Source organism: Odocoileus virginianus, chromosome 14, assembly GCF_023699985.2.
Source record: "Odocoileus virginianus isolate 20LAN1187 ecotype Illinois chromosome 14, Ovbor_1.2, whole genome shotgun sequence".
In the NCBI taxonomy this organism is placed as follows: domain Eukaryota; kingdom Metazoa; phylum Chordata; class Mammalia; order Artiodactyla; family Cervidae; genus Odocoileus; species Odocoileus virginianus.
The window spans coordinates 25,500,182-25,644,360 of record NC_069687.1 but is presented as its reverse complement, the minus strand read 5'-3'; the positions used below and the strand labels follow the sequence as shown (position 1 = coordinate 25,644,360).

General features: G+C 36.1%; 1 pseudogene; it reads left to right on the top strand.

Annotated features, from left to right (window-relative positions):
* Positions 1 to 46,943: 46,943 nt before the first annotated feature.
* Positions 46,944 to 112,422, top strand: LOC139038213 (craniofacial development protein 2-like; annotated as a pseudogene).
* Positions 112,423 to 144,179: the final 31,757 nt, after the last annotated feature.

The window sequence follows — 144,179 nt, the reverse complement described above, 5'->3', positions numbered from 1 at the left end:
CAATATCCCAAGAATTTTTACTACTGTAGAATTCTACATATCAGAGAAACATTAAATTCTTAGGCTAATCTTTTTATTTTGTTAGTATCAATACATATGGAAATCATAAAGAAAAACAAAGAACCTTTATATATTAACCTTTCAGCTAGGTATAAGGTAATATCAATTCAGCTGGAGGCCCCTGGGAACTTTTATCAAATTCCTTTTCTATTCATAGAATAAACCAAGACTTTAAATTTGGTAATGAATATTTTCCTGTAATCATTTATCTTCCGGTTTTTATATACACACAATTGGATGATTATGTATTTTTAAAAGTTAAAAAATGTATATCTTTACCTATACCTTGCTTTGCTTTTTTCACGTTAGACATTAATGATATCCATCTGTTTTAACATTTCTTATCCATTATTTAAATGCTGTTTAGAATCTACCTGCCAATGCAGAAGATGCAGGAGATGCGGGTTGGATCCCTGGTTTGGAATGATCTCCTGAAATAGGAAATGGCAGCACACGCCAGTATTCTTGCCTGGAAAATTCCATGGACAGAGGAGTCTCGTGGGCTCCAGTCCATGATGTTGTAAAGAATCAGGCAAGACTGAGCACGCAAGCACTGTATGAACACATCACAATAAAGTTATCCATTATTCAATATATTGTCGTTCACCTTTCTGAAGTGTTTGGCACTTTTAAAAATAGCTTCTATGAGAAGGTGTTAGTGTTAATTGCTTAGTTGTGTCCGACTCTTTGTGACCCCATGGACTGCAGCCTGCCAGGCTCCTCTGTTCGTGGAATTCTCCAGACAAGAACACTGAAGTGGGTAGCCATTCCCTTCCCCAGGGGATCTTCCTGACCCAGGGACTGAACTCAAGTCTGCATTGTGGCAGATTCTTTACCATCTGAACCACCAGGAAAGACTCACTGAGAATGTATTATCATACAAATGGGTCAGAATTTCTCTAGGCTATTGTCATAGTCAGTTCAGACTGCTATACCAAAGTACCATAGACTGAGTGGCTTGTAAATAACAAATGTATTCCTCACTGTTCTAGAGGCTATAAATCTAAGATCAGAGTGCTGGTATGGTTGACTTCTGGTGACAGCTGTCTTTCAGGTTGAAAACTTCTAATTTTTTGTATCTTCATGTGACTGGGAACAGAGACTCTCTCTGGCATGTCTTTTGTAGGGTACTAATCACATTCCTAATCACTTAACCACCTTCCATAGGCCCCACCTCCTGTATTATCATCTTGGGAATTAAGATTTCAATATATGAGTTTGGTGAGGACATAAACATTCATTTCCTTACAGATATACACATAGGAATGCAATTTCAACATCATAGGGTACATTGGCTGCCTCTTGTGTGATCTGCTGAGTCACTCATTGGATGTCTCTTCAGTTCAGTTCAGTTCAGTTCAGTTGCTCAGTCGTGTCCGATTCCTTGAGACCCCATGAATCAGGGCATGCCAGGCCTCCCTGTCCATAACCAACTACCAGAGTCCACTCAAACTCATGTCCATTGAGTCGGTGATGCCATCCAGCCATCTCATCCTCTGTTGTCCCCTTCTCCTCCTGCCCTCAATCCCTCCCAGCATCTGGATCTTTTCCAATGAGCCAACTCTTTGCATGAGGTGGCCAAAGTATTGGAGTTTCAGCTTCAGCATCAGTCCTTCCAATAAACACCCAGGACTGATCTCCTTCAGGATGGACTGGTTGGATCTCCTTGCAGTCCAAGGGACTCTCAAGAGTCTTCTCCAACACCACAGCTCAAAAGCATCAATTTTTTGGCGCTCAACTTTCTTCACAGTCCAACTCTCACATCCATAGATGACCACTGGAAAAATCATAGCCTTGACTAGATGGACCTTTGTTGGCAAAGTAGTGTCTCTGATTTTTAATATGCTATCTAGGTTGGTCAAAACTTTCCTTCTAAGAAGTAAGCGTCTTTTAATTTCATGGCTGCAATCACCCTCTGCAGTGATTTTGGTGCCCAGAAAAATAAAGTCTGACATTGCTTCCACTGTTTTCCCATCTATTTCCCATGAAGTGATGGGACCAGATGCCATGATCTTAGTTTTCTGAATGTTGAGCTTTAAGCCAACTTTTTCACTCTCCTCTTTCACTTTCATCAAGAGGCTTTTTAGTCCCTCTTCACTTTCTGCCATAAGGGTGGTGTCATCTGCGTATCTGAGCCTATTGATATTTCTCCCAGCAATCTTGATTCCAGCTTGTGCTTCTTCCAGGCCAGCATTTCTCATGATGTACTCTGCATATAAGTTAAATAAGCAGGGTGACAATATACAGCCTTGATGTACTCCTTTTCCTATTTGGAACCAGTCTGTTGGTCCATGTCCAGTTACACCACTGCAAATCCTCTCTGTCTTAAATTTTGTTCAGGAATGGCCTTATTTACCACCAGTGTGGACTTGTTCAGCTTTATAAAAATGCAACTGCTATTATCAGTCTTAAGGCCCTGGAAAGACTTCACTTTTGGTCCTGGAACTTCTTGGAAAATGCTGTTTGGCTAGAGGAACCTGGTTTGATGTTCACATACATTCCATCCAGACATATCGCTGAGCTAATACCCATGTAGCAACTCTTGAATAACGGAATCCCTAGAGCTAATGGGTAAATATTTCCCTTTAGTTTCACTTCAGTGATCCTAAAGCACCCAATTCCTAAGGCATCCAATAAATTGATAACATATTCAGATTTGACTCTTTTCCCCTGGTTCATTCATCTGTTCCTCATTCTGTCTTTACAATCACATTCCCAATAAATTTCTTATACAGTCTGTGCTCTGGGTGGAATGGAGGAAGTGATTCCAAGATGACATAGCATAGACACATCTTTTTTTTTCCTCTAGATTGATTGTGCTGATTTATACTCTTAACAGAAGTTCATAAAACTGTCCCTTGCAGCTAAGATGTGGGCATTCAACACCTAATGTATATCTCTAACTGTATCTCCTCTTTGAACACTCAATTTACAACTGCCTTGAATGTCAAAGGTGTGTCTCAACTTTAACAAGTAAAACCAAATTCTAAATCTGTATCCTACCAATTCTGCTTCTATTCCAGTAGTTTTCCACTTTGTAAACTGTGACCATCTTTACTCCATTTATACCATCATCTATGCCACTCCAGTCAATTAGAAAATGTGCTTTTCTTCACCTTTAGACAGGACATCTGATTATTATTTCTTATGTGAAGTGAGAACTTTCACTTTAATGACACTAGATACTTTTTAAACATCTGTCTGCTGCTATTATCTAGTCTTCCTTCCATCTCTTCTCCAGAAAACAACCGTCGTTTTTTATTGTACAACTCAGATCATGCCATTGTAGTCTCACTTCTCCAAAGTAGTCCCATCACACTTCTACAAAAACCTGAGATCTAATCTGGCCCCTTGCTGCGTCACTGTCCCTGTCTCTTACTACCTGACTGCCCTTTGTCTCCATCTTGCTTTCCCTGATACAGGGCCCTCATGTTTCATGCTCAAGTTTGAGGAAACACACTGCTGCAAGACAATTCTTTAGAGTGCCTGTCTAATCAGCCGATCACTATTTCATTGTCATGTCACCCTGATTAGACTACGTAACAATGATCACTCACCTGTGATCCTGTATTACATATTTAGCTTATCCTTCTAACTGTTTACATCTAACCACAAACTTTCAGAAAGAATAAATGTGCTTTGGCTATTCTGATTAAGGGCATAGACCCAGATTTAGCAAAAGGTCAGGAACATGCCTGATGCCTAGTTAATAGCTGCTCAAGGATTGAACGAAAAGAACACTATGACTTTGGGATCCATTCTTGTTATGACAGTGATGACTCTAGAAATGTCGGGTTGACACCTTGCACTAGGTCAGCCAAGTTACCCTGCACGGCAAGGTGCAGCAAGTTACCTGAGGGTGGTACTGGGTAGAGGGACTGGGAAATGTTGCTGTCTCACTTAGAAATGGATAGAAATGACAAGTGTTAATAAAAATACTTCCTGCAGGTTCATCAGAAGAAGAAACAAAAACAAAACAAAAAGCCTTCCACTTCGTTTCTGCCTAGCCATCAGAAATTAGCAGAAACCCAGGGCCAGTTTTGCCATTCGAATAGCTCCAGTGACTCCTGCAGCCCTCCAGTTTCAGCTCACCTGTCTTAGAGGGTGACTCTGGGGCTGCAGGTAATGGGACAATGAGCCAAAGGCAGAGGAGAATGTACACCCCAATAGGAACTGGAGACACTGCCCCCAGGATGACTGTGGAAAGCAGTAGACAGCCCCTGCAGTTCACCAAGCACAGCTGCTGTCTGTGTACAAGTTGCCTGCAGAGAGGGGCAAGGCAGAATCAGAGCAGCCTGTGGCTTCACAGATGAGGGAAGGGCAGGTGAAAGCCATACAATGAGGATGATTTTGGAATATGAGTTCACTCATTTAGCATTTACTAACAATAGCTTTTTTCTCTTCAATACATGCAAATTTATATGGCTTGTTTTATGCATAAAGGTTAAGAATCTATCTGGGTGGTGCCAAAGAAAACCTTTACACTATTTAATATAAATTAAATTAATTTTAAAATTAGCAGGTACATATACATAACCTCATACTTGCAGACACATGGCTCTGTAATGAGTGAGGTGTTTTTTATATTTAGTGGAAAATAATAAGATCTGTTGCATAACATGCATTGTATCATTTATAAGTGGTGACATTAATGAATGTATTTTTTTGTTTTCTAAACACCTAACTTGTTTCTATTTTCCCACTACTGCAACTCAGTTTTCAGAATAGAGAATCATCAGTGAGTGGCACTCAAATCTAGAGCACAGGTATGACCACTGATTGTAACCAAACCTTAATTACCAAAAATCTACATAAATTATGAATAAAATTAGGTTTGGTAAGAAATTTACATTCAAAAATTAACTCAAAATTGATAAGTAATACAAGACTTTGTTGTATTTAAATGTTTGGATTATATATTTTAAAATATTAATCTATTATTTGTAATAAACTTCAAACTATGTAAGATATTTCATATGTACAAATAAATTTTAAGACAGTGCTTCAGGGCTTCTCTGGTGGTCTAGTGGTTAAGAATCTGCCTGCCAATGAAGGGGACATGAGTTCCATCCCTGGCCTGGGAAGATCCCACAGGCTAGAGCTGGTGAGTGGTAAAGCCCATGCACCACAATGAACAGTATCCCTTGCGCTCCACAGCTAGAGAAAGCCCCCACACACAGCAAGGAAGACCTGGTGCAGCCAATTTTTTTTTTTAATAAATGAGTAAATCTTTTAAAACGAAGAGTGTTTCAGCAATTTTATATTAATGAAAATGGATATTTATTGACTTACTTCCTTTAGATTTGCCTTTTATCATGTCACATTTATGATTCTTTAGATATCATTTGTATAAGCAAAAGAATTTTCTATTGATTTATATCTGCATCACATCTGATTCAGAACAAATGGTGAAGATAGGCATCTCAGAGTACATACAGCAAGCATTCAATACATTCTATTTCAAGAATACATAGAGTATATGTAAAAGCAGAACTGTGTTGGACCAAAAAAGCAAGTATCATATATTTTATTAGTTTGCAAATACTAAAATACTGACAATACCAGATACTGGTGAAGATATGGAATATCAGCCATATGAATTAATATAACCACTATATTTAAAGGTCATAAATTAAAAAGTACATACTCTCCAAGAAAGTAATTTCATCTCTAGCTATACATCTACCTGAATATATATATATATATATATATATAATATGAATCACAGACTACTGTTAATAACAAAATTTGGGAACAAATACAGCTATAACAATAAAAAAAGTCAGTTTTCATTCCAACTCCAAACAAGGGCAATGCCAAAGAATGTTCAAACTACTGCATAATTGTACTCATTTCACACGCTAGCAAGGTAGTGCTCAAAATCCTTCAGGCTAGCCTTCAACAGTATGTGAACTGAGACTTTCAGATGTACAAGCTGGATTAGAAAAGGCAGAGGAACCAATTGCCAACATCCACTGGATCATAGAAAAAGCAAGAGAATTCTAGAAAAAACATCTATTTCTGCTTCATTGACTATGCCAAAGCCTTTGACTGTGTGGATCACAACAAATTGTGGAAAATTCCTAAAGAGAGGGGAATACCAGACAACCTCACCTGCTTCCTGAGAAACCTGTGTGCAGGACAAGAAGCAACATTTAGAACTGGACATGGAACAACAAAATGGTTCCAAATTGGGAAAGGAGTACATCGAGGCTGTATATAGTCAACCTGCTTATTTAACTTATATGCAGAGTACATCATGAGAAATGTTGGACTGGATGAAGCACAAGCTGGAATCAAGATTTTCAGGAGAAATATCAATAACCTCAGATATGCAGAGGACACCACACTTACGGCAGAAAATGAAGAACTAGAAAGCCTCTTGATGAAAGTGAAAGAGGAGAGTGAAAAATTTGGCTTAAAAATCAACATTCGAAAAATTAAATCATGGCATCCAGTCCTATTACTTCATGGCAAAGAGATGGGGAAAAAATGTAAACAGTGACGGATTTTATTTTCTTGGGCTCCAAAATCACTGCAGATGGTAACTGCAGCCATGAAATTAAATGATGCTTGCTCTTTGGGAAAAAAAAAAAAAAAAGTATGACAAACCAAGACAGTGTATTAAAAAGCAGAGACATTACTTTGCCTACAAAGGTCCATCTAGTCAAAACTATATTTTTTCCAGTAACCATGTCCAGAGGTGAGAGTTGGACCATAAAGAAGGTTGAAGAATTGATGCTTTCTAATTGTGGAGCTAGAGAAGACTCTTGAGAGTCCCTTGGACAGCAAGGAGATCAAACCAATCAATCCTAAATGAAATCAACCCTGAATATTCATTGAAACAACTGATTCTGAAGCTGAAGCTCCGATACTTTGGCCACCTGATTCAAAGACTCTACTTACCAGAAAAGACCCTGATGGGAAAGATTGAGGGCAGATTGAAGATGAAAAAGGATAAGATGATTGGATGGCATCACCTACACAATGCGCATGAACTTGAACAGGTTCCGGGAGATAGTGAAGGACAGGGAAGCCTGGCCTACTGCAGTCCATGGGGTTGCAGAGTCAGATGAGAGTGAACCACTGAACAACAACAACAACACAATAAAATTGATAACTGAGAACAGTTCACACAAAGGATGACATGCAATAGAAAATGTAAGCAAATGTAGAGTCCAATACCAAGCAATACTGAATCATATTTTGTACAGAAACTGTACATAATTGCAAGAAAAAAATTATCATAAATGCTGGAGTAAAAGTTACATAAAGGGTGAATACAAAGGATTTGTGGCTGGGAAGGACACAACTAGAGTTTGTTAGGTTACTGAAAATGTTCTGCTTGTCATCATGCCTAATGACTGCATGAATTTTATTCTCCATTACTTATTTCAACTTAAGCATATAGAAAAATTATAATGATCTATTCAAGGGATATTTAGTGTAATCAATAATCACATATTATCCTCCTGAAGAAGTTAAAATAATTTTCAATAGCTGTTGAAATCCAATCCAAGTCGCAATCAGGCCCAGTTGATATGTCACTTAATGAATACCACTCCATCCCACATCTTATAACATTTTTTTCTCTCCTCCACAAACTCTTAATATTAAGTATAATTTGTCAAGTACACTCTTCACAAATATTTTTGAATTGTGTTATATTTAGTACAATTCCGATAAGAGGTAGATGGCACGATCGCCTTGGATCAAGAGGAAATTTTAAGAAGTGAATTTTTACTGAGGTATAAGTAGGAGTTAGAATATAGAAAAGGATGATGAAGCACTCAATAAGGGCTGGGAGGAAGGCTCCATAGGTATGACAGGGAAAGGAAAGAAAATGATGTTAGAAAAGTCCAGAGAAAGAAGAAAGACATCGAGAACAACTGCAGGAAAAAAATAATCATTGTGGAAGAAGGTGGCAAATAGCAGATCTTTGTCTTTGACGTAGGGAAAGATGTGGGAGACATATTTCAACCTCTCTTTCTTTGCCCACTAGCAAAAGGCAATCAGAAGAGTCATGGCAGGAGAAAGTGGATGTTGGAGCCCACTAAGAATAGATCAGATGGGCACAGAGCATGTGAATCTTCACATTTTATAGCCTGTATGTCAATGTTAAGGCTTAATATAGTACCCTACCAATACTAGGTATTGAATAATATACAATTTCTCATATTTTATTGACTGCAACTTTTCCCTTTGAGTTGTATATAAGTATAAATGTTTCAGATGATTTTGAGGCTTGAGTCCTTTCCATATATGTCTGAAATTACTAGTACTTGCTTTTTCGGGGGGCAGTTGTTTGAGCATTTATTTTCCCTGTTTTTTACCTTTCTCATCTAGCATTCATTTGTCCATCAATAAAATGAACTATTGGCTGCCACATAGTTCTAAGAATAATGAGCCATTCTTGAGAATAACTATTTCTAAGAAATTAATCCTCTTCAGGTAACTGGCATTGAAAAACATCATCAGAGAATGATAAACTGACTTGCCTGACTCTTTGTGACCCTATGGACTGTAGCCTTCCAGACTCCCCTGTCCATGGGATTCTCCAGGCAAGAATACTGGAGTAGGTTGCCATGCCCTCATCTAGGGAATCTTCTGGACCCAGGGATTGACATGGGTCTTCTGCATTGCAGGCAGATTCTTTACCACTGAGTCTCCAGGGAAGTCCTGTTCACCTTACATCTACTACTTATTTAGTCTTAAAGAGATGAACTGATGCTAAGAGTTAAAGATCAAAACAATTCATACAGGGGATGAAGAATCCTGTACATTTGTTCACTGAGTTAATTCTTTCATTACCAGAGATATTGAACCATTTTGTCAGCTTTTCTTTTTTTCTTTATGAAATATGGAGGCATAGATAACTCTTGGATTTAACTCAAGCCTTGTTTATTTCAAAATTCAAGGTTTGTATTTTGATAAATATAAATTCTAGTATAAATGCAATGCTATTTCTTCATGAATACTGTTTTGCACATATAGTTGAAGTGATTAATTTAAAATACTCTTTCCTATCTTCTCTCAATCACAAGATGAACATGCAAAACTTTGGAGTTCACAGGGGTCTTTGAAATATGATTATGAATTAACAAATGTAATTACAATGTTAAATAATTTTTTGAAAGTATTTCCAGTGTGTCGTTAAAGACATTTGCCAATTATAATTTCATTAAACTAAAAGAGAAAATTGAATGCTAATATTTAGGGAAATTTCCCAACACTATCAACTACAATCAACAAATGTCACAGCAAAGAATGTGATAGTTCTTATATTGTTATTTTGGCTAGCATTTTAGAAAATATAAATCTGTGTGTGCCTATGTTGCTTTAGTAATGTTTGGCTTTTTGCAACCCTATGACCTGCAGCCCACCAGGTTCCTCTGTCCGTGGGATTCTCCAGGTAAGAATACAGAATTGGACTGTCATGCCCTCCCCAGGGGATCTTCTTAGCCCAAGGATCAAACCCACATCTCTTATGTCTCCTTCATTGGCTGGTGGGTTCTTTAACAGTAGCGTCACCTGGGAAGACCAGAAAATATCAATAAATAGTAATAAATCTACATTTGAGTATTTCATGATTAAAACAATATTTACACAACTGCCTATCCTGTGATTCTGTAAACAAAATGTGAATTCATAAATAATAGCTAATTTTGCTAATAAGTTTACACTTTGTCAGAAATATTAAACTTACTGCTTTCTAGAAGGAATAAAATATAAAGGAAGAGATTTTCTGTGGTGTCAAAGTAAAATCTGTATATGCAGGTGTAAAATCTTTACCATGACTTACGTTGTTATGATTCTCAGTCTGCACGCATAGAGAAGGTCAACTTTGATATTTAGAGTTCTACAGACTTTCTGCATACTGTGCTATGCAGTTGGTTTGATTTCTCTCATACCAGTCTCTATTATTCTTATTTAAACCCTTATTCACTCTATGTCTAAAGTTCTTGACTCTTGCCCAAACTTTTTTTCACCTTTTTTTTCTTTATTCACTTTCCTAGATTTTATAGCTTCTCCCATACTTTTATTCTCATTTTAAAAGATTGTGTAGAAATTCCAGTCTCAGGCTTGAATCTAATTTAAATCCTCATTTCAACGTATTTTTTAATTTAATTAAATTTAATATGAAAATGCAAGGTAGAGGAAATCTTAGAAATGCCATAGATCAACAGCTTTAATTTACAAATGACAAACGGAAAGAAAAAGAAGTTACCCACTGTTAAATTATGAGTCAGTATACAAAACTCTGTTAGAAAGGACTTGTGTAAGTCATGGTGCATTACATTTTGTTCCATGTGTTTTTGAACATTTAAAAAAATGGACAAACTTCTACCATTTATGTAATTTCATATTATACAATTTTGTGTGAAAATTACTTACTATGAAGTGTAGTTTTAGGAATAGAATAGCAAAAATTAACAATTTTCAAAATGTACTAATTTCCTTTACTTTTTTTATTACAATACCCACATTTTAAAGGAAAAAGATCCAATATTTCTACTGTAATAATTAGGAATTAGAAAGAAATGGAAACAATGAATGGATAAGTGTGAAAACAGTAAATATATTTGTAGCTGATGTAAGAATTAAAATCAAATTCTATTTCCAAATTTCACATCAAAGTTAATGATGAATCTATTATAAAACACTGCCTAACTTTACCCATTTGAAGAACATGTGTGTGTCTGTGGGTATATGCAAATTAAAATTTTTTCTCATTCTGGGTTATCATGCAGCAAAATTGTACTATAATTATGCTTAAAACCTTATTGATATTTTAAAGTAAATTACAGGATAAGTCATGATAACAGGACAAATAATACTCAGCTGCTGAATATAAACAAAGTATAGAGTGGCGTAAATCTTGCAAGCACAAAAGTGGTAAAAACAGCAAGATTTAGAGGCTCTAGTACAAGAGAGATATATAGTACCAACTGCAGTAATCTCAAAAATTTATATCACAAAATGTGCAGACTTGATCTTATTTTCAGTCACTGTGTTCTGTATGGAAGATGAACATGCTCATGACAATGGTGTATGATTTAGAAAACTAGATCCTGCACAGAGGAATATAAAATGTGATTATATATCTCACTTATGTGTAAAATTTTAAACAGAGTTTAATCAATCATCTTAAAACTTAGATATATTTGTGAAGCAATGATATCACTCTTAAATTATGTGTAGTTTGTAAATGCACAGAATTAATGTCTTTTGTGTACATGTTTTACTTTGAGAAGAAACTACTATGAACTATATTATCAGATCAAGTAACCTTAAAAAAATTGTGTGCTACAGGGAAATTTGTCACTTCATTTTAATGGATTGTTCCTTACTGAAAATGTCTAACTGCTCAGAAGAGGAATAGAAGTATAAATTTATTATCTGAGAAAAAAAATTAATTGACATGGGCCAAAAATGTAATGGAATTAGGCCCATGTGGAATAACTGAGAACTTCAGGAACTCAATCTAGACTCTATGGGATGATAAAATTACATGCAGAAAAAAATGAAATATATCATTTTTGAACAAAGCCCAGGACTTCTCAAAGGAATGGAATATAAAATAAGTCTTCTCTATCTCTGAAAAAGTCTAGTCTTAGAGCAGAACAGAAAATGTCCCTTGAGATACAAAACAAATTTTGTTATTTTGTTGGTTTTGTTATTGCTGTTGTTTTAAGTGAGTATTTACCATTCCAGAGAGGATTGGTGACTACTAGGTAAAATGAAAAAAATATTTAGAGATCAGGGAATGATATTAAAATGTTACTAAGTCTGGAATGATTTATTGAACATCTATTATTTGGTAGATTATGTTCATAGAATGGGGGATACATAAAACACATCTATATGAAATGGAAAATTTGATGAGACTTATAGCAGGGAAGTAATTTGATAAAAAAAAAAAATCATTTCCAATAGCTGCGTGTGCTATGGAAATGGTTTTAAAAAATCACACAAGTAGAAAAAGCCAGAAATGGCAAAACCATAGTGTTGTGGTGAGTTTTCCAGGTTTTGGTAAGCAGAATATAGTTCAATGTGACTGAAGGTCAGTGAGAGTCAGAGGAAATGCACTGTGGATTATGGCTTAGAGAAACATTCAGTAGATTTCAATCACAGTATTGCTTATGCAAAAGTAGACTGAATTTTAGTGTTAAAATATTATATATGTTGTGATAGATTAATGGATTGGGAAGAAACATCTCACCAATCTATGATTTTTATAGCCTTTTCTAATAATGATGATGATGTGTGAATTTGTGACTTTAACTTGCTCATTTAGGAAAATATGTCTGAATATTGAGAAAGGTTTTCCTCACTGAGCCAAAATTACTGCCTCCAGATAAACATAAATTTGTATGACTTAAAGCATTATTTTGTTTTCTAGGATATAAAATAAATGCTATTTAGAGATTGAACAGGAACTTTGTTAATATAAATGATAATTTCTTTAGGCTTCTTTAACAAGATCAAAATCTAAATTAGTAAAAGAAAGCCAACTTGATATAAAGTTATTTGCCCACTTTTTCAGTTCAGTTCAGTTCAGTCACTCAATTGTGCCTGACTCTTTGCAACCCCATGGACTGCAGCACGCCAGGATTCCCTGTCTATCACCAACTCCCAGAACTTGCTCAAACTTATGTCCATTGAATCAGTGATGCCATCCAACCATCTCATCCTCTGTCGCCTCCTTCTCCTCCTGCCTCCAATTGTTAGTTCACTCCAAAACATAGAAACAATGATAACAAAGCAGAAATATCTCAAAACCTATTACAATTCTTTATACAGCTTTAGTTTTTCAATAATTAGTTTTATAAATATCTAATTTATAGATAGAAGAAACAGCTGGTAGTGAAATTTCTCTGCTAAATAAGTATTAGCCACTTTTGTAAGATCCAAACCAGCTATCATTATGTGAAACAGATCACCCATCCAGGTTCGATGCATGAGACAAGTGCTCAGGGCTGGTGCACTGGGAAGACCCAGAGGGATGGGATGGGGAGGGGAGTGGGAGGGGGGATCGGGATGGGGAATACATGTAAACTCATGGCTGATTCATGTCAATGTATGACAAAAACCACTACAATACTGCAAAGTAATTATCCTCCAATTAAAATAAATAAATTTAAAAAAAAGTTAGTTTAATATTTAAAAAAAAAGTCAATATGTCTCTGACACAATATATGATTTTGCCAGAGATTTGAAACATAAATTATGTCAATGTTGTTATTTTTTTTCACTTTGGAGTTAGCCACAGAATTTTAGTCACCACTGTGGAGAGGTAGGAATCTGGTATATACAACAGATTTATTACAAGTACATGGAGGTGGCAGAGTCCCTAAAACATAGTGAGCCTGTGTTAATAACACATCGATTAGAGAACTCATTTGGGAATGCAGGTCCATATTTACAAGAATTCTGAACAATACAGGAATAATGTTCATTCTAACAGGACTTCAAAGGGTATTGGTAAAAATTTAGGTATTACTAAGATGCAGAATAGATTGTTACTTGTAACAGAGTATTATGCAATTCCTCCCTCCCAAGAATTATAACAGAGTTTCCCACATGAATGAAATCAATGGTAAAGAATCAGCCTCCCAATGCGAGAGACAGGTTTGATCCCCGAGTTGTTAAAAATCCCCTCAGTAGGAAATGGCAACCTACTTCAGTATTCTTGCCTGGAAAATTCCATGGACAGGGGAGCCTGGTGGGCTAAAGTCCATGGGGTCACAAAGAGTCGAACACGACTGCATGCACACACCGCCTGAATCACACCAGTTAACGCAGTCTTCATTCACTTACCCATAAGCTATAATAACTGAATACATAGCTGCTGTGATTGTTTTGGAAGAACTGGTATCTGATAGATTAATAAAAATATAAAATATTTTAAGTAATCTTTATTCATTATGTAATTCTCTTTTTTATAAAGATCTAAATTCTCACCTGTATCATTTTTCTTCTTTCTGAAGAATATTTTCCTCGCTATTTCTTGCAAGGCAAATCTATTGGTGAAAGATTTCTTAAATTTTTGCTTGAGAAACTTTTTATTTGTCCTTCACTTTGAAAAATAATTCACTTGATAAAAATTCTAGGTTATTGTGTATGTTTTTTTTAACCTCTAAACATCTCAAATATATTATTTTTCTCTATTTTTGCATGGTTTCTGAGAAGTTCAACATCATTCTAATACTTGCTCCAGTACAGGTAATTTATCCCCTCATCCCCTATCTTCTTTCAAAACCTCTTCTTTGATTTCTTTTTCTGAAGTTTGGAAATGATATGCGTGTGTATATGTGTGTATATATATATACATATATATATATATATCCCACTTGGCCTTCTCTAAAATTTCTGGATCTATAGTTTGGTATCTATCATTAATTTTGAAAACTTCTCATTCATTATTATTTCAATTTTTTTTTCTGTTTTCTCTTTTCTTTCATGCTGATATTTCCATTACAAATGTGCTATACTTTTTATAATTGTCCTACATTGCTACAGTATTCTACTCTGCCTTTTTTGTTCTTTTTCCTCTTTGAAGTTCAGTTTTGGAAATTTCTACTGACATTTCTAATTGCTCACTTATTCTTTCTTTGGTTATATCTCGGCAAGTATTTGAGCTCATCAAAGGCTTTCTTCATTTGTGTTCCAGTGGTTTCGATTTTTAGGATATTTCTTTATGGTTTCTTAAGAGTTTCTCTTTGTTTACATTACCCCTCTATTCTTGCATATTTTATACTTTTTCCATCAGAAGCCCTTAGCGTATTGATCTTTTTTAACCACCAGTCTGAAACCCCGACCTCTGACCTCTCTGGTTGTGAGACTTGCTCTACTCTTTAAGTTGTTCTTTTTGTTTTGTAGAATGCTTTGCAATTTTTTTTTTTTTTTTTTTTGAATGCACAGCTGCGGTAAATAGGTCTTTTGTGTGAAGGTTTACCTGGTTAGGAGTTAGGCTGAGTCTACTGTTGTTTATACCTGAAGTTGTCTGAGGCTAACATTTCCTCCTGTGTTCTTGTTTTAATCTCCCCTGTTGTCTTTGGTTTGCCTAGAGGCTCCTTTTTAAATAAATCTAAAATGAGCCTTTCCTTCAGGCATATTCTTTTGCTTTAATACAATAGCCCTAGTGATATGGTGGTAAAGTGTGGGGGAGGCGATGCACACTCTGTTATTAGGTTTCAACCTTTTATTGATCCTGTGACCTGCCGACTTTCTTCTCAGTTTGCACTTCCCTTTCTTGGGTGAGAAAGGAAGTCTATAGGGGCTGGGGTTTGATATTTCTTTTCTTCCATGTGAAAAGGTACAGTGGACTGAAGTTGGGTGTTTTCCCTTCCCCAGATTGCTTAGATGACGGTAAATATTTTCCTTTAAGGATAGGCCTTGTTAAGAAGACTAGAATGTTAGCGGCATTTTGAAGCACTATTTCAGAATGCCTGCTTTTCCTAGCTCCCTGAAGGAACCATGTGTGTGGAGAGGAGTGGGTTCTTCAACTATCTTTGTATGAACCTGACAGAACTCCTAGAGGTAAAACTAACAAAACTTTGGAGATGGACTAAAGTGATCTTCTGGGGTTTTTAACTTTCTAACAGGTTCATACTGAAACTCTAGCAATTTGTCAATTGCACTGGGAAAGTTCAGTTTGCATTCCAATCCTAAAGAAAGGCCATACCAAAGAATGTTCATACTACTACACAATAGCACTCATCTCACATGCTAGTGGGCAACCCACTCCAGTATTCTTGCCTGGAGAATCCCATGGAGGGAGGAGCCTGATGGGCTACAGTCCATGGGGTCACAAAGAGTCGGACACGACTGAGCAGCTTAATTTACTTACTTCACATGCTAGTAAAGTAATGCTCAAAATTCTCCAAGCCAGGCTTCAACAGTACATGAACCATAGGGTCACAAAGAGTCGGACATGACTGAGCAATTGAACATATTGAATCACTGCTTCTTTATTTTTACTGAAGAATAGTTAACCAGAATGTGTACTATTGTTTCAAAAAGATAAAGATAAATCAAGATCTTGAACACCCTTAAAAAATCAAATATTTCCTATTTTTTAAAAATGATGAATATAAATAAAGCACTTGTTTAAAGGGGAGATGGGACAAGACAAAACTTAAGAGGTAAAAAAGATAACATTAATTTTCTTTTCTCTATATTTCAGCTTTCCATACTTTTTATGGTTGGTTTGATTCATATCAGTCCACTGACTGGCTTAAGTTTATGGGAAAATGCCTTTGAGTTCACCTTACTAAGTGGTGGCATTCATTTGGAGATTTATGGCAGGCACGAGCTGGACATAAGCTGGATATCATAAGTTAAGTGTAAGTCCAGGTTGGAAAAACAAATATTTAAGATATAAGCTTTTAGAAGTAAATCTATTTACATGAAATCTATTCTTCTGAATCAATTTGTAAAATGAGAGAAGAGATAGAAGAACAGAAATATGAAAACTTTTTCCATATAGAAATTTTAAAAACTTTTTTCATAAATCCTTTTTGGAGGAAGTTGGGAAATCGTTCTTAGGAAATAGTTATGACAAGAATAATTCATAGCAAAAGGAAATTACAGTTTAAAGAATGCAATAGCATCACAGGGAAGAGATAATTTTATATTCAACATGAATATTATAATTCAGATTGTCATTATATGCTTAATGCTTAGGACCTAGGTTTTAGATATGATGGGAAATATGGGATTATCTGTTTAACTATGAATTATCTGTTCAACAATTGAATCAGTTCAATTGATATGCCTGATCCAACTTAGCCATAATTCACTAAAGCAGAACTACAAAACTGGCTCAAGTATGCCAATGGGTACCTCTCCTAACATTTTACTTTGGAAAATATTTAACATGGAAAAATCTTCAGAATCTCATACAGTAGTTAGAGCTTGTATACATACATGATAGAAAGTATCTGAAGGGTTATTCTACTATGTGAAGAAAATATGGCCATATGCCATGGAAAGAGGCTATAACCTATAGAAAATGTAAAGTGGAGACAAAGTCTAACAATTTTTGGATTTCTGTTTTTTATTGTACTTGTTAGCATCTGCCTCCTTGTCCTTCCCAATGGCTTTAATACTCAGCACATCCTGAATGTGCATGGCAAATGAATTATCTTTTGCTTAGGCATGTGAGTTGTATTCTGTCTCTTGCACTTAAATGATTTCTAACTAAAATGGGATTGGAGCAATGTAAACATGTTAGGAAACGAAACCAAAGAAAGGCAATGGTAATGAAAGGATCAATTACACTGCTTGCAAAAACACTGATGTTGATTACAATTTCTAGTCTGTGTTGTTATTGTTGTTTGCTGTTGTTCAGTTACTAAGTTGTGTCTGACCCTTTGCGACCCCATGGACTGTAGCACACCAGGCTCCTCTGTCGTCCAGTATCTCCCAAAATTCGCTCAAATTCCTGTCCATTGAGTTGGTGATGCTATCTAACCATTTTATCCTCTGCCACCTCCTACTCCTTTTGCCTTCAGTATTTCCCAGTATCAGAGTCATTTCCAGTGAGTCAGCTCTTTGCATCAGGTGGTCAAAGTATTGTCATAGCTTTCCTTCCAAAGAGCAAATGTCTTTTAAAAGATAAAAATATGTGTGTGTGCTTAGTCAGTTATATCCAGTGACACTGAGATCCTATGAACTGTAGCCAACCAGGTCCTCCGTCCATGGGATTTACTAGCTTCAATTTCTTGAACTGATATGTATCTCCTCATATCAATAACCATAGTCCTAATTTATTGTCCTCTCTTTATTTGTCCCTCTTTAAGTGGATATGCCTTCCCCAAACTTTGATGCTTCAATTTTAGTTTTAAAAACTTTTTACAGCACAAAAATAAAAATACACACACACACACACACACACACTTAATGGAGAGAGAGAGAGAGAGAGACAATAAAAACTGAAAATATATCGAAAATATAAGAAAATATCTTATTGGTGATTGGGTAGCAAAATATTTCTTCATAATAACAAGAACCACAAAAAGTAAAAATGATTACTGTTTATCAAAAAAGAGCAAAGAGAGTAAAATATGAATTTTTATAAAGCCACAGATCAGGCTTGTAAATAAGAAAAAAATGCAAGAAGTTTGTGTTTGTAGGGGGGCAACTTCTAACAAATCATTAAGGAAAAAGAAATAGAAATCCAATAGAAAAATAAGCAAGAGAACTGAGCATGCAAGTTTATAAAAGAAGGAATCCATTTGACCAATAAATACATGAAAAGATTTAAACTTTATTAAAACAAAAGAAAGATATATTCACACCATAATAAGATTTCAACTTCTTGCTTTGATAGAATACCTTGTATTAAATTAACCATCCCACTGAAAATAATTAGGAAGGTTCAATTTCACACCAAGAAACAAGCATTCAAACACAAAACAATAGATGAAGCTATGGAAAAATAACAAAGATGATCAGGATTTTATGTGTCAGGAGGCAGAAGAGAGCAAAGAAACTAATTATCTCTTCACTGGCAATTGCTTTATCACCTAGGGCATTTGTCAATTCCAATTTGGGGATGAACAAAGCTGAACAAAGGACAGAGACTATTATGATCTTAATGTTTGTGACTCCCACAAATTTTGTTGATGTCATAACCTTAATGTGATAACATTTGGAAGTGGGGCCTTGGAGATGCAGTTAGATTTATATAAAGTCCTAGAATAGAACTCCAATGGAGGGATTCCTGTTCTTAAAAGAAGAGCTCAGAGCTCTTTCTCTGTCTTGGACATGATGAGAAGGCAGACATCTGCAAGCCAGCAAAGAGGCCCCTGCTGAGAACTTGACCACATCGGCATTCTGATATCAGATTTCCCCAAACTCCAGAAGCCTGAGAAATGAGTATCTGTGAGAAATAAGCTCATCCACATCTAGGATGACCTAGGAAGACCAAGATTTTTTTAACAGTGTATTTGGAAGGAAAATGTAAAACAGCAATTCATAGTTATCATCTCCTTCTAGGATCTCAGAGAGGAGGGTATGCAAGTTGATAATGTGGCACCAGATACCACAAGTTTGTACATAAGGAACCTAGGTAACTTAAAATGTTATAGAATATAACATTTTTAACAGGGGAGCAATGGCACACAATATATTCTTATTGTGTCAAACATATTGAGGGATATTTACATATAGTTCATAACACCTGTCTCCAGAACAATACAAATAATTTCTAGACACAACATATAATGAAACAGAATCATGCAGAGAATGATGCTTGATACACAGCAAATATTGCAGAGCACAGATGAAATTATAGCATCTCCATTAAAGGATCATATTCCATTTTGATATCCACAGAGATATGAAATCCTTGTAGAGAAATCACAGCCAGTAGGTTATAGATACAGATAAGATAAATCATAAAATCTTCCAGAAATTCATATTGAATTCCAGAAGGATATTTTCAAGAAATGTGAGTAGAGGTATGTACTAAACAGTTTACACTTTGAACTGAGTACATGTTTGTTGTGGTTGGGCTACTCAAGTCCTACAGCATGTTTAGCAGCGTCCATGGTCTTTACCCATTTTATGCCACTAACAATGCCACCATTTACAATTACCATAAATGACTTCAGTCATTGCCAAATATCCCCTAGGTGACAAAACCACCTCCCAGTTAAGAAGCATTTGATTAAATAACAAGGCATGACATTATTTGATTTCTCTGTGTCAAAATAGGCATACTACATGCAGATTAAAATCAATATGCCATTTCCTTTTAAGGACATTATTCTTAACCTTGAAAAATAAAAACAATAAAAATTATGAAGTAAATATATAATTTAAAGGAAAAAAAATCTACTTTCCAGACAAAGATATTGCTTCCAGACTGTCAGTAATATAAAGATATAATGCCAGAGAATTTTTAAGTGTAATAAATCAAGCAGTTAGTTTGTCACTTTAATCAAGGAGAAGCTTTGATAACTGTTAAAACTTTAGCCCTTTGTTTCCTTTTCTACACATTAAAATCAAATATCAAATCTTTGCATTTATTTAAAAAGCTCACAAAATGAATGTCTAGAGAAATGTATAACTAAGGATATTTTTTGAAAATTTATGGGATTTCTTTTAGAAAATATTACTTTGCAAGTTTGAGTCAAACTACTAGGAATTATGTACCTGAAAATACTTTGTTTTCTAAAATTTCAGTTTAGGAAAATATGCTTTTAGCCTTGTTAAATAAAATGTGTTCATGTTTACTTGGGAATCTTGAATCTCAATCTATATGATGCTTATAAACTTTCAGGTATCCATTACATTGGTTAATAATCATTCATTTACATTTATTACCTAAAATATTATTAACTACTTCATTGTAAGGCATATATATTGTGCCATAATATCCTGGGGAGAATTGAGTAATGATCAGTTCAGTTCAGTCGCTCAGTCGTGTCCAACTCTTTGCGACCCTATGAATCACAGCATGCCAGGCCTCCCTGTCCATAACCAACTCCCAGAGTTTACTTAAACTCATGTCCATCGAGTTGGTGATGCCATCCAGCCATCTCATCCTCTGTTGCCCCCTTCTCCTCCTGCCCCCAATTCCTCCCAGCATCAGGGTCTTTTCCAATGAGTCAACTCTGCATGAGATGGCTTGAGTATTGGAGTTTCAGCTTCAACATCAGTCCTTCCAATGAACACCCAGGACTGATCTCCTTTAGGATGGACTGGTTGGATCTCCTTGCAGTCCAAGGGACTTTCTAGAATTTCTCCAACACCACAGTTCAAAAGCATCAATTCTTCGGCACTCAGCTTTCTTCAGTCCAACTCTCACATCCATACATGACCACTGGAAAAACCATAGCTTTGACTAGATGGACCTTTGTTGGCAAAGTAATGTCTCTGCTTTTTAATATGCTATCTAGGTTGGTCATAATTTTCCTTCCAAGGAGTAAGCGTCTTTTAATTTCATGGCTATAATCACCATCTGCAGTGATTTTGGAGCCCAAAAAAATAAAGTCTGACACTGCTTCCACTGTTTCCCCATCTATTTCCCATGAAGTGATGGGACCAGACGCCATGATCTTAGTTTTCTTAATGCTGGGCTTTGAGTAATGATAAGAATCTTCAAATAGTCCTCTTGATAAAAAGTTGATACTCAACAATTTTGTTTCTTCTTTCGCCAAGGGAGTTCACATATCTGTTACAAATTTCCTCTCCTAATTGCAAAGCCCACCACCAGTTGCTTATATTCCATGACCAATATTGCTAAAGTTGCTATTGCTAATGTGGTTGTTGCTACTATTCCTAGATGAACTAATGAATATTAACAAATATCCAAGCCTTCCTACAATGTGAATTCTTAATCTCTGTAATCTTAGTGTTTCTTCTGAGAGAAACTGCTTCCAGCATATTTATCTAATAAAGATACTTTACCAGTATAATTACCTCCCAAAAGGTAGTATTACCACTGTTGATATTTATTGCTAATGTAAATTGCAAGAAAGTGGATGATTTAGGGAAGGGTAAAGCCTTCCTGTGGATCACAACAAATTATGCAAAATTCATAAAAAGATGGGAGTACCAGCCACCTTACCTGTCTCCTGAGAAACCTGTATGCAAGTCAAGAAACAACAGAACTGGACATGGAAAAATTGACTGGTTCAAAATTGGGAAAGGAGTACATAAAGACTGTGTATTGTCACCCTGCTTATTTAACCTATATGCAGAGTTCATCATGTGAAAGCCAGGCTTGAATCACAAAGTGGAATCAAGATTGCCAGGAGAAATATCAGCAACCTCACATTTGCAGTTGATACCACTCTAGTAGCCTCAAGTGAAAAGGAACTAAAGAGATCTTAATGAAGGTGAAAGAGAAGAGTGAAAAAATTGGCTTAAAACTCAGCATTCAAAAAACTATGATCACAGTATCCTGTCCCATCACTTCATGGCAAATGGAAGGGGAAAAGCGGAAGCAGTGTCAGATTTTATTTTCCTGGTCTTCAAAATCACTGCAGATAGTGACTGCAGCCATGAAAAAAGACAATTGCTCCTTGGAAGGAAATGTATGATAAACCTAGACAGCATATTAAAAAGCAGATACATCATTCTGCCGACAAAGGCCTATCTAGTCAAGGCTATGCATTTTCCAGTAGTCATGCATGGGTGTGAGATTTGGACCATAAAGTAGGCTGAGCGCTGAAGTACTGATGCTTTCAAATTGTGGTGCTTTCAAATTGAGTATCTCAAAGCCTCTTGAGAGTCCCTTGGACTGCAAGGAGATCAAACCCAGTCAATCCTGAAGGAAATCCACCCTGAATATTCATTCGAAGGACTGATGCTGAAGCCGAAGCTCCAATATTTTGGCTACCTAATGTGAAGAATCAATTCATTGAAAAAGACCCTGATGCTGGGAAAGATTGAAAGCAAAAGGAGAATGGGGTGGAAGAGGATGAGATGGTTAGATAGTATCACCAACTCAATGGACATGAGTTTGAGCTACTGTGGGAGACTTTGGAGGACAAAGGATCCTGGTGTGCTACAGTCCATGGGAATCTGACTGAACAGCAACAACAAATTTATACCTTAGGTATCAATTTTAACAAATTGAGTTTGGTATAATTTTATTATTTAAAAAAAACTTACTAAAGTGACTGAGTGAAGCTATATTCCAACCATCATCATACTTTTCTTTGAAAGGATACCAAAAGCATAATTCATAAAATGAAGAGATAAATGATGAGTTGCACTTCATCAAATGAAAGACTGTTGTGCTTCAAAAGATATCATTAACAGAATGAAAAGATAAAACTAGAAGGAAATATTTGCAAATCATATATCTCATAAAGAATTTTTCTCTAGAATATGTAGAAAACTTTTAGAAGTCACTAATAAAATGAAAAATAAGACTATTAAAATTTTGACAAAACATTTGAGTAGAGCAAATTTAATTTCACTCTAAGAAAAATTAATAAGCTCATTAAAAACTGTTCAAGATCATTAGTCATTAGGAAATGCAAATTAAGATCACAATTAAATACTAGTTTGTACTCAGTAGAATATTTATATTAAAAAGACATTCAGTGCCAACAATACAAAGCAGCAACTGAGATACCAATCAAACAAACTGCAAGTCAGAAATTAAAATGATAGCTACTATTAATCTGGCATTTCTTTTAAATAAATTAAACTAAGTTTATCAAATGTTTGAGTGATTCTGTAATTAAAACCACAATAATCCAATTTAAATTAATTAATTTAAAAAACATAGTAGAATGTCATTATGTACCTACTAACATAGCAAAGCAACAAGGAAATGGCAACCCACTTCTGTATTCTGGTCTAGAGAATCCCATGGACAGAGGAGCCTGGTGGGCTGCTGTCCATGGGGTCACACAGAGTCGGACACGACTGAAGCGACTTAGCAGCAGCAGCAATATAGCAAAATTTAAAATAACTATCCATGCCAGTGTTGTTGAAAACATCAAGAAACTGCAGCTCTTGAATACTGTTGGTCTGAATGTGAAAGTGAAGTGAAGTCGCTCAGTCGTGTCCGACTCTTTGCGACCCCATGGACTGTAACCTACAATGCTCCACCGTCTGTGGGATTTTCCAGGCAAGAATACTGGAGTGGGCCATTTCCTTCTCCAGGGGACCTTCCCAACCCAGGGATCGAACCCGGGTCTCCTGCATCCAGACAGACGCTTTACCATCTGAACCACCAGGGGGGTTCTGAATGTAAAGTGATATAAATAGGAAAATTTTCTTATACACATTTGAAATTTATTTAAAAATTAAGCAAAATTATACCAGCGTATACAAATAAATGTTTTTCAATGTCAGAGATGGCTATGTGTGTTTATTAAATGACAAAATAAGGAATACCTGTAGTGATTGAAATATTTTTTCTTAACAATATCAATGTCAATATCTTGGTTCTCACTGTAATATAGTTTTGCAAGAAACTAAGTAATTGATATGCAAAATCTCTTAATGTTGCTTTTAACTACATGAGAAACTACAATTAACTCAAAATTAAAAGCTTGTTTAAAAAATACAAAAATATGCATTTACCATATGATTTATCCATCCCATATCTAGTTATTTACATATGAGAAAATAACACCTATGTTACATGATGAATTGTACATAAACATTTTTATTATATTATTTCAAAACTACCTCTATGCACTTGTCCATAAATGGATGGATATATTAACAAACTGCTGTGCATACAAAAATTAGAACACTATTAAACAATAAAAATGAATATAATACTAATAAGCGCAATGACCCAGATTGGTATCAAATAACTATGTTGGGTTAAAAACAGGTGAAATACAGTATATACTGTATGATCTATCTATATTATAGTCTATAAAATAAAAAATAGTCTATGGTGATAACAGAGTTATGTTTCCCTTAGTTTATGGAAGAAGGGTATTGGGGAAGAATAGTTAGGTGTGACTGCAGGGGCATAAGGACATTTTGGGTTGTGGGTAGATATGTTTACCTTTTTGATTGTGGTTATAATTTTACAGTGTAAACTTGTCAAAAATATTTGAAATTGAACATTGAAATAGTACTAGTCATACAATTTAATATTGTTTATCAATAAAAGGAACCAAGTACTGATACATGTCATACATGGTATGACACTGATGCACCTTAAAACATGCTAAGTGAAAGAAGGAAGACAAAATATGCTATATACTATATGATTCCACTTATATAAAAGCTCAGAATAGGCAAATCCATAAAGACAGAAGGTATATTTCCCCGAAGATGGGTGATAGAAGGAATGAATAATGTCTGTCATGTCACTTCTTCGTGTAGTGATAACGTTATTCTAAAATTAGATATTTGAGATAGTTGCACAATTTCAATACATATTCTCAAAACCACTGCATTGCATAAGAATGAATTTTATACATGAATTATATCTCAATAAATATTTTATTTAAAAGGTAGGAATAGATTGTTGACATACTCTGTAAATGTAGAGATATGCTAATCACCAATAGACCCTGAGTAGTACAGTAGTAAAAGAATCCACCCGCCAATGCAGGAGATGCGAGAGACATGGATTCAATCCCTGGGTCAGGAAGATGTCCTGAGTAGAAAGTTGCAACCTGCTCCTGGAAAATTCTATGGACAGACGACCCTGGTGGACTACAGTCCATGGTGTCGCAATGAGTCGAACACAACTGAGTAACAGCACACACACACACACACACACACACACACACACACACACTAGACCCTCTGGGATCCATGTGTTTGCATATTAAATCCATGAATGTTTTGACCAATAGAGCATAAGTACCTTTCAGAGTTTACTGCAGGCATCTGTATGACTCTCTTGGAGGGTCAGCATTCTAAAATCAGTATCTCAAAATATCTCACCATTTGAAGATTTTTGGCTTAGCCAGGACAAGAGAAAATATGGGGAAGAATGAGAACTGTTTTAAATATTTTGTAGCCATTCCACAGAAATGCTTTCTCTGTAGATCCAGAGGGTAGTCCTAGAACTGGTATGTGACAGTTATAAGAAGACAATTTTAATTTATCAATGCGTTTAGCCACTCTTGCTTACCTTATGTTATTGATTGATTACAAGAAATGGCATCAAGTCTCCATCCCTTCCTGCAACCATGATCTTTGTGTTGTGACTTCTCCTAACAGGCAGAGTCTTTTTTCCCTCTACTTTTTGGTGCTAGGCTTACTTCAGAGTCAAACAGCTTAAGCTTTAGACAGTCTTATAGTTTCTTTACTTATTTTTCTGCTATTCCTCTTGCAGCATTACCACCATCTTAAGCCAGTGTTAGTACTCTGAAAATTTGCTTAAAACACAGGAGATTTCAGTAGTCTCAGCACAGATCTTTAATGTACAAGTGTAGATCAGACAAGTCAAGCTCACATGAGCAGAACTATCAAGGTAACGCACAGCAACATGAGAAATAAATGATTATCATTTAACACTGTTAAAGTTTGGTGTGGTTTATTACTCAACCAAAGTTAATTGACAGAATATATCTCATTGATTCTATAGGGTTTATTTATTGTTTGGTATGAAAATTTCTTCCGGGCATTATTTTAGAGAGTCACAGCATGCATGCATGCATGAACCTCAGTCATGTCTGACTCTTCGTGACCCTATGGACTGTAGCCTGCCAGGCTCCTCTCTTCATGGGATTCTCCAGGCAAGAATAATGGAGTGGGTTGCCATACTCTCTTCCAGGGATCCTCCCCATCCAGAGATTGAACCTGCCTCTCCTTAGTTCTCCTGCATTGGCAGGTAAGTTCTTAACCACTAGCACCACCTAGGAAGCTCCATAATCATTACATATCTCAAAATAGAGAAGTACTTTTATTTACCACCAGATAGTGAAGGACAGCAAAGCCTGGTGGGCTGCAGTCCATTGGGTTACAAAGAGTCAGACACAACTGAGCAACTGAGCATTTAACAGGGCTAACCAGTGTAAAAATTATAGAAGAGCAAATTTCATTCTATATCTTGGAAACAATCAAGATTGTTTATATATATATATATATATATATATATGTATGTATGTATATATATGTTATGTGTGTGTGTGTGTGTGACTACGTACATGTGACTGTGTTCAGTTGCTCAGTCGTGTCTGACTCTTTGCAACTCATGAACTATAGCCTGCAAGGCTCCTCTGTCCATTGAATTTTCCAGGCAAGAATTTTGAAGTAGGTTGCCATTTCCTCCTCCTGGGGATCTTCCTGACCCAGGGATTGAAACTGCATCTCTTGGGTCTCCTGTATTGGCAAGCTGATTCTTTACCACTGCAATATATATATGATATACTATTAAGATATTATACCCAATGTTATATTACATGGAGAGTTTCCTTGCATTTTTATGTTAATCTGAATCTGACTCATTTATAGTTCTGTTCTTGTCATTCTGAAAGCTTACTTTTTTGTCCTTAATAATTTTATCTTAAACATCAGTGATATAGAAGCATTTTGTGGTTGATTGCTTTGTTGTTTGTTTTAACCCACTGTGATTTATTGAAGATTCTTGACTATTATTTCTTCAGCTTTTAACTCTGAGACTTCTAAAATGTGGGGATTTCAACATGGCTCCTCTGTGTCTTACTTTACTATCAGTTGCTATATCTTCCACATATCTCCTACTCTGGAGAAGAAAATGACAACCCACTCCAGTATTCTTGCCTGGAGAATTCCATGGTCAGAGGAGCCTGGTGGCTACAGTCCACAGGATCACAGAGAGTCAGGCACAATTGAGCGACTGAACACAATGCTGCCTAGATGATTTTTGCCCATTTTGACCATCGAGCTCATTATTTTCTTCTACCATATACTTCTTTACTTTCATTTTGCTATTTTTCAGGATAATATATATTAGATACACATGTTAGATATAATAGATATCAATAATAGAGGGTTTGCTCTCAATTACAGCAATAATGCTGGAAATGGAGATGCAACCAGAGACTTCTTTCCTAAGCCATCTCTGAGCCTGAAGCTTATACAAGTAAAAGAGAAGTATATAAAGTAAATATGAAACACTTTACCTATACAATTTTTTCATATTCATATGGTCATGTAAATACTTGGCTAGTGTCCCAGCAGGGTCCTTGGAAGGGGCTAGTGCAAACAACAGACCTAGTAACCTAACTTTGGTAAAATCACATCTGTTTCTAACCCTCTCTAGGTGTTGGAGCTTCTATTTTCCCTCTCCATCAGACTAAACATGTCATCCCCTGATGTTTTCTCACAGTTTTTCTCCAAACTCCGGGTATGGTCCTGCATGCATCCTACCTCCAAATCTCCAGGCAGCATGTTAGTATTCAGTTCTGAATTGATGAGAAAATTGAGTCCACAGGGTGCTTTTCAAACTGCATGTATCTGCTGAAAACAATGGGTGCTTTCACTCCCTTGTTTCCCCTGCCAATAAGGATTGTTTCTTGCTGCGGTAGTGTTACTAATGATGTGGTGCTGTTTCAGCCCATGTGTTTTGGAACAGAAAAATAATGTGTGAGCCAGCCACTGGAATGAAAATTACCTTCATTTAGGATACTAAATAAATAAATAAACTTGCTATTAATGCATAAACACTAATGCTTTGTTGGAACAGAGAAGGATTATCTCAAAGGCTGAAATTTAACAGATGACAAAGCTACTTATTAGAGATCACGCAAAATTAAGAAGAGTCGATAGCAGTGATCTATTTTCTGATAAAGTATATCTCTATTACATGTCAAATGAAGATTAACCAATAAATCTGGCAATACTAAAGTCAAGCTGAACTTCAACCCTGACTGTGAAGTATTTGACAACATATAGAGTATAAAATTATTTGTGTGTATGTGCAAGCATTTGCCTAAATACACATATCTAGAGAAATTATACCAACAAAACTTTCCATAATCAGGGTAACTACTTTTGTAAGAGAATCAGAAATCACTATATTACTCCATTCTAATTACAGAAAAGGTTTGGGGGAATGCCTTGTCACGGCACAGAATATAATCTCACCTGAGGCACAGATTTGTCATTGTTTCACATCTTCCCTGTGTCATCATTTGATGCTCTGTGTATTAGTGAATCTTTCTGAGGACAGACTTCTGGATAAAACTTAAACCTATACAATAATTAGAAGGGAGACTGACACTACTTGAATAATGCAAGGCAATATCGCCATTGTAGGTAGAATCAGGCCAGGATTCTTAAAGCGTGTGATCCGGATTACTTGTATCACAACTACTTGGAGAACTTATTTAAAAAACAAAATGTTGGATCTTCATATAGAAAAAAAAAAGAGTATGTGAAAGCAGGACTTGGAAATCTTTTAAAGCATCAACAAATAACATTATGCACATTAATAATACTTATCTAAATACTTTCTATAATTCAATATTGCTTTTTGGGAGTTGTGCATTTATAAATGTTTGCATTTATGTTCAGTTCAATATTTTTTCACTAAAATGTATAAAATGTGCTTGTTTCTATTTTTATAGTAACATTTACTTAGAATCTCAAAAGGAACTATGTATTAGGATATCAAAAGTGACTCCTAACTTTTCTTGTGATCTTGAATTGTCAGAGTTGAAATTCAACTTCTATGCTTTAGAGTTTTTAAGATAGGAAAGAAAAGATGAATCCCAGAGGAGACTGGTCTCTGTGGGAAGGGATAGAAAAGAGAGAGGTACACCACTGATATTTGAGGGTACTGATAATTTCTTGGGAGAGACTAGAAACTTAACAGGGGAGCAAGGATAAGAACTGGGGTTTATGCAAAAGGATTCATACTCTTAGGGTCCACCTTTCTCCTCTTAATTTTATGCCTACCTGTTTATTAGAGGGTTGTATATTGATATAGACATACAGATATCTAACTTTCCTATTTGTCATTCTACTTTCCTTGAACTACCTTAACCGTTCAAAGATGTTTGATTACCCTGTGTTTTCCTGTTAGACTGAAGTGAAGGCATAAAGGAAAAGACTGACTCTCTCACAATCTCCTCCCACTCATGTTAGGGAAAGTCAGGTTTTCACCTGCATTTCCTCATTTCCCACTACTAGCACATTGCCAACACTCCTGACAATACATGTGTGGAGGTTTTCCCCTGCAAGCATTTATTTCCAACACCAGTGTCAATTATGACCCTACCTAACATGAAGACAGCATGAGAGCCGACAGGTAAAGGGCTCAGCACTGTAAGACTGCTCCCCCGCCACTTCATACGCCAATCACCAGTCCAACTTGCCTGCTGTGTTTTTGACAAATTGGCTCTAAATCTCAGGTCTCCAAAGCCCCCTCCTCAGGTTTGACTAATTCACTAGAGTGGTTCACAGAATCCAGGAAAACACAAGTGTATCAGTTTACTAAGTATATGGTAAAGGATACAGATGAACATTCAGATGAAGAGATATATAGTGTGAAGTCCTGGAGTTTTCCAATCTCAGGACTTTCCCATGAAGACAGGGACCCTCCCAACCATGGATGTGTTCATCAACCTGGAATCTCCCAGAAGCTTATACTTTTGTGATTTTTACGGAGGTGTCATCAAGTAGGCATGATGGATCACTGATGCCACTTCTAGACCTTCGTCCCTCTTCAGAAAACAAAGATTGGGACTGAAATTCCAAGCTTCTAATCATTGCTTGATCTTTCGGGTAACAAGCCCCTTCCAGGACCCCACCAAGAGGTACCTCAAGAGAACAGAAGATAATCCTAGTGCTCTTATCACTTACAAATTTACAAGGGTTTTAGGAAGATAGTGTCAGGGAAAGGGTCAAAGACCAAAGATGAGAACAAGAAATGATTCTAGTCTTTTTATCAGTTAGGAAATTACAAAGGTATATGAGTTCTATGACACGAACCAGGAGCAGAGACAAACATATATACATATATATATGTGTGTGTATACATATTAACATGCATATGTATTTTCTTACTTCTCCTTTAATCTGTACATTCATGGGTCTAAAAACTTTTCAGGAGATATTTAATACACAGTAAGTGCATGACTTTTTGCTCAGTTGTGTCTGACTCTTTGGGACTCCGTGGACAGTAGCCCCACCTGTCTCCTCTGTCCATGGAGTTTCCCAGGCAAGAAAACTAGAGGGGTTTGCCACTTCCTTTTCCAAATATAGAATATAAGCAATAAGAAATGAATAGCTGGGAGTTCCCTGGCAGTTCAGTAGTTAGGACTCATTACTTTCGCTGTTGTGACCTGGGTTCAATCCCTGATCAGGCAACTAAGATCCCACAAGCCACGTTATGACCAAAAAATATAAATAATTTTTTTTAAGTTATAAAATGAAAGGGAAATGAAAGCAACCAAATTAGCAGTGTTCTGTAGCAAAAGTACTAACAGCTCTTGTCCAGAAGAAAGATCAGTAAGACAAACCCCCTTTTATAATGTTATTAGAGGAACTAGCTCCTAAATGGGGACAAGTCTAATACTTTGTAGACTGTCTGTCCATCTCTCCACCTGTCTATGAAAATATTTTGCTTTGCTTGAAAAGATAGTGTAAATTGATCAATCACTTTAAGAAGCTGCAATACATATTACTTGGGCAGATTTTGGTAGTTGCTTAAGATGAAACTGGCTCAGCTTGGGACAAGTAGATATCTTAAGAGACTAGATGACAGGGAAGACTTGTACTGTCATAAGCTTTCAACAAGATTTAAAGCAGTAAGTAATGGGTGTGATATCTGTCTGCTCAATTAACAGCAAGAAGCTTCTCTGTACAATGTTGATTTGGATGTTTCCCAGACCTCATAATAAATAATTTATGAATCACTTTGTGTGTCAGATTTATTTTCTTATTCCAGGCAGAAAGTTCACAAAATCAGTATAGAAACCATAAATTTTATAAATATTTACATTTGCAGTACTTCATAATAGATAAAAAAAATCAAAACACTGCTCAGAACCTTTTCAATATACTTAGGCATTGAAATAGACTTGCATTTATGTTTTCCCCCACTGTAAAGCTTTGATTCTCTTTTGCAAAAGAAGTGTGCAGCTTCATAGAAACAGCATGGAAAAAGATGCTTCTTGAGCCAGGATCCTTTAGTGTTCCTGAAAGCAAGTATATTCATGCATTCACACACATACTTTAAATTAGGTTTTGAATATAGTTTGTGATGGAAGTGGTTATATTCTCCCTAACTATATGTCCTTTTTGTATCTTATAGGTAGAAAGGAAAGGGAGGAAGTCCTGAACCTAGTATCCAAAATCTGTGTACTTCCTTTGAAGTTGACAACTCTGCTAGGTTCCCTAACTCAATGTCGAAATTTTATTATTAGTGTTTTTATTCTCACACTCTTATGTACGGCCCTGACTTTGATGAGTTAGGCTGGGTCACATGTGATCATTAATAACTTGATTCAAAAGATGCAAAATTCAGTAGACTAGAGTAAAGCAGGTAAGTGGCTTTCTTGTCCCCTGCTCCAGGTCAGACTTCTGATTTTGTTTTTCTGTGTCCACTTCTTAGAACAATGAACACATTAAAAAATAGATCCAAAGAGTACAACTAAGGAGAGAAAGTGTTTATGCAACATTTCCCAAGCTACCTTCTAAGACTTTTCTGGTGCAGTCTTTCCCAAACAATAGCAATTTCAGATTCATGTTACAGCACCAGCTACAAAAGGAACATGAATTCAAATACACATAACACATACTCATACATACACATATGGTCATACATAAAAACACTACAAAGACACACATAGGAAGAAGACCCGAAGTGGAGACTTTGAGAAAGATAAAGGAACCAAAGAATTTTAAAAAAATAGTCCAAAATCACTCCCAATAAACCATACCTTCTATAAGCTTTCAACTTTGTAAAGCTACATGTTTCTGCTCCTGGAACCATGTGAAACAACTGTGAACTATCTTGACTGTAATGAAGATCAATAAAACTCTGCCTGGGAGTAGAAAGAGAAGAATATTTAAGTTCCTTAGAGAGGTTGGAATGTGCTACTAAGTTTAAACAAACTAAGTCAAAAGGTATTCATCTATTTATTCATCCATTTAAAACTGTTTACGTAACCTCTTATGTCTGCTACACTCATTAAAATGTATATATTCACTGATCAAATATATAGCTGTTGAGAGAGTAGATATGTTCAAGTAGTATGGGTCGAGTTCATAAAAAGACAAGGCAAGTTAATAGAGTTAAGTTAGAAAGGGATTAGTGGTTCATAAGTTCACAAGCATCACTTTGCCGAGAAACGTCCATATAGTCAAAGCTGTGGTTTTTCCAGTAGTCATGTGTGGGTGTGAGAAATGGACCATAAGTGCCAAAGGCCGAGGGCCAAAAACTGATGCTTTCAAACTGTAGAACTGAAGAAGACTCTTGAGACTCCCTTGGACAGCAGGGAGATGAAACCAATCAATCCTAAAAGAAATCAACCCTGACTACCCATTAGAAGGACTGATGCTGAAGTTGAAGCTCCAATTCTTTGTGTACCTGATGTGAAGAATATCTACTACTCATTTTCTACTCATTGGAAAAGACACAGATGCTGGGAAAGATTGAGGGTAAGAGGAGATGGGGTGACAGAGGATGAGCTGATTGGATGCCATCAATGATTCAAGGTACATGAGTTTGAGCAAACTATGGGAGTCAGTGAAGGACAGAGAAGCCTGGCATGCTGCAGTTCTTGGGGTTGCAAAGAACCAGACATGACTTAGCAACTGAACAACAACAAAAGGTCTGCCGTGAGACTGCAGAAGTTTACAGAAAAACCTATTCTCGTGATAACTGGAAGCTGGAAACTGGCATTTCCTTCTTTAAAAAAAGAGTAGAAGGAAGAAAGCATTCCCAAGAAAATATGATTATTAAAGACAAAGCCCAGCAATCAGTGATACTACAATCTTCCTTTTTAACTTAACTATTTCTTCCTGAAGCCCTAGATATGTATATCTGTGATAATATATGAATAATTATAGGCAATAAAGGAGAAGAGAGATGGTTTTTTTCATTTGAAGTAGATTCATTCTGCCAAATCACAGTGATTAAAAATAATAATAAAAATGGTTATACTGAAAGAGTGTGTATAATGATTTAATACTTATATATGCAGATCAGATGATTCCTGAATAATACACATTTAAACAAAATGTGTTCACTTAGAAGCAGATAAGGTTTTTTTTTTTCCCCACATATGTAGTACCTGTATTTTCATTTTATAGATCTTTAAATTCATCCTGTATGAGGAAAATTTCATGTTCATCTGAGAACACAATATGTAGAAACAAAAGAACAAGGATTTGAATCTTGATTCTATCTAAAGTGTATCAACTTCCTGCCAGTGAATGAGACATTATCAGTTCGTTTTTCAGGTAGGGATAGCAGTATTCAGACTTTCAACTGCAAGGGCAGGGGCATTAAGTGCTCCTACATTGTTCAAGGGTCACATGTATACATATAAAACATGCTCCTATATATGTGTGTAACTCTAACCAGTCCATCCTAAAGGAGATCAGTCCTGGGTGTTCATTGGAAGGACTGATGCTAAAGCTGAAACTCCAATACTCAGGCCACCTCATGCGAAGAGTTGATTCATTGGAAAAGACCCTGATGCTGGGAAGGATTGGGGGCAGGAGGAGAAGGGGACACCAGAGGATGAGATGTTTGGATGGCATCACTGACTCGATGGACATGGGTTTGAGTAGTTGGGAGTTGGTGATGGACAGGGAGGCCTGGTGTGCTGTGATTCATGGGGTTGCAAAGAGTCGTACACAACTGAGCAACTGAACTGAACTGAACTGATGTGCATATATTTAAGCTTGCATGCATGCCAAGTCATTTCAGTTGTGTCCCACTCTTTGTGAACTCATGGACTGTAGCCCACCAGGCTCCTCTGTCCATGGGACTCTCCAGGCAATAATACTGGATGGATTACCGTGCCCTCCTCCAGGGGAATCCACCTCACTCAGGGATGGAAACTGCATCTCCTGCTGCTCCTGCATTGGCAGGCAGATTCTTTAATGCTGAGCCACTGGGGAAACCCATATATATGCTTACTCTTACTCAAATATAAAATAAAAGAAAATTCATCAGAGATAAAAATTCAAGCCTATCTTTAGCAGAATAAACTGGTTTTAGGGGAAAATAAAATATTAGTAAACATTTTATTGAAACAAAGTATTCCTGGGAAAGCTATAGATAAGGTGTATATGGTTTTTTATGCTACATTTGAAAGGTGATATTTTTTACCTTCATTGTAAGCAGGTATTAGACTTTACCTCAATGAAAAAAAAACAGAGTAAAACTCAAAGAGAGAAAAAACATCTCTTGAAATTACACCACCACTCATTTGCTGAATGTGTTCCAATAAGCACAAAATAGTTCATATATATAACTAATTTTTAAAAGGACACATTGTTACTAAGCATGGAATGCCTGTTTCACTTCCTGTATAAATATAAGGTATGGAAACAAGTGAAAAATCGTCCTTTTAATGATCAAATGAAAATGTTTGGTGTGGAGAAAATGTTTCACTAACTTTAAGCACTCTAAATTCACCAACTAGACTTATTTAAACAATCATTTTATTCTGTTTTCTGAACACATGGTCATGCTATCTAATGGATGAAATAATGCTATTTCATCTTGAAGACAGAAATCTAGATTTCTAATTTAATCATTCACCACTGAAACATAGCAAATTATTACAAAGGCATAACTATCTCTAATGGTGAAGAATAGAAAGAATTGAATTTTTGTCAGTTGCTGTTCTGCCTACAATAACTTGAAATAGCTACAAACTGTGTTATGGACAGAGAACACTTTCTCACAGTTGAGTATTTTAATCAGTACAACCCCTACATTTAATTTAAACAATGAACTAAGAATTTGTTTTTGGAAATTTCTCTTTCAAATTTCCGTTCAGATTTTAGTCTGTCTAGACCAATTTCCAACCAACTGTTATTTTATAGTGTTGTTTAGTTTCTGTGTATTTGTGACTTTTGCATGTTTCTACTTTTATTGATTTTTAACTTCAACCCATTGGAGTCAGACAACATAATTTATTTGATTTCAATCCTTGAACATCTATTGTGACATATTTTATACCATTAAATATGACCTCTGTTGGAGAATGCTTTATGTTCACTTTGAGAAGAATGTGTATTCTCCTGTTCTAGAGGATTTGTGGCATTATAAAAGTCTTATATTTCTTGATCTACTTCTGAGATGTTAAATTGGATATGAAGTCTCATATTATTATTTTCAAATTCTCTAGTTTCCCATCCACATTTTCAGTTTCATATATTTTGGTCCAGTGCACACATATTTGTAATTGTGTCCTCCTAGCCATTTGAAAGCTATGACAAACCTAGTGACAGTATGTTAAGAAGCAGAAACATCACTTGGCTGACAATGAGCCGACTCATTGAAAAGACCCTAATGCTTGTAAAGATTGAAGGCAAAAGAAGACAAGGGCGACAGAGGATGAGATGATTAGATAGCATTTCTGACTCAGTGGACATTAATCTGAGCAAACTCTGGGAGACAGCAAAGGACAGGGAACCTGGAATGCTGCAGTCCATGGGGTCACAGAGGTTTGGACACGACTTAGTGACTAAACAACAACTAAACCATTTCATCATTATAAAATATTTGACTCCTGTAGCAATTTTATTTTAACATCTATTTCATCTGGTACAATTACAGCCTCTGTACCATTTATCTTTGGGGTAGTGTTTATGTGTTTATCTTTTTCTATCATTTTTTTTTTTTCAACCAATTTGTAACACTAAATCTAAAATGTATCTCTTGAGGGTAGTATTGTAGCTGGATTGTGGTTTTATTCATCTCTTCCTTCAATGTTTAAGTTTTACTCTAGTTTGTATTTTATTGACATTTAATAACATTACTAATTAGGTGATTTATATTTGAAATTTTGCTATTTGTTTTCTGTAAGCTTTTTGTGCTGTTTCTCTGTTGTTCCATTATCATATTATTTTGTTAGATAGATATATTGAAGTATTTGATTTTAATTTGTTATTGCTCATTTTACTAAATTTTTCTATTTTTTAATTAATTTATTTTTTATTGAGGGATAATTGCTTTACAGAATTTTGCTGTTTTCTTTCAAACCTTAACATGAATCAGCCATAGGTACACATATATCCACTCCCTTTTGAAACTCCCTCCCATTTCCTTCCCCATCCTACCCTTCTAGGTTAATACAGAGCCCCTGTTTTATTTTTCTGAGCCATAGAGCAAATTCCCATTGGCTATTTATTTTACATATGGTAATGTAAAGTTTCCATGTTACTCTTTCCATACATCTCACCCTCTCCTCCCCTCTCCCCATGTCCATTCTCTATGTCTGTTTCTCCATTGTTGCCCTGTAAATAAATTCTTCAGTACCATCTTGCTAGATTCTGTATATATGTGTTAGAATACGGTATTTATCTTTATCTTTCTGACTCACTTCACTCTGTATAATAGGTTCTAGGTTCATCCACCTCATTAGGACTGACTCAAATGCATTCCTTTTTATGGCTGAGTAATACTCCTTTGTGTATACATAGCACATTTCTTTATCCATTCATCTGTCGATGGACATCCAGGTTGCTTCCATGTTCTAGCTATTGTGGATAGTGTTGCAATGAATAATGGGATACATGTCTCTTTCATTTTGGTTTCTTCAGGGTATATGCCTAAGAGTGGGGTTGCTGGCTCATATGGTGGTATTATTCCTAGTTTTTAAGGAATCTCCATGCAATCTGTATGGCTGTATCAATTTACATTACCACCAACAGTGCAAGAGTGTTCCCTTTTCTCCATACTCTTTCCAGCATTATTGCTTGTAGACTTTTTCATGAGGGGCATTCTGACTGGTATGAGGTGATATCTCATGTAGTTTTGAGTTGTATTTCTCTAGTAATGAGTAATGTTGAGCACATTTTCATGTGTTTGTTAGCCATCTGCATGTCCTCTTTGGAGAAATGTCTGTTTAGGTCTTTTCCCCACTTTCTGATTGAGTTGTTTATTTTTCTGGTATTGAATTGTATGAGCTGCTTATATATTTTGGAAATAAATAATTTGTCAGTTGTTTCATTTGCTATTATTTTCTCCCTTTCTGAGGGTTTTCTTTTCACCTTGCTTATAGTTTCCTTTGTTGTGCAAAAGCTTTTAAGTTTAATCAAGTCTCACTTGTTTACTTTTGTTTTTATTTACATTACTCTAGGAGGTGGGTCATAGAGGACCTTGATCTGATTTATGTCATCGAGTGTTCTATGTTTTCCTCTAAGAGTTTTATAGTTTCTGGTCCTACATTTAGGTCTTTAACCCATTTTGAGTTTATCTTTGTGTATGGTGTTAGGAAGAGTTCTAATTTCATTCTTTTACATGTAGCTGTCCAGTTTTCCCAGTACCATTTACTGAAGAGGCTGTCTTTAACCCATTGTATATTCTTGCCTCCTTTGTCAAAAATAAGGTACCCATAGGTGCATGGGTTTATTTCTGGGCTTTCTGTCTTGTTCCATTGGTCTGTATTTCTTTTTTTGTGCCAGTACCATACAGTCTTGATGACTGTGGCTTTGTAGTATAATCTGAAGTCAGGAAGGTTGATTTCTCCAGCTCCATTCTTCTTTCTCAAGACTGCTTTGGCTATTCGGGTCTTTGTGCTTCCATGTGAATTGTGAAAATTTTTGTTCTAGTTCTGTGAAAAGTGCCATTGGCAATTTGATAGGGATCACATTGAATTTGTAGATTGCATTGGGTAGTATAGTCATTTTCACAATGTTGATTCTTCCTACCCAGGAAACTGGAATACCTCTCCATATGTTTATGTCATCTTTGATTTCTTTCATTAGTGCCTTAAAATTTTCTGGGTACAGTTCTTTTGTCTCCTTAGTTAAGTTTATCCTAGATATTTAATTCTTTTTGTTGTAATGGTGAATGGGACTGATTCCTTAATTGCCCTTTCTGATTTTTCATTGTCAGTATATAGAAATGCAAGTGATTTCTGTGTATTGTTAGGTTGTCTATCCAACGTTTTTCTTGTTTCTTGAGATAGGACTGTATTGCTGTAAACTTCCCTCTTGGGTTTGAGTGGATTCTGGGAGTTGGTGATGGACAGGGGGGCCTGGCATGCTGCAGTTCATGGGGTCACAAAGAGTCAGACACGACTGAGCAACTGAACTGAACTGAAACTTCCCTCTTAGAACTGCTTTTGCTTCATGCCATAGGTTTTCAGTTGTCATGTTCTCATTGCCATTTGTTTCTAGAAAGTTTTTGATTTCCCTTTCAATTTCTTCAGTTACCTGTTGGTTATTTAGAAATGTGTTGCTTAATCTCCACGTGTTTGTGTTTCTTACAATTTTTTTTTCTTGTAATTGATATCTAGTCTCATAGCATTGTGGTTGGAGAAGATGCTTGATGTGATTTCAATTTTCTTAAATTTACTGAGGTTTGATTTGTGACCCAAGATGTGGTCTATCATGGAGAATCTTCCATATGCACTTGAGAAGAAGGTGTATTCTTCTGCACTTGGATGGAATGTCCTGAAGATATCAACGAGATCCATCTCATCTAATGTATCAATTAAGACTTGTGTTTCCTTCTTAATTTTCTGTTTTGATGATTTGTCCATTGGTATGAGTGGGGTATTAAAATCTCCTACCATTATTGTGTTATTGTCAGTTTCTCCTTTTATGTCTGTTAGTGTTTATCTTATGTATTGAGGTGTTCCTATGTTGGGTGCATAGATATTTACAATTGGTATGTCTTCCTCTTGGATTGATCCCTTGATCATTATGTAGTGTCCTTACTTATTTCCTGTAATCTTCTTTATTTTAAGGTCTATTTTGTCTGATATGAGGATTGCTACTCTAGCTTTCTTTCGCTTTCCATTTACATGGAATATATTTTTCCATCCTCTCACTTTCAGTCTATACATGTCTTGAGGTCTAAAGTGGGTTTCTTGTAGACAGCATATATATTGGTCTTTTTTTTATATCCGTTCAGCCAGTCTGTGTCTTTTGGTTGGTTGTAAATTTAATCCATTTACATTTAAAATTACATTTAAAGTAATTACTGATATATATGCTCTTATTGCCCTTTTCTAATTGTTTGGGGTTGATTTTCTAGATCCTTTTTCTTCTGTTGTATTTCTTGACTATATAAGTCTGTTTAACATTTGTTGTAAAGTTGATTTGGTGGTACTGAATTCCCTTAACTTTTACTTGTCTGAAAAGCTTTTTGTTTCTCCATCAGTTTTGAATGAGATTCTCGCTGGGTACAGTAATCTTGGTTGTAGATTTTCCCCTTTCAGTACTTTAAATATATCCTGCCATTCCTTTCTGGCCTGCAGAGCTTCTGCTGAGAGATCAGCTGTTAAGTTTATGGGGTTTTCCTTGTATGTTACTTGTTGCTTCTCCATTTGATTAGTATGTGTCTTGGGATGTTCCTCCTTGGGTTGATCCTGTATGGGACTCTTTGTTCCTCCTGGACTTGATTAGCTATTTTCTTTTCCATGTTGGGGAAATTTTCAACTATAATCTCTTCAACAATTTTCTCATATCCTTTTTCTTTCTCTTTTTCTTCCTGGACCCCTATAATTTGAATGTTGGTGTGTTTGATATGGTCCTAGAGGTCTCTGAGACTGTCCTCAGCTCTTTTCATTCTTTTTACTTTATTCTGCTCTTCAGAAGTTATTTTCACCATTTTATCTTCCAGCTCACTGATTTGTACTTCTCCTTCAGATATTCTGCTATTGATTCCTTATAAAGTATTTTTAATTTCAGTAATTGTGTTGTTTGTCTTTGTCTGTTTATACTTTAATTCTTCTAGGTCTTTGTTAATTGATTTTTGCATTTTCTCCATTTTGTTTTCAAGGTTTTGATCATCCTTACTATCATTATTCTGAATATTTTTTTCAGGAAATTTTCCTATTTCCTCTTCATTTATTTAGACTTATGTGTTTCTAGCTTGTTCCTTCATTTATGCAGTATTTCTCTGCCTTTTCTTTCTTTCTTTCTTTCTTTCTTTTTTAAGTTATTGTGTTTGCAGTCTCCTTTTTCAAGGCTTCAAGGAAAGTTGAATTCTCTCCTTGAAGAACGTTGAATTCTTTCTTCCTTTTGGTTTCTGCCCTCCTAAGGTTGGTCCAGTGGTTTGTGTGAGCTTATATAGGGTGAGACTTGTGCTGAGTTTTTGTTGGTTTGTTTTTCCTCTGAAGGGCAAGGCTGAGTGAGGTGCTACTCCTGTCTGCTGATGATTTGGTTTGTATTTTTGTTTTGTTTACTGTTTAGATGAGGCATCCTGCATGGGGTGCTACTGGTGGTTGGGTGATGCTGGGTCTTATATTCAAGTCTTTCCTTTGTGTGAGCTCTCACTATTTGATACTCCCTAGGCTTAGTTCTCGGGTAGTCTAGGGTCTTCGAGTCAGTGCTCCCACTACAAAGGCTCAGGGTTTGATCTCTGTCAGGAACAAAGATTTCACAATGGTTTGTTATGGCATTAAGGGAGAGTAAAACAAATATCCACAAATGAGAAACCAAAGATGAACCCCAGACCAATGGCAGTTACAAAATAAGGCAAATAATAATTAAAATAATGGACTATACACATATACATATACATCTATGAGCAAAGTGAAAACAGTCCAACAAAAATAAAGTACAGTAGAGTGATCTGGTGAACAAAGGAAATAAAAAATTATATTAACCAGTTAAGAACAAAACTAACTTAAGCACAAACTTGGAAAAAAAAAAACCCTAAAGCAAGGTGCCAAGTGGGGAATATAGCAATGAAAACAAAACTAAAAACACATTGAGACGAAAAGAAAGAAAGAAAAGAAAGAAACAATAGATATGCAAAGTTAACTAGAGGTAGATGAAGAAGATTCATGTACATTAAAGATTAACTGCAAGGAGAAAAGAACAGTAGGAAAGGCAAATGAAGGAATAACTGTAGAAAAAAATATAGCACGTTAAAAAAATTAAAATTAAAGTTATAAAAAACAGAAAAGAGGAAAAAATTGGAAGAAGAAAGAAAAAGGGGGAATAAAAGGAAAACTCCACAGAACTGCAAAGGCCTAATGTAGAGGCGAAGGTTTATAACAACAGTAGAAAGTGTGACTGAATATACACATATAAATATACACATATAAATATACACCCATAAGCAAAATCAAAACAGCCCAGCAAAAATTAAGTACAATAGATTGACCTGATGAACAAATGAAATAAAAAAATTATATCTACCAGAGCAAAACTTATTGAAGCACAAACTGGAAAACAAAACTAAAGCAAGGTGCCAACTGGGGGATAAAGCAATGAAAAGAAACTAACAAATATGTTGACAGGAAAGGAGAGAAGAAAAAGAAAGAATAGGTATGGAAAGTTAAATAGAGATAGATAAAGAAGATTTATATACATTAAAGATTAAGTGCAAGGGGAAAAGAATGGTAGGAAAAGAAAACAAAGGAATAAGTGTGAAAAAAATAATAATAGATTTAAAAAATTAAAAATTAAAATAAAAAAAGAGAAAAGAAAAAAAGAGGAAAACTCCACAGAACTGCAAAAGCCCAATGTAGAGGCAGAGGTTTATGACAACAATAAAAAACGTGACTGAGGAAAAAGGAAAAAAAAAAGCTCAAAAGCTTAATTGGATTTCACAGTGTCAATAAAAAAAACGTTAGTTGTCTACTGAAATGTCATGGCAACATTCTTTCTTTACTGAAATGACAGGCAACAGTTCTTGTCCACCCTTTCACATGATGATATATTTTTTTCATGCTGTTTTCAAGATTTTTCTTGGATTTTGACAATTTCACCATGATGAGCATAGGTGTGGCCATCCTTGAGTTTATTTTACTTGAAATTCATGAAAATACTTTGTTGTGTTTTTCAATCAAATTGTTTCAATGTTTAAAAACAGATCAATGTTTTTCATCAAATTTGAGAAGTTTTGGAAATTACTTTCTACAATATTTTTTTTCATCCCTTTCTTTTCTTTCTCTGGGATACCCATCATGAATATTTTGGTATATTTGGTAGTGTAATACATACCTGTGAGGCCCTGTTCATCTTTCTACATTTATTTTCTGTTCTGCCCCTCAAACTGGATATAATAGCCATCTTTAAGTTTGATAATTATTTATTCTATATATTCAAATATGTTAAGATACACCAATGAATATTTCCTTTTAGTTTTTATATTTTCAACTGTGGAATTTTTATTTGGATCATTAAAAAAATAATAGTTTATCTAATCATTGACATTAGACTTCCTCAGGAATAGTGTCTATTGGCTGTATCTTCCCCTATGGGTATGGACTATACTTTTCTATCCTTTTGCATTTCTCTTAATTTTTTTTTTTAATTGAACTTTTAAAATGAAAACTGAAATATAGCCACCCTGGGAGTTATTTTTTCCCTCTTCTCAGGTTTTGTTATTCTATCACTTTGCATATATAGGCAATATTTTAAATGTGGCAACCTTGAAATCATCCCATCTCATGCACAATCTCAGGGTTCTCCATTGCTGCTGTTTGTTGTTGTTTCATGGTTGCTACATATTTGAATAGTAATTTCTTTGGATTAATGTTTTAAAGTCTCTTTCTTTCTTACATGAGATCTGTTTTAAAGGCAGTGAAGGCTCTGTTCTGTCCACTTAATAATCACTTAAGAGATCCTCATAGATTCTTTGAACCAATTCATCTTCCAGTTTTTGCCCATGTGCGTCTTTTAAAGTTCTGCCAGGTAATTTTCAAGTCTAGCTTAATTTTTACTTCTGGTTTGCCTATAGTCATAAGGTAAGCCAGAGTTCAGAGTTTAGGACTTATCAGGTCTCTCCTGGGTATGTTCACATCCTGGGTGTGCACACAGCTCTGTACATCTATGTGGTTTTTTACAGAATATCAGGGTGTATCAGGACTTTTCAAAATACCCTTTGAATATCACATTCCTCCTTTTCAACTTTAAGTTTCTTGGTCACACTTTTGTTGGCTGCAACTGTTATCACCACCTCAGGCATCTGTGTTGTTCAACAATTGCCACTGTTTTGAAAAAGGCCCCAAGGATAGGGCTGTCTACAAAGAGCAAGCTCTTTGTCACATCAAATATAGAAAAGCCAGAGAATCAAGTATTTCAGGTACCTGTCTAGACAGCTCAAATAATAATTCACTAGACTTTTGGCTTTTTATTTTGGATATCCAAACTTGATATGCTCTTATAGTGGCTGTCAGTTTGCTGATTTTATTGCCATTACAATTATGAGGCTATTGGTTTAAATTTAGGAACAGAAGAGTGGGATTAGAGCAAGTTAATAATCACAAGTCTTGCTATTATTACTACGATTAAACAATTTTTCTTGAGTAAACACTCAGGATTCCTGCAAGCTTTTAAGTTAATTTCCTGTGTTCTGATGACATTGATTTTGACAGATTTTTTTTGTTTTTTTCCTCTGTGTTTTCATTGTTTTTATGGTGGAGTGGATTTTTGGGTGTCTTAACCATTTAAATATTGTCCTGTAAGACCCAGTGTTTTGGAACTTTCTTTCCAGTTAACATGCTTTTTTAATCTTTTTCAATGTAAAGTGTATTAAGTGGCAGTGTTTTAAGGAAACATTTGTGATAGATAACAAAGCATGTGGACTATTCCATTTTCTCATCTATTCTCAGTTCTCTTGCAAAGCCATGTGACCGATACTGTCAATAAAATTTAAGCAGAAGTCATACCACCATCATGGGGGTGATAATCTTGAGGCAGAACTAGAGCTACTAATTATTTTTCGAGTCATTTTTTTCTGTGATATGCAAGACGGTGTTTCTGTCTTACTGTTTGACCTGAGGTTTCAAGGAGTGGGCTTCCCTGGTGGCTCAGAGGGTAAAGAATCTGCCTGCAATGCAGGAGACCTGGGTTCGATCCCTGGGTCAGGAAGATCCTCTGCAGAACAGGATAACTACCAACTCCAGCATTCTTGCTTGAAAATTTCATAGACGGAAGAGTCTGGTGGGCCATAGTCCATGGGGTCACAAACAGTTAGATACAACTGAGTGATTTTCACTCTTTTCCAACAGTGGAGTTTGCGGGCAGTTGGGTAGAGCCAGGTCTTGGTGTTGAGTTGAGGACCTCTGGGGTACCTCACTCTAATTAATATTCCCTGTGGCCTGACATTACTTCAGTAGTATGAACTCAGCTCAAGTCGCTAGAAATTCTGTGCCATGGATTGCCTAAGTCTGACTCTAGCAGTGTGCTTTGTAGGAAAATGCTTTATTTTCCCCTTCTTAACTAATACTTTGGCCACCTCATGTGAAGAGTTGACCCATTGGAAAAGACCCTGATTCTGAGAGGGACTGGGGGCAGGAGGAGAAAGGGAACGGCAGAGGATGAGATGGCTGGATGGCATCACCGACTCGATGGACATGAGTTTGAGTAAACTCCGGGAGTTGGTGATGGACAGGGAGGCCTGGCGTGCTGCGATTCACGGGGTCGCAAAGAGTCTGACATGACTGAGCGACTGAACTGAACTGAACTAGTCATGAAGGGTTTGCATTTATATTCTATTGCTCCAAGTCTAAAAATACAAATGATTGTACACACCAGTGTATGAGGAAAGGTGATTCTTAAAATTGGTTATATATTGTTACTGCAGGATGGGTATTGTTACAGTAGCTAAATGTGAGAAGTGAGATGGGGGCAGCGGCCAGGTGGCAGGAAATCAGGAATCTTGTAAACAGCAGGGGTCCATAGGCAGACAAAGGAAAGCAGGAACCTCCAGAAAGACAGGAAACCACACATTTTGGGTGATAAGGTAACAGACAAAGAAAGATGGGGAAATGCAGCAATCTCCTACATCTGAATGTAACTTGTGGCTTATTATCCTCTCATTACAATAAAAATAGCCTTACAGATAAGAAGAACCCATCATGCACCTACATAGCCATGATACTTCAGTTCAGTTCAGTTCAGTTCAGTCGCTCAGACAAAAGTCTGACTCTTTGCATCCCCATGGACTGTAGCATGGCAGGCTTCCCTGTTCATCACCAACCCCTGGACTTAAGATAAGAAGGACCAAAAAAATTCCCTCCCCACCTTGGGAGATTGGATTTAGGATGAAAAATCAGGGAATAAGACACCCAAACTCCTCCTTCCCCAGTGAATATCCCACCCCTTCATTTGTATGCTCCTCATAACTGGTTTGCCAAAGAAACCGAGAGCAGCAGCTCTTCAGCTTCGTGCCTGTTTTCACTCTGAAAGTGCGTCTTAGCTTAAATAAACTTTCACTTTACTTCCTTAGCATCTCTGCTTCATCTCTGAATTCTTTCACAATAAGGCAAGAACCTTAAACCCACCAGTAACAATGTGTGTGTCTTTCCCCCCTAATCTTCACTACCTAGTTTTATTGGTTGTATTAATAAACTGGAGCTTCACAGAAGCATCTATCAACACCCAACCACAGGAAACTCCCTGAATCATGTTGTATTCTTAAGACTGAGTTATGTGCTATGAATTATGCATTGTTATAAATTATAAAACAGTTTTAAGATGTATTAATTGTGCCATACCTGATACAGTAGAATGTATTCTAAAGTCTCTAAATGAAAGTTACCTCACTTAGAACTGAACATTCTCAGTGATAGGCAATTTACAACATGATTAGTTAGTCTTTGTAGTTGTGAGCTGTAATTCTCAAAGACAGCCTTTCTGTGGTTTGTAAATATATCTGTCTCTCCTTTCCATCCTCCTTCCTAGTCATAGGCAAATTACCTACAGTGGACCTGAGAATAGATCGAACATTCTTTTCAGCATACTGTGATTATTCCTAAATTTGCATTTAATAGCAAAACAAAAATGTTAATTGGGAAGGAGGTGCTGACATCACTTAATAGACAATCTAGAAAAATAAAGTTATCATTTCTCCAGAGAATTGCAACAACCTTACAATCACAGAAAAGTTTTATGTTTTTTTTTGGAGGAGAATGCCTTTTAATAACCTATACAAATAATGTTTCCAAAAACATTCATATCCAGAGGAAATAATAAGGGTATAGAATAATATAGCTTTGCTGGAGCAGCCGGGAAGAGATACCCCAGATCCAAGGTAAGAGAAACCCAAGTAAGTCGGTAGGCACCGAGAGAGGGCATCAGAGGGCAGACAGACTGAAACCACAATCACAGACAACTAGTCAATCTGATCACAGGACCACAGCCTTGTCTAACTCAATGAAACAGCCATGCCATGTGGGGCCACCCAAGACAGATGGATAATGGTGGAGAGGTCTGAGAGAATGTGGTCCACTGGAGAAGAGAATGGCAAACCACTTCACTATTCTTGCCTTGAGAATCACATGAGCAGCATGAAAAGGCAAAAAGATAAGACACTAAAAGATGAACTCCCCAGGTAGGTAGGTGCCCAATATGCTACTGGAGATCAGTGGAGAAATAACTCCAGAAAGAATGAAGGGATGGAGCCAAAGAAAAAACAACACCAGGTGGTGGATGAGACTGGTAATAGAAGCAGGTCTGATACTGTGAAGAGCAATATTGCATAGGAACCTGGAATGTTAGGTCCATGAATCAAGGCAAATTGGAAGTGGCCAAACAGGGGATGACAAGAGTGAACATCGACATTCTAGGAATCAGTGAACTAAGATGGACTGGAATGGGTGAATTTAACTCAGATGACCATTATATCTACTACTGTGGGCAAAAATCCCTTAGAAGAAATGGAGTAGCCATCATAGTTAACAAAAGAGTCTGAAATGCAGTACTTGGATGCAATTTAAAAAATAACAGAATGATCTCTGTTCGTTTCCAAGGCAAACCATTTAATATCACGGTAATCCAAGTCTATGTCCTGACCAGTAACACTTAAGAAGCTGAAGTTGAACAGTTCTATAAAGACCTACAAGACCTTCTAGAACTAACACCCAAAAAAAATGTCCTTTTCATTATAGGGGACTGGAATGTAAAAGTAGGAAGTAAGAAACACCTGGAGAAACAGGCAAATTTGGCCTTAGAGTACAGAATGAAGCAGGGCAAAGGCTAACAGAGTTTTGCCAAGAGAACACATTGGTCATAGCAAACACCCTCTTCCAACAACACAAGAGAAGACTCTACACATGGACATCACCAGATGGTCAATACTGATATCAGATTGATTATATTCTTTGTAGCCAAAGATAGAGAAACTCCATACAATCAGCAAAAACAAGACTGGGAGCTGACTATGACTCAGATCATGAACACCTATTGCAAAATTCAGACTGAAATGGAAGAAAGTGGGGAAAACCACTAGACAATTCAGGTATGACCTAAATCAAATCCCTTATGACTATACAGTGGAAGTAAGAAATATATTTAAGGGGATAGATCAGACAGAGTGCTTGATGAACTATGGATGGAGGTTTGTGATATTGTATAGGAGACAGGAATCAAGACCATCCCCAAAAAAAAGAAATGCAAAAGAGCAAAATGGCTGTCTGAGGAGGTTGTGAAAATAGCTGCAAAAAGAACAGAAGCAAAAAGCAAAGGAGAAAAGGAAAGATATACCCATTTCAATGCAGAGTTCCAAAGAATAGCAAGAAGAGGTAAGAAAGCCTTCCTCAGCAATCAGTGCAAAGCATAGGGGAAAAAAATAGAATAGGAAAGACTAGAGATCTCTTCAAGAAAATTGGAGATAATAAGGGAACATTTCATGCAAAGATGGGCTCAATAAAGGACAGAAATGGTAGGCACCTAACAGAAGCAGAAGATATTAAGAAGAGATGGCAAGAATACATAGAAGAACTCTACAAAAAAGATCTTCACGACCCAGATAATCAAGATGGTGTGATCACTCACCTAGAGCCAGACATCCTGGAATGTGAAGTCAAGTGGGCCTTAGGAAGCATCACTACAAACAAAGTTAGTGGAGGTGATAGAATTCCAGTTGAGCTGTTTCAAATCCTGAAAGATGATGCTGTAAAGTGCTGCACTCAATACGTCAGCAAATTTGGAAAACTCAGCAGTGGCCACAGGACTGGAAAAGGTCAGTTTTCATTCCAGTCCTAAAGAAAGGCAATGCCAAAGAATGCTCAGACTACCATATAATTGCACTTTTCTCACATGCTAGTAAAGTAATGCTTAAAATTCTCCAAGACAGGCTTCAGCAATACGTGAACCATGAACTTTCAGATGTTCAAGCTGGATTTAGAAAAGACAGAAGAATCAGAGATTAAATTGGAAACATCTGCTGGATCATCAAAAAGGCAAGAGAGTTCCAGAAAAACATCTATTTCTGCTTTATTGACTATGGCAAAGCCTTTGAGTGTGTGGATCACAATAAACTGTGGAAAATTCTGAAAGAGATGGGAATACTAGACCACCTGACCTGTCTCTTGAGAAACTTGTAGGCAGATCAGGAAGCAACAGTTAGAACTGGACATGGAACAACAGACTGGTTCCAAACAGGAAAAGGAGTACGCCAAGTCTGTATATTGTCACCCTGCTTATTTAACTTATATGCAGAGTACATCATGAGAAATGCTGGGCTGGAGGAAGCACAAGCTGGAATCAAGTTTGCCGGGAGAAATATCAATAACCTCAGATATGCAAATGACACCACCCTTATGGCAGAAATTGAAGAACTAAAGAGCTTCTTGATGAATGTGAAAGAGGAGAGTGAAAAAGTTGACTTAAAGCTCAGCATTCAGAAAACTAAGATCATGGTATCTGGCTCCATCACTTCATGGCAAGTAGATGGAGAAACAGTGGAAACAGTGGCTGATTTTATTTTTTTGGGCTCCAAAGTCACTGTAGATGGTGACTGCAGCTATGAAATTAAAAGACACTTACTCCTTGGAAGGAAAGCTATGACAAACCTAGACAGCATATTGAAAAGCAGAGACATTACTTTGTCAACAAAGGTCCATCTAGTCAAGGCTATGGTTTTTCCAGTAGTTATGTATGGATATGAGATATGGACTATTAAGAAAGCTGAGCACCGAAGAATTGATGCTTTTGAACTGTGGTGTTGGAGAAGACTCTTGAGAGTCCCTTGGACTGCAAGGAGATCCAACCAGTCCATCCTAAAGCAGATCAGTCCTGGATGTTCATTGATAGGAATGTTGTTGAGGTTGAAACTCCAATACTTTGGTCACCTGATGCGAAAAGCTGGCTCATTGGAAAAGACCCTGATGCTGGGAAAGATTGAGGGCAGGAGGAGAAGGGGACGACAGAGGATGAGATGGTTGGATGGCATCACTGACTCAATGGACATGGGTTTGGTAAACTCCAGGAGTTGGTGATGGACATGGAGGCCTGGCGTGCTACGTTTCATGGGGTCGCAAAGAGTCGGACAAGACTGAGTGACTGAAGTGAAAGCTACAAAATGTCTTCTGCTGGAGTAATGAATGCTGAAATACAAAATCTCTGAATTTTTATAACAAAAGTTTCTGTGATATTCTTAGAACACATTAAGTAAATGATGCCATTGAGTGAAATACTAATAAAAAATGTTAAGATGGCTTTTGGACTTCCCAGGTGGTCCAGTGGTTAGGATTATACCTGCTAATGCGGGGGACACTGGTTTGATCCTGGATCAGGGAAGATTTCACAGTACATGGGGCAACTAAGTCCATGTGCCACATCTACTGACCCCACACTCAATAGCCTCTGAGCCACAACCACTGAAACCTGTGCATGCTAGAGCCTGTGTTCTGCAACTAAAGAAGCCACTGCATTGAGAAACTCTCACATCGCAATTAGAGAGTAGCCCCTGCTCACTGAAACGAGAGAAATGCTCGTCTACAAATAGGATGACCCTTTGCAGCCAAAACAGAACAAAGCAAAACAACAACAATGACAACAAAATACTTGGCTTTCATGTATTTTATTTGTAACAACAAAGAGCAGGATCACTGAAGGGGAAATGAGGTAAGTAAAATATCAAATATCTATAATATGTAGAAATATGGCTTCCCTGGTGACTCAGATGGTAAAAGAATCTGCCTGCAATTTGAGAAACCTGGGTTCGACCCCTGGGTTGGGAAGATCCCCTGGAGGAGGGTATGGCAACCCACTCTAGTATTCTTGCCTGGAGAATCCCATTGGCAGAGGAGCCTGGTGGGCTATAGTGTATGGGATCAAAATATACTTCACTAGCATAGATACCTTCATGCAATTAAGTGAATAGAAATATTATTAAATGCCAAACCATCCTAGTTCTCACATCTAGAAAGGTAGAATAATGGCCATTAAGATAAGCATTTGTAAGACATTAATTATGTATTAATAGTTACCCTCGAGTGCATTAAATTTCTATTGCTTCATAACAAATTAACATGAATTTAGCAGCTTAAAACAACCTCAGATCACTACCTTACAGTGATTCACAGCATTGTTACTTGTGAATCTTCTGTTGTTCTCCTAGGGATCATCAGTAGAGTAAGTTAAGATCTGTAACAGGCACCAAATGTACTCATACCCAGCCTCAGGAGAAGCATATTCCTAAGTACAAAACAAAAGCCCCAGAAAACTAAACTCAAATATTTGGTTGAAATCCTTTCCATTTGGAGATGTTACTTATATTGGTGAGAATTATATTTCCATTCTCACAATTTTTAGCTACAGCAGGGTCAGAGAGATCAAAATTCTCATACTCAAGATATATATTCCTCATTCTTTGACTGTAGTCATGTTTGTCAATGGTACATGTTGAGTCCTTCAGTAAGGAGATGCTGAAATGAAGCATAGAGGGTATATGATCAGCATGTTAGAGCAATATGTTAGAGAGTAAAGCCTTTGAAAGTAAAGAGTTAAGGGAAACAGAATTAGGCAGTGAATGCCTGTTATGTCTTGAAACCACATTAATCAGCTCTAGTAAATGTGCCATCTTCTGCACAGCAGCTGCTCTCCAGAATACTACTTGGCTGATCTAGTGTTAGTCTTTGAGTCGTTTTTCAGGATATTTTTCTTCAGCGATCAGAAATGGTGAATAAAGCTTGAGATAGAATAAGTATTTCTATTTCTGAATTAAGATCCCTAAGCCTAGCACTTCTTCACTACTCAACCCAGGTTATAATACTGTTTGTGATTTGGTGTATTGGCTGTTGATCAAGATGCGGAAGTGAGTTTCAGAGGCTTTCATTCTATCTTTTCTACTATAATACCTTTTACCCCCACATTCTAAGGACATATGTGAGAAGTCCTACAATGTCAAGTGTCACTCTGAATTATACACTTGGAAACTCAGAAGACCCACTTCAAAGATGACTTTAGCCAAGACTGTCACTACCCTGTCTCCTTTTGATTTCCTTCTAACAAGGGAGGGGCACTAGTTGGGGAGATCATGATATTTTTGGTCTCCAAGAGTATCAGCTGATATATTCCTAGTAGAAAAATTCCAGGTTTTCCAACAATGGCACTGAATTTGGCATTGCAGACCTGCCAGGCTGAAGATTAAATCGTCTTTAAGGCTAAGGGTCATCAACTAATGAATCCTGGATTTAGTCTTCAGATTGTTTTCTTTTTCCTTTCAAAAGATGAGGGCCCTGGGAAAGTTAACACAGGGAGTCTTCTGTACTTCATTTTTAGTTTACATTTGTGGTTAACTATCTAAAACCTTTCACTATCTCTCTATAGCACATCAGTGAAATTTAACAACAATCAGTAAATCCCATGGTTCTTATATATTTTATTCTCTACCCTTTACTTTTCAAATGACTGAATCATTTTAACAGTTTGGAGATTCCTTTCCATTGGAACATCAATCCAGGTTAAAGTTTAAATAACTGGGTTACAATCTGGTGTCAAGGAATATGCATGCAACACATACCTTACAGTCAGTCCTCACTACCAGTCAGGTGTTGAGAGATCCATTCCTAAATCTTCATCTTACCAGCTTGAACCATTTCTTATAATAGCTTTATTAGTTTGGATCTCTGGGAAGCAGGAAATGAGACAGAATTAGAAATACCATCATTTTATTATGAATGATAAAAAGAAAACAGGACTAGTTATGCAGAAAAGGCTTTCAGATTAAACTCCAGACTAAATCTGAAACCTTAAAAGAAAGTGGAGAAAAAATAAGAAAGTGGAGAAAAAAAAAAGAAAGTGGAGAGGCAGTGAAATAGGTCAAGGAGAATCACCAATTATGGCACAAATTTGACAGTCTTCATAAAACCAATGGATAATTCTAGAGTAAGCATAGCTCTTCTGAGAAGTTTCATATTCAGCTGAGATAGACAAACACTGAAAACCTTATCCTAGTCAACCATCAGCTGGGGGCTGTCCTGGACAGCTGAGGTAGATCATGAAAACACTGCAGCCAGAGATAATCTACTATTTCCATTCCTTGCAGTGAAAGAAATTTTTTCCTAAAATAAGATGTGAGTAGCAAAACTTAATGATCGTCATAGCAATACACAATCCATATGCAGTTATCATAAATTTTGCTGCTCGAATAGCTTTTGTTTTGTTTTGATATCATTTTCAAAGAGAAAACTTTTCCAAATCCAAAGATTAGATTATTTTCTAAGTATTAATGAATATACATGGTACAAAAGCAACAAGGTAAGAAAGATGTACTATCAAAAACAAAAACACAAAAAACTTCTCCTACATGTCAACAGCGAGTTCACAAATTTTTTCAGCAGAAGCTATCACAACTGCTACTTTTTTTTTTTTTTTTGCTACTTTTTAATGGGCCCTTCCAGAGAAATTTCATGTAGCTTCACAAAATTTCACATAATTTCCAAAGAAATTAGCACACAAATATACTAGTAGGTATGTATAGATGTATGAATGTATTATAAAGAAGCTAAAGCAATTGACTTATGATTCATTACTTATACTCAATTACCTGAGTTTTTTGGAAAAGCTCTTTGGAAAAGAAAGCAGGCAAGGAGCCTGATCAATATATATGTAAGCATGTTGATTGTTCATCTACCAGTAAAAGAGATAATGGTAATTGCTAGGAGAAGAGTCCATATCTAGGAAATGCTTATAGTATCACGTGTGCTAAGTTGTGTCCAACTCTTTGAGACCCTATGGACTGTAGCCCGCCAGGCCTTGCCCATTGGAATTTTCCAGGCAAGAAAAATGGAGTGAGTTGCCATTTCCTACTCTAGTGGATTTTCCCAACCTAGGGATCGAAACTGAGTCCCTTACGTCTCCTTCATTGGCAGGTGAATTCTTTATTACTGTGCCACTAGAGAAGCCCCTTATAGTATCATACCCTGCTTTATAATCATTGATGGTAAGAAAATCTTCAAACTAGAGATTTATGAAGAACATATCATTGAATGCGAAGCAAGCTACACACTATCCAGGAGTATTAAATAGAGATATCTTACAACCTAGATGCTTCTCAACATGTGAGATGATTTGTGTACTTCATTGGAGATATCATCTACTCTAGGCAAAAGAGTCCATGTTTGAATGATGGAAGAAAGGATGTAAGGAGACAAGACTGATATGCAATTATTTACTGACATCTTTTAATCTTAAAATTATTAGTAATACAGTTAATTCACAAGAGTCTTATTTCACAATTCATTGTTTATGTTAGCTCAATATGCATTTCATGAATATTTGCATTATTCAAATTTTTTAAATAAAATCTTTTTGAGAAATACTCAAATAGTATGATGTAGTAGTATCTGATTCATTTTTGTTATTCTACAGTATATGACACTATGATTGGAGAAAATTTCAAAGTGTTGGCAGATTTTTAGTTTTTAATTTCTTCTATTAATATATCTTATTCAACCAATATTTCTTGGGTATGTCCTGCTTAGTTGCTTGGTAGTATCTGACACTGCCAGTCCATGGACTGTAGCCCGCCAGGCCATCTGTCCATTAGGATTCTCTAGGCAACAAAACCAGAGTGGGTTGCCATGCCCTCCTCCACGGCATCATCCCAACTCAGGTCTCCTGCATTCCAGGTAGATTGTTTACCAGCTGATCTACCAGAGAACCCCTTTCTTGATCATATTAATGATTCATTCAAGTAGGCCTTGATTTCTGATTGTGTAAGTACTCTGTTATTCAAAATTTTCATAACTATTATCAATACTTTGTATTTCAATATGTTTTAGAATAAGCTTGTCATTTTCCCCAAAAAATCTTTTTTTTTTTTTTGAGATATCCCCTTGAATCTATCATTTAATTTGGCACAAATTGACATCTTTATACTGAGTGCTATAATCAATTAATATCATATATCTCAATTGATTACATTTTTTCAAGAATGCTTTAATATTTTACTGAGAGGTTTTGTACATTTTCATTGGATATAGTGCTGATATTTTGTTTTCTTTTTCTAGATTACATGTGAATTCACATTCACATCTTTGCTAGTGTTTAAAAAGACTGAGTTTTTGGGGTTTTTTTGTATATTAACTTTGTTTATGATATTGTTCATTATTTCCAACAGTTTGATGAATATTATATTTATATAAATACATTATCTACAAACAATGAGCTTTAATTTTTCTTCTAATTTTTATATATTTTATTTTTGATGCCATATTTCACTTGATAAGGCCTATAATAAACTGTTGAAAGCAAAATATTGAATAGTTCTCTAGAATTTGATTTTATAATCTTAAGATTAATCCTAATCATACTGCTTAGGTGAAAGTAGGGCTCTTGTCAATTTAGAGGCATGAAATTGAGGCCCACTGAAGTACTTTCACTTCTTCAAAGCCCACTGTTCCTACGTTGGCAAACTAGCACTAGAAACTCAGTCCTATTATACCATTTAATTTCAAATTTAATTGGAAATATATTTTCTTCTAATGTTTTTAATATATGTTTCTTTTTAAAATTCTCATTAAGCATCCCCTACACTAATAGGGTTAATTGAAAATCAGTTTTCTCCTACTAAAGGCTACTGCTAAAGTAGACCCTTTTGAAAATTTGCTTCTCAAAATTCACATGTGCTCAGGACTTGGCTCGGTGATAGCTTCATATGTGACATATACTGATTACCTTACTGAAACTCATGCAATATTATTAACACTTCTAACTAGAGGGCCTTTAATTGTCATATTAACAGCTATTCTTTGCAAGGTTAGGTATTGCCAGTCCTAAATCTAATATGTATAAACTGCCTAAATATTCCTTTCTTCCCTCTTTCTCAATGTTTCTATGTCCAAATCTAAAAAAGTTAAGTACTAAATGTCAAATAGCCCATCTAGATTTTACTATATACAAAAAGAATAGTAAAATGAGATATAAAATATTGCTATACTTGCATATGATCTGTCTGAGCATATTTTTAACTACCTGCATGAGCCCAGTTAAGCCATTTTTGATGCTTTATATGGAAATGATTATAGAGACCATTTGATGTTATTAAATTACATGGAAAAACTCTTACATTTCTCCAGTTGATGAATCTCACCCTTGAGTTTCATTTTATTAAACTATAATTATTAGATCCTCTAATATTCATACAGGAAGAGCCTGCATCAAATTTGAGCTCAAAACTAAGCAGAAAGAAGATGAATTATAATGGGACACAGAACTAAAATAGCTATAGGAGTTCCTTTTCAAAAGTATCCATTTTATATCCAAACCTACCAGCATAAAAATGAAGTTTGAATATAGATGCTTTATCATGCACGTTGAGGTTGACTTTATGAAAAGTAAAATCCTCAATTTTAAACTTTCAAAATATTCTTCCTATTTAATGCACTAAAATTTACCTTAAAATGCCACGTATTCTTTTTAGTGATTAAAGTGTTTGGTGTCTGATGCTATTTCATGTTTTTCCGCATTTAGAACTGTATAGTCATACATCATTTGCATAGGTAGCTTCAATAGGCACATAAACATATGGTAGGTGTTTATTATTGGGCACAGATATGTTATAGTCAATTGGATATTCAGATTCCAAGATAAATAGCACACAGATCTATAGCTGTCAACAATTCACAGACAGTAAAAGCCTAAAAAGAATATAAAGAAATTAAAAGATTGAAGATTAGAAAACTCTGACCTGTTTATCAGTTAACATATATTAACATATATCAAATGAATATTAGTTATCAAACTTTATTCTGTATACATAAAATATGGGGGTAGAAAAGAAAATTGGAGTTTTAACCTCCAAAAACTTTGCACATATTAAAAAGAAACATATTAAATATACATACATAAACAGTTTCTTGTTCTTAAGAATGCTATTAATGAGAATGTAAGGTGATATGATGAAAGACTAGAAGATTCTTCCTTTAGCTAGTATTGTCAAGATAGTAAAGCTATAAGTGAAGAGAATGAGAAAGCACTGAAAATACCATGAAGAAGAACATCGCAAGCAGAAGGAACACGAGAGTAAAGGACCAGTTAAGTGTAGACTTAAAATCCTAAAGGATTATCAGTGTGATGAACCCTGGGTTCATTTCAAGGCTGTGATGGTTTCCTGGTTACATTCAATCATTCAGAAAAAAATATTAAAATCTTCAAACTAAAAATATCCAATTAGTACTTTTTCTTCAGTTCCCAAATCACTGTCGATGGTGACTGCATCCATGAAATTTAAAGATGCTTGCCCTTTGGAAGAAAAGCTCTGACAAACCTAGACAGCATATTAAAAAACAGACATAATTTTGTCAACAAAGGTCCATACAGTCAAAGCTATGTCATGTACGGATGTGAGAGTTGGACCATAAAGAGGGAATAGTGCCAAAGAATCGATACCTTTGTACTGCAGTGCTGGAGAAGACTCTTGAGAGTTTCTTGGACAGCAAGGAGATCAAACTAGTCAATCTTAAAAGAAATCAACCCTGGATATTCATTGGGAGAACTATTGCTGAAGTTGAAGCTCCAATATTTTGGCCACTTGATGCAAAGAGCTGACTAACTGGAAAAGACCCTGATGCTGGGAAAAATTGAGGGCAGGAGGTGAAGTGGGCAACAGAGGTTGAGATGGCTGGATGGCATCACTGACTCAATGGACATGAGTTTGAGTAGACTCTGGGAGATCGTGAAGGACAGAGAAGCCTGGTGTGCTGCAATCCATGGGGTTGTAAAACTTCAGACACAACCGGGCGACTGAACAACAACTATCTAGCTGAAGATATTTAAATGATAACCCAAGAAAGCTCCCTTGTAATCATGTACTTTGTGTTATGCTTATTTTGAAAGGAATTGATAAAATTTCCTTTTTAAAATGAAGCTCTGATATTTTACAGAGATAAAGGACATTTTGCCATTCTTGATGGAGAGCATATACAAAATGTAAAGAAGGATACTGTATGTAACAAACATCAACTGTGCATATCCATATCACTGGATGGGTCTAATTCTGTTTCTCAGAATAAGTGTATAATTGACATTGTTTTGCCAATTTTTTATCAAAGAATTTGGATTACATAGGGAATATGTAGTTAGCAACTAGCAGAGGAGATAAACATTCAACACTAATCTAAAGTATGCAGTCTCTAATTTCCATTATTCAAAAGATGGAGGATTTGGTGGGAGAAATGTCACTGTTATTCCATCAAGTTAATAATCTCTTGTCATTCATAATGATGAACTGATTGCTCTTATACTTTTATGGCTGGCCTTTTCTTGTTCAAGCTGTTCCTTTGCAGAAATTTAGAAGCAACACAATGATTATAACAGTTACCAAAAAGAAAAGTGGTCAAGCCAGGTGAGAATAATGTGTACATGGATTCCAAATTCAAATATTTCAACTCTTTGAGCAGAACTCTCTGGCTTTTGAAATATACCAATTTCTGAAGAGTAAAACATTTTTGATTTATGTAGGAGTGTAAATCTTTTAAATTTATGACAAACAATACTTTTTTGAGTTATTTAAAAGAATAAAACAAAAGGAAAATATATATTTTACCTTAATTTGGTTCAAAGAGGTTTTGGATCTCAACTATATCATTCTTTTAAAAAGACAGACTAATCTGAATATGCTAAAACACTGACTGCTTACATATAACATAAAGCATGTCAAATAAGTATTTAATATACACAACAGGTAAACAAAACCAAATAAACATCTATAGGGATATAATAAAATATATTTGCTCATATTTAATGCCAAACACTGGAATTTGAAATTGCTAATTAAAAACATTAGTGAATGTCAATACAGCAATATTTTAATGACTCCAAGATAATCCCACAGCAATCAATTTAGATCAGAATGAGTTTATTGTAAAGTGCCAAAGGTGGAAAAAATGCTTCCTTTGCACTATAAAGCCACAGTTTCTCAAATGAATAATGCCTAGACAAAATATAACTAGATAATTACTTAATTTGCATTTATTAAGGAAATATAATAATGGGGAAGAAAGCTCTTTGGGAAATGACCTAATAGTTACTAGTTGACTTAGAGAAACACAGTTTTACCTTAACTTCAGATACAGAAATGCAATGATACTAAAAAATCAAAAAAACAGCAGAAAACCCAAGAACAACAAGAAATTTATTTGACAGAAAGGAGGTGCCAATTTTATACCTAGTATATGTCGAAAAATGACCAGCTTCTGGTAGAGTTATTTTGTCTAGTGAGTTCAGTAAGAATATGAAGTCCAGTTCCCATGTTTTAATGTCTAGAAGCAGGAGAAGGGTATCTATTTAATTTTTGCAACTACATAAGTGGAGATAAGAATAAGTAAACCCATGAAATGTGTTTGTTCTCATATTGTTCAGAAAGATTTGAACATTGCACACCTTCTTCACGATACTGCAAGTAAAAAGGTCTGAAAAATCACACTTAAATTCAGTGATTCCTCTTTCATATCTGATCTAATCAAACTTATGAAGCTCTTTTGGACCATGTTGATGGCAGCAGGAGATTCTTACTGGCAACAGAAGAGGGAACTATAACAATGTCTGAGTTAGGCTTAGAGATGATAATGTTCAAATAGGTCAGAGGTGTCTAATGTTTTGTGACAATAAAGGGGACAAGAGAAAATATTAAAGTTGATGAAGAGAATTAGAAATTAGAAAAACACAGAAATAAAATGTAATAGTCTGCAAAACAGATGGCAGTCTTTACAGCTTTCCCATCGAGAAGCAATGTTTTCAGCCAGTTCAGTGCAGTTCAGTCGCTCAGTCATGTCCGACTCTTTGCGACCCTATGAATCTCAGCACGCCAGGCCTCCCTGTCCATCACCAACTCCCAACTACTCAAACCCATGTCCATCGAGTCAGTGATGCCATCCAACCATCTCATCCTCTGTCGTCCCCTTCTCCTCCTGCCTCCAATCCCTCCCAGCATCAGGGTCTTCTCCAATGAGTCAACTCTTCGCATGAGGTGGCCAAAGTACTGGAGTTTCAGCTTCAGTATCAGTCCTTCCAATGAACACCCAGGACTGATCTCCTTTAGGATGGACTGGCTGGGTCTCCTTGCAGTCCAAGTGACTCTCAAGAGTCTTCTCCAACACCACAGTTCAAAAGCATCAATTCTTCGGCATTCAGCTTTCTTCACAGTCCAACTCTCACATCCATACATGACCACTGGATTTTCCCACCCTTTGAATCAAGACTGCTTTGATACTTGTATTGATCAATACATACAGCATAAATGACAATGTTCTATTTCAGGGCATACAATTCCAAAGAACTTGCAGATTTTTGCTTTCACACCTTATAATTGTACTGATAGGTGAACTGTTCCCAAGTGGGACCAATTGCTTCCATCACATCAGTAGAACAATTGCCATTCCCCACATGTGAAAGTGACTATATGGACAGGACAGACACCAATTAAACTTTCAATTTTTTTCAGATAAATGAGTGAAAAGGCCAATATCTACACAGTCCAGCACAGATAAAAAAAAGAAAATATCAGAATTATTATCTAATATTTTAAGACATGAAAAAATCATGAATAAAGAGAAAATATGAACAGTCCCTTAACAAGTAAGCAAATTGAATCAGCAATTAAAAATCTCTCAACAAAGAAATACCCAAGACAAAATGGTTTCTATGGTGGACTCAACTAAACACTTACAGAATTAATGCCGATCCTCCTTCGGCTCTTCCAAAAATTTGAAGGAGGAGGAATGCTCCTATACTCATTTTATAAGGCCAGCATTACCCTGATACCAAAGCCAGATAAAAACACAAGAAAAGAAAATATTCCTGATGGATATAAATGCAAATATTTAGAAGACTCAGCAGACTGAATTGAATGGTACATTAATAGAATCCAGGCTTCTCTAGTGACTGAGATTGCAAAGAATATGCCTGCTGGAATGGTTACACACTCCAGTATTCTTGCCTGGAGAATTTCAGAGACAGAGGAGCTTGGCGGACTAGAGTCCATGGAGTCACAAAGAGTTGGACATGACTGAGTGACTAACGTTCAGTTCAGTTCAGTTCATTTCAGGCACTGTCACGTCTGATTCTTTGCAAGCCATGAATCACAGCATGCCAGGCCTCCCTGTTCATCACTAACTCCCGGAATTTACTCAAACCCATGTCCATTGATTCAGTGATGCCATCCAACCATCTCATCCTCTGTCATCCCCTTCTCCTCTCACCCTCAATATTTTCCAGCATCAGGGTCTTTTCAAACGAGTCAGTTCTTTGCATCAGGTGGCCAAAGTATTGGAGTTTCAGCTTCAACATCAGTCCTTCCAAAGAACATCCAGGACTTATCTCCATTAGGATGGACTGGTTGGATCTCCTTGCAGTCCAAGGGACTCTCGAGAGTCTTCTCCAACACCACAGTTCAAAAGCATCAATTCTTTGGCACTCAGCTTTCTTTATAGCCCAACACTCACATCCATACATGACTACTGAAAAAATCATAACTTTGACTAGATGGACCTTTTTTGGCAACGTAATGTCCCTGCTTTTTAATATGCTGTCTAGGTTGGTCACTTTCACTTAATAGAATCATACACTATGACCAAGTAGGACTTATCACTGGGATCTAAGTATGATTCAACATCCATCAATAATAAATATGATATACCACACTAAGAGAATGACAGAAGAAAAGTCATATGATCATCTCGATAGATGCAGAAAAAGCAGTTGACAATATTCAAATCCTTTTGTGGTAACATACTCAACAAATTGGGTATAGTAGGATACCACAACATGATTAAGGACATATATATCAAGCTCACAGCTAACATCATACTCAGTGGTGAATGTTTGACAGTTTCTCCTCTAAGATCAGGAACAAAACAAAGGTGCCCACTCTCATCACTCTAATGTAATATGATATATAATATATATCCTATCTCTTTGTGGTTTTCATTTGTATTTCATAATGAATAATGGGGCTCCCCAGGTGGCAGAGTGATAAAGAATCTGCCTGCCAATGCAGGAGATGCAAGAGACGTGGGCTCAATCCCTGGCTTTGGAAGATCAATTGGAGTAGAAAATGGCAACCCACTCCAGGATTCTTGCCTGTAAAATTTCATGGACAGAGAAGCCTGGCAGGCTACAGAGTCAAACACAACTGATTGACTGAGTGCACATGCACACACACATACACATTATTATAATAATATTACATATAGCAATATGGGCTTCCCTGGTAGGTCAGACAGTAAAGAATCTGTCTTCGATATGGGAGACCTGGGTTCAATACCTGGGTTGGGAGATCCCTTGTAGAATGGAAAGGCTCCCCACTCCAGTATTTTTTCCTGGAGATTTCCTTGGACACAGAAGCCTGGCAGGCTAGTCCCTGGGGTCACAAAGAGTTGGACACTACTGAGCAACTAATACTTTCATTTTTGTAGTACTATACCATATATTATATATTCATTTTAAATCATACAATATTTTCTTAATGTATAATGTAGACAGTATAAAATAAGTAATATATACAACTTGATATTAATATAATAGTATAAATATATTTTGTGCATATACATTACTATATGTGCAGATATGCATACATACATGCACAAAAATACACATACATACATGCTTACATTTTCCAATTTGGATTGGAAAGAGGAAAAAAGCTAAGAAAACTTTAGCCATTAGTCTATTGTGAGTATTCATAATAAGAGTTTCTTAATCCCTGATAGCTCAGATGGTAAAGAATCTACCTGCAATGCAGGAAAGCCGGGTTCCATTCGTGGGTTGGGAAGATCTGCTGGAGAAGGATAGGCTAGCTACTCCAGTATTCTTGGACTCCCCCTGTGACTCATCTGGTAAAGAATCTGCCTGCAATGTGAGAGACCTGGGTTTGATCCCTGGGTTGGGAAGATCCCCTGAGAGAAGGGAAAGGCTACTCACTGCAGGATTCTGACTTGGAGAATTCCACGGACTGTATAGTACATGGCGTCGTGAAGAGTCAGACGTGACTGAGCGACTTTCACTTTCCGTCTTAGCTGTACAATAAACTAATGCACTTAAATAAACATGTGAGTAAAAATTCATATCTAAAGCAATTTAGAATATTTACTCTCAAAAGTTCAGTCAGGAAAGAATTGCTTAGCAAAATATTAGTGTTTCTTTTACAGTTAATATGCAGTAATGCATAATAATTGCTTCAGGCAAAATGCAACGATGTGAACAACATTGGTACATTCTTTATGAAAAAAAAATAGTGTGAGAGAATTTCATTCGTTCACAGATTCTTTCATCAAAATGTTCTTCGTGGCTCATGTGATTTAAGTATCATATGAGAAGTCTTGCTCTGAAAGAGTTTTGATATAATGGGTCAGGGACACGGGTCTCTGTAATATGAGAATAAGTGTGATAAGAATAAAAGCACAAAAAATAGTTTTATTTTTTAATCTGGGCTTGATGTCAAAACATATTTCATAGAGGAAATGACACTCAGTTTATGTGTAAAACTGCACTACTTTTTATAGCACTAGGTTAAGAGAGGATTTGCACAACAGAGGAAGCATTATTGCAAGGTCTTGCTCCCACAGAAAGCCTTTAAATATAATATTTTTAAGGAGTGTCTCAAATCATCTGTGCAAATTTTCCCATCCTCTATTTAAAATGTTATTTAAAATACAGATTGGTAAATATACAAAGTAAAAAATTTTGACTTGAAATGGTTGCATGGGGATAAGCTAGAAAAGCTCTGTATATTAATTCTGAGAAAGAAACAGTAAGAGCAAAGAAAAGGGAATGAATCCCTGGACATCTGCAAGTACAGAAGAGAGTTAGGGTACAGTAGATCTGAGATATCATCACAATTCCAGTACACCTCACTAAAATATATAATCAATTTTTAAAAAATGGAGCAACACAGATACACAAACACAAAAATACTCCAATGATCCAACTGAACAAAGTAAACTTTAAGTATCTTCCTGTTTTAGCACTGATTTTTATTTTTATTTTTTTTAATATTTCTGTATAAAACTGAAAAATAGGACTCAAAGCAGTGCTATATAGGGGAAAATCTGAAAGTGTTAATGGTTTAAAACATAATCTTTTTCTCTGTCTGGCGATTAGATGTTAAATCTCCTAAAATTTAAGTCAAATGCAAACTTGCTGTTTGCCAAACAATAGAGACATAAGGAGAGGAAAATATTTGTGGCTCACGGGGAAAATAATTACAGTTATAATCCACACGCCTGCAGTTGTGATAACAAAACCTGGCTTTTAAAAATGTTTAGCTCTAAAATCCTAATGGGTACCAAAGGAAGGTTCAAACCTCTTTCTATTATTTTCTTATTTGCATACACTGATGAGGCATTGTGCGTCTGTCAGATTCTATATATTTCTTTTTTCTGAGGCTGTATATACTTATGTTTGTGTATATGCATGTATTTGTATTTGCATTTGTGAATCTAGCTCTTACTTTCATTCATTGTTTACTATTACAATCATAACTTTTTCTCCTCCCACTTTACCCTATTTTTCTTTCTTCTTTAACAGCTTTCTAAACCATATTATTTCCACATAATTAGTCATAATCTTCAATTGAAATAAGCCTTTAATTTTTCTCTACTTGATAAAAAAATATATTTGTTGATTTTACTAATAAAGAATTAGTGAGCCATAGGTTTATATAGATCTCTCTGAAAGGTATCTGTATTTTATAAACATGGATATTTATATTTTAATGTTCACTGTCCTCCAATAGAAAATAAAGACTACAACATGGTAAAACAAATATTTCTTACAAAGAACTGGCAAAATCATAACATTTAGTTATAAAACAATAAAACATCTTTTAAAAAATCACCATTTATTAATAAAAGCTCAATATTGAATGTCAACAGTACAGACACTTTTATGTTACCATATTTGTTGAAATAGGATTAACATATAAATGAGTTGGTATATTTTGTGTTCACTTTGATCATATAGGTGTATACTTGCAAAACTATAACTACAATGATGACAATCAGCATGACTACCATGCTCAGATATTTCCTAGTATCCTCTTTTAATCTTTCCCATTTGTAACTTTAGAATTTTGAAAACTGATATAATTAGGAGCTTACAGCATGTACTGTTTTTTGCCCAGCTTCTTGTAGCCAACATAATTATTTTGAAATTGACCCATATTGCACTCTGTTAGTAATGCATTCCTAATCCTGAGTGGCCAAGGTGGTGGAGTAGATAAATCCTAAGCTCCCCTCCTCGCATAAGCTATTAAAATCACAACTATCTGCAGAACCACCATTGATGAAAAAGGCTGGAACTTACCAGAAAAGATCCTCTACAAATAAAGACATAAAGAAGGAACCACAGCAACATGGGTAGGAAGGGCAGATAGAAAAAACCAAATTCCATACCCTCTAGGTGGGCAACACACAAACTGAGAATAATTACATTACAGAGTTTCTCAGACAGGACTGAGAATTCTAAGCCCTGCATCAGGCCCCTGGTGCAGGGGTCCATCACTGGGAAGAAGAGCACCCAGAGCATTTGACTTTGCAGGCCTGTGGAGTTTGATTTCAGGAGCTCCATGGGATTTCAGGAGCTCCACAGAACTGCAGGAAATAGAGACTTCGCTACTAAAGGCTCACACAAAATCTCATATGTTCAGGGACCAATGGCAAAAGTGGTTAATCTGATGGAATCCTGGGCTACCTGCTGTGGTCTGGGAAAGTCGCCTGAAGGGGTGGGGGCAACTGTCGCTCACCCTGGGGAAAAAGACACTGGTGTTAGACATGTGAGGGAGCTCTCCAGGAAGCTGACATCTTGGCACAAAGACTCGGCCCCATCTAACAGCCAGTAGGTGCTAGTGCTAGGAGTTTGTTGTGTTAGATGCTTAGTCATGTCCGACTTCCATGGACTGTAGCCCACCAGGCTCCTCTGCCCATGGGATTCTCCAGGCAAGAACACTGGAGTGGGTTGCTGTTCACTTCTCCAGGGGATCTTTCTGACCCAAGGATTGAATTGGACCTCCTGAATTGTGGGCAGATTCTTCACCATCTCAGCCACCAGGGATTTCAGTGCAGGGAGGCCTCAGGCTAAACAACAAACTGGGCAGGGACAAAGAGTAGTGGAAATCATTGCACTAAACAGAAAAAAGGATGAAAAAAAATTGTGGACCGTTTAAGAGATCTCTGGGATAACATTGAACACACTAATATTCATATTATAAGGGTCACAGGGAGAAGATATAGAGAAAGGGGCTAATAAAATATCTGAAGAGATAATATTTGAAAACTTCCCTAAGCTGGGAAAGGAAACAGTCACCCAAGTCCAAAAAGCACAGAATACCCTTCAGGATTAACCCACAGAGAAATACATCAAGACACATTGCAATCAAAATAACAAAAATTAAAGAGAATAGTAAAAGCAACAAGGGAAAATCACTAAAAATAGACCTACCGTATGATCCAACAATTGTACTCTAGGTCATTTAAATGTTAATTAAAAAAGATACATGCATCCCAATGTTCATAGTAGCACTATTTACAATGGCTGAGACACAAAAGCAACTTAAATATTTATCAATAGATGAATGGGAAAGATTGAAGGTGGGAGGAGAAGGGGACGACAGAGGATGAGATGGTTGGATGGTGTTGCCAACTCAATGGACATGAGTTTGAGTATGCTCCGAGCATTAGTGATGGACAGGGAAGCCTGGTGTGATGCAGTCCGTATGTGGTTGCAAGGAGTTGGACATGAATGAACGACTGAACTGAACAGAACTGATTGGAAAAGAAGAGGTGATAAAGAATGGATAAAGAATGATATACTGTGATAACATTTAAATCTGGAATCTAAAAAAAAAAATGCATAAATGAGTTTATTTACAAAACAAAAATAAGCTCATAGACAATGAAAACAAACTTAAGGTTACCAAAGGGGAAAGGGTGGGGAGGGATGAATTAGAAGGTTTTAGGGATTAACATATACACACTACTGCATATAAAATAGATACCCAACAAGGATCTACTGGATATAGCATAGGGAACTCTACTCAGTACTCTGTAATGACCTATTTGGAGAAAAAATCTTAAAAAAAAGAAAAAAGTGGCTATATGTATACATATAACTGATTCACTTTTTGTACATCTGAAACTAACACAACATTGTAAATCAACTTATTCCAATTAAAAAATAAGGGGAAAGAATCAGAAAAGACATATATATACATACATACATATATATGTACACATTCTCCTGTTAATGGTTGTTCAGCAGCGAGTAGTAATTCTGGAGTTATTACAGGAGAAAATGAGCACATGTCCTTCTACTCTATCATCCTGCAGACAATTCTCAAACAACAGGGAATGTTGGATCCCACCAAAAATAGATACCCCACATCAAAGAGCAAAGGAGAAGCCCCAGCAAGATGGTAGGGGCAAAATTGCATTTAGAATCAAACCGCATACACTCAAGAGACGCTCAGAGGGCTCAAACAAACCTTGTGCACACCAGGACCCAGAGACCCCACAGAGACTGAGCCAGAACTCTGTTTGAGGGTCTCCTATGGAAGTACAGGTCAGCAGTGGCCTGCCACAGGGGCAAGGGCTTTGGGTGCAGCAGACCTGGGTGTGACATAAGCTCTCTTGGAGGAGGTTGCATTAACCCCACCAAGAGCCATCAGAACTTCCACAGGACTAGGGAAACAGACTTGGAGGGCATAAATAAAAACTTGTGTGCCCCCAGGAGAAAGGAGCAGTGACCCCACAAGAGACTAACCCAGATTTGCCTGTGAGTATCCAGGAGTCGCTGGCAGAGGCGTGGGTCAGTAGTGGCCTGCTGCAGGGTCAGGGGCACTGAGTGCATCTAACACCAAAAAAGATGTTCTTTTCATTACAGGGAACTGGAATGCAAAAGTAAGAAGTCAAGAAATATCTGGAGTAACAGGCAAGTTTGGCCTTGGAGTACAGAATGAAGCAGGTCAAAGTCTAACAGAGTTTAACCAAGACTACGCACTGGTCAAGCAAACACCCACTTCGAACAACACAAGAGAAGACTCTACACATGGACATCACCAGATGGTCAATATTGAAATCAGATTGATTATATTCTTTGCAGCCAAAGATGGAGAAGCTCTATACAGTCAGCAAAAATAAGACTGGGAGCTGACTATGACTCAGATCAGGAACTCATTGCAAAATTAAGACTTAAATTGAAGAAAGTAGGGAAAACCACTAGACCATTCAGGTATGACCTAAATCAAATCCCTTATGACTATACAGTGGAAGGGACAAATAGATTCAAGGAATTAGATCTGATAGACAGAGTGCCTGAAGAACTATGGATGGAGGTTCATGACATTATACAGGAGGCAGTGATCAAGACCACCCCCAAGAAAAAGAACTGCAAAACAGAAAAATGGTTGTCTGATGAAGCCTACAAATAGCTGTTAAAAGAAAAGAAGCTACAGGCAAAGGAGAAAAGGAAAGATAGACCCATTTGAATGCAGAGCTCCAAAGAATAGTGAGGAAAGATAAGAAAGCCTTCCTCAGTGATCAATGGAAAGAACTAGAGGAAAACAATAGAATGGGAAAGACTAGAGACCTCTTCAAGAAAATAAGAGATACCAAAGGAACTTCTCATGCAAAGATGGGCACAATAAAGGACAGAAATTGTAGGAACCTAACAAAAGCAGAAGATATTAAGAAGAGGTGGCAAGAATACACAGAAGAACTGTACAAAAAAGATCTTCATGACACAGGTAACCATGATGGTGTGATCATTCATCTAGAGCCACACAACCTAGAATGCAAAGTGAAGCAGGACATCAGAAGCATCACTATGAACAAAGGTGATGGAATTCCAGTTGAGCTATTTCAAATCCTAAAACATGATGCTGTGAAAGTGCTGCACTCAATATGCCAGCAAATTTGGAAAACTCAGCAGTGACAAGAGGACTGGAAAATGTCAGTTTTCATTCCAATCCTTAAGAAAGGCAATGAAAAAAGAATGCTCAGACTACTGCACAGTTGCACTCATCTCACACACTAGCAAAGTAATGCTCAATATTCTCCAAGCCAGGCTTCAACAATACAAGAACCATGAACTTCCAGATGTTCAATCTGGATTTAGAAAAGGCAAAGGAATCAGATTTCAAATTGCCAACATCTGTTGGATCATCAAAAAGACAAGAGAGTTTCACAGAAACATCTACTTTTGCTTTATTGACTACGCCTAAACCTTTGACTGTGTGGAGCACAACAAAGTGTGGAAAATTCTGAAAGAGATGGGAATACCAGACCTCCTTACCTGCCTCCTGAGAAATGTGTAAGCAGGTCAAAAAGCAACAGTTAGAACTGGATATGAAACAACAGACTGTTTCCAAATTGGGAAAGGAGTACATCAAGGCTGTATATTGTCACCCTGCTTATTTAACTTACATGCAGAGTACCTCATGAGAAATGCTGGACTGGATGAAACACAAGCTGGAATCAAGATTGCCAGGAGAAATATCAATAACCTCAGATATGCATATGACACCACCCTTATGGCAGAAAGCAAAGAAGAACTAAAGAGCCTCTTGGTGAAAGTGAAAGAGGAGAGTGAAAAACTTGGCTTAAAACTGAACATTCAGAAAACTAAAATCATGATATCCAGTCTCATCACTTCATGACAAATAAACAAGGATACAATGGAAACAGTGAGAAACTTTATTTTGTGGGGTTCCAAAATCACTGCAGATTGTGACTGCAGCCATGAAATGAAAAGACGTTTGCTCCTTGGTAGAAAAGCTATGACCAACCTAGACAGCATATTAAAAAGCAGAGATATTATTTTGCCAACAAATGTCCATCTAGTCAAAGCTATGGTTTTTCCAGTAGTCATGTATCGATGTGAGAGTTGGACTATTATGAAAGCTGAGTGCCAAAGAATTGATGCTTTTGAACTGTGGAGTTGGAGAAGACTCTTGAGTCCCCTGGACTTCAAGGAGATCCAATCAGCCAATTCTAAAGGAAATCAGTCCTGAATATTCATTGGAAGAACTAATTAATGCTGAAGCTGAAACTCCAATATTGACCACATGATGCGAAGAACCAACTCATTTGAAAAGACCCTGATGCTGAGAAAGACTGAAGGTGGGAGGAGAAGGGGATGACAAATGATGAGATGATTGGATGGCATCACCGATGCAATGGACATGAGTTTGATTAGGCTCCAAGAGTTGGCAATGGACAGGGAGGCCTGGTGCAGTACAGTCGATGGGGTTGTAAAGAGTCGGGCATTTCTGAGCGACTGAACTGAACTGAAACTATGAAATATACATTATTAAGTCAAAAGGTTAACTTATGTTGAATTAAAAGACTATGTAGTCTAGGAAAAGACAAGATTCCATATATGTTAGATGTAGATATTAACAGAAGGGAATTAACATTATTATCTGGTTAGAGAAAGATGCAAAAGGTGCTTAAATATCTGAGTGTATTTTTTTGTTTGTTTGTTTCTAATTGCCTCAAAAAAGCATTAAATTTGTATAGAAGAAATTGCTTGACTTCAAGGAAAGCAGGTAAAGCCATTAAGCAGATCAATGAATGCTAACCCCTTTACTTTTTATTATTACATAATTCTCTCTTATTCCATTAGTTTTACTTTTTATTAGTATTTTCTTCTTATAATACCCAAGTTTGTCTCAATGGAGTTAATATTTACAACATATTTCTACAAAAAATGCCTTGTTTTCTTTTCCTATGCAAGTGACTTGCATACTAACAAAATATATTTTACTTTTTCTTCTCTATTCAAGATTTTCATGATAGAGCATTTATAAATTTACTTTTCTGCTAACAGGATTATTAGTGTAAAATATTACTTATATCTTTTAAATTAATTTTATAATATTTTTAAAATTTAAGTCTTTTAAGAATTTATATCTCTGAAAAGTCACTTATTTGAAATGTTGCTTATTTTAGAAACTGGTTATATAGTTAGAAATGGTTATAGAAGGCATAGATGGTAGATATGAAAAGAAGTGGACATATTTAAGTAGAAAAAAACAAATTAGTAGAGCATGATAATTAGTTGGAAGTGAAAGGGAAAATACAGAGGGACAATCTAAAGATGTTAATGTTCACTGTGATATAACTCAGTATTAAAATGAAAGTGTTAGTCGTTCAGTCATGTCCAACTCTGTGATACCATGGGCTGTAGCCTTCCAGACTCCTTTGTCTATGGAATTCACCAAGCAAGAATATTGGAGTGAGGTGCCATTCCCTTCTCCAGGGTATCTTCCCAAGACAGGGATTGAACCCAGGTTTCCTGCATTGCAGGCAGATTCTCTACTGTCTGAGCCACCGGGGAAGCCCTAACAAATCAGGATAAGAAAAACAAAGAGAAAAATAGATTTATGAGGAAAACATGATATTCTGGGGTGTTCAATTTGAGCTACCTGGGAAACGTTTCTGTGACCATTTGCACTATGATGCCATGGACTGCATTTTGTAAGATAGCTGACTCTATAGCATTGACTTTATCATCATACACCTGTATAGCTAAGTAACTGGATGGGATCATCCAAAGAAGCTGAGTTAGAAAAAGACTTAAAGAAATGGTGCACAAAATCTCTAGGACAGAAATACATCATTGATGAGCAGAGAGTAAGGCTTTCTCTAAAGCGAAGCTGGGAGATATCCATGGAAGGTCTTGTAGTGAGGGACATGTAGAATATTTGAAAAATGGAAAGAATTTCACTATGACTAAAGGTGAAATTCAAAATTCTTATCTGAAATAGAAAACTGAACTCCAATGACTTATGGTTTCTAACCTAAGAGAAACTGATTTGGCCTGAACACCTTGGGTTAATGAGTTATTTTGTAGAAAGGAGAATATTGGACTCATAAATTAGTATCCACAAATCCCAGGCAGAGGAAACTAAGATGCTATTGCTTTATTCTGTACAATAATGACATTAATGACATAAACGACTTACTTGGAAAATTGGCCATGTAAGATACTGAAATATATTAAAATTGTGACATAAGTACTTAAAAAAAAAAAAAAGGTTAATTCCATGGAGAGTTTCATCATTTTCTATCACTGTTTTGAATTTTGTGTTTTTATTTTGTTTGTTTGATTGTTTCCTTTGGTTTATATCCAGAGTTTTTAGTTCAAGATATGTAATATAGACATCATAGTGTATGGTTACTTTTTATTGTGTTTCATAATTACCTATGTTGTATTGAATTAAAAAATATTGGAGACACATGTATAGATTACATCATTTTTTCCTATACATCATTGTTTTAAAAAAAATCAGGTCATTCTTTCCTAAATTCTGATACTAAGTACTGTTGAAAAAATCCACATTTTTTTGGCTGTTACATTTTATTTTTTCCTTCTACTCTATCTTACACATGTAATTTATTTTATCTCTCAATAGTTTAAATGTGGTTTAACTTTTTAAATTAATGTTTCAGAAAATGAAAAGCAGGGAATAAATTAAGAAAGGTCAGATCTTTGAATTAAATAAAATTAACTCTTGGGGAAAAATCATAAATCTTTCATGGTGGCTGAATACAGAGTGCTTAACTCTGTATTAATTTGTAGACATAATTGAAAATAATGAATACTACTTTCTCCAGACCTGGATATTCATTTTTGAGAGAAAGTAAGACTTTTCCTTAATTTAAACACAGATCTCAAAATATCCCACAGCTTTGTGTATTTGTGTGTGTGTGTGTGTGTGTGTGTGTGTGTGTGTGTGAAAAAAGTAATGTGCTTTGCTACAACTTTTAGGTTACATTTAGAATAAACTATATAAAACAAAGCAGTCCAATATGCAGTGGACCTGAGGAAGAGATAGTGACTAGGTACCCTAAAGTCTTCAATACTTATCATCTCTTCTTTTCCTTTCTTTATTGACCATTATATGCTCTTTCATAGTGCAGCTTTTTTCCCCCTTCTGAATTAATATAAGCAAGAAGAAAGATCTTAGAGATTAACATAATTTTCCACTTCAAATTTCTAGTAATGAGAAAATGTGAACATCTTAGTTTGGATATGCTAAACACCTCATGTGTGCTAAGTCACTTCAAACTGCAGGGCTTCTCTGACCATGGGATTCTCCAGGCAAGAATACTGGAGTGGGTTGCATGCCCTCCACGAGATTGTCCCAACCCAGGGACGGAACCCAAGTCTCTTACATCTCCTGCAGTGGCAGGTGGGTTCTTTTAACCATTAGCGCCACCTGGGAAGCCCTCTGGTTCTCTCAAATGAGTCACGGACCAGTAATACACTGTATAAACCCAGCTATTGGAGAACCTAGATATGTACCCCAGAAAGACAGTCCTCAGAGTTGGGAGTGTCCTTTTGAGTTGAGCAGGTGCCACCAAAGGTGACTAATATTCATGCAACAACGGGATCTTCAGGTAACGATTCTCCATACTTTCTTATTTGAATTGGTTCAGCTCTTTACCCTAGAAATTAAAATAATGCTTTCTTATAGCTCACTGATTTGTACATACTTCTCTCCTCTTATAATGTTCTCCTACAATTCCTTAAACCTCATTTTATCAGTCGCTTCTCTGTCATCCCCTGATCCCCAACAGTCTAATGCAGGTGCTGCCTCTGTCTCAACATCTCACATTTAGCCTATTCTGGTGCAGTGTTCTGAGTTTCTCTTTAGCATGGAATACAGTTTATATCATAAATTATTAATATTTCTTTTATTTATCATCCTCAATGCTTCATAAAACAAGGCCTATTTCTTTCATTTTTCTATTTTTGCATAAAAAGACTGCAGAGTAAATATTAAACAGATGAATAAACACATTGAGTTATATATTTACACAAAATTAAATTTGTTGGATCAAAAATTCACCAACACTTAGCATACATACTTTCTCAAACAGAAGAAAATTAAATGGATTTGTTAAAAAAGCTAAAATAATTACAATAAATATGCAAATACATTGTGACTTACCAGATTAAATTGTCATCCCTATATTATTCCTAGATTGATTTGAAAACATTCCATAAGAGATTTTTCCATGTATTCTCACATAATTTTTTCATTCTTTTTTTAAAATGACTAATAAAACATCCTTGTATATGATTTTAAGGTATAGACCAATGATTTGTTTAAGCAGGTTTTCATCAGATGCCATATATTTTCTCCTTAAAATTACTTATTAATCAACATGATGGTATTTGTAATACATAAAGAAAAATCACGGCAGAAAAATTGTATATACTCTACCACTGTACATCAAAATATGTCAAAAATTGAACTTCTGTAATATTATTTCAACTACACATAAGAGGAAGTTTTCTATAGAAATATAATAACTCTGTTGCCTTTCTTATAATTATAATTCAGAAAAGCAATGCTCCTGAAAACAGTTATTATTATTTTTGATACCATATAAAACTTAAAACCAAGTATAATATTTTAAAATATTTAAGCAAAATTATTTAATAGTGGTTACTTCATAAACTCTATGAACTAATATTGTAAAACATGATACCAAAATTTAATAAATATGACACAATTGGATTATCCTCTTTGTACATTTTCATTTACTCTATATAATATTTAATATCCAACATTTAGCCTTGCTAATATAAAAGATCCTGTCTTAAAGCCCCTAGCCTTGTACTTATTTTGTATTACCTTAAAAACAGCAAGATATAATCTTTGAAATGTATTTACTATTGATGTAGTGGTTTGTTTATTAAACACTCTTATTTAGAAACAACCAATATGTTTAATTGATGTAGTGAAATGTGATAAAAATCTCATTTCACAATAAATACTACTAATCAGAAAAAATAATGTAAAAATAATGACATGGCTCTGAATTCATTTTTTTAATATAAATAGGTTAGTTCACTCAATTTTGAAAATATACTTTGTAGGTAGCATAAGCACTGACCCACAAGTAGTATGATTCTTGTCCCTTTGGGCACATGACAGGATGACACTTCCCCAACCACCTGAGGTCAGATATGGCCACATTACTTACTCTGGCAATGACTTATAACTGTTAATAGTCTGTGGCATGTACTGCCATAAACTTTAAGATGGATTACAACTCTCTCCAATTCCCTCATCCAAGGTGACCTTTGATGGTTCATATAGTGACTGCTTCATTTTTATGTATTTCTGGTAAGCATCATGATGAACATGTAACAAGAATGTAAACTATGTTTATTCTTGTTATCTATATTATCAAAGAAGAAAATGTGTTTCAATGTTATTCATTCCATTCATTTAGATTGAAATACATTTTTATACTGAAACAAAACATTCCCACCACTGTTGTACAAAATACTGTGTCAGGACTAATGGTTAAAATGATATATATGTGCATTCATGAAACAAAGTCTCATTTATATTTATAACACAAAGGATAATAGATGACTTCAGATACTCAGACCATATAATCAGATAGAGCTTAAAATGCACAAAATATTTATTCATTGATTCACTGTTTTAAAATATACTCATTAATTTTAAATAAGCTAATATATATGAAGTACTTATAACAAGATATAGCATACATTAAAAACTATGCAAATGTTAACTGTTATTATATTTTTATTTGACAAATACTTGATGAGCTCAATTTAAAATTAAATAATATTCTAGGCAATAGAAATGTAGCACAGAACAAAATAGGAAAAAAAAAATTCTTGCCTTCTTGCAATTTCTATTCTTTTAGAACCAGACACACAATTCAGACATAAATGCCTTAGTTAAAATTATTGCAAAACAAAAAGAAGCAAGTGGGAAGAGTGGGGAGTCTATAGTCTAGAAATGGGCATTCAGTTTTAAATAGTATAGAAGAGATGGCTTCACCTAGAAGGCAACATTTGTACAAAATCTTAGAAAGGGGTCTAATTATGTAGGTCTTTGAGGAAAGAGCTTTCTAAGCACAGGGGTTAGTAATAGTAAGTCCATAAGGTTGGAACATACCTGGTGATATTGGAAAAGTCATAGTGCCCAGCACAACTGGCTTCTAGTGAGCAAGAGAGAAAATAGTGGTATTAGAATCAAAGATGAAAACTGAGGCTACTATGGGTCAGAGCCTACAGGGAATCCTAGGTTGTTTAAAAAATAAGATTTGATTCTCTATGAAACAGGAAGTCATGGGATGGGTGGAGCTGGGGGATGCCATTCTGTATTTTACATTTTGAAATAAATCACTCTAATTGTTTGTGCTGAATGAGGTAAAGGCCTAAGCCTATAGGCTCACCTAGAGTCAGACAACCTGGAATGTGAAGTCAAGTGGGCCTTAGGAAGCATCACTACAAACAAAGCTAGTGGAGGTGATGGAATTCCAGTTGAGCTATTTCAAATCCTAAAACATGATGTTGTGAAAGTGCTGCACTCAATATGCCAGCAAATTTGGAAAACTCAGCAGTGGCCACAGGACTGGAAAAGGTCAATTTTCATTCCAATCCAAAAAAGGCAACACCAAAAAATGCTCAAACTACCGCACAATTGCAGTCATCTCATACACTAGTAAAGCAATGCTCAAAATTCTCCATGCCAGGCTTCAACAGTACACAAACTGTGAAATTCCATATGTTCAAGCTGGCTTTAGAAAAGGCAGAGGAACAAGATATCAAATTGCCAACATCCGTTGGATCATCAAAAAAGCAAGAGAGTTATAGAAAAACATCTACTTCTGCTTTATTGACTATGCCAAAGCCTTTGATGGTGTGGATCACAATAAACTGTGGAGAAGGACATCAAGTCTGTATATTGTAACCCTGTTTATTTAACTTATATGCAGAGCACATCATGAGAAACTCTGGGCTGGATGAAGCACAGCTGCAGTCAAGATTGCCGGGAGAAATACCAATAACCTCAGATATGCAGATGACACCACCCTTATGGTAGAAAGTGAAGAAGAACTGAAGAACCTCTTGATGAAAGTGAAAGAGAAGAGTGAAAATATTGGCTTAACTATGGAGAACAGTGTGGAGATTCCTTAAAAAACTGTAAATAGAACTGCCATATGACCCAGCAATCCCACTGCTGGGCACACACACTGAGGAAACCAGAATTGAAAGAGACACATGTACCACAATGTTCATCGCAGCACTGTTTATAATAGCCAGGACATGGAAGCAACCTAGATGCCCATCAGCAGACGAATGGATAAGAAAGCTGTGGTACATATACACAATGGAGTAATACTCAGCCATTAAAAAGAATGCATTTGAATCAGTTCTAATGAGGTGGATGAAACTGGAGCCTATTATACAGAGTGAAGTAAGCCAGAAAGATAAAGACCAACACAGTATACTAACATATATATATGGAATTTAGAAAGATGGCAATGATGTAAGACAACCAAAGAGACATAGATGTAAAAAATAGTCTTTTGGACTCTGTGGGAGAAAGAGAGAGTGAGATGATTTGAAAGAATGGCATTGAAACATGTATATTATCATATGTGAAACAGATTGCCAGCCCAGGTTCGATGCCTGAGACAGGGTGCTCAGGGCTGGTGCACTGGGATGACCTTGAGGGATGGGATGGGGAGGGAGGACGGAGGGGGGTTCAGGATGGGGAACACATGTACACCCATGGCGGATTCATGTCAATGTATGGCAAAAGCCACTACAATATTAAAAAATAATTAGCCTTCAATTAAATTAATTTAAAATAAAAATAATAATAAAAAAGAAAATGTTGGCTTAAAACTCAACATTCAGAAAACTAAGATCATGGCATTGATTTCCATTACTTTATGGCAAATAGATGGGAACAATGGAAACAGTGACAGACTTTATATTTTTGGGCTTCAAAATCACTGCAGATGGTGACTGCAGCCATGAAATTAAAAGACGCTTACTCCTTGGAAGGAAAGTTATGATCAATCTAGACAGCATATTAAAGAGCAGAGACATTACTTTGCCAACAAAGGTCCATCTAGTAAAGGCTATGATTTTTCCAGTGGTCATGTATGGATGTGAGAGTTGGACTATAAAGAAAGCTGAGCACCGAAGATTTGATGCTTTTAAACTGTGGAGTTGGAGAAGACTCTTGAGAGTCCCTTGGACTGCAAGGAGATCCAACCAGTCCATCCTAAAGGAGATCAGTCCTGGGTGTTCATTGGAAGGACTGATGTTGAAGCTGAAACTCCAATGCTTTGGCCACCTGATGCATGAGCTGACTCATTTGAAAAGACCTTGATGTTGGGAAACGTTGAAGGCAGGAAAAGAAGGGGATGACAGAGGATGAGATGGTTGGATGGCATCACTAACTCGACAGACATGGGTGTGGGTAAACTCCGTGAATTGGTGATGGACAGGGAGGTGTGGCCTGTTGCAGTCCATGGGGTCGCAAAGTCGGACATGACTGAGCGACTGAACTGAACTGAACTGAACTGAACTGAAAGGCCTAAGAGGCCTTATTATTATTACAGTAGCCTGGGTAAGGTGGGAACTATGGAGGTAGTGAGAAATGCTCAAATTTTGGTATATTTTGAAGATACATTCAATAGTAATTGTCAATGTGTTAAATGTAGAACATGAAAAAACACAGGGAAGTAAACATAAAGTATTCATTGGTTGAGATGGGAAACACAATGAGAGGAAAAGATTTGACACTGAAATGTCAGCTTTTTCTAACTGTTCTATTTGATACCTTAATGGGAGATGTGATTTCAGTGCCTGGATGAACAGAGCACATTGTCTTGTCTAAAATGAGGTAAGCGAGATCAGAAACAGGAATCTACTGTGAACAATATTCTTGATACGACACTCCCCTCTTTCTCCAAACTATCACAGGCCATCCAGGACAAGGCCATATCTGTTTGATCCGATTCCTAATCATCCTCTATTTATATTGATTCACCTCCCATTGGTATTAGAAGGCACCCCCAAGAAAGTATCTTTCTTGAAGAGTTCTTTTTAAATTCATTTTCCACAGGGTTATCATCTATAGTTTACTTTCCCCCTCCTTATGATAAAAAAATCCCAGATAAATCAAACATTTTACATAATTGACTAAAAATACAGATATTTTGAAAATAAATGTAACAGAATATTTATATTAGCTTTGAATGTGGAAAATAAAACAACATGTAAAGGAAAGAAGAGGTAACATTTTAAACAAAGTTTCTTTTAAAAAATCTGTAATCTAATTGTCTGCTAGCTCAATAGTTCCTGTCATACAAGGGCAGGTCTCTGCCGACTTCTGTGTTGAATTATGAGGATCTCTAAAGGATCAAAACTGTTCTCTGTAAACTGTAGTCTTATTTCAAGCTCTTTATCCTTATCTACTTTCTACAGCACACTGAATAGATTGTTTGACTGCCACAGCCCATTATAAGACTAATATTTATGCAATGGTTAGAATTTCTGATTGATTCCAAGGTTCTTTGAATCCTAAAGAACGTATTCACCACACTTGCAGTCACATATCTCTAATGCCCCTCTGGGCATTTCTTCTCATGCCCAGTTTTAGAAAGCATCTTTGGAACTGCTGCATCATATTTGATTCTAATTCTTCTCTCTTTAGATGTTTCACTTCATTTTAAGGGCACTTGTAAGTGAGAAGTGTTATTTAAAATGCTTCATTATTGTTTTTCTAAGTTTATGTTATTGAAGTAAAGTTGACTTGCAATATTATAATAGTTTAAAGACTACAACACAGTGATTCAATACTTACAGATTAGACATCGCTATCCTAACATATTCCAAAGAAATTTCCATTTTCCAATGCTAAATATAAACATAAATAGGCTTCCTTGTTTATGAATTAAGGCAAATATATTTGCATGTACAATTTGCTTTTATAGTGTAAGAGACATTCACAGCTACCTGAATATAATGTCTTAAGTGATTCTTATTAGTATTCTTATTCTGTACCTAACAATCTTAGTTATTATGAAAGTGGCATGTGTTATCACACTCAAAACCACCTATTAACTAGCTGAGCTGGGATTTGAACTGATAACTCTCTAATGCTAGAGCATATGCATTTCAACTACAGTATGCTATCAAAAACCAAACAAAAAGAAACAATGAACTATCAATCTATTAATGAAATTGTAAGAGCAATTCACATACACATTTCAACTACAGTATGGTATCAAAAACCAAACAAAAAGAAACAATGAACTATCAATCTATTAATGAAATTGTAAGAGCAATTCACATACACATTCAAAGAAGAAGCTACAGAAGTTCAAGAAACATTAATAAACGTGTAGTCTTGTAGAATCCAAATGATTATCTGTGAAGATGCTCATAAAAGATATTTGCTGATTATCAAATTGACCAAAACTAGCACCAAATTTTAGCAATATTGTGATGGAACATGAATTCTAACACCTTGTAGAACAGAATGCGAAACAGTATGGATGTTTTAAGACAACTTAGTGAGTTTTAATAAAAGCCTTAAAATATGTTATTTGAGTGAACAGTTCTACAATGCCTATTTTAGGAGTTTGATCTGTGGAAATAACTTGAAAGATGTCTACATAAGAATGTACAGACATGCCAAAAACCACTTTGCAATAATATAAGAATAGGGTGGATCAACGAAATGAAATCTAGTTGTATATATGAAAACTGACCTTTTCCAGTCCTGTGGCCACTAATGAGTTTTCCAAATTTGCTGGCATATTGAGTGCAGCACTTTCACAGCATCATTTTTTAGGATTTGAAACAGCTCAACTGGAATTCCATCACCTCCCCTAGTTTTGTTTGTAGTGATGCTTGCTAAGGCCCACTTGACTTCGCATTCCAGGATGCTCAAACTACCAGACAACGGCAGCAAAGAATGCTCAAACTACCGCACAACTGCACTCATCTCACACGCTAGTAAAGTCATGCTCAAAATTCCCCAAGCCAGGCTTCAGCAATACGTGAACCGTGAACTGCCAGATGTTCAAGCTGGTTTTAGAAAAGGCAAAGGAACCAGAGATCAAATTGCAAACATCCGCTGGATCATCGAGAAAGCAAGAGAGTTCCTGAAAAACATTTACTTCTGCTTTATTGACTATGCCAAAGCCTTTGACTGTGTGGATCACAACAAACTGTGGAAAATTCTGAAAGAGATGGTAATACCAGACCACCTGACCTGCCTCTTGAAAAAACTGTATGCAGGTCAGGAAGGAACTGTTAGAACTGGACATGGAACAACAGACTGGTTCCAAATAGGAAAAAGAGTATGTCAAGACTGTATATTGTCACCCTGCTTATTTAACTTATATGCAGAATACATCATAAGAAATTCTGGGCTGGATGAAGCACAAGCTGGATCAAGACTGCCGGGAGAAATATCAACAATCTCAGATGTGCAGATGACACCACCTTTATGGCAGAAAGTGAGGAGGAACTAAAAAGCCTCTTGATGCAAGTGAAAGAGGAGAGTGAAAAAGTTGGCTTAAAGCTCAAAATTCAGAAAACTACTATCATGGCATCTGGTCCCATCACTTCATGACAAATAGATGGGAAACAGGGGAAACAGTGAGACACTTTATTTTGGGGGGCTCCAAAATTACTGCAGAGGATGATTGCAACCATGAAATTAAAAGATGCTTACTCCTTGGAAGGAAAGTGATGACTAACCTAGACAGCATATTAAAAAGCAGAGACATTATTTTGCCAACAAAGGTCTGTCTAGTTAAGTCTATGGATTTTCCAGTAGTCCTATATGGATGTGAGAGTTGGACTATAAAGAAAGCTGAGTGCTGAAGAATTGATGCTTTTGAACTGTGGTGTTGGAGAAGACTCTTGAGAGTCCCTTGGACTGCAAGCAGATCCTACCAGTCCATCCTAAAGGAGATCAGTCCTGGGTATTCATTGGAAGGTCTTATGTTGAAGCTGAAGCTTCAATACTATGGCCACCTGATGTGAAGAGCTAACGCATTTGAAAAGACCCTGATGCTGGGAAAGATTGAGGGCAGGAGGGACAGGGGACAACAGAGGATGAGATGGCTGGATGGCATCACCGACTCAACACACATGAGTCTGAGTGGGGTCTGGGAGTTGATGTTGGACAGGGAGGCCTGGCGTGCTGCACCTCATGGGGTCACAAAGAGTTGGACATGACTAAGCGACTGAACTGAACTGAACTGTATATATGGTTTTTAAACAGGAAGCCGAAATGCTTAGTCATGTACAGGTGATATGGCAACTGAGTCCCATACATATAAACATCTAATTGTTTTTAAAATCTGAGCTATAGCAGCTCTCCAAGTTGCCCAGCCTGCTGTGTATTTGAGCAAAATTCATCTGAGTTGAGAAGATAATACTGCTTTTTTTTTTTTTTTTTTGCTACCAGGGAAATCACCGAATTCAGTAATTTGGGAACTCATATGTCTGTATTTCATATTTTAGAAATAAGTCCTTATTGGATATTCCCTTGAAAAAGAAAGTTATCCTACATTCCAAAAGAACTTAGGAAAAATTGACTTGTTATTTGTGAGGAGACCACATACTGCCTTGATTTTTTAAAAAATTCTTCCCTCTATAATAAATTGTTTCTAAAATAAGACAAAAGCAGCATTAAGTACATTTATTTTTCTCCTGAAATGAATTAGAGAAATCTCCTGAAAACTATTTTTAGTAATCTTTAATTGCTTTTTCTCTTGTTTGCTGCCTGCAAGGTATCTGTGATAACCTTTTACTGAATTAGCAGTTGCATTTTTAACACTGTCACTGACACTGCTGATTAAAACCAGAAAGAATAGTCATCATTTGTTTCTGTAACTCAGAGATACTTGCCTATGATTTTAACTTATATTAGATTGGTGGTTTTAAATTGGTTTAGCTGTTGAAGACATGCTGTTTAAGCAATCAATCCAATATTTGTAAAAAGAATAGAATTTTTTACTGATAATGGTTTCTGAAAATATATTGACTAATCAAGAAGCAAGAGATAATCTAGCAAGATACCCAATATTATGCTTCTGAAGAATAAAAAATGCATTTAAATAAAAAGATAAACTTTTAAATTAAATATTGACAGAATTCTTTTCTTGGTATCACATTTTCCTAGATTTAAGTGTTGGCTTCTCTACTATCTATCTGATCATGGGTGACTTACTTAAACACTCAAAGCCTCATTTTCTAATTTAAAATGTTCAACTAATAGGACAACCTAAATCAAGTAAATTTTCTCTGGAACAAATTCAAAAATTCCTATGCAGAGTGTCATAAAATTCCATAAAAATTTTCAATGGCTCATATGATCCAGCAATCCCACTACTGGGTGTATATCAAGACAAAACTATAATTTAAAAAGATACATGCACCCCTATGTTCATAACAGCACTATTAACAATAGCCAAGACATGGAAACACCCTAAATGTCCATCAACAGATGAGTGGCTAAAGGAGATGTGGTACAATGGAATATTCTTCAGACATAAAAAGAATGAAATAATGTCATTTGCAGCAACATGAATTCAAATAGAGAGTACCATACTAAGTCAGAAAGAGAAAGACAAATACCATATCACTTACATTTGAGATCTAAAACATGGCAAAAATGAACCTATCTACCAAACAGAAACAGACTCAAAAACATAGAGAACAGACCAGACTTGTGTTTGTCAAGAGGGAAGAGGATGGAGAGGTATGGACTGGGAGTTTGGAGTTAGTAGATGCAAACTATTACATTTAGAATGGATGAAAACAAGGTTCAACTCTATGGCACAGGGAACTATATCCAGTCTCTTAGGATAAACCATAATGGAAAAGAATATAAAAAAGAATATGGATGTGTATAACTGAGTCACTTTGCTATACAATAGAAATTAACACAACATTGTTAAGCAACTATATGTCAATTAAAAAAATTGCAATGGCTCAGCGCTGTAGCTGACATCATAGCTAATGATGATGATGAAGATCACTGATCGGTGATGATCATGAAGACTGGAAGGGGAAGAAGAAATATCAAGGGTTTACAGAGGTATAAAAATCATAGTCTTTACTGAAAAGTATACACAAAGGTCCTAGAGATTTTATAACAAATCTCCTCTGCTAGAGATACTTTATTCACATATTTTTGAACATATAATTTATTATGTGCAAAAATAACATGTACTAATTGGTGGAATAGGAAAGAAATAAGATAATTTCAAGGAAATTTCAAAAGTGCACATAAAATTGTTAAAAATAAATTTTATTGAAATATACTTCATATACAATAAAGTTCATCCTTAACCCCCCTCCCACCCTGTCTAATGCATCAAACCTGGACTGGGGATTCGTTTCACATATGATGATATACATATTTCAATGCCATTCTCCCAAAGCATCCCACCCTCGTCCTCTCCCACAGAGTCCAAAAGACTGTTCTGTACATCTGTGTCTCTTTTTCCATATCACATATAGGGTTATCATTACCATCTCTCTAAATGTACACCCATGGTGAATTCATCTCAATGTATGGCAAAACCATTACAATATTGTAAAGTAATTAGCCTCCAATTAAAATAAACAAATTTATATAAAAATAATAAAGTTCATCTTTTGTAAACAGTAATTCAATGTTTTCTAGTCCCAAAAGGGTCAAATATGACTGAGCGAATAAACAACAACAAAAAGTATATTCACAGGGTTCTACATTCATCATCACTGTCTAATTCTAAGATATTTTGCTTACCACAGAAAAAATAGGTATGAACCATTAAAACATCCTACCCATTTTAAGTCACTCCCAATAACTCCCATTTGTTCCCTTAAACCCCTGACAAACATCAACCTACTTCTGTCTCTACAGATTTGTCTAGTGTGGACATTTCACATAAATGGTATTATATAATATGTGACACCTTATGTCTGGTTCCTTTCATTTGACACAACGTTGTCAATTTCATCCTTACTGCACCAATATCAAAACTATGTTTTCTTTTATGACTGAATAATATTCCACTGAATGTAGCTACATCACATATTGTTTATCTATTCATTAGTTGATGGATATATGCCTTGTGTTTATAGCTTGGCTATTATAAATAATGCTTCTATAAACTTTTATGTACATGAATTTTTGTGGATATATATTTTCATTTATCTTGGGTGTATACCTAGGATTAGAATTACTCATTTATGGAGCAATTATTACATTGTAAGACATACTATTAAATCTAATTCAAATATCTAACCCCATATCTACTAATATCTTCTGAATTAAATAATTTACCTAATAAATTTAAAAAATTGATAGTGTAAAATATAAACTACCACAGTAACAAGAATTAAAACTGCTGTAATAAATGGGAAGAGATCTGTGTTCTTGAGGAGCTTGAAGTCCTAGTGCAGAAAGACACATAATGAGGAGAAAACTTCCTTCAGTCAAATCATTTGTCTTTCTATAAAGCATAAATATTTCCTGTTCTAAAAATGCCTTTGGATATCTAAAAAAATGCATGTTAATTCAGAAGACTTTTCCTCATATTACAGAATAAAATGGATATATATTCATGATTCATATAAAACTAAAAGTTACTGTCATCATCATCACGTTACAATTTGTCATATGTTAGTCATAAAAATCAAATAATGCAAGAGAAGTGTAGAATTTCATGACACATATTGGAGAAATAAAGTTAAAGATTCTATGGAACATCAAACCCCTCATATACGGGTTTCATATGGTCTCAAACTCATGAATATTCTACATGTAGTCTATTTTTTTTCTTTCCCAGGGTGGAGGTCATCTGTTCCCAGATGCTTCTTGGTTTACCAGTTTTCTTCACCCAATTCTGAAGGATACTTAAGGATTCTCTTACTGACTGGTCAGTTAAATCTTTCTTTAACCTTAGACGTGGGGTGTCGATGATCATAATCATAACTGGTAGCTCTGGGCACACAATTATCTATGGTTCATAAAGGCCCTTCTCTCATCTATCTCTCTGCATTTTATCTAAACTATCTTCTCTGTTCTCATTTATTAACTCATTAACTCCTTCCCACAGGTACTTATTCTAATGTATTTAAAGTTCATCTTTTTGCTGTATTTTCTCCTGACATTGTTTATTGCTTTTTTGTATATGTATATTCTTCGATTCAGTTCAATTCAGTCTCTCAGTCATTTCCAACTCTATGACCCCATGGACTCAGCATGCCTGGCTTCCCTGTCCATCACCAACTCCAAGAGTTTGCTCAAACCCATGTCTATCAAGTCAGTGATGCCATCCAACCATCTCATCCTCTGTCATCCCCTCCTCCTCCTGCCTTCAATCTTTCCAAGCATCAGGGCCTTTTCAAATGAGTCAGTTCTTCACATCAGGTGGCCAAAGTATTGGAGCTTCAGCTTTAGCATCATTCCTTCCAAATGGATACTCAGGACTGATTTCCTTTAGGATTGGCTGGTTGGTTCTCCTTGCAGTCCAAGGGACTCGAGAGTCTCCTCTAACACCCCAGATCAAAAGCATCAATTATTCAGTGCTCAGCTTTCTTTATGGTCCAACTCTCACATCCATACATGACTACTGGAAAAACCATAGCTTTGACTAGATGGACCTTTGTCAGCAAAGTAGTGTCTTTGTTTTTAATATGCTGTCTAGTTTTGTCATACCATTTCTTCCAAGGAGCAAGCATCTTTTAATTTCATGGCTGCAGTCACCATCTGTGGTGATTTTGGAGCCCAAGAAAATAAAGCCTATCACTATTTACACTGTACTACCATCTATTTTCCATGAAGTGATGGGATTGGATGCCATGATCTTAGCTTTCTGAATGTTGAGTTTTAAGTCAGCCTTTTCACTCTCCTCTTTCACTTTCTTAAGAGGCTCTTTAGTTCCTCTTCACATCTCTGTTATGTGTTTTACTATGTTTCTTAGTTTCATTTCAATAGTTATTATTATTTCCAAATAATTCATGCTGCTATTTTACATTTAAATCATTGCTTCTAATTGCTGCATGGCATTCACAGAGTCAGACACCACTGAGCAACTGAACTGAACTGAACTGATTAAGATAACATCCATCTATACCTCTCTCATGGTAGATAGATACACTAACTCTTTACCAACACAAAAGTATACACATACAGTAGTAATGGCAACATATTAGCATGAACATCCTTAGATATTTCACCTTCCAAACCAGTGTGCATATGTCTCTGGGTTATAATAGCTAAGTATGGAATATCTGGATTTTGTTTTATACAGATATTTAATTTACTTAAGTAGTGCCAGATTATAAATCAAAATGGCTACACATCAGTCTAGCTTCAACCAACAATCCAGCAATCCACTAGATAACCCAAACTCAATTCCCCACCAAATGACATCATTCAGTTTTCTAAATGTTTTCTTCAGTCTACCTTGATGTAAAGGGGAATCTCAATGTCTTTATTTGAATTTTTATCTGATCATTAGTACATTTGTTTATTTTTGGGGGTGTTCTTATTCCTAAAAATGCCTATTCATATTCTTATCAACATTAGCTTCTGCATTCATAAAAAGAAAAGATTGTACTACAAAGTTAAAACTGTTTATTCTTATTTATATTGAAATAAGGAATTCCTGTACCACAAGGGGATTGGTGCTATTTTTAGAATCATCTAGGCATGTACCCTTATGAAAAATTTCAGTTCTGGCCCTGACTTTTCAAATAAAATTTGTATTAACATAATCAGAAGATAGTACTATAATCTGTTAACTTATCAACACTAGATACCTCAGCTTGGGTTAAAATAAGCTGGGAGATTTTTATTGAGGGACTAACTTATTGAGATGGAGAAGGCAATGGCAACCCACTCCAGTACTCTTGCCTGGAAAATCCCATGGATGGAGGAGCCTGGTGGGCTGCCGTCTATGGGGTCACTAGGAGTCAGACAAGACTGAGCGACTTCACTTTCACTTTTCACTTTCATGCATTGGAGAAGGAAATGGCAACCCACTCCAGTGTTCTTGCCTGGTGAATCCCAGGGATGGGGGAGCCTGGTGGGCTGTCATCTATGGGGTCGCATAGGGTCGGACACGACTGAAGTGACTTAGCAGCAGCAGCAGCAGCAACTTATTGAGAACAATTTCCCCTCATCTTTTTATATGGAAACCTTGCTGGAAATAGCTATTGCAAACTGATTCTGGAGATTCAGAATTCATCTAAACATATTAGATGTCAGAAAAAAGAAAAACATATTTCATCTGTTCTCCGTTATTCTAATTTTAATTTACTCCATATATAGGACTGTATTAATTTTAGAATTGTCTGTAATATACTCCTATGTGCTATAGCCACTTCTGTTTAAAATGTAGATAGATGTTAAAGGGAATAATGAGCTTCTCTCATCTAATCCAGTTGCTTTGTTCTCTATTACCTAAGAAATTTTTGTTGTGAAATAGCCTTTAAAAAGCACAGAAATTAAAAAGTTTGTCACACATATGTGTGCAAAGAGTCATCATAAATGGGAAGACATTTTGAGGTCAGAAGTCTGAAGCCAAAATGTTCTCAGGCCTGTAATACTTCAGAAGTCTAGCAGGGATCATTCCTTGCCTCTTCCAGCTTGGTGCCCCGGGCAAGCCTTTACCCGTGGCTGTATAACTCCAGTTTCTGCCTTCATCTTCGCATGAATTTTTCCTTATATTTCTTCTCAGTCTGTCTCTTATATGGATGTTTCTCTTTGAATTTAGGACCATATGCATTATTGAGGATGATCTCATCTTGAGATCCTTAATTATATCACATTTTAAAGATAAGTTTTCAAATTGAAGTTGCATTCGAAGATGCAAGGATTAGGAAATGGAGATATATTTTTATAAGGACACTATTTCACTCACTGCAATCATCATATTAATCTCTAAGACTATGCAGGAACGAGGGGAAAGCAGCAGTGACCCCACAAGAGGCTGACCCAGACTTGCCTGTGAGTGTCCAGGAGTCTGGTGAAGGTGTGGGTTGGCGGTGGCCTGATGCAGGGTCAGGGGCGCTGAGAGTGACAGACCATGCACCAGACCTTTTGAAGGAGGTTGCCATTATTTTCAACCTCCACCATAGTTTTGTCTCAGGTCAAACAACAGCAAGGGAACAACCCAACCCATCAACAGAAAATTGGACTAAAGACTTACTGAGCATGGCCCAGTATTTTTGCCTTGAGAACACCATGAAAGTATGAAAAGGCAAAAATGTAGAACACAGAAAGACGAACTCCCCAGGTAGGTAGGTGCTCAATATGCTACTGGAGATCAGTGGAGAAATAACTCCAGAAAGAATGAAGGGATGGAGCCAAAGCAAAAATAACACCTAGTTGTGGATATGACTGGTGATGGATGTAAAGTCCATTGCTGTAAAGAGCAATATTGCATAGGAACCTGGAATGTTAGGTCCATGAATCAGGGCAAATTGGAAGTGGTCAAACAGGAGTTGGCAAGAGTGAATGTTGACATTCTAGGAATCAGCGAACTAAAATGGACTGGAATGGGTGAATTTAACTTAGATGATCATTATATCTACTATTGTGGGCAATAATGCCTTAGAAGAAATGGAGTAGCCATTATAGTCAACAAAAGAGTCCAAAATGCAGAACTTGGATGCAATCTCAAAAATAACAGAATGACCTCTGTTCATTTCCAAGGCAAACCATTCAATATCACAGTAATCCAAGTCTATTCCCCAACCAGTAATGGTGAAGAAGCTGAAGTTGAACAGTCCTATGAAGACCTACAAGACCATCTAAAACTAATATCCAAAAAAAGATGTTCTTTTCATTATAGGGGACTGGAATGCAAAAGTAGGAAGCCAAGAAATACCTGGAATAATGGGCAAAAAATTGGTCTTGGAATACAGAATGAAGCAGGGCAAAGGCTAACAGTTTAATCAACAGAATGCACTGGTCATAGCAAACACCCTCATCCAACAACACAAGAGAAGACTCCACATGAACATCACCAGATGGTCAATATCTAAAGCAGATTGATTATATTTTTTGCAGCCAAAGATGGAAAAGCTCTATACAGTCAGCAAAAAATAGACTGGGAGCTGACTATGGCTCAGATCATGAACGTCTTATTGCCAGATTCAGACTTAAATTGAAGAAAGTAGGGAAAACCACTAGACCATTCAGGTATGACCTAAATCAAATCCCTTATGATTACACAGGGGAAGTGACAAAGAGATTCAAGGGATTAGATCTGATAGACAGAGGGCTTGAAGAACTATGGAAGGAGGTTCGTGACTTTATACAGGAGGCAGTAATCAAGACCATCCCCATGGAAAAGAAATGCAAAAAGGCAAAATGGTTGTCTGAGGAGGCCTTACAAACAGCTGTTAAAAGAAGAGAAGAGAAGGCAAAGGAGAAAGGGAAAGATATACCCATTTGAATGCAGAGTTCTAAAGAATAGCAAGGAGAGATAAGAAAGCCTTCCTCAGTGATCACTGCGAAGAACTAGAGGGAAACAATAGAATGGGAAAGACTAGAGATCTCTTCAAGAAAATTAGAGACATCAAAGGAACACTTCATGCAAAGATGGGCTCAATAAAGGACAGAAATGGTATGGAACTGACAGAAGCAGAAGATATTAATAGAGGTGGCGAGAATACACAGAAGAACAATACAAAAAAGATCTTCAAAACTCAGATAATCATAACGGTGTGATCACTCACCTAGAGCCAGTCATCCTGGAATGTGAAGTCAAGTGAGCCTTAGGAAGCATCACTACAAACAAAGCTAGTGCAGGTGATGGAATTCCAGTTGAGCTATTTCAAATCCTAAAATATGATGCTATGAAAGTGCTGCACTCAATATGCCAGCAAATTTGGAAAACTCAGCAGTGGCCACAGGACTGGAAAAGGTAAGTTTTCATTCCAATCCCAAAGAAAGGCAATGCCAAAGAATGCTCAAACTACCATACGATGGCACTTTTCTCTCATGCTAGTAAAGTAATGCTCAAATTCTCCAAGACAGTTTTCAACAGTGTGTGAACTGTGAGCTTCCAGAAGTTCAAACTGGATTTAGAAGTGGCAGAGGGACCAGATATCAAAATGCCAATATCTGCTGGATCATCAAAAAAGCAAGAGAGTTCCAGAAAAACATCTGCTTGTGCTTTATTGACAATGCCAAAAACTTTGACTCTGTGGAACACAACAAACTGTGGCAAATTCTGAAAGAGATTGAAATACCAGACCACCTGACCTGCCTCCTGAGAAATATGTATGCAGGTCAGGAAGCAACTGTTAGAAATGGACATGGAGCAACAGACTGGTTCCAAATCAGGAAAGGAGTATGTCAATTCCATATATTGTCACCCTGCTTATTTTACTTATATGCAGAATACATCATGAGAAATGCTGGGCTGGAAGAAGCACAAGCTGTAATCAAGATAGCCAGGAGAAATATCAATAACCTCAGATATGCAGATGACACCACCCTTATGGCAGAAAGTGAAGAACTAAGGAGCCTCTTGGTGAAAGTGAAAGAGGAGAGTGAAAATGTTGGCTTAAAACTCAACATTCAGAAAACTAACATCAAGGCATCTGGTCCCATCACTTCATGGCAAATAGATAGGGAAACAGTGGAAACAGTGACAGACTTTAATTTTTTGGGCTTCAAAATTACTGCAGATTGTGACTGCAGCCATGAAATTAAGATGCTTGGTTCTTGGAAGAAAAGTTATGACCAATCTAGACAGCATGTTAAAAGGCAAGATCTTACTTTGCTGACAAATGTCCGTCTTGTCAAAGCTATGGTTTTTCTGGTAGTCAGGTATGGATGTGAGAGTTGGACTATAATGAAAGCTGAGTACTAAAGATAATGCTTTTGAGCTGTGTTTTGGGGGAAGGCTCATTAGAGTTCCTTGGGATGCAAGGGAGTCCAACCATTCAGTTCTAAAGGAATTCAGTCCTGAATGTTCATTGGAAGGACTGGTGCTGAAGCTGAAGCTGACTCCAATACTTTGACCACCTGATATGACGAACTGACTCATTGCAAAAGACCCTAAGGCAGGGAAAGATTGAAGGCAGGAGGAAAAGGAGAGGACAAAGGATGAGATGATTGGATGGTATCTCTTCCTCAATGGACGTGAGCCTGAGTAAGTTATGGGTGTTGGTGATGGTCAGGGAAGTCTGGCCTGCTGTAGTTCACAGAGTCGCAAAAAGTCCGATAGACTGAACTACTGAACTGAAGTGAAGACTATGCATTCGTTTTTTGTTAGAAAAATTTATGTAATCACACTTTAGGGACTCTTCTGTACATGACTTTTCCCACTAAATTCTATATGCTCATATTTTTATTTTGTTGCTTCATAGAGAATCAGCATGTTTGTTTTCATTGCTGTGCAAAATGTTCAATTTTATGAAAATATCACATATAATGTAAATACTTTTTTTCTTAACAGACATTTTGAGTTGTGTTTGTATTTCGGGATATTATATACATTATATAAATGACCATAATCAATTTTTAATATATGTAGTCAGTTGTTTTTTTTTCCAAAGACCATATATGTCAATCTAAAATTTTTGCAATCCTAAAATTTTGTTTTTATTATCTTCTGTTTCATTTGGCTTTCACTCATTTGTTATAGCTTGAAATATTGCTTGTTACTACTAATTGATTGAAAGACAAATATATGTAAACTTTTAAATGTAACTTGAAGTATGTGATCATTTTCCATAGTTGGTTACATATGTCTTGAGGATAGGTAGGATAAATTATTCTGATGAGATATTGAGCTAGTCAAGTCTAAGATTTTTTGTTTGTTTCTTTACTATAAGTTTTAACTTTTAGGTATACCAGCTTAAAGTTTGAGATATTTATTAGGTCAGGTCTCCTTAATGGACCTCAAAGATTAATATTAAGTCTGCAATACACAAAATAACTCTAGGAAACTGCTCAGCTTCTCAATCTTATTCTGCTTCTCAATCTGCTGTATTCTTCATGGCTTCTCTGTTTCCCTAGTGCTTCATAGGGAAAGAATTTTATAAAAGCCCAGTTCACTCATGTTTCTCACTTCTCTAAAAGCTTGCTTTCTTGAATTATTCCTGCCTTAGTAGGTCTTCAATGAATTTACATGTGTCTGATTTTCAAGTTTTTTGTACATGGTTTGGTGTTTGATATTTTCATAACTAGAAGTCAGGAAACTTCCAGCAACTTTGAATCACAAAGCAGTCCCAATTCAGTAAATGGAATGTCCAAACCAAGATATTAATTCAAAATTCTGGACTTGATTTATCATTAATTATTCTCTTTCTGAACAGCTTGGACCTGCTTCAGGCTGGACATCTACTGTGATTCAATGGACTTGGTCCTTCTCACTCCTCTTTCTTCCTGCTCCTGACTTCCCCTGCTTTCTTGCTGCTAATCTTCTGTTTAGATTCTGGCCAAAAAGAGAGGCAGAGCACACCATGCAGACTCCATCATGTGAAATGCTGTGCTGAATGAATCACCAGCTGAAGTCAGGATTGCCAAGGGGAATATCCACAGCCTCAGATATGCACGCGATACCACCCGAATGGCACAAAGTGAAGAGGAACTAAAGAGCCTCTTGGTAAGGGTGAAAAAGGAGAGTGAAAAACTGGCTTAAAACTCAACTTTCAACAAACAAAGATCATGGCATCTGATCCCATCACTTCATGGCAAATAGATGGGGAAACAGTGGAAACACTGACAGGTTTTTTTTTGGGGGGGAGGGGGGTGGGGTGGGCTCCAAAATCAATGCAGGTGGTGACTGCAGCCATGAAATTAAAAGACATTTGCTCTTTGGAAGAAAAGCTATGATACCTAGACAGCATATTAAAAAGCAGAGACATCACTTTGCCGGCAAAAGTCTGTCTAGTCAAAGCTATGATTTTTCCAGTAATCATGTATAGATGTGAGAGTTTGACTATAAGGAAGGCTGAGTGCCAAAGAATTGAGGTTTTCAAATTGTGGTGTTGGAGAATACTCTTAGAGTCCCAGGGACAGCAAGGAGACCAAACACATCAATCCTAAAGGAAATCAACCCTGAGTATTCATAGGGAAGACTGATGCTGAAACTGAAGCTTTAGTACTTTGACCATCTGACTCAAAGAGAGCCAACTCATTGGAAAATACTCTGATGCTGAGGAAGATTGAGGGCAGGAGGACAAGGGGATGACAGAGGATGAGATGGTTGGATGGCATCACAGACTCAGTGGACATGAATATGAGTGAACTCTGGGAGATAATGAAGAACAGGGAAGTCTGACAAGCTGCAGTTCATGGGGTCACAAAGATTTGAACCCTAGCGACCAAAAAATCATCTCATATAGATACAGTAAAAGAAAAGAAAAGTATCCTTGTGATGGGAACTTTCAGGATCTACTCTCTTAACAACTTCCTTATATATAATAGTGTTAACCACAGTCATCATATTGTACATTGCATCCCTCATACTTATTTATCTTATAACTGAAACTCCCTTTTGACAAAAGCATGCTAATCATCTACCCACATGCTATGTTTAATTCTAAGTGCATACTGTTTCCTAGGGGACTCTAAAATCTGCAATTGTGACATTCTAAAGAGAGGTTTTTGGGGATCCTATAGCGATTTACAAATGTAGGCAAAGGGTCTTTGATTTGAGAGGATAGAAACTGAAATAGAGAAAGCAAGGAGAAAACTTACTTGTCACTTTTATCTTTTAAGTAAGCTGAGAAGAAAAATGCTACATATTCTCATTCTTTAAACCACCACCAACTCACACAGCATAACAACAAATAATATTTTTAAATTTTGTAGCTTATGAAACACAATTTGGGATGTGAATTAAAATAGAAAATAGAAAAAAATTAAGTAGTTGAATGCATAGTATAACTATAACCTGTGGAAGAGACATTTTCTACCCACAAAAAATCTATGCTTACTCTTCATAATAGATACATGTATCTCAAAAGTGTTTGTACAACCTCAGACTATATTTCCATTCCTTTAGCATGTAGTGTGACCCTGTAGTTCTCAGACTTAGAAGTCAAGACACATTGATGAGCAAGATTTCCAGGAAAAAGCTTTAGGAAACCAATATTCCTACTCCATACACTTTACTCCATTAGACCAGCTGGTAATCTAGATACTTAAGGGTTGACCAATCCGTAGGAAGCAATCTGGACTGCAGAAACAAACATAACATGACTAAGAGGTGACTGCTTAGTTATAGTAGTCTTGAAATGTTATGTTGACAGAGATAATATTCTTATCTATAAACTGCTGATATTATAGAAGCATGCATTACAGTAACAAGTACAATATAGAAGTTTATTTACTATGTAAATTTAATATTTTATTTTTATATAGGCATAGAATAGCTTCTCTGATCCTTACAGACAGACATGCCTTGAGCTTCAGAACTTTTCAGATTTTGGAAGATTGTATATAGTTTATAATGAGCAAGATTTACAAGGAATCTGTGGGAAAACAGTAAAATCAAAAGCAATTTTTCTAGTAAAATGTGAATATTCATACTAAGTAAAGTAGAGATTATAGTTTATCATATTCATATCAAATTTTCCTGGATAGTTTGGCTTCAAACTTATATAGATGTTTTCAGTACAGAGGGTTGACCTTGGGTTCAATATTTATGGTTCAGTATTAACGAATGGTAATATCAGTATACTGTCTCATTTTTAAAGTTTAAATACTATGTTAAAGGTAACTGTGGTAAAGTTGGAGGATAAATTTGTGACATAACTTGATATTCCAAAGTGTTTATGCATTAGCAAAATGTCAAGATCTATGAATACTCAAACCCACAACCCTTTTAAAAATCACTGAATCTATGAATTACAGGATATAGGACCTTTTGATGACTTCTTAGAAGCCAACCAGAAATGATATAAAAAACCACAGTCCAGCAAAAACAAGCTCACCTTCTTACAAATACTGAGGTGTTTCTCATCATATGTCTCATTTTTGGATTTAAAAGTTTGTAAAAACATATTTATTGATGTTTATATTCTTCTGTTACCAACATTATTTTTAATGACATGGTATTATGGATTATACAATATAAATTGCAAAACCCAGAGACTGAAAAAAAAATAATAAGTTCCCCTTTGTTAGGAAGAAGTAGAAATGATTCAAAAATGTTAAGTTCTAAGTACTTTTCCCTAATAGAAAGATCAAGCTAGGTAATGTGGTTTATACCATGAGTTTGAAAAATCAAAGTTTGATAATGCTAAAATGTTTATATAACTCAGTTATTGTTGAATAATATATTGTTAAAAATTGGCTAAAAATATTTTAAAATCATGTAATTACAGACAATGCTTGAAATAGTTCAAAAAGCTTTATAGGAAATCTTCATATGGTTAAATGATTGAATATTGAAAAGCTCATGGAATTCTCCAGCTCAGAATACTGGAGTAGGTAGCCTTTCCCTTCTCCAGTGGCTCTCCCCAACCCAGGGATCAAAGCCAGGTCTCCCGCATTGTGGGAAGATTCTTTACCAACTGAGCCAGAAGAGAAGTCCAAGAATATTGGAGCAGGGAGCCGATCCCTTCTCCAGGGGATCTTCCTGACCCAGGAATATGAACTGGGGTCTCCTGCATTGAAGGCAGATTCTTTACCAGCTGAGTTATCAGGGAAGCCTTATTGAAAAGCGTCGTAAGGAAAAATCCAATGGTATTAGAAAAAGACCTATTTTTATACTCACACAATTAATCTTTAAATCATTATCTGAATTTGAATTTAACAAAGTGTTAATTTTACTAAGCATTATCAGTGATACATATTAAAAGCCATGAAGTATGTGTGAGACTATTTCATTACATATCAAACAGGGACTAATATAGCACGGGACAAAAATAAAACAAGTTCTAGTTTATGCCCAGTGAAAGAAGAAAATCTAGAAATAAACTTTCTAAATTGATTTAAGACCATTTAAAAACAGAAATTACCAATGTATTCCTGCATTACATCTCCTATATCTTAAATGTCTTTCTGTTTTATAAGTTTCAACTTATTCTCCACATATTTTTGCTAAATGTCATTGCTTCTGAGACACTAATTCTGGTTCCAACCAATGCATGGTATTCTATTCCAATCCTGTCACCAAATCAAATTCCTTTCAAATTTCCTGATAATAACTAAGTTACATTATACTTTTATCTCATTTCTGGATGCTTGGCAGGTTGAGCATTTGAAATATGATTCAGAAAATGACTGCTTAATACTGGATATACATGAAGTATTAATATCTAGACCTTTAATTTCTAGTCTTTTAAATATATATCTCAAAATGGCACTAGATATTTTCTGGCTATTACTGTACACATTCATAGTAAATTTACCATAATTTTCAATCCAAATTTTTAAATAAAATAAAATTTTGTTTAATTTTTAGTTGCTAGGCATACCACAATTTTGTAGGCCCTGCAAATTATTAGAAATATTTATATGACTTCCAAATTATTAGAAATATTTATTGTGGTATACTCATTTCAAAAATTATATTGTATCACTGAACATAAATAGCATCAATTGTCTTATTATCAGACATACATTATCAGGTAAGAGCATATTTGAATACTTATTTTGCTGTAGATAAATTAAGAAATTACATAGAGGAGTACTAATTTTTAAGAAATCACTTATATGTGGTGACTCAGATAGTAAAGAATCTGACTGCAATGCAGGACATCCAGGTTGGATCCTTAAGTTGGGATGATCTGTAGAAGGGAATGGCTACCCAGTTCACTATTCTTGCCTGGAAAATTCCACCGAACAAGGAGCCTGGTGGGCTACAGCCCATGAGGTCGCAAGGAGTTGGACACAACTGAGCGACTAACATACACATTGATAAGTTATAAAGACATATATTTATGTTTAACATTTATCTAGATATTTACCAACCAAAAGCTAACCAAATCAGAATTTCAATTTCCTTAATGGTAGGTGTCATCTGTATAGGTTCTATATACCAATATACTGCTAAATATATTATGAGTATTATTTTTCCATCTCAATTGAAAAAATAATTTCTGACTTCTAATTACAGATAATATTTTAATTCTATTAAAATTTCACCTTAAAAATATAATGGCCTCCAACCATATAAGCAGATTTTCAAAACTTAATTGAGTTTTATGAATAGCTAATGTGAAAAACAAAAGGATGTCCTTAATTTTGATAGAAAAGCTATATATATATGCATTTCATTACTAACCTTACCTAATGTTGTAATAAAAATATCAGCAGCCCTTTCAAGGCTTTCTTCAGCTGTTTGGCCAAGAAAGGTTATTCTTTTTGTTATCTGTTCTCTTCATGGACATGCCGTCTTCATTGGCAAATAAGCAGATCAATATTCCGTTTTCTAAATCTACAACATCTTAAACTTTTTAGCATGATAAGTGACCCTTCCAGTTTGCTTCTCAGTGTAACACTGTAGTTTTCATTTATTTTTCTTTTCACAGAGACTTTGTTTTAATTATAAAGAAAGAAAAAAAGAGGTATCTGATTATGTTAGAAGTTAGTTGGTCTATTTTAATGCTTCAAGAGCGAAAGTTTCCTGAACTCATATACAAATCATTATATTGAAGAAAACTAAGCTGAACATTTGAGAACTATTTCTAAAACCTATTGGTTTTGAACTATTAGAGCCCATCTAATTAAAGTTTTAGTTAAATGTATAATGATTAAGAAATATTCATTTTAATTTAATCTGCTTTTCAAGGTTAGTAGGGCACATTTATTTTTAAATGAAAATGTTGAATGAAATTGCTCATAGCAACATTATTCATAGTCACAATAAAAGCTAGTTCTTATATCATGCATCAAAGCTAACTCTTATATTGTACATTCTTTCTAGGAGGTCAAAGATTTTAGAGGCAATATCTTCCTATTCCTTCTAGGTTTTCAATTAAATTAAAATAGACTACAGATTTAAGCAAAATTAAAACACAGTTTCTGGTCTTAATGATGAGAAATACAAAATCTATAACACTGACAAAGTCTCTTTAATCTCTCAAATAGCTTTTTATGTCATTACTTTCTCATCTATCACTTGGTTTTCAAAAAACAAAGGGAGGTAGAGATAGGTAAAACTAAAAGTTATCTTTCCCCCCTGTCTAGGAGTTTTTATCCTTTTTTGGCTCCATCATTCCCTATCTTCATGTTAATCACTTTTTGTGGACATTGTGTGGGATGTCCCCATCTAATAAAAGACAGATATTGAGGACTCGGAAGTTGGCTTAAATTATTACAAAATGCAAGTCTGGAGTGTAAAAATGCTTAGATTTGCAAAATGTTCCTCATTTTCTTTCTGTTAATCTAATTTATCTCCATTTGATAAAAATACTTCCTAGATGATATATATATATGGGAAAAATATATATCTATTCTGCAACATGTGGATAATATAAGAACTTACTGAGTCAAGGAATTTAGACAGGTAATATAATTCAAACAGAAAAATAGTTCCTTTTTATTGGATGGAGTTACTTAATTTCTTAAAAATAAGTATACAAGTATCTACTTAAATGGTTTATAATTTCAGTTTTAGGTATTTAGTGTAAATTATTCAGTATATTAATGCATATTCAGTTTCAATTTCTAGGACTCTAAATCAATGATCTCAAATACAACTAAAATCAGAAATTTTAGTAAATTAATAAAAAGCAATAACCGGGAAACTTCATCTCATTCCATGGTTTCTTAGCCTAATCTAAATGTTGTCCGGTTTTACTGCTCACCAGTCTTCTGGCTAAATAACAGTATCGTTTCCTGATAATCTTGGCATATGTCCCAATGCACCTGATATTTCCTTCTTCATTCAGGAGTATGGAAAACAGCAACAGCTTCTAGAACTTTAGAAAAGTGATGACATTATAATCCTTGTAGTGTAAAAGGGAACAAGACACATGCACTCTAGCATGAGATTTCCTAAATTCCACCAAATCTCCACTTTTTGGCTATGGAACTGTAATCTTCAGACATTTAAAAGCTGTGATCAATTTGTTATACTTTTGTGTTATTAATAAAAATGCAGAAGACTAGTGTTATTCATATCACAATTTTTTGTGGTGTGGTCATAGATAGGTCTTATCATTAATATTCCTTCTAAGTTCTTTGAATTTGTGGAAAAATTAAACTAATGATGTTATTCATTACGGTCACCAGCTAAAGCAGTGATTCCATACAGCTATCCTTTCTAATAATAATAGGCATTAACAAGCAGCAGTTAACTACTAATGAAATTTATGAAACAAAATGCAGTGCCTATTTGCCCAATATTATCTTAAAAAATATGTATGACTGAATATGGACATGTATAAAACTGGTAAATTTGGATTAGGTAACTCTACATTTTCAGTTCAGTTCAGTTCAGTCTCTCAATGGTGTTGCCTCTTTGCGACCCCACGGAGTGCAGCACACCAGGCTTTGCTGTCCATCACCAATTTCCGGAGCTTCCTCAAACTCATGTCCATTGAGTCGGTGATGCCATCCAACCATCTCATTCTCTGTCATCCCCTTCTCCTCCTACCTTCAATCTTTCCTAGCGGCAGGGTCTTTCCCAATGAGTCAGTTCTACACATCAGGTGGCCAAAGTATTGGAACTTCAACTTCAGCATCAGTCCTTCCAATGACTATTCTGGACTAATTTCCATTAGGATGGACTGGTTTGATCTCCTTGCAGTCCAAGGGACTCTCAAGAGTCTTCCCCAACACCACAGTTCAAAGCATCAATTCTTTAGCACTCAGCTTTCTTTATGTTACAACTCTCACATCCATATGTGACTACTGGAAAAACCAGTAGTTTTTCCAAAAGAAAAAAAAAGGAAAAGCTCTATATTTTAGGTAAATAATAATTCATAATTTTATTATTTTAACTACCCACTCATACTTCACTAAACTATTGATTACCAACTCTCCTTCAGGCAACAAACAAGCAAATCAACAAATATATGAAATAATTTTAGATTGTGGCAAGCAATATAAAAATGTCTTTTTGTTGTTGTTATTGAAAAAGCTTGAATGGAAAGGGAGCAACATTATAGATGAAGACTAAAAGATATTTCTCTTAAGAGATGATATCTTCTCCTTTAATGTCTTGGATTTTAGGCATCACTCCTTTGCCATTCATATTAACCCACTTCCCAGGCATAGGCAATTATGTATTTCTTTTCTGCCTCTAGAGATTTGCTTATTTGGGGCATATGAGATCAGCATAATGATACGTCATCTTTGGTCACTAGAAAACTTTTTCTTAGCATAGGTTTTCTAGGGCCATACATGATGTAGTATGTATTGGTATTTCAGTCATTTTTTATTGCCAAATGATATTCTATATAGGATTATACAACATTTTATTTACTCACTCTTCAGTTGTTGGACATTTCAATTGTTTTCACTATTATGAACTGTGCTGTTACAAATACTTTCATGCAAATTTTTATGTCCCTTGAACTAGAACTATTGTTTCATATGGTAAATTTGTTTTAAAACTTAGAGGAACTGCCAGACTCTCTTTCAAGATTAGTATACCATTTCACATTCCCACTGTCTGTGTATGAGGACTCCATTTTCTCTACATCTTTGAAAGCACTTTTTATTTTTGATGTTTCTGGTTATGGGTGTAAAGGGTATGTCTTCATAGCTTTGATACACATTACCCTAGTCACTACTGATAGTTAACATCTTTTAATGTGTTTGTTATCCATTTGCATATTTTTGAAAAATGTATTTTCATTTTCCTGGTGGTGTCCTTTTTTAGCACATTTTTCATTTTAAGTACACTTAATTATTTTATATTTATTTTTTAAGCTTTTAGTAACATGCCTAAGAAACCACTATATAATTTCAGATCCTTGCATATATTTTCCCATAAGAGGTCTTTTATTAGCTCTTATATTTATACCTTAAGATATATTTGAGTTATTTCTGGTACATGATGACAGGGGGGATACAATTCAATTATTTGCATATTCAATACTAATTTTTCTTGTTGTTATTTTTTCCCATTTATCTTGGCAATCAGGTCATTATATTGAAATTTTAATTGAATTGAATATTAGCTATTCAAATTGCAGAACTTGATAATCATTAAAAAGCTGGAATATAAAAAAAAAGCTGGAATATAATACTAGGTCTATCCGTTTTTCTAAAAATGACTTTCTATTTTCTCAACTAGAAAGGTAGGAGGCGATGTTCATAAACTAAGATTTTTTGTATTCACTAAATCATTCTCTAATAAAAAAACTCTGACAAGCCAAATATATATTGAAAAGCTAAAATATTTTAGTACCTGGTGAGCTGTTTACCAAGAATAAGAGCAGAGAGAAAAATCGGCAGAGGTAATGAAAAAATATAAAAACTAATCTGATGTGACCATTTGTTCTTTCACATCTACACTATTTTTTTGACCATTTATATTGTCCATCTATTGATATTGATATAAAAGTATCAATAAATTGTTAGATCTAGCTAGATACTAAAGTGTCATGCTACAAATGAGGGGCTATAATAACTAAATATAATATAGAATTCTAAAAATATCTTTATTTTCACATACTTCTTTTCAAAAGCACTTCAAGATAAAATATATTTATCAAGACTTAACATGTTATGCAAAATTCAGGAATCTCATAAATCCTTTAAAGAGTGGACTAAATAACAGTGGCTTTTTGAGTAAAGAACGTAAGTAACCTCAAGAAAGTGTACATTTGAGATATACAGTTGGAGTGGAAATCATCTTCCTCATTCCTTGAACTGATATTTTTGTGTTCAAAATCAAATATCAATAATGTCTAAAATCTGCCCCATAATAAGCTTTTGTTATAATAAATTAATCAATAACTTGATAATATTTTTCAAGACTGTCACATGAGAATCAAGTGGTTGGCTAATTATTTATATCTCTGATATTGTGAGTCAGAATCTCTAGAAAAAAAGTTTGGAACATGAAGCTTAAATTAAAAACCAAAATTTTTCCAATGACCTCCTCCAAATCAGAGATATAATACTAAAATTATAAAATAGTCTTCAATTTCAAAGCATACAAGAATTATGATCTAATCCAGCATATGAGATTATGTCTTTGTTAAAATAAATGGAAAAACATTTTTAACTAATGAAATTAAAAATTAAAATTAACACCACTGAGGAAAGAACTTTAGAAAGATCAGTAAATTCTGTCAGTAAACAGGCTTGGAAGACTCTGAAGATTATGCCTGCTACTTCCACAAAATGCTAAAAGTTATAATTAGGAAAAGTTTGGCTAGGATATAAGGCTTCCTTTTTCAGATAAACCAAGAGATAAATATTACATATTTGCAATTTGGCCATGAACAATCTTTAAACGAGTCAGTAGGCCCAGGAAAAATAATAGAAATAAATATTCAAAGTCTTTAAATTATCAGATAAGTTCTTTCTGAGTGAAAACAAATAAACCTAGAACCCAGATATATTAATTTCTTCAAACTAAAATTAACATGTTATAATTAATCTTTTCAGCTTAAATTGTTAAAAAGACTTTCTTTTACAGTTAATTATGTTGCTCTTTGTTTCTTTATGCTGTGTTTAGTTCACCTTGATGAGCTTAAAGGCATTATTTAAAAACATTTACTACTATATTCAATTTTATGGCTCACTGTGTAAAAAATGAAAACAAAACATTTTAATTCAAGTTAAAACTAAGTGAATTTTTCAAATACATTGGCTTGAATGCAATAAAAGGGTAATAGATATACCTCCTTATGATATCATCTGTATTATCAATGCCCTGTGGAAGATACACAGAAAGGTGAATTTCTGCATTTGTTTATATGATCATTCATATTTCCAATACTTAAAATTTAATTAAAAATTATATGTCATTCGTAAATGTCATTTATGTTATTTGTATTCTGTATCTCAGAATAATTATATTAATACTTATACTGTACACATTTTAATAAAGAATTATTTACTTAGGAGGGTTGAAATGGAGCCATAAATCATGGCAAGTGCTTTTAACAATTCACAAGAAGCCATACAATGGAAGCAAAGGAGTGTGATTCCTTCACTGGAATTAGCTGAATTGTTTATGACTGAGATTTTTCACATGATTATAGTCAAGTAGCATCTCAACTATAATAATCCTACAGTTCCACTAGCTGGGCCAAGGTGGTTAAGTCTCAAGACTGTCAGTGGCTTGACTGTTGCCTGGGCCCTCACGTGGGATGTTCACTGGAACTCCTGCTTCTGACCTCTGCATTTAAGTTGAGTTTGTCAAAGCATAATACCTAGCTCCTGGGAGGTAGAATCAAAAGAAAAGAAGCAAGCCTAACAAGAAGTTTAGGAAGATGCTGCAAGGCTTTTTATGATCTAGCCTCAGATACTACACTGAATCACCTGTATTCCATTCTATTGTTCAAAAGTGAGTTACATGACCAGATCAAAGTCAACTGAAATTGGTTGCCTGAGGGACTAAATGCCTGAATGCTTGACCCCTTTGCAGTTTCTGCTTTGTTATTGTTGCTCCTCATTCAGTTGGGTCTGAATCTTTGCAACCCCTGAACTGCAGCATGCCAGGCTTCTCTGTCTTTCACTATCTCCCAGAGTTTGCTCAAAGTAATGTCCATTGAGTCAGTGATGCCATCCAACCATCTCATCCTCTGTTGTCCACTTCTCCTCTTGTCTTCAATTGTTCCCAGCTTCAGGGGGTCTTTTCCAATCAGTTGGCTCTTCGCATCAGCTAGCCAAAGTTTTGTAGCTTCAGTTTCAGCATCAGTCCTTCCAGTGAATATTTAGTAACTTGACACGTTCTCTTATCAAGTTTATAATTAATCTTTCTACCCCAAACATTATTCCCTTCTATGTCCCTCTGACCTCAATCCTGCACTAAGTGAACACTAATCTACCATAATCAGATGACTAAGGTTTCTGTTGTTGGTAACATCATTAGTTTACTAAAATTGTTATAAATCTCATCATGGGGCATCCCTCATAGCTCAGCTGGTAAAGAATCCACCTGCGATGTAGGAGACCTGGGTTCAATCCCTGGGTTGGGAAGATCCCTTGGAGAAGGGAAAGGCTACCCACTCTAGCATTTTGGCCTGGAGAATGCCATGGACTGTATACTCCATGGGATCACAAAGAGTCAGAGTCAGACATGACTGAGTGACTTTCATTTTCATCTCATCATTAATGCACATGACTGAGTGACTTTCATTTTCATCTCATCATTAATGTACAAACCCAGGTTGTTTCTCAAGGGCAAGATGAGATAACAGACTCCAAGCCATGGACAACCCAGCCAGAGAATCATCAACCAGACACATTCTGATTCCCAAAATTATCTTATTCCCAGTAAGATATTCCCCTATCTGATTCCCAATTATCTTTGTTCTTCCCCCCAAAAAGGACCCTAATTCAAAGGCCAAGTTGGGATTAATCCTTTGTCTGTTGCTTCGTTTGCTATTATTTTCTCCCATTCTGAGGGCTGTCTTTTCACCTTGCTTATAGTTTCCTTTGTTGTGCAAAAACTTTTAAGTTTCATTAGGTCCCATTTGTGTATTTTTGCTTTATTTCCAATATTCTGGGAGGTGGGTTATAGAGTAGCTCCTGCAGCTCAATTCCAGAAAAATAAATGACTCAATCAAAAAATGGGCCAAAGAATTAAACAGACATTTCTCCAAAGAAGGCATACAGATGGCTAACAAACACATGAAAAGATGCTCAACATCACTCATTATCAGAGAAATGCAAATCAAAACCACAACGAGGTACCATTACACGCCAGTCAGGATGGCTGCTATCCAAAAGTCTACAAGCAATAAATGCTGGAGAGAGTGTGGAGAAAAGGGATCCCTCTTACACTGTTGGTGGGAATGCAAACTAATACAGCCACTATGGAGAACAGTGTGGTGATTCCTTAAAAAACTGGAAATAGAACTGCCATATGACCCAGCAATCCCACTCCTGGGCATACATACCAAGGAAACTAGATCTGAAAGAGACACATGCACCCCAATGTTCATCGCAGCACTGTTTATAATTGCCAGGGCATGGAAGCAACCTAGATGCCCATCAGCAGATGAATGGATAAGGAAGCTGTGGTACATATACACCATGGAATATTACTCAGCCATTAAAAAGAATTCATTTGAATGAGTTCTAATGAGATGGATGAAATTGGAGCCCATTATACAGAGTGAAGTAAGCCAGAAAGATTACAGTATACTAACGCATATATATGGAATCTAAAAAGATGTTAACGATAACCCAATATGCAAAACAGAAAAAGAGACACAGATGTACAGAACAGACTTTTGAACTCTGTAGGAGAAGGTGAGGGTGGGATGTTTTGAGAGAACAGCATTGAAACAAGTATACTATCAAGGGTGAAACAGATCACCAGCCCAGGTTGGATGCATGAGACAAGTGCTCAGGGCTGGTGCACTGGGAAGACCCAGAGGGATTGGGTGGAAAGGGAGGCAGGAGAGGAGATCAGGATGGGGAACACATGTAAATCCATGGCTGATTCATGTCAATGTATGGCAAATACCACAATATTGTAAATTAATTAGCCTCCAACTAAAAAAAAAAAAAAAAAAAAAAAGGCCAAGTTGGATTGGATTTGAGGTTTGTCTCCAACTCCATTGCTTAGTGCCCAGCAACAAACACTGTACTTTTGTTCACCACAGCCTGGTGTCAGTAGATTGACTTTGCTACTCATCTGGTTAGTACACTCAAGTTTAGTTCAGTAACAAAGTATGAATATTATTAAACTTTTAAAGTATTAAATTGATTTGATGTTTTCATGAAAATATATATCAATCTTGGAAAGACTGAGAAAAAGCTAAGATACAAAAATATTGACAGTGTGGTATCGCTTAGGTAGATTGTAAACTTCATTGATAAATAACTTTAAAAAAAAAATTTCTAAAAGAAGATAAAGTCACCAGCTCATATTTGGAGTGATGTGCATTAAAGTTTAATAAAAGATTCAACAGCTGTTTCAGACATCAGATAAAGTGAACTAGCTGGGAAATAAGAGAAAAGAGAAAGCTTGGTAACATATACAGAAAAACTAATATTCAGACTAAGAAAAATAAAATAACAAGCACCATATTTGCTAATGACCAGTAAAGAGGTCTAAGGAGGTCTAAGGTATAAGGAGAAGCAATCAGAGAAAGGAAGGTGTGGAGATGTGAGGGCCAGGTAGAAAATGAGTTTTCCAGAGTAGAGGTTAAAAAGTACAGGATGCCACAGGTGGACAATGCAGGCACTTAATGACAATGATGCAGTATTTTGACAGAATGATGAAGCTCAAAGGGCATTTAAAGCAACATAAGAAGAGATATTTTAAACATGGTTAATATGGAAAATATATCGAGGTTTAGGAGAAAGGCAAAGAATGGAGTAGTCCATAAAGGAAAGGAGGTGAAACCTGCTTTTATTTTCACTTTTACTTTTTTAGGATGTGAGATGAAACATAATGCTTGCATGTGATATAAAGGGGTAACAAGCCAATAAGAAATGTAAAGATAATGAAATAAATACCCAAATTTAAATGCATGTCAGATATTGTTAACAGATTATTAATAGATTAAAAATGCTTACCACACATGATTAGTTTTGAAGATTTGAATAATAGTAATGCTATTTATTTAAATATACTATTGACTTAAAAATTATATATATGTAGGCTCAAATAAAATTGTGCACAACAAGACTCAAGACCCCACAGAGACTGAAACAAAACTGTGTTTGAGTGTCTCCGTGGAGATACAGGTCAGCAGTGGACTGATGCAGGGACACGGGCTCTGGGTCAAGCAGACTTGGGTATGACATAAGCCCTCTTGGAGGAGGTCACTGTTAACCTAGACAGCAACCGAAAGTGCCAGGCTGCGACAGCGCAGCAGCAGTGGCCGAGAGGAGCTTCCCCACGTCCCAGGTCAGGGGCACGGCGGAGAAGAGCTACCACACACCCAAGGTCAGGGGCGGCGGCCTAGAGGAACTATGCCACCCCGGAGGTCAGGTGCCCCAGCCAAGAGGAGCTACCCCACCTCCAAGGAGCGGCTGCTGCGCAGGCGCAGGAGGTCCAAGAGGATCTACTCCACGTTCAAAGTCAGGAGGGGCAGCCGTGAGAAGATACCCCTCGTTCAAGGTAAGGATCAGTGGCTGTGCTTTGCTGGAGAGATACCCCACATCCGAGGTAAGACAAACCCAAGTAAAATGGTAGGTGTTGTGAGAGGGCATCAGAGGGCAGACACAATAAAACCATAATCACAGAAAACTAGCCAATCTGATCACAGGACCACAGTCGTGTCTAACTCAGTGAAACTAAGTCATGCCATGTGGGGCAACCCAAGATGGTCGGGTCATGGTGGAGAGGTCTGACAGAATGTGGTCCACTGGAGAAGGGAATGGCAAACCACTTCAGTATTCTTGCCTTGAGAACCCCATGAACAGTAGGAAAAGGCAAAATGATAGGATACTGAAAGAGGAAACCCCACAGGTCGGTAGGTGCCCAATATGCTACTAGAGATGAGTGGAGAAATAACTCCAGAAGAATGAAGGGATGGAGCCAAAGCAAAAACAACACCCAGTTGTGGATGGGACTGGTGATAGAAGCAAGGTCTGATGATGTAAAGAGCAATATTGCATAGGAACCAAGAATGTTAGGTCCATGAATCAAGGCAAATTGGAAGTGGTCAAAGAGGAGATGGCAAGAGTGAATGTCAACATTCTAGGAATCAGTGAACTAAGATGGACTGGAATGGGTGAATTTAACTCAGATGACCATTATATCTACTACTGTGGGCAAAAATCCCTTAGAAGAAATGGAGTAGCTATCATAGTCAACAAAAGAGTCTGAAATGCAGTACTTGGATGCAATCTCACAAACGACAGAATGATCTCTGTTCGTCTCCAAGGCAAACCATTCAATATCATGGTAATCCAAGCCTATGACCCGGCCAGTAACGCTGAAGAAGCTGAAGTTGAAAGGCTCTATGAATACCTACAAGACCTTTTAGAACTAACAACCAAGAAAGATGTTCTTTTCATTATAGGGGACTGGAATTCAAAAGTAGGAAGTCAAGAAACACCTGGAGTAACATGCAAATTTGGCCTTGGAGTACAGAATGAAGCAGGGCAGAGGCTTAGAGAGTTTTGCCAAGAGAACACACTGGTCATAGCAAACACCTTCTTCCACAACACAAGAGAAGAATCTACAAATGGACATCACCAGATTGGCCAACACTGACATCAGATTGATTATATTCTTTGCAGCCAAAGATGTAGAAGCTCTATACAGTCAGCAAAACCAAGACCTGGAGCTGACTGTAGCTGAGATCATTAACTCCTTATTGCCAAATTCAGACTTAAACTGAAGAGAGTAGGGATAACCACTAGACCATTCAGGTATGACCTAAATCAAATCCCTTATGAATATATAATGGAAGTGAGAAATAGATTTAAGGGACCAGATCTGATAGACAGAGAGCCTGATAAACTATGGACAGAGATTCATGTCATTGTACAGGAGACAGGGATCAAGACCATCCCCAAGAAAAAGAAATGCAAAAAGGCAAAATGGTTGTCTGAGGAGGCCTTACAAATAGCTATGAAAAGAAGAGAAGCAAAAAGCAAAGGAGAAAAGGAAATATATTCCCAATTGAATGCAGAGTTCCAAAGAATAGCAGGAGAGATAAAAAAGCCTTCCTCAGCAATCAATGAAAAGAAATAGAGAAAAACAACAGAATGGGAAAGACTAGAGATCTCTTCAAGAAAATGAGAGATACCAAGGGAACATTTCATGCAAAAATGGGCTCAATAAAGGACAGAAATGGTATGGACCTAACAGAAGCAGAAGATATTAAGAGAGGTGGCAAAATACAAAGAAGAACTGTAAAAAAAAAGATCTTCATGACCCAGATAATCACAATGGTCGGACCACTCACCTAGAGCCAGACATCATGGAATGTGAAGTCAAGTGGGCCTTAGAAACCATCACTATGAACAAAGCTAGTGGATGTGATGGAATTCCAGTTGAGCTATTTCAAATACTGAAAGATGATGCTGTGAAAGTGCTGCACTCAATATGCTAGCAAATTTGGAAAACTCAGCAGTGGCCACATGACTGGAAAAGGTCCGTTTTCATTCCAGTCCCTAAGAAAGGCAATCCCAAAGAATGCTCCAACTACCGCACAATTGCACTCATCTCACACGCTAGTAAAGTAATGCTCAAAATTCTCCAAGCCAGGGTTCAGCAATATGTGAACCGAGAACTTCCAGATGTTCAAGCTGGATTTAGAAAAGGCACAGACACCAGAGATCAAATTGCTAATATCTGCTGGATCATCGAAAAAGCAAGAGAGTTCCAGAAAAACATCTATTTCTGCTTTATTGACTATACTAAAGCCTTTGACTGTGTGGATCAGAATAAACTGTGGAAAATTCTGAAAGAGATAGGAATACCAGACCACCTGACCTGCCTCTTGAGAAACCTATATTCAGGTCAGGAAGCAACAGGTAGAACTGGACATGGAACAACAGACTAGTTCCAAATAGGAAAAGGAGTACGTCAAGGCTTTATATTGTCACCCTGATTATTTAACTTATATGCAGAGTACATCATGAGAAACGCTGGGCCAGAAGAAGCTCAACCTGGAATCAAGATTCCCGGGAGAAATATCAATAACCTCAGATATGCAGATGACACCACCCTTAAGGCAGAAAGTGAAGAGGAACTAAAAAGCCTCTTGATGAAAGTGAAAGAGGAGAGTGAAAATGTTGGCTCAAAGCTCAACATTCAGAAAACTAAGATCATGGCATCTGGTCCCAATCACTTCATGGGAAATAGATGGGGAGACAGTGGAAACCCTGTCAGACTTTTTTTTTTTTTGGCTCCAAAATCACTGCAGATGGTGACTGCAGCCATGAAATTAAAAGACGCTTACTCCTTGGAAAGAAAGTGATGACCAACCTAGACAGCATATTAAAAAGTAGAGACGTTACTTTGCCAACAAAGGTATGTCTGATCAAGACTATGGTTTTTCCAGTAGTCATGTATGGATGTGAGAGTTGGACTGCAAAGAAAGCTGAGCGACGAAAAATTGATGCTTTTGAACTGTGGTGTTGGAGAAGACTCTTGAGAGTCTCTTGGACTACAAGTAGATCCAACCAGTCCATCCTCAAGGAGATAAGTCCAGGGTGTTCACTGGAAGGACTGATGCTAAAGCTGGAACTCCAATACTTTGACCACCTCATGAAAAGAGTTGACTCATTGGAAAAGACCCTGATTCTGGGAGGGATTGAGGGCAGGAGGAGAAGGGGACAACAGAGGATGAGATGGCTGGATAGCATCATCGACTCGATGGGCATGAGTTTGAGTAAACTCCTGGAGTTTGTGATGGACAGAGGCCTGACGTGCTGTGATTCATGGTGTTGCAAAGAGTCGGACACGACAGAGAGACTGAACTGAACTGAACCAGAACTGGGGAAACAGACTCTTAGAGGGCACAAACAGAATCTTGTGAACATCTGGTCCAAGGAAAAGGAGCAGTGACCCCATAAGAGACTGACCCAGACTTGTCCATGAGTGTCTAGAAGATTCTGGTGGAGGTGTGGGTTGGCAATGGCCTGCTGCAGTGTTGGGGGCACTGAGTGTAGCAGTGCCTCTATGGGACCTTTTGAAGGAGGTCACAATTATCTTCATTACCTCCACCATATTTTGGCCCCAGGTGAATAACAGGGAGGGAACACAGCCCCACCCATCAACAGAAAATTGGATTAGAGATTTACAGAGCATGAGTCTGCTGTTCAGAACAAGACCCAGTTTCTCCCTCACTCAGTCACTCCCATTAGGAAGCTTCCATAAGCCTCTTATCCTTCTCATCACAGGGCAGACAGACTGAAACCACAATCACAGAAAACTAACCAATCTGATCACATTGACCACAACCTTCTCTAACTCAATGACACTATGAGCCATGCTGTGTAGAGCCACGCTGGACAGACAGGTCGTGGTGGAGAGTTCTGACAAAATGTGGTCCACTGAAGGAGAGAATAGCAAACCACTTCAGTATTCTTTCCTTGAGAACCCCATGAACAACATAAAAAGATTAAAATATAGGACACTGAAAGATGAACTCCCCAGGTGGGTAGGTACCCAGTATGCTACTGGAGATCAGTGGAGAATTAATGCCAGAAAGAATGAAGTTCAGTTCAGTTCAATTCAGTCACTTAGTTGTGTCCGACTCTTTGCGACCCCATGAACCATGACATCTAAGGAATCAGTGAAAAAAATGGACTGGAATGGGTAAATTTAACCCAGATGACCATTCTATCTACTACTGTGGGCAAAAATCCCTTAGAAGAAATGGAGTAGCCATTATGGTCAACAAAAAAGTCTGAAATGCAGTACTTGGATGCAATCTCAAGAACAACAACAACAACAACAAAAAAAAAAGAACAACAGAATGATCTCTGTTTGTTTCCAAGGCAAACCATTCAATATCACAGTAATCCAAGTCTATGCCCTGACCAGTAATGCTGAAGAAGCTGAAGTTGAACGGTTCTATGAAGACCTTCAAGACCTTCTAGAACTAACACTCACAAACGATGTCCTTTCTATTATAGCGGACTGGAATGAAAAAGTAGGAATTCGAGAAATACCTGCCGTAACAGGAAGATTTGGCCTTGGAGTACAGAATGAAGCAGGGCAGAAGCTAACAGAGTTTTGCCAGAGAACGCACTGGTCATAGTAAACACCATCTTACAATAACACAAGAGAAGACTCTACACATGAACATCACCAGATGGTCAATACTGAAATCAGATTGATTATATTCTTTGCAGTCAAAGATGGAGAAGCTCTACACAGTCAGCAAAAACAAGACTGGGAGCTGACTGTGGCTCAGATCATGAACTCCTTATTGTGAAAGTCAGACTTAAACTGAAGAAAGTAGGGAAAACCACTAGACCATTCAGGTATGACCTAAAACAAATCCCTTATGACTATACAGTGGAAGTGACAAATAGATTCACGGGATTAGATCTGATACACAGAGTGCCTGAAGAACTATGGACAGAGGTTCATGACATTGTACAGGAGGCAGGGATCAATAAAATCCTCAAGAAAAAGAATTGCAAAAAAGGAAAAATGGTTGGCTGAAGAGGCCTTACAAATAGCTGTGAAAAAAAGAGAAGCATAAGGCAAAGGAGATAAGGAAAGATATACCTATTTGAATGCAGAGTTCCAAAGAATAGCCAGGAGAGATAAGAAAGCCTTCCTCAGTGATCACTGCAAAGAACTAGAGGGAAACAATAGAATAGGAAAGACTAGAGGTCTCTTCAAGAAAATTAGAGATACCAAGGGAACATTTCATGAAAAGATGGGCACAATAAAGGACAGAAATGGTATGGACCTAACAGAAGCAGAAGATATTAAGAAGAGGTGGCAAGAATACACAGAATTGTACAAAAAAGATCTTCACGACCCAGATAATCATGATGGTATGATGACTCACCTAAAGTCAGACATCCTGGAATGTGAAGTCACGTGGACCTTAGGAAGCATCACTGTGGACAAAGCTAGAATGTGATGGAATTCAAGTAATGCTCAAAATCCTCCAAGTCAGACTTTAATAGTAAGTGAATCATAACCTTCCAGATATTCAAGCTGGTTTTAGAAAAGGCAGAGGAACCAGAGATCAAATTGCCAACATCTGTTGGATCACCAAAAAAGCAAGAGAGTTCCAGAAAAACATCTACTTCTGTTTTATTGACTATCCCAAAGCCTTTGTGTGGATCACAAAAAAACTGTAGAAAATTCTGAAAAAGATGGGAATACCAGACCACCTGACCTGCCTCCTGAGAAATCTGTATGCAGGTCAGCAAGCAACAGTTAGAACTGGTCATGGCAAAACAGACTGGTTCCATCGCTTCTAGGCCTTTTGGCTAAGATCAAGTGCAGACTGGTTCCAAATAGGAAAAGGAGTACATCCAGGCTGTGTATTGTTACCCTGCTTATTTAACTTATATCCAGAGTACATCATAAGAATGCTGAGCTAGATGAAACACAAGGTGGAAACAACATTGCTGGGAGAAATATCAATTACCTCAGATGTGCAGATGACACCACCCTTATGGTAGAAAGCTAAGAAGAACTAAAGAGCCTCTTGATGAAAGTGAAAGAGGAGAGTGAAAACGTTGGCTTAAAACTCAATATTCAGAAAACTAAGATCATGGCATCTGGCCCCATCACCTCGTGGCAAATAGATGGGGAAACAATGGAAATAGTGTCAGACTTTATTTTGGGGGGCTCCAAAATCACTGCAGATGGTGACTGCAGCCATGAAATTAACATATGCTTACTCCTGGGAAGAAAATTTATGACCAACCTAGACAGCATATTAAAATGCAGAGACTTAACTTTGCCAACAAAGGTCCATCTAGTCAAAGCTATGGTTTTTCCAGTGGTCATGAATGGATGTGAGAGTTGGACTATAATGAAATCTGAGTGCTGATGAATTGATGCCTTTGAACTGTGGTGTTGGAGAAAACACTTGAGAGTCCCTTGGACCGCAAAGGGAGCCAACCAGTCCATCCTAAAAGAGATCAGTCCTGAATATTCATTGGAAGACTGATGCTGAAGCTGAAACTCCAATACTTTGGCCACCTGATGGAAAGAACTGACTCATTTGAAAAGATCCTGATACTGGGAAAGATTGAAGGGAGGAGGAGAAGGGGATGATAGATGGCATCACTGAATCAATGGATGAGTTTGAGTTAAGTTCAGGAATTGGTGATGGATAGGGAGCCCTGGGTGTGCTGCAGTCCATGGAGCTGCAAAGAGTAGGACATCACTGAGTGACTGTACTGAACTGAACTGATGTATATAAATATATACACACATACACATACACATACTTTACAGTCAAAATAATGCAGCTTTTATTTTCAGGAAATACATAGTCAAAAGCAATATTCATATATAAACCATATATATACACACATATAAAACATTACTAAATTATTTATTATATTAACACTTATTATTTAAGAGATCTTAAGACTATCTTGCAGCAAGAGCTAAGGTTTTAAAATTTTATCTTGAGATATTCATTGCTTTTTATACTTTTTAATTTACCCAGTCTGTTATGTTAATTTATGATTATTAAAAACTTCCTATTTTTCTTTTTTTCAAAATACACTTGCATCATTATTCAGACTTTGTGTATGACCAGAATCCCCTCCTATTGCTTACATGAGGATTTCTTTTCACCTGATTTTTTAGTACATGTTACTATGTCTTTTTCATTTTTAAATCAAAATAAATGTAATTGTAAATATCTTCAGTGTACTAAGGCCAAAGTACTTTGGCAATATTTTTACCTATTTTGATTCTGAGAAAATTGTATGTATTTGCAGTAGAAATGATTCAAAATCATTTTGTACATTCATTGAAAAAAATACTGGAGAGAACTTTTAGAAATAATTTTCAGATAATAAGATCTTTGGAAGTGTCAAGAGACTCCCCAATTGTAGGTTAAGAATATACTATTCAATTTTATGCTATTTCATTTCTCAAAGAAGACACTGAATGAACTTCGAAAAAGGTAAAAGTTATTTATCCTATAGTCAACAACTTTCAGAAACTATACGATATTATCTAGTCAACATTCAGTGCACTGGTATAACCTGATGGCTCTTTCCCTCTTCATATCATCATTAGGGAAGTGGGGATGCGAGGTTTCTGGCTTACTCTACTAACTAGCATATGCAAATAAATTTCAAAAGAAAATATATAACTAGAGAACAGTTCTTTACACCAAGCTATTCAACAGAAATATGTTGGATACTTTTGTTTGTATATTATAAATTTGGGGAGATGTAAGCTTATCAGTTCAGTTCAGTCTCTCAGTTGTGTCCAACTCTTTGCCACCCCATGGACTACAGCCTCCCTGTCCAACTCCTGGAGCCTACTAAAACTCAAGTCCAAAGTGTCAGTGATCCCATCCAACCATCTCATCCTGTTTCATCCGCTTCTCCTCCTACCTTCAATCTTTTCCAGCATCAGGGTCTTTTCAAATGAGTCAGTTCCTTGCATCAAGTGGCCAAAGTATTGGAGTTTCAGCTTCAGCATCAGTCCTTCCAATGAATATTCAGGGCTGATTTCCTCTAAGATTGACTGGTTGGATCTCCTTGCAGTCAAAGGGACTCTCAAGAGTCTTCTCCAACACCACAGTTCAAAAGCATCAATTCTTCGGTGATCAGCTTTCATTATAGTTCAACTCTCACATTCATACATGACGACTGGGAAAACACTAGCTTTGACTAGATGGACCTTTGTTGATAAAGTAACGTCTCTGTTTTTCATAGTCTGTCTAGGTTGGTCATGGCTTTTCTTCCCAGCAGCGAGTGTTTTTTTTTTTTTTTTTTGTCATGGCTGCAGTCACCATCTGCAGTGAGTTTGGAGCCCCGAAAAATAAAGTCTCACACTATTTCTATTGTTTCCCCATCCGTTTGCCATGAAGTGATAGGGCCAGATGACATGACTTTAGTTTTCTGAATGTTGAGTTTTAAGCCAACTTTTTCACTCTCCTCTTTCACTTTCATCAAGAGGCTCCTTAGTTTTTCTTCACTGTCTGCCATAAGTGTGGTGTCATCTGCATATCTGAGTTACTGTTATTTCTCCCAGCAATCTTAATTCCAGCTTGTGTTTCATCCAGCCTGGCATTCACATGATGTATTCTGTATATAAGTTAAATAAGCAGAGTGACAATATACAGCCTTGATGCACTCTTTTCCCAATTTGGAACCAGTCTGTTCCATGTACAGTTCTATCTGTTGCTCCTTGACCTACATACAGATTTCTCAGGGGATGGGTCAGGTGCTGATGAACTATGGATGGAGGTTCTTGACATTGTACAGGAGACAGGGATCAAGTCCATCCCCATGGAAAATAAAAGCAAAAATGCAAAATGGTTGTCTGAGGAGTCCTTACAAATAGCTATGAAAAGAAGAGACGTGAAAAGCAAAGGAGAAAAGGAAAGATATTCCCATTTGAATGCAGAGTTCCAAAGAATAGCCAGGAGAGATAAGAAAGCCTTCCTCAGCAATCAATGAAAAGAAATAGAGGAAAACAACAGAATGGGAAAGACTAGAGATCTCTTCAAGAAAATACCAAGGGAACATTTCATCCGAAGATGGGCTTGATAAAGTTATGGAAATGGTATGGACCTAACAGAAGCAGAAGAGATTAAGGAGAGGTGGCAAGAATACACAGAAGAACTGTACAAAAAGAACTTCACAATCCAGATAATCACGATGGTGTGATCACTCACCTAGAATCAGACATCCTGGAATGTGAAGTCAAGTGGGCCTTAGAAAGCATCACTACGAACAAAGCTAGTGTATGTGATGGAATTCCAGTTGAGCTATTTCAAATCCTGAAAGATGACGCTGTGAAAGTACTGCACTCAATATGCCAGCAAATTTGGAAAACTCAGCAGTGGCCACAGGACTGGAAAAGGTCTGTTTTCATTTCAATCCCTAAGAAACGCAGTCCCAAAGAATGCTCAAACTACTGCACAATTGCACTCATCTCACATGTTAGTAAAGTAATGCTCAAAATTCTCCAAGCCAGGCTTCAGCAGTATGTGAACCATGAACTGCCAGATGTTCAAGCTGGTTTTGGAAAAGGCAGAGGAACCAGAGGTAAAATTGCCAATATCCACTGGATCATCAAAAAAGCAAGAGAATTCCAGAAAAACATCTATTTCTGCTTTGTTGACTATGCCAAAGCCTTTGACTGTGTGGATCACTAGAAACTGTGGAAAATTCTGAAAGAGATAGGAATACCAGACCACCTGACCTGCCTCTTGAGAAACCTATATGCAGGCCAGGAAGCAACAGTTAGAACTGGACATGGAACAACAGACTAGTTCCAAATAGGAAAAGGAGTACGTCAAGGCTGTGTATTGTCATCCTGCTTATTTAATTTATATGCAGAATACATCATGAGAAACACTGGGCTGGAAGAAGCACAAGCTAGAATCAAGATTGCCAGGAGAAATATCAATAACCTCAGACATGCAGATGACACCACCTTTATTGCAGTAAGTGAAGAGGAACTAAAAAGCCTCTTGATGAAAGTGAAAGAAGAGAGTGAAAAAGTTGGCTTAAAGCTCAACATTCAGAAAACTAAGATCATGGCATCTGGTCCCAATCACTTCATGGGAAATAGATGGGGAGACAGTGGAAATAGTGTTAGACTTTATTTTGGGGGGCTTCAAAATCACTGCAGATGGTGATTGCAGCCATGAAATTAAAAGATGCTTACTCCTTGGAAGGAAAGTTATGACCAACCTAGATAGCATATTAAAAATCAGAGACACTACTTTGCCAACAAAGTTCCATCTAGCCAAGGCTATGGTTTTTCCAGTGGTCGTGTATGGATGTGAGAGTTGGACTGTGAAGAAAGCTGAGCACCGAAAAATTGATGCTTTTGATTTGTGGTGTTGGAGAAGACTCTTGAGAGTCTCTTGGACTGCAAGAAGATCCAACCAGTCCATCCTAAAGGAGATCAGTCCTGGGTGTTCATTGGAAGGACTGATGCTGAAGCTGAAACTCCAATATTTTGTTCTCCTCATGGGAAGAGTTGACTCATTGGAAAAGACCCCGATGCTGGGAGGGATTGGGGGCAGGAGGAGAAGGGGACAACAGAGGATGAGATGGCTGGATGGGATCACTGACTCAATGGACATGAGCTTAGGTAAACTCCAGGAGTTGGTGATGGACAGGGGGGCCTGACGTGCTGTGATTCATGGGGTTGCAAAGAGTAGGACACGACTAAGCGACTGAACTGAACTGAGGTCAGGTGCTCTGGTAATCTCATCACTTGAACAATTTTCCACAGTTTGTTGTGATCCACACAGTCAAAGGCTATGGGATAGTCAATAAAGCAGAAGTAGATGTTTTTCTAGAACTCTCTTGCTTTTTCGATGATCCAACGGATGTTGGTTATTTGATCTCTGGTTCCTCTGCCTTTTCTAAATCCAGCTTGAATTTCTGAAAGTTTATGGTTCACATACTGTTGAAGCCTGGCTTGGAGAATTCTGAGCTCTATAAAAATATGTAACTTTTAAAATTATCTTTTCATAAGTGTATTAGTCATTGATGTTTATTAATAGAGAGCTGCTGACTTACTGTACCAATCAATATGTTCATCCTTACTGTGAAATAAGAATATTGTCTGCTGTATCAGTAAACAAAAGACATAGCTACCAGGCTTTTTCGTGGAAATTCAGTGGCATGACTAATTCCTTGATAGCCAGCCTCCCCCTCCCGCCCCCCCACCCCCAACCCCCTGAGGGGCAATCAAGAAGTTTGGGAAAGACCCGGATGCTGAGAAAGATTGAAGGTAGGAGGAGAAAAGGTCGGCAGAGGATTAGATGGTGGATGGCATAAGTTTGAGCAAGCTCCTGGAGTTGGTGATGGACATGGAAGCCTGCTGTGCTGCAGTTCATGGGGTCACAAAGAGGTGGACACGACTGAGTGACTTTCACTTTTCAGATGTTACATAGATGTATATATATTTAGACTAACATAATAAATATGGAAAATAGTTTTACTTCACTTTCCTAATTTATTTTCTATTAGTTAATATATTTTTCAGCTTTTCTTTTCTAATAATTGTGACATTTATTTACTTTTTCCTTTTAGACCAGCTTTGATAAATTCTTGTGAGATAAGAAGAAAGCTGCTTAATTTCCCATCAACATTTAAACTAGTCTATTTAAGCCTGTGTCTGTACATTCTGTCTTTTCTCAATTGTGCTAATAATGTCTGATGCTCCTTTCTACAATCGACTGAATCAATCAAACAACATGACTTTTGTTCTGTGCCTTGTCTTTTTTCACCATTGAAAATCTTCAAAACTGAAATTCCCTCTTCCTTGTATCAATATTTTGCCTAGCTTTATTTTTCCCACAGTTAAAGACCAAATGTCATTTTCTTTGATCTCATTATTGTTTTTACTCCATGCTTCTCTTTCCTTTGTCAGCAAACTAAAATATTTGCCTGTACTTATTTTCATTCTATTCTTCAACCACTTCAACTGGATTTTTATCCTCAGAGAGAATACTGAATTATTTTTAACAATATGACTAATGCTAATAATCAAAATTCTGTTTTCATTTTTATTTATCAGTAACAGTTGTTGGATGCAAAATTAGAGAAATATTATCTGGCTAAAGTAGGCAGAAAATAGATTTTTATCATTTTGATAGTGCAGATAATTGCTGAGAAGGGTGCTTGTCACAAGACTTAGAACAATAGCCAATATATTTTGGAATGTTTCCTTAAAGAATTGCTTCTTTTACCTACCGGGCTATAGATACTAAAGCCTGACCCAGACACATCACTGTGAATGCCATTCTAGATGACAACTTTAACACTACTGATGTTGTCCCAAAAATGGGATGTTGTTGGAACTGGAATTTGTATAGTTCCAGAAACTTTGAAGTTTGAAGTCCACATAAAGAACACTTGAGTGTCAGAGTTTACTATGTTGGTTAGGAATCATGCTCCTCCTTTTGAGTAAGTGTCTATCTGGACTTGTCTCTTTCTACATAGACTTTGCCTCCTATTTAGATAAATGAGGTGAGGGATTTCACAAATGCTGCATTTTAAAGCACAAAAAGACACAACCAAAAAGAAGGTAAGAAAGAAGGAAAAGTAGAAAGTCATATAAGCACTACACTTCACACCATTTACTTCCAACAAAAACAAACATACTTCTTCCCATCTTTACAAAGAAAAACGTTTCTATCTAGCATAATTCAAATACATTTCAAAACACTTGACATACTCTGTACCTCTCCAGAAGGGAGAAAATAATTTATTGCACTCAGCTGAAAATATAGTTTAACCTATGATGTTTTTTGTTTCACAGACTGTCTTAATGTTTTGTAATCTATAAATTATAATTTAATTATCACTGACACTATAAAATATAATTGCTATTTAAGAGAAAAATATTATTTAATATAAAAATACCTTTTTTGAACTTGGAAAAGAGGAAAACACAAAGCACTTCACTAATCCTAATACCATCAAGAGGTAGTAATCTATATTGCCTTTCTTCACTATTTGTTCCAGGCATATAGCCACAGTTACTAGTTCAATAAGACTGAACTTTGAACTTAGTCCCATGTTAAGTCTGAATATTGAAACATTTTCTCTCAGGAACTGTGATTCCCAGGAAAAATATTTTCAGTGAAGTCATTTGGTTCAGCATGCATCACCCCTCTGTAACATTCTGTTTCCTTCAGTGAAAAAAAGAGACTGATGTAGATAGAATCCCAAATTCAGATGGTCTTCTCTCTTGCCACAATTGGGTTCCAATTTATAAAGTGCTAGTTTCTTCTGAGTTATGTAATACAAACAAACTCCATGATAATTAGCTCTTGCCTCCTGCTTTTGCTGTCAAGTGAATTCTTGATCAGATACAATATTGTATTTTCTATAATATTAGTGATTAAATGATTTTACAAATCAGGCAAAGGAGGTTCAGAGAAAAGCACTGATTGCAGAGAAAATAAATACAAAGTGTTGTAGCCACAGAACTAATCTAAAAAAGTTTGATTCTGCAAATTTATTAATTGTAGAATCAGTTCAGTTTAATAAGTGTCTGTTGCAATCAGTAATGTTCTACTACTCAGAACTATCACTTACTGTGTTAACTGATCACCAATGCCCTCCATGCCAATACAAGCAAACAGGAAATCACAGATTCCCTTCATCGGCCTTAGGGCTTTATACTTATCCAGTTCACTAGAAAGTACCCTCAAATCTATTTCAAAAGAGATCTAAACCTCATTACTTATACTGCTACAAACTTTCTTCAGCCACCAATGTCTAGACTCCAGGTACAATTTTCTGTTAGGTCTCCATGTCTCACTTCTTGGTACCCTGCAAATCATGTACTACACAGAAGCCAGAATGATCTTTCATAGGTTCAAGTAACAGTAAGTTGTTTCCCTATCTTAAACTCCCCACTGCAAACAGAAAACCTTTTTAACTTCTTACCAGGCCTACCCATGTTTGTATGATCTACTTCCTGCTTTGTTACCTGTCCTGATTTACTACCACCTCTGTGCTTCCCTACACTACCCTTTTTATTTCTCAGGTCCTTTGTATTTCTTCTCTTTGTGAGAAAAGATTTTTTTTTTCCCCCTCAAAGATGTCTTCTTTGTCTTTTTTCTGGAAAATTCATTGCACAGATTTTTTACTTGACTTTCTCCTTGTCATACTAGTGAGAGATCAAATATAAGTTGCAGAGGGATATATTTCTCAACTAGCCTTGCTAAAAATTATCTATAGTCATTTCTCTTTCCATTTTACATTCTTGAAAGCGTTAATGAAGAGGCAAGGGCTCTCTTTCATGCTTACTGATGTAATTATATCTATAACGGTGCTTTTTATAGAGTAGGTACTCAATAAACTCGTTTGACTTGTAAGTTTAAGTACAATCTTTTAACCACAATATAATCTATTACTGAAAATAAAAGCTGGTAACCATAAATGTTATTACTGTCATGGAAGTTAATTTTTAGTAGCTCCATAAGGATTTTTACCTCTTGTTGCTTATTCTATATTGCTGATATTTTAGGGAAGTAGGGAATATATATAGACTTCTTAAAATAAAGAATATATGAGGTATTTCTATAGATCAAAGTTGATTACAAATTCCATAAGCTCTTTTAATAATTGTCTTATTTATCAGACAAAGGCATGAGAATCAAATAACAGAAGCTATCAATATGTGTTTTTAGCCTGCAGTTATTCTGACCTGCTGCTGCTGAGTCGCTTCAGTCGTGTCCGACTCTGTGTGACCCCATAGAGGGCAGCCCACCAGGCTCCCCCATCCCTGGGATTCTCCAGGCAAGAACACTGGAGTGGGTTGCCATTTCCTTCTCCAACGCAGGAAAGTGAAAAGTGAAAGTGAAGTCGCTCAGTCGTGTCCAACTCTCAGCGACTCCATGGACTGCAGCCCACCAGGCTCCTCCGTCCACGGAATTTTCCAGGCAGGAGTGCTGGAGTGGGGTGCCATTGCCTTTCTCCGTCATTCTGAGCATCTTGGTTGATTCTGAGTTGTCCTGTAAAATCTTTCTATATCATATTGTAAACTACTTTCAATCTTTGAAATTAGACAAAATGTATTTAGTTACCAAACTTTTAGATGAAAGCTACTTAGAATGAAAGAATAATACAAAATAGTTAAATTGGCATTGAGGTGGAAGCTGATTATCTTGATTCTAGCAATATTAAATTTATCAGGGATAAAAAAAAGAAATATGCTCAATTTGAATTCATACTGTTGAGGAAAATATACTTTAAAGGGGAAAAGACTCTTTGTATTAATAAAAATTTTTGTATGAGCTACTGACAATAGCATTATCAGAAATAACAGTGGCTTGAACACAACTAAAATCCATTTTCAAAATGAAGACAATTAATTTTAGAATAAATCTTGAAATATAAAATATCTAGAAGAGCACAAACACACTGGGAGGAATTTTAATGGGACATGAAGAATGGTTGAATTAATGGCACACTTGGTTCAGAGAAAAAATTAAGAGGCAATGTCATATTCTAGGGATAGTTTTAAAGCAGTATAATATGAAATGAAAATTTCATATAATTCTGCAACTCAAGAGGTCAGAACAAGCACCACAGAATGCAAGAGGGGGAATTCAGTTTAATAAAATGAAGATTGGAACACTATTTTTGCTGGTCCAACAGTGAAAGTGGCCCTCCAATAAGGTTTCTTCCTTTCTCAGGCAGCTTGGTGATAAAAGTCCTTTCTGCATCTAAAATGGGCCAAACAAAACCTCCTAGGTCATTCAAGACTGTATTCCCATCAGTCACAGATTTACAATAAAAAAGGATGCATAGACAGCAATGCAATTTTCAGTGCAAAATTGTGTTTAGAAATATTTCAATAGAGCAATATGATCCTTGAAGCTTTAGATGAAAAGATTTGAACTTTGAAAGATCAGAGTCCATAATGAATAGAATCTTTTACTAACTAGATTACAGTTGGGAAATCTCATTATTTGATTGTGTGTACAAGTGTGGAGACACGCTCCTGAGTGGAAATATGCCTCTGCCCAAGGATAGACGGCACACAAAAATATGACAGCTTATAGTTTATCACAGTGTATACATGAGGGTTAAAATACTGGCATGAAAGCTGAAATTAAATAAAATGATAATTTCCTTCAATTAATAACTGGAATTCTGTGACATAATACTCCCTGGAAAGTGAGACATCATTAATTCATAAATAAGATCAGTAAAAAGTAAGTTTTAATGCTATGTTTTATGTTACCATAGAAAAACAGAGTATCAATTTGAAGGCAAGCATTTCTTTGTCTAAGTTAGGATGTTTGCAAAGAGTTAACATACCCTTCTCACTTCGTATTCCAAATTACTTTTGAAAGTAATATCCATATTGTACCTTGAAGGAAGGCCTAAGCAGTAAACTTTAACGGCTGCCTGAGTTGGCAATCATTTCATAGAGACAAGACACTGTGCTGAAAATTGCCCTATAAATAAGATCCCTTACAGAAAAATTAAAATGGAATTCATATTATTGATGTTCCCTAGCAGCCATAAGAAACACAAGGGAACCAGAAGTGGCACTTGTTTCAAATCGCTCTCAGAGGCACCTGAAAGACACTTTCAAAGTCAGCTTTGATCAATGGTGATAAGTAGTTGGTCCAGCATTTGGAGTGGGTTGTAATGTATTTGGAAACCTTGAGGAATTTGCCTACCGAATAGAAATGATCCAGACATTAGCTTCCCATAGCAATTTTTTCTCTGCACTGGCCATTAATTCAATAGTACCCAGATTTCTGCAGAGTCAAGTCTCTTTTCCCTTCTTTCCAGTCCTCTGCCTCCTCACCCTTGCTCCCATTTGTTTGTTTTTTTCATCCTCGTTCACTTTCAGACAGTATATTCCCTGAGTTTTCTGGATTTTGGATTGAAGAAGAGAGACCTACAACCCTGCTGTTACTTCTAGTTATATAACCCTCTTTGCTAGATGTCTATTTTGATGTGAGATCTGAGACGTAAAACCACAATCTCTAGATTGTACTTGTTTCAATAAGTCGAGAATGCTTGTTGCAATGTCCAGTATTATAGCATATTAAGCTGTCCACACTGAAAGGGAAATATTCATGTAAAAAGGTAAACATTTGACCTATAAATCCAAGCACAAAGAGAAAATGAAGGGGTGAACCAGAAGGTGAGACCAAGGACAGGAAAGTGACAGCAAGAGTTAGACTGAGAGAGATATAAAAAGAGCAGAAAATAAATTGGAAAGACAAAGCAATTGAAAAAGGTAAGAATGCTAGAAATGTACCAGCCTACAAGAAAATTGTCTTCTGTGCCAGGTATCAACTTTATACAGGGACTATGAGTACTGAATTATAAATAGCAACACAGAGAATAAACATGTTAATAGAAATTCATCTTGATTATTTTAGTAGTACTGAAAAATGTTTCCCTTTCTTATAAAAAGATAATCACTAGAAAATGAAAATTAATGTGAAATAGAACAAAGACTACAGATATTAGAGTTCAACCCAATTCTACCTTTTATTAATGCTTGGTCCTCTGAAAAAGGCTCAGCATTTGTTCCTATATCTGTGAAAATATAATTCCACAGTAAATGTATAAATTACATATATTATGTATAAATTACCCAGTGCAGTGCCTGTATATGATAATTCTCAAAAACAATTATTATAATATTAATAATAGGGTATTAAATCAATACATGATATTTTTGTGGCTCTGATTTTAAAACATAGGAAATATGAGTTAACATTATAATAGTTTGAGTTCATGGCAGAAATGTAGTCCAATATTGAATCTAGATTTTTTAGCTACGTGATTTTTGACAAGATACATAATTCCTCTGGGATTCAGACAGTTTGTATAATAAAAATGATAGTATTGTCAATGCATGCTAGTATACATTAATACCAACAGAATGACAGAATAAGAATATAGATATGATACAACTAGCTGATTCTAAAGCAAAAACACCCAAGTTTGCAGTTATCTGAATAATCTATAAATTATCTTCTCCTCCTAAAAAAATCATGAGTCCAATGCTATAACAAATAAAATTTAGTATGAATAATCATAAAGATCCCTAAGTACAGGTTATGAAAGTATGTACAGTTACATACTTTAAGACAAAAATTACATTAGACAAGCAATAATATTTCACAATTCAATTCTTTCTAGGTACACTTGATTCTGCATTTAGGTGGATGGATTTGGTAAAAGTCTTGTTAACTGACAAGTTCTTATGTGTGTATACATGTGAGTGTGTGTGTATGTTTGTGTGTACAGGTTCTGAGCTGTTGACTTACTATGGCAACATGCCTTACAAGTGAATATATATTCAACATATAAAAATATTAAGCAAACTCTGGTCAATGTATGTCAGTTGATTCTACGTAAAGATGAGTGAAAATGTCTAAATGTCTTTTCTGGATAAATATGAAAAGTACTAGAAAATTTATAACTATTAATGGAATAAATTAATATTTAGTGGATTTTTGATATGTGTGAAACCAAAAAGCTAGATTGAAAGCGGAAACCAATGTAACAATTAAGGGATGGGGGGTGAGAAAAATGCCTTTTCCCTTTTCCCAACAACAAGTAAATTTGCAGTCCTAACAATATTAATCCTTTTGAGTGTTTCTGGAAGAAGTAATGCCCCATAAACCTGCTAGCTTCTTTCTTTAAAGAATTTTTTAACATTTATTCTTTTAATTATGAAATTAATCCTAGTGCTCATATTTATAGTGTAGTATAGTATGAAGACTATAAAATATTTGCAGTTTGGTCACTGTATTCCAATAAGGAGTTTTCTGCTTAAAGGACCTCTCATGTGTTTAATTGTATTAGCTTACTTCAAGTTGACAATTGTGGGAGTAATTTTTCTTCTATGACAAAACCCCCCAAAGGACCACTTTACTACCAAGAAACACTTAATAATTATCTGAAGTCAACATTAATGTAAAGCAGAATTCATCTGCTCTAGGTGGACTAATGATGATGTTTTTTGGATTACTACCAGATAAAGAATATGGATCTATTGGATTTAGATTGAAAGATCTGAAGAAAAAGCTTGAAACTAAGCTTAAGTCTGTGTGTGTGTGTGTGTGTGTGTGTGTGTGTGTGAGTGTGTGTGTTACACAGACCTTGTTCTTGTAGGAGATTTCCAATGAAAGTAATGCCATTTGGGTATAACTTCAAGTACCCTGTTCAGTCTTGCGTAGTTTTAGGGATTTTGAATTATAACCTGTATCTGTGTCACTGATATATCATCTGGAAAATTAATCCATTCTCAGGAAAATTCCAAGATTATTTGTAAAATTATCTTCATTCTTGAGGAAAAACAAAAACCAATCGTATGTCTTCACTATACACATGAGAAGAGTTTGTATGCAAAGAAATGTAGTGTTCCTGGTGAAGAGAAGTTTAAAAACGCACATTTAGATGGAGCCCTGACACTGAGCTGGACAAAAAAGGCTGAGCACCGAAGAATTGATGCCTTTGAACTGTGGTAGTGAGGACTCTTGAGAGTCCCTTGGACTGCAAGGAGATCCAACCAGTCCATCCTAAATGAGATCAGTCCTGAATATTCATTGGAAGGACTGATGCTGAAGCTCCAGTACTTTGGCCACTTGATGCAAAGAGCTGACTCACTAGAAAAGACCCCGAGGCTGGGAAAAACTGAAGGCAGGAGGAGAAGGGGACGACAGAGGATGAGATGGTTGGATGGTATCACCGACTCAGTGGACATGAGTTTGAGCAAACTCTAGGAAATGTAGGACAGGGAAGCCTGTCCTGCTGCAATCCATGAGATCACAAAGAGTTGGACATGACTGAGTGACTGAAGAACAACTGATACTGTCAACAAATCCTTAAAGTGAGGGGAAAAAAGTGTGTTTAGGAGAATGTAAGAATTTCCTGTGCTAAGGCACAGAATTGCACAGTGCATTCTCCAATAGCCCTATGCTAAGTAGCGATACAAAGTGCTACTTGGATAAGAATTATGTGGACAAATACACCTAGAAAACTTTTAATTTAAAGCATTCAGATTTTTTACAGAAGGACTTCCAAGAGACTACATACCAATATCTATTCTGCATTTTCAGAAGAATGTAAAGAAATTAGAATTTTCCAATCTTAAGCAAAATAATAATTTTAAAAGAGGATCTTTTTTACATTGTTATAAAATTTGGAGAATAAATTGGTTAAAATAAGGACAGTGCATTTCAGAATGAGGAAACCTGAGACTGAAGATACAAGTAGTGATGAACTTATGAAAGTTCTCACTTATCACAAGAAATTTGGGTTATAACCTTCTGACAATTTCATCAAGTAGAAATGGGCTTCGTGGTGGTTTACTCACTAAGTTGTATCCAACTCTTGCAACCCCACGGACTATAGTCCCACCATCACCACCAAATTACATTATATAATACACATTATATAATATATGTTCTATATATATATGTAATATATATAGTTGATGTTTTTAATTTTTTTTTTCCTGGTAAATCTTTAGCCAAACCCACTAGCTTATGTTCTCTTTTTAAACATTATTACAGGCAACAATATTATCAAATTTCCATTACTACATAACAGCAATCATAAATTTCAACTTTCTCCATATTGTTTTATTTACATGATTCCAGCTCAGATTCACTGGAATGGAAACCACATAATAATATTACTTCCAGGAGTTTCAGTTTATTGAGGGGTCACATTTGAACAAGAAGAGTTATTTGATGCCTTTTGGAAGCATAAATACTATATAGGAAAGGTGGGCAGGGTTGAAGCCAACAGAAGACTTCGTTTTCTGGAAGACAATATAAAGAACAAAATAGTGAAATTTGTAGCAGCTAAAAAGAAACCTAAAAAAACTCTTCCAAAAAACTTTTCTTATTTTAGAGCATTACTTCCTTTTAAACTTGGCATTTTAAAACCAAGATACAGACTCATCATTGAGTTCTTGCTGCTGCTGTAATTTTATCATCATCTTTTATAAATTAAATTGGGAATAGCTACATATGTGGCTTCTACTAAATGTGTAAAAATGCAAAACGCATATTCTAATGATGCTTATAATGGAAAAAATGAAGACACTTAACAATATATTAGGTTTTTTCCAGAAAGTTTTAAAAAGGTTATGGAATCTGAAAAAAAATTATAATATTGAGAATATGTGAGATGAGATAGCTCTTTAAAATGTTTTCTTTTTAAATATGTGTAGTTTGTTTAAACGACATTTAAATAAACTTGTTTGACTAAAATCAACGTGCATGTTCATAAATATCACAATATTGAACATTTAAAAATGCAAAGGAATGATTAGAATATTATAGATATATTATTTGAAAGTTATTTGAAACATTTTTATTAAAGTCATTTAAATAAAATATTTAGCATTTAACTTACTCCTTATTCTCAGGTTTTATCTCTAACATGTAAGCACTTGAAAGAATGAATCTAATGCATTCATTGTAACTAGCACGGTTATTTTCTGAATAATATTGCTACCAGTAAACATAAAGGGGACCATTGATCTAATATTATCCCGATTTAACTCAGAAAAGGCTTTATGTCTTTTTAAATGCTTGTTTCTAGGATTCCTAGGATTCATATTGGATGAGTGATGCTTATTTTCTAGCTTATCATTTTTAAAATGATACAATTATTCCGTTTTCCTCTGTATAGCACGTTCATCCTGTATATCACCACCATTATCATCAGTTAAACAGATATAATTTTCTTCAGAGGTATGCACAATGCTTGAATTTGTGATAGATTGTTTTCACTGATTTTAAATTTATAATGTAGTTTTCATGCATTTTCCTTCACAGACTCTTTAAAATGACAAGCAAACTTGCAACCATTAGCTATAGAAAGTATCCTTTAAGATTTATTTTATTTTTAGAGTTCACTCTTGTGCTTGACAAAGTTCCATTTAGATGAGTGCCCTTGAAAGAAATTAAGGCGAGGATAAGTGACATTACAGAAGTACACACAGACATTATAAATACTGATACTTCTTAGTTTGTTCTAAATGGAGTTTTTTCAATGTTTCTTAAAGAGGCATTAACTGAGTCTTCATGGAAGCTTTGTATGCCAAATCTGTGGTGAAGATGCTTATGTTCTTTTGTGAGTAGGACATCTTTCAATGGTATATAATAGCATTTGTGATATTCAAAGAAAGGGACTAAGACATTAATTATTCTTGATTAATTATATGAGCTATGAATTATTACTATTTTCAATTTTGTATTTTTTCCATCCCATGTCTATCTTTCTTAAATTTCTGAAATCTAGAATATACACATCATTTAAAGTTGTAAGAACAATTGTATATCAAGCAGTGCCCAAATCTCGTTGTCACATAGCAATAAGGTCATATTTCCATCTGGCCTAGATTCAGCCAGACCTGATTCAGGTAGCATGGACTTGCTCGTCACCTATCCATTGGTAGGGATTCGATGACCTAGCTGGCCTCTGTAATTCAGCAGTACTGGGGTGGCTGTGCTTCACTATCTTCAAGTCTTTTCTATAGGATCAATGAGTTAGTTTGAAAATGGTCTTTTCACAGTGATAGCAAAGGTATGAGAGAACTGACAAAATGCACCACCTGTTATGCCTTGGTTCAGAAGTAAGCAAGTTATCACTGTCATCTTATTCAAACATCCAAAGCAAGTCACATATGGCAAAACCCAAATTCAAAGAGTGAGAAAATATCCACTCCCTCACCCATCCACATGTGTCTCTTTAGTAAAAGGAAATGAAGTCATGTATCAGTGGGCATGTACCCAGGAGGGATGAGCAATGAGGATCAGTACTGTGATCAACCTCGGGGTTAGCCGCTGGCAATCTGTGCCATAAATATTTTAAGACATTTGTGTTTTTACATAAAGAAAAATGTACTTCACATGGAATAAATGAGCTCTCTTAAAATAGAACTGATTCACTAACCATTAACATTTTGATGAAATGAATTAAATTTGGTGAATTAAATTCATAATTTCAGGAATTTAATAAGAGTTTTAGTATTTGTTTTATAGTTGAACAATTTTAACTGGGCATAATTTGCATGAATTCCAATGTTAAGCCTAATATTTTATAATAATTTTCAGAGATTTATAATGTGTTTAAGCAAGTATTAAAAATTAGCAATGAAGGACTAAATTCTTAAAATACGGTTACAATACAAATTAATTAATACAGTATTTTTTCTCTGGATTAAAATTAAAAACTTAAACTACAAACAAAGAAAAATTTTTTATCTCATTATAGGGTTTTACTAGAACTTAACATTATGTTTACATCATTTGTATTAAGACTTTATTAAACCAAGTAAGTAGGTGCTATCTATATACTCTATGTCAAAATTTTTCAGGATCTTAAATCTGCTTGGATATGATATTGTATATCAATCTGCTTGTATATGATATTGTATATCAATATGATCAGGGTAACCAACAACTTTGATCCTTATTCCAAACAAAATAAAGTAAGTTATATTGAAATTCTCCAGGTTGGATTATAGATAAAGCTATATGGCCTGAGGGAAAATGCTACCTCTTACTCATTTTGCATATCATTTTCTTTCATATCTGATACTTCCCATATGTAAACAATTTCCAATTAATCATATTCAGAAGTAGCATCGTTTTCAAAATCACAGAGTACAGTATCTTCTGGAGTTATTTTGTTACTGTTGTCTCAATGGCACACCTTGCAAAGCTGTCATTCAATACACTTGAAATAAGACAAGCTATCTCAGCAAGGCCTTTGGATATTATTAAAGAATACTGCCATCCAGAGCATCTCTTTAATTCTTTTATTTGCACTTTTGAGTCAAGAGTAGAATCACTAGCTTAAGACATTCAGTGGTGAACTACTTTTCATGCTGCAGCTTTGCTCTGAGAATGACTTAAGGCAGCACTACTTGAAATACACTTTGATTTGCTTCAGTGAATGAGAGGAAATGTCAAGGAACTGCTCCACCACTAGTAGGCCACCCAAAAATACGTTTAGCTTGGATTCAAGTTTTTTAGGTTGTTCAGTACTCACACAAACTCTAAATAACATGCGTAAAGAAAAAAGCAAAGCTCTGAGGACTACTACATGGTACAGAAAGGGTTAATGACCTCTTAACAGACTCTTAAAAACACAGATGCGTGAGTTGTGATTTAGACTCAAACCATATGAAGAGCAGAAAATAATATCAGAGGGAGATTTAGAACATGCATATCCCCAAGGGTTAGTGATCCAATTACTATTAGAACTATGTGGAAAGAGACTTTCACTTATCTTTAGACAGTATAATTTGAAGTGCCCATTTCAGTTCCCTTCATCACATTTATAATATTTCAGAAGCACTGCCTTGTTTACGATCTCTCATGTGACGACATGCAGGATAATATAAAAAGGTTGAAAACATAAAAATACAATGCAGTATATTCACTAAAGCTGAAAGACAAAACAAAGCAACACAGAAAAGTCTTCTTCTATTAATTTTTCTCTTGCACATATCCTTATTTCTTGTCCATATTTACAGTAGGCAGGCTATTCTAAGTTACACTGTGTGTGGCATGTAATGTAAATCACTGTCATCACCTCCACTTTTTGGATGCTACTGCCTCTGTTAGCTGGGTGGAACTGGAAAGGACACTGGTGTGAAAGGTAACACACGATAAGAATAAACTCTCACAATATGAATGAATGGGTATCTTCCATATCTCTTCAATGAATACAAATGAGAATTCAATAAAACTGTAAAGAAAGGTTCCAACTGGTTCCAACATAAAACACTGATGCACATTCACAGAACTATTTACATAAATCTTTCTTTCCTTACTTAATAATTTCTATATCACAGATTAAGTTCCTCTGCTTGAAAGTGAATTAGTCTTAGAATGTTAGACTTCAAGGCCCTATTGTCATGAGTCCTACACTGTTTTTCATTTGGAATGGTGGTATCAGGTATGCTGTGTAATCCTGTTTCTGGCACTGGCTACCTTACCTGATGGATTGTACTGAGTACCAACAGCCTATAAGGAGAAGGGTAAATAGGGTTTAGTAATCTCACAAGAAAGAGGAGATATATTTGCAACAAATCAAATATAACACCATAATGCTTTAGTTTCTTCTAGTAATATATTTTCTACTAAGGTAAAATTCAAATGAAGAAAACTCATTAACATTTGTCCTTGCTTTCTCAAAATGACTTCCTTCTTCAGTTTTATGTACAATAAAAGCATACCATAGTCTGGAGTAGGAAGAAGTGGTTTAAGTAGAAAATAAACTTTGTGAAATAACTTTTAAGCAGATTTCCAAAAGATGGCTCACAGTTATGTTGAAATGATAGGAAAAACAGTTAAGTGATTATTCCAGTCAGATCAGCTAACAACAGCAATGAGATCTTTTCTCTTTAAGACACTTCTTAAACTCATGTTAATATTGTAGATTTCATCTCACATTTACCTAGAATTTTATTTTTAACTTTTTTCTTCTCTTATTCTACTTTCTCTCTGAACAAGTATTTCTACTGTAGATTCACACAAACACACACACACATTCCATATAGCATTTTCTCTTTGAATTCTCATAGTTAACTATAACACAATAACATACAGACTGATAATAGTAGTTATGTCTTCAGAACTTGCATTCTTATATACCTTCTTTCATATATTTATTATATTAGTGAGTCATTTGTTCAGTCCTATATTTTCAAGTAGTTCCCAATTTCTTTAAATTTCTCCTTCTAAATATAGTTTGAATTAGCACATATTCTTTCCATCTGTTCTGTAAACACCAAGGATATAACTTGGATTACTACTTTAACCTTATAATATTCATCATCATAAAATTTCAATTTATTTCCCAATATAAATGACTTTTATGATGAATTTTAATTATGTTTAATGCTATGTCATTTATGTGAGAAAAGGGGAGCAGCATCCACTATCTTACATTTTACATTTCTCTACATAGAAAGAAACAGTCCTTGATCACTGGGAGAAATCAACTTAAAGAAAATTATAGGTGCCATTTTCACTTACTATTTCTCCTCTATTCCAAACTCTTGAGTTTTGAAAACACATTTTTCTCTTTCTCCTGAATCTCTGTGGAAAATGGTGATAGACCACAAGTAGACTAGCCTACTCCCTCTCTCTCTTTCTACCAAATGCTTTTCCTCCAATTGCTAATGTTCTTCTCTCTGCTTCTGCCTACATTATTATTCTATTTTCTGTAACAGATAAATGAAAAATCCAATACAGTCCTGAATCTTTGTGCTTTATTTGGAGGATTGCACACAAATCAATAAAGCAAACTCTACTTTATAGCTCTCTAATCTTCAATACATTGTACCTAAGATCACCAGGAAGAGGACCAAGAAAGAGGGAATGCACATGGAAAGATTTAATGGGCCAGGTCTATGGCCTTACACTTCATTTCTCTTCATAATCTCTTGGCCAAAACCCAGTGATGTGGCCATGCCTAACTGCAAAAGAGACTGAAAAATATATTCTAACTGTTAACAGGAAACGTATTGGTGCAGAACTGGTCTTAGGGGGTGGTGATTTGAAAGTAGTAAGCTCTTCTACCTTGAATTGGATGAGAAGATCCAACTCATTGAGCAAGGAGTAAGGAAATGCTTTGGATTCATAAGCAAATTATCAATAGTTATCACATATTAAGTGGGTTGCCATTTTCTTCTCCAGGGGATCTTTCCAACCCAGGGATCAAACCTTGGTCTCCTGCACTGTAGGCAGATTCTGTATCCACTGAGCTACCAGGGACATCCTAACAATAAAGCTGATAATGTTCCTCCCTATGCTTCTGAATTATTTTAGAATTTCTCTGCCTTCAGTATATATGTAAATGCTGTAAATGATCAATAAACTGTGTTTATTCTGCTTTATTTTTCTCCAGACTCTGGGGTTTGTAAACACTTCTTTTTCAACTTTACTTATACAGTGTGCTTCCTCAAAGTCATTCCTGCCACAACTACCAGGATGATTTTTGTCTACTTTCTCCTGCAGGATTTATTCTTCATCCCCTTTCTTCCTAACAGCTGTTCATCTTTGGGTCTCTATTCAGACATTTTTGCCTCAAGAAGATTTACTTGATTTCTGAAACTCTTAAGTTACCACTGTACCAGGTGGTGCAGTGGTAAAGAATCTGGCTTCCAATGCTGAGGGAACAAGAGATGTGGGTTCTATCCCTAGGATGGGAAGATCTCCTGGAGGAGGAAATGGCAACATACTCTATATTCTTGCCTGGGAAAATCCCCTAGACTGTGGTACCTGGTAGGTTACAGTCCATGGGGTTGCAAAAGAGTCAGATGTGTCTTAGTGACTAAACAATAAGATACTGAATCTGTCTGAGGCTCAGTTCCCATATATATTAAACAGAGAAAGTAGTACCTGCCTCGTAGGGATTTAAGGAGAATTAAAATGAATGTGTATACAATCTGGGCTTCCCAGGTGGCTCAGTGGTAAAGAATCTGCCTGACAAGCAGGAGATGTGGGTTTGATCTCTGTGTCAAGAAGATCCCCTGGAGAAGGAAATGGCAAACTACTCCAGTATTCTTCCCTGGAAAATTCCATGGCTAGAGAAGCCTGGAAGGCTATGGTCCATGGGGTCATGAAGACTCAGATATGATTGAGTAATTGAGCATGCAAACACACGCATCACTTATTACTCTAAACAACTCATTATAACATGTCACAATGCCTTATAATATCCAATTACTTGTCTGTCCTTCTCAATAAAATTCAGAATTGCCTTCTATTGAAGTTCCAAGGGCAACAAGCATAATGCCTATGTATTAGTTTCTTAGGACAGAGGTAAAATATTACAGAGTGTTCCCTCACAATTCTGGAAGTTAGAAGTCCAGTATCAAAGTGCTGGCAAGGCTATGCTCCTGCTAAAGTCTCTACGAAGGATCAATTCCATGCTTCTCTCCTGGTTTCTAGTGGTTGCACCAATGTTGATTTCTTTGGCTTACACCAAAAAATATGCATTATTTCAATCTCTGCCTTAACATTTGCCTGGAGTTCTCTGTGTCAGTGTCTTCATATGGCCTTCCAATAAGGACACCGGTCACTGGATTGATGGTTCACCCTAATTCTGTATGATCTGATTTTAATAGAAAAGTTCAAATGAGAGAAGCCAGAAGGACAGGGAAGCCTGGCAGGCTGCAGTCCTTGGGCTCACAAAGAATCAGACATGACTGAGCAACTGAACAACAGCAAAACAACATTTGTTAAAATTGACTGAATCACATCAGTTCTTCACGGTCATCATGATAATTGAATTACGGAGCCTGGTTGGGCTGAAATCTATGGGGTTGCACAGAGTCGGACACGACTGAAGTGACTAAGCAGCAGCAGCAGTGAGTACTTATTTTGTTTTCTATTTGATGATTTGTATTTAACTATTTTAATATAGTTCAATATCAAAGATGATGAAGAAATAATACTATATATATTTCACACAAATTATTTTCATCTCCTTTGTGAGATTGATCATTATCTGAAAAGTAACTGAGTTGAAAACATTGTGTTAATTGTGAAATGGATTACAGGTTCTTCTATTACAAGTACTATAAAAGTATCTTAATAAAAAAAAAAAACTACATGATTACTTTTGTGAAAACAATTAAACATAATAGTTTGAGACCACATTGCTAGATCTCACGAAATGTGAGCATAGTAATAGAATCAAGTGCATATCACATTAAGATATTTATTTTCAGTTTCAAATTTCATTGACAACTGAAATAGTACATAATTTAAATGAATCATAAAACAATTGTGAAACCCCTGTAAAATGTCCCAAGCCAAGAAATTGTTTACTTATTCTCTGGAAACTACAACCTAGCTGATTTTATTCCCCAGAGACTGTATCCAACTTTGATCTTATCTATGAGTTTTCCTCCTCCTTGTCCCTAGCTGAAGAGCTTATACTACACATTTAATTTTCTATTGAGCCTCTAAAGTGCTCTCTGATTTTCCATAATCCAGAGTACTCAAGAACCCTATATAAGCCACTCTGCCACAGCAAGGATAAGAGTATTTCCTTTCCTGTTCTATACATCTGTGTCTCTTTCCTGAGTTGTCTTTTGTGCTACAACTTGTAAGTAGACCAGTCATGTTTTGGTCTCTAAATTGAATAAAATTCAATATAAGAGATACAAAATTTAAGACTTTTTTTTTTTTTTTTTTGCAAAATGACAATTCCCAAATGAAATTCCAGTGACAATAGGTAGGAATGGTCAACATTTAAGAATTTAAGAGCAAGAATCAAGTTTCAGTGACTCTCAGGGAGATTTAACTATAAAGATATGTTCCATGTAAAACAATATTATCAGGAGATGTAGACAAGAAAAAAATAGGGCTATGTTCTTCCTTACTATAGAATAAACAGCACAGTGTTTATTAAGAGCAGAAGAAAAGATTCAGAAAATGAGTAAATCTGGTTATTTCACTGGTGCAATAAAAAGAATAGAAGTATAACCAGAGTAAAAGTAAGGAGTTATAATGGAGACGAATAAATCATATTCAATTCTGGCGTTGTTCAGGGTGTACATAAGTAAATATGAAAAGAGACAGGCAAACAGGACTGGAGATACATTTAATGGGTTCCAATAAGGTGAGGAAGAAAACATTTAAAACTGAATTTAGACAGTAAGGATAATCTATTATAGCCATAAATGAACTACCCTAAGTCCAGGAAAGCAATTTAAAATTATAAATGGATATTTTATCTATGAGACACAAGAAAATGATAACCAAAATTAAGAAGATAGTTCAAGAAGGTCTTCACCAATGGTCTATTACAAGGATTAGAAGTTAAACACAAACATGTTTGTATTTATGCCTGCATGGTTGTAATAGTTAAACTCATTTATTTTTAAAATGCTAATTACTAAGAATGTATGGCTTATTTCATAAAATAAATTCAATTTTTCTCCTCTAATCCCCAGTTGTTTGTATGAAATTCTGGGTTTGCAGATTTTTTGAAGTATTGCCTAAAGCAATTGACATTTGGAAACAAGAATCTATTTTGTCTATTTGCTGGTTATACTAGTTAAAGAGAATGCTTTAAAAGGTTCACTATGGTGCAGTTCTCACAATTACACTGTAATGTCTTCAAATAAGATTTCATCATTGAAAAGTAACTTTGTCATAAATAGACAGTGATAATTTCCCACATTACACATATTTAATGTTGACTTTTCTTCAAGGTAGAAAATAATCTGGACCATATTTTTAAAGTTTAGACATAAACCTCTAGATGATCATAATTATTCTGAAGGTTAAGTGTGTTGTTGTGGGCTCTGTCTTGGGGAGGTTTAAGAAACTGAAAATGATTTTTTTTTTTTTATATTCAGAGGTCAAGAGAGAGAATGAGTTCTGTTATTTTCTTTATTCATCTTCTTTATCTTGATCCTCTTATTATCCCTTGAAGAAAGAGTGACTCTGAATCTAGGTAGGTGTTTCATAAGAACAGTTGTACTTCAGGGTTTTTATAAACAATACCATGGTTTAGTTTTTCCATGTGAGGTTCAGATAAGACAGTTCTATCCCAGAGTTCCTATGAGATAGCAATCAAGCAGCTGTTGTAGCCAAACAAACAGAGGGACGCTAGACTGTCATCTCATATGATAATGTTGTCTCAGGCAGAAGGAGTTGATTTACCAAGTTTAAACCTTGTCCTGGAAAATTCCCTCCTCCAATAACTAGTCATTTGGATACAAATTCCCAGATCTCTTGCCTTAACTGGGGAAATATCTGGAAGCCCACACCAGCTTCAGATACACTACGGGACTGATTTCTGTGATTTCTGATGCAGTTTCACTGCAGATAAAATTTTATTTCTACCCAGTTCTACAGCCTCACTCTTTCACATGTATTCTCCCAATAAGTCTCTGCATGTAACTCTTCAGGCCAGATATGTGTCTACAGTACTCAATGTAAATTAAGTTTAAAATTGAAAACAACTAGAAGGTTGATTGAAAAAAACAGAGGGGTTAGATTTTTATGTTAGACTCCCATGAAATATTTAGAACATTTACCCTGTCTCATGCTTTAAAATCATTCCAAGAACACAAATAATCAAAATGTATAGGCATAGACGATAGATATCCAGGATCCCTTGCAAGACGTTCTAGGTTATTTTTTTTCTAATACTGGACATATTTAGGATTTGGAATAGAATTCCAGTTGAGCTATTTCAAATACTAGAAGATTTGAAAGGGCTGTGAAAGGGCTGCATTCAATATGTCAGCAAATTTAGAAAACTCAGCAGTGGCCACAGGACTGGAAAAGTTCAATTTTCATTCCAATCCCAAAGAAAAGCAATGCCAAAGAATGCTCAAACTACTGCACAATTGCACTCATCTCACATACTAGTAAAGTAATGCTCAAAATTCTCTAAGATAGGCTTCAATGGTACGTGAACTGTGAACTTTCAGATGTTCAAGCTAGACTTAGAAAAGGCAGAGGAAACAGAGATCAAATTGCCAATATCTATTGGATCATCGAAAAAGCAAGAGAGTTCCAGAAAAACATCTACTTCTGCATTATTGAATACACCAAAGCCTTGGACTGTGTGGATCACAACAAACTGTGGAAAATTCTTCAAGTGATGGGAATACCAGACTACATGACTTGCCTCCTGAGAAACCCATATGCAGGTCAGGAAGCAACAGTTAGAACTGGACATGCAACAACAGACTGGTTCCAAATCGGGAAGGAGTAAGTCAAGGCTGTATATTGTCACCCTGCTTATTTAACTTCTATGCAGAGTACATCATGAGAAATGCTGGGCTGGGGGAAGCACAAGCTGGAATCAAGATTGCCAGGAGAAATATCAATAACCTCAGATATGCAGATGATGATGCCCTTTTGGCAGAAAGTGAAGATGAACTAAAGAGCCTCTTGATGAAAGTGAAAGAGGAGAGTGGAAATGTTGGATTAAAACTTAACATTCAGAAAACTAAGATTGGCATCTGGTCCCATTGCTTCATGGCAAATAGATGGGGAAACAGTGGAAAAAGTGACAGACGTTTTTGGGGGGTCTCTAAAATCACTGCAGATGGTGACTGCAGGCATGAAATTAAAAAATGTTTGCTCCTTGGAAGAAAAGTTGTGACCAACCTAGACAGCATTTTAAAAAGCAGCAACATTACTTTGCCAACAAAGGTCTGTATAGTCAAAGCTATGGTTTTTCCAGTAGTCATGTATGGATGTGAGAGTTGGACAATAAAAAAGCTAAGTCTGGAGGAACTGATGCTTTTGAACTGTGGTGTTGGAGAAGACTCTTGAGAGTCACTTGGATTGCAAGGAGATGAAACCAGTCCATCCTAAAGGAAATCCTGAATATTCATTGGAAGGACAGACACTGAAGCTGAAATTATAATACTTTGGCAACCTGATGTTAAGATCTGACGAATTGTATAAGACCCCGATGCTAAGAAAGATTGAAGGCAGTAGGAGAAGCAGAGGATAGAGGATAAGATGGTTGGATGGCAACACCAACTTGATGGACATGAATTTGAGGAAGGTCCACAAGCTGGTGATGGATAGGGAAGCCTGGCTGCTTCAGTCCATGGTGTCACAAAGCGTTGAACATGACTGAGCGACTGAACTGAATGGAACCAGGGTAACCCTGAAATACAACTGCACCAACAACCTAAATGAAGTTCATAAGCATAATTTGCATGCTTTCATAGTCATTCAGTAGTTTCTGACCCTGTGTGACCCCATGGACCAGGCACTTCTGTCCATGGGGATTCTCCAGGCAAGAATACTGAAGTGGGTTGACAATGCCTCCTCCAGGGGATCCTCCCAACTCAGGGACTGAACCCAGGTCTCCCACATTACGGGGGGTTTCTTAACCAGCTGAGCTACCAGGGAAGCTCAAGAATACTGTAACAGGTAGCCTATCCCTTCTCCAAAGGATCTTCCTGGCCCAGGAAATGAACCAGGGTCTCCTGCATTCCAGGCAGATTCTTTATTGCTGAACCACCAGGGAAGCATGTATGTACACATATATGACTAAAGGTTTATGGCTAAGAATGTATATGTATACATCTGACTACATATAAGCAGGTCAGTTGATAGAAATTCAGTTCATTTCAGTTCTGTCGCTCTGTCATGTGAGACTCTTTGTGACCCCATGGTGTCAACTGCAGCACACCAAGCTTCCCTATGTATCACCAACTCCCTAAGCTTATTCAAACTCACATCCATTGAGTCAGTGCTGCCATTCAACCATCTCGTCCTTTTTGTATCCTTCTCCTCCCACCTTGAATCTATCCCAGCATCAGGGTCTTTTCAAATGAGTCAGCTCTTCGCATCGGGTGGCCAAAGTTTTGGAGCTTCAGCTTCAACATCAGTCCTCCCAGTGAATATTCAGGATTGATTCCCTTTAGGATGGAACAGTTGGATCTCCTTGCAGTCCAAGGGACTTTCAACAGTCTTTTCCAACACCACAGTTCAAAAGCATCAGTTGTTCAGCTCTCACTTTTCTTTATACTCCAAATATCACAACCATACATGACCACAGGAAAAACCATAGCTTTGACTAGACAGAGATTTTTTGGCAAAGTGATGTCTCTGCTTTTTAATATACAATCTAGGTTTTTCATAGCTTTTCCTCCAATGAGCAAGCATCTTTTAATTTCATGCAGTCACCATACACAGTGATTTTGGAGCCCCCCAAAATAAAGTTTGTCACTGCTTCCATTGTTTTCCCATCTATGAAGTGATGGGATCAGATGCCATGATCTTAATTTTCTGATTGTTGAGCTTTAAGCCAACTTCTTCAGTCTCCTCTTTCATTTTCATCAAGAGGCTCTTTACTTCTTTGCTTTCAGCCATAGGGGTGTTACCATCTCCATATCTGAAGTTATTTATATTTCTCCTGGCAATCTTAATTCCAGCTTGTACTTCATCTAGTCCGGCATTTCTCATGATATACTCTTCATATTAGTTAAATAAGCAGGGTGACACTATACAGCCTTGATGTACTCCTTTCCTGATTTGGAACCAGTCTGTTGTTCCATGTCCAATTCTAACTGTTGCTTCCTGACCTGCATACAGATTTCTCAGGAGGCAGATCAGGTGGTCTGGTATTCCTATCTCTTTCAGAATTTTCCAGTTTGTTGTGATCCACATCAAAGGCTGTGATGTAGTCAATAAAGCAAAAGTACATGTTTTTCTGGAACTCTCGCTTTTTCGATTATCCAAAGGATGTTGGCCATTTGATTGCTGGTTCCCCTGCCTTTTCTAAGCCTAGCTTGAACATCTGGAAGTTCATGGTTCATGTACTGTTAAAGCCTGGCTTCAAGAATTTTGAGCATTACTTCACTAGCATGTGAGATGAATACAATTATGCTGTAGTTTGCGTATTGTTTGACATTGTCTTTCTTTTGGATTGGAATGAAAACTGACCTTTTCCAGTCCTGTGGCCAATGCTGAGTTTTCCTAATTTGCTGGCATATTGAGTGCAGCACTTTCACAGCATCATCTTTGAGGATTTGAAATAGCTCAACTGGAATTCCATCACGTCCACTGGCTTTGTTCATAGTGATGCTTCCTAAGGCCCACTTGACTTCTCATTCCATGATGTCCGACTCTAGGTGAGTTATCACACCATCATGGTTAACTGGGTCATGAAGATCTTTTCTGTATAATTCTATGTATTCTTGCCACCTCTTCTTAATATCTTCTGCTTTTGTTTGGTCCATACCATTTCTGTCCTTTACAGGTTAGGGATACAGATTAGGGAAAGCAGAAACAGACTGTGTATCAATACCTGATAGATAACCATCATAAATGTTGCTGAAAGTATTTCTGCAGTGTTCATGTATACTGTAAAACAGTTACATCTTTATCAATTTCTAGAAAATATGGATTATAAATTGTAAAATATAGTGTCTAGAATCTTTAAACAAATGCATGTAGCTTTCTAATTATGAAGTAAGCAAACATTTTTTGACAAAGGACCAGACAGTAGATACTTTAGGGTTTAAGGACCAAAAGACAAAAGTAAATATTTAATGCATACCCTTGTATAAGAGAAGAAACAAAAGAAAAAAAATTGGAATACAATTTTGTAATAAATGTCTACTAATGAGAATAAGGGATTTCTTGTTTTTTTTTTTTTTCTTTTTTGGTTTTGCTTTGTTTCATTACGACTCAAAGTTTGTGTTCCACATCATTAACGTTTACAAATATTCATCTATTAATGTTAATTTGTGAGTAGATGTTACTTATTTTCTCTATGAAAATCTTCCCCCATGAAGATCGATAATGCCAAACACTGTCATCAATCCCCAATTATATGCTCTTAGTTAAACATATTTACAGAACTCTATTAGATTTTTCTTGATGTTTGCTTTTTGTCATATCATTACATAGCAGGTAATCACTTTCAAGTAAAAATTATATGGAAGTTCCTCCATTTTATAATTGAATGCATCTTGAAATATGGAAATTTCCTTTGAACTTTAATTGATGTCTGAATATTGCTGCTAGAATGATAGTTTGAACTTAGAAAATATATCCAATGGAAAGTTGTATGCACATATATACTTTGCTTTTTGTTTTAACTTTGACAACACAGCATATAAAGCAGCTTGACATTGCTCATGATTTAAACAATATTACAGTCATCAAAAGTTATTTCAACATATTTATGTTTTTCTTAAAGCACTACTTGTCTTTGAACTAATTGAGAAACATGAATAAGTCTGTAGCAGAAGCTAATTTTTAAAACTATTCTGTGCTTTATAATAGTGGTTGAGGGAAGTTCATCTCCCTTAGAAAAAATTCAATTTCCATCCTTAGTATGGAGTAAAATTGAAGTGATTATGTTACCATTACAAGTACATTATGGCAGGTATTTAAATCCTGGATTATTTCCCAATTATTATTGGAACAAAGAATAACTATATTATTCTTAACAGAAAGAGTTTCTATTCACTGAATGGCTTTACTATACATGTAATCACATGTATTCAAAAATAAGAAATTGATTATTTTTTTCAATAGTGAGAATGGTATCAAGTAGAATAAATTGTTATCTACTACACTTAAGTGATTTTATTTGGGCAATAGTATTAGAAGAAGAAAGCAGTATTCTGAATGTACTCTTGTTTATTTAGTTCTACTTGGGAGAAATATTTCCATTTCTCCAGAAAGCATCAGAAGGTAGGGGGAAAAACAATATCACCAAAGGAGCTTAAAATTATTTTTTTGTTATAGGGAATATAGGATTAACTCCAGAAGATATAATTTAAAAAATAATAATAGGATGATTATCCCACCAGTTTAGCTAACCACTGGAGTTTTGCTGATTTTGAATT